A 144,179-nucleotide genomic window follows, 5' to 3' on the forward strand; every position below is an offset into this window, starting at 1 on the left:
GCTTGATCTAACGCTGACAATTTGGCTGTTAGGTATGCACTGTTATAGGCTAAGAATATTTTCGCATGAATACTGCAGAAGTTGTAGAGACGAGGAAGAGGAAGAAACAGTAGAACACTTCCTGTGTTATTGTCCAGCCTTAACGAGGAGTAGAGCAAGGTTGTGAGGAAAATACCATTTTGACTCTCTTACAGAACTATCCGGTGTTGGGTTAAAACCTATCCTACGCTTCATAAGAGAGTGTAACTGGTTCCATGAAAAGTAGACAGTAAGATTCCCATGTTACATCGTGGTACCACAACGGACCTATATGGTCTAAGTGAGTTGGCTACTCTAATTCGACTACCACAAAAACCTAACCTACACATTAGGTACAAATAGTCATAGCATATACATATGTATGTGTGTATTAGAGATTTATATTGTACAAATTTTGGAAGGTTTAAAATGCAAAGTGTTTAAGTGTTTATAAAATCAAGAACGAACATGTTTTCTTGAAATATATCTCAATTTTTTTACTTTATCTTAGATGCATAAAAAATTAAATCAACACATATAGAAAAGTAGATGTTTTAACAAAGGGGTTAAATAATATACGTACATAATGGTACACGTTTATGTACATTATGAAAACAAGTTAAAAGAAAACTTTTAATGAATGTTAAAGTGAGATTGACGAAACAAAAAGGGGGTACAACTCTGGGTAACTCACCTAACTATGTGGAAACAACTTCGGATATTTTGTTTTTGTAAATCGAATGGAAAATAACCAATTTATAATCAAAAAAACTTTTTCGGTGGTTTTTAAAAGAACAAGGTGGCGAAATTCTTTCAACGTAAGCTTTAAATACTGGGATGGACTTTTGCAACATTTTTTCGGTCCAGTCTAGTGTATACTCACTTAGGTGATACGCTTATGGGTGCAAAGATTCCGACCAACAAGTTCGGTGGCAAACAGAACACAGCCGAAGCTCAGCCAGGCATCAAGAGCAAATGAAAATATTGAACTCTTCTCCTCAAGTTTACAGGTTAATCCACTTCAATCCGCGCGAAAGAGAGCGGCGATGTGGAGTGCATTGTCAAGCAGTGGAATATTTGCTCCATTCCAAAGGAAAAAAGTTTCTGTGGACAGTGTATCCCGAGACATTCTGAACGATTATTTTCTGCCAATAATGAGAAAACATCATTCTTTCAGTATATACCCAAGATTTCAGTAAGACGGCGCCACGCCTCACACGGGCAGGGAAACTTTAGCGATCCTGCACGATTTCTTCCCTCACAAACTGATTAACAGTTTTAGTGCCATATCCTGGACATCCAGGTCGTGCAATCGTACCCCTATGGGTATCTCGAAAGTAAAGTTTATGATCTCAGAAAATATCGCTCGCGAGATTAACGGCATTCCGGCGTCTGTTGACTAGCATGTGACATGGAGATAAAATCTGGACTTGTCATCTTTGCAACAGTTTTTGAAGTAAACTTCTATCAATGGTATTATAATTCTTTTTTAATTTCTAATTCCGCCACCAGACACCTTGTATAAAGTATAAGTATAAGTATAAGTAAGTAGTATGTAAGTATAATAGTTTGTATCATAATTATAAGGCACATAGGGCATGGTTTTTTATCATACTAGGATCGACCGTACGTCGAAATTTCGACGTTATTCGACGTTATATAAATACGGAGAGCAAAATTTAGTCATACCTGGTTTTAGTATTTATAGTCATAGAAAAAAGTTGAAACATATCGCACCCTAAATACAAAAGGGTCACAACTCAAAATTTTCCACACTCGAGCTTGATTTATTTACAGTAGCACAGAAAACAAACTATGTGACATATCACGCTGAAATTTGCCATGTAAGCTAACAGTCCTACCAAAAAACAAAAAATTTATTTTTGCCATATGTCATCCGCGGACCGTTTTATTGATAACGTCTCTTTCATATTTGAGCAGAAGGTACATTTTGAGTTGTGACCCTTTTGTATTTAGGGTGCGATATGTATATAAATGGATAGCTTATATTTAAACTTTTTACATGGCATATGTGAATAGATGTAGTAAAATTAAATATGGAAACATTTAATTTCACGTATTACGGAAAAAAATATTTATTTTTTTTAGAAAAACCATAATAAAAACAATCATTAATTAATCCATGACCATCATTATTTCTGAATCAAATTTATAATAGTATTGATTCACAATATATGTATAAGCTTCCAGTTGTTTCATCAACTTTTATATCATGATACATATATATAATATCATGATACATATTATAACATGATATATCATAATACAGGTAAAATTGTGTGATTAATTTAACTGCACCTATTCACTTATGTATCTATTTTAATACATTGTGCAAACCGTCTCAACATATGCTATCCATCGGTATATTGTTCAACTTTTTTCTCTGACTATAAATACTAAAAAAAGGTACGACAAAATTTTGCTCTCCGTATTAATATATAGATAATCATGCTTTACATTTTCATCTACTTTTTCTGTGTAGCTTCGCATACTGAAAGCTAATAAGCTTTAGAATTTAGGTGTGCACATTTTTACAGGAGAAACACATTCAGAGGTTTTTGATTACCTGCTTAGAAAATTCACAGATAAAAATATAAGTCTGATATTTGGTCTCCAGAGAGTTGGTCACATCAGAGACATTTTTCTAAAGATTAAAAAACAAGACTTAAGATGTTCTTATTTTCCCTGTATTAATCCGTTCTTTTCATTAACTCTGAAGTAGTTGGGCATTTCTAAATAAGAGCTAACATAAAGCGCATTTACCGAGAATTGGACATTTGGACGTATAATTGAAAACGAAGTTTTAATACATTGAAGTGCTAATCCTAACAAAAAATTCGTTCTAATCTCAAATATATTATACTTTAATTAATCTTAAAAATATGTCATCTTCATTCAAAAAAATAGAAAAAATGTTGTGTGATACATCGTATATTTTTTACCTACCAAGTTGTGGCCGCCGTAGACGAATGGGTTGGTGCGCGACTACCAATCGGAATTCACAGAGAGAACGTCGGTTCGAATGTCGGTGAAAACTCCAAATTAAGAAAAACATTTTTCTAATAGCGGTCGCCCCTCGGCAGGCAATGGCAAACCTCCGAGTGTATTTCTGCCATGAAAAAGCTCCTCATAAAAATATCTGCCGTTCGGAGTCGGCTTGAAACTGTAGGTCCCTCCATTTGTGCAACAACACCAAGACGCACACCACAAATAGGAGGAGGAGCTCGGCCAAACACCTAACAGAAGTATACGCGCCAATTATTTATTTTTTTTAAGTGTTTGGTATACACTTTTCATGTATATGGTATACTTTTTGAAGCCAATTTGAAATAAATTGTAGGCTTCTATGAATAAAGTTATATACATATAATGCATAAACTACATTTAGTGATCAAAAATCTTTAGCACCCAAGCACTTTGATCTTTTTTTCTGAAAATCAAAGAAAATATTGAATTATTAACTGCGGATCTAACCTTTCGCATCGTAGTATTGGGGTTCGGTAATCTTATCTCTAATATCGGCCTCGGCTGTAAAGGTAAGAAAAAATTAATAATATCATTGTAATATTAGAACTGTTTATTTTATTTGTAAAATTATCTTTTATAAATTTACAATTTAATAAAATTTATTTTAATCGCGCAAGCATATGTACCCGCTATAAAAATTGTACTTTTATAAAATTATGTATCGGAAAATTTAAAACAACGTAAAGATTATGTTTTGTCATAGCAGTTACAAAATTATATAATTATTAATACAATATTACTCATAGAAAAGTATCACTTCTGTCTTCGGTTATTGTTTTATTCATTTGAAAATTTTAATTTAATTTTTCATTTTAAGAATATGCCAGCTATAAAAATATTTTTACCCTAAATTTCTTCATTTCGTCAACATGACTATTTTGCTGATCCCCAGGATGAGTTATACCAATTATATTACAAATTCCTTGGTACGGATTTTATTACTAATTTTTCCATGTATGTATATCTGAATATATAATGTACAAATAATTACAATGAATATAGATATTATAAATTCGACTGCATCAGCTTTACTTTTTTAGATCAGTAATAATTTTAGCGCTCAGTCCTCCAATAAGTTTGCAGTCGCCACTCTGTGTATATGTATATATAGTACATATAAGTATATAGTACCTTATAATACGTTCACATATAAGTAGATGATCCACTTTTTTGCGCTTAACTCAAAATTCGTAATTAAAAAGCGCGATTTCCCATATAAAAGTTCTCTCCCAAAATCTCAGATTATAAAATAATCCCAGATAATAACGATACTTATTGTTATAATTATTATTACGAATGTAAGGAGAAACATCAAAATAAAAACTTAATGAAATGGATGCCGGCAAAGCAAACAGGTCTGTAAACATAATTCTAATAAAATTTTTGTTAAATATTATTAATTATGGATTCATTTTATAGAAAAAAGCGTGTGTCCATAAACGTTTTGCCCTCTTATTACTTATTGTAAAATGAAATGTCGAATTTCGAATGCGAATTTCGTCGTTTACGGATTTCCTCTAACTGTTTATTATTAGCAGCCAATTGCGCAATTAAATTAGCTATTCCTTCTCCTTGTATTTTCTTCATATCATTAATAATAATTAAAGAAGCCAAAAACACCGAAATATTCCACCAAAATAATTTCTATGAAGAAAAACCTCTCAAAGCAGTATTGACAGCTGATTGTAGATTTTGCAGGTAATCTGCCATATGTGAACGGGTAGACTAATTTGGTGGATTTATAGGTGATTAATGCATATGTGAACGTATTATTACGTTTTTGCCGTATTTTCTATCAGCCTGCCATGACTTACGCAAAGTTTTGGAAATCATTATAATAAAATACTTGGTTTGTTTCTATTTATTTTAATTATATGTATATTTATATATTTAACTGAAAGCAAGGAAGATTGACTGGTTTTAAAAAAATGAGGGTAAAAGCACCCAAAAACAAATTTTTATGAAATTTATTTAAATAATTGGCTGTTAATAAGACCAATGTCTTTTAAGCCCTTTTTTAACTTCTCTTTGATTACGACACATCATCAATTAACAAACAGCAATACAACGTAAACAAATTGTCAAGGATGTGTAATCTTGCTTGTTAACGGATTCATTTATTTTATAATTTCGTTCGATAATCGTTATAAATGAATAATATTCAAGTAAGACAAAAACGGAAAGTGTTGTAAGTAGGTTTTAAGATCTGAAATGCTACTGCTGATTTTTATTGAATAAATTTATGAAAATTTATACGGAATATAAGTAGTTCTGTTACATCATTCATATACTCATTCTCTATGTAAAGGGGTTTCCAATAACAGGTGTTATTGGTGAATGGATTGCGCTATCGAGAAATGTTTAACGATTTTTTATGGCCGGAATAGGATGGTATTGATCTGGGCAACGTTTATTTTCAACAAGACGGCGCTACGTGCCACACAAGCAAGGAAACCATTGATCTTTTACGGGAAAAGTTTCGGACCGTGTTATCTCTCGAAGAGGTGATCACAATTGGCCACGGAGATCTTGTGGTTTAACACTTTGTGACTTTTTTCTTTGAGGCCACGTGAAAGAGAAGGTCTACACCACCAGCCCAGGGTCGATTCAAGACCTAAAAGATGGAATTCGTGAGGCTATCGAGGACATAGAGCAGCCACTTTGCAATTTGGTTATGGAAAATTTCATGAAAAGGATATTGTCCTTTAAGCGTGGTCATGGTGGTCATTTGCCTGATGTTATTTTCCACTATTAACGGCACACCTTCCTCTTTATAATGAAATAAACATCCGATCATTTATATTAAAAAATAGCATTTTTCTTTGAATATCCAAATAACACCTCTTATTAGATAACCCTTTACTTATAAAACCAAAATGCTTTATTGGTTCTATCAAGCCAATAGTTACGAAACTTTAACGACGTAAAAACATATTATAAGTTCAAATCATATTATAAACCAATCTGCTCACCATTAACTTCTAGTGATACGGCCAAATTAATTTTCGGCTCCGTATTTACTTGGCATTCGTAAATTCCACTATCTCTCTGCTGCGCATATTCGATTTTTAAGTCCCAATAATCGCTGCCGGGCGGATGCAGAACAGAGAAACGCTGATCGCCAGTATAAGTATAGATGTTAGTTGTCAGTATATGAAGATCTCGCTTACGCATCCACGAAACCTTAAAAATTAATGTATACACATGTTTTTAATTCATTTCAGATTATTTATGTGCCTGCCACTCCATAATATATAAACTGCCTGCCACATTTACGGTTATTTTAATCACTTGATCTTGCAAAGGATAACAGTTGAATTTACTTAATAGTTAGCGAAAATTGCCAGGTTGAACCTGATACCCTTTGTACAAGCAGACCAAAATAGATACGCCGGCTACGTGGCCCACCCCCTTATCTAGGCCAACATTGTCAGAAGAAACATGTTAAAGCTGTAAAAGTAATGTTTGCTTAAATGGGTGGATAAAATCTGTGATCATAAAATAAAAATAAAAAATAAAAGCAATTTTTTGGTAATGTGATGGAATAATTTCCTAGTCCAACTTGCGATAAAAATCACGAAAGCCTTATGCTTACAGTTCTTTTTATTCGTAGTTCACGTTAATATTCAGAGCTACCCGCCCTTCCAATATAATTTATCTAAGTGAAATATTATAAGTATTAGAAATATTAAATCGTTTCACACTTTTGTACGCATAAACGTGCCAAGAGCGTCAAGGCATGCTTAAATGTAGTTATCTGCATAGTTGAAAATCGGTTATAGCTAGTATTTGGTAATAGAAGAACTCATTCACTTACCGTACGGTTGCCTTTGTTCTTAACGCGACATTTTAGTATCGCAGGCTCATCAGCTACTGTCGATACGTTACGAGGGCTATCATCATCAAAATATGGGCGTTCCATACCTGTGAATTCTAATGTAAGTAAAATAAAATAGAAGCCATTATTGGTAGACTTTATATATTATATTTGGGAGAGCTAATTTATATTTTTATGCAACATAACATAACATCACATAACATGTACATTATACAAGAATGTGTCATATGAATGTGTATGAACTAACTGTACAAATAGGATTAAATTAATTTCGTTTACATTAAAACCCCTTTAAATATTAACCGATTCATATATTAAAGAAAGGATGAACTTTACTTAATTTCAAGCATACTGCACGCCTGTACGAAGAGGAGTCCAAAGATAGTGGTTTTTCTAATGAAGCACTTTATTCATGTAGAAAATGCACTTTATTTGTTTATTTCTTTAAGCAATTCCATACATTACAGGATTGTCAAGCTCTTGAATTGCCGGACGCTGAAGGATTCACAAGGTGTATCCTCCCAGAATAGGAAATACCACACTTACTCCAAAATCATCTACTAATTACCTGGAAAGCAGAAAGCGGACTTGAAGATTGAATATAGAGAAAAAATAGAGAAAGTTTCCAACGCCTTACACAACATCAGGAAGAGGATCGATTATCCACCCGACTCTCACATTGGATCGTGGTTAAATGGTTATCATTAATCTTAACCTGATATCTTAATATGGTGGACGGCAGTAGGTTAAATGGTTTTCGTTTGCCCTAAAATACTCTGGATGGCAGTAGGCAAAAAGGCGTATGTATGCAAGAAAAGTGAGGGGTGTATATATGCACATAAGTCTGTGTATAACTGGAGCACTATGCGTTCCCAAAATATCACTTTAAAGGCTATGCAAGGCTAGTTGCAAAAAACTCATCGGCGAAATCGTGCCCTAGACCAAGAGCAACAGGAAATTAACAAAGCAGCCATTTGGGCACACGTATTCAACAGCAACCCAATTTTTCTTCACGCTAGAAGTGTAGGTAAAAGGAATTTGGTTCCATTATCACATCTTCCAATTTCATTCAACAACATAGTCATTCAAATCATTGTTGGTCAGCCAGGTAAACCTAGCCTAATCTAGTGTTAAAGCTTAGCTTATCTTTCAATTTGTGACACTTGACCTGGTGCTGTTTTGTAAATGGTGAAGTCTATGACATTATTCCGTCCTCAATCAGGTGACTTTAAGCTTTCTTAAGATATAAATACACTCTAAAGTTTGCTAATGTTTGTCAAGATTTGACTGCTATTAGAAAACACTTGTTTCTTAATCTTTGACTTGCAGCCGGAGAGGACAATTAAAAACACTGATAGTCACTTTGCATTCCAATACAATTGTTGTAAAAATGTATTTTACCTGATTACTGCAAATAATTGTAGTAACCAGTGAATTGCCGTAGCCGAATGGGTTGGTGCGCGACTACCAATCGGAATTCACAGAGAGAACGTCGGTTCGAATGTCGGTGAAAACTCCAAATTAAGAAAAACATTTTTCTAATAGCGGTCGCCCCTCGGCAGGCAATGGCAAACCTCCGAGTGTATTTCTGCCATGAAAAAGCTCCTCATAAAAATATCTGCCGTTCGGAGTCGGCTTGAAACTGTAGGTCCCTCCATTTGTGGAACAACATCAAGGCGCACACCACAAATACGAGGAGGAGCTCGGCCAAACACCCAAAAAGGGTGTACGCGCCAATTATATATATATATTTTTTTTTTATTTTTTATTTTTTTATTTTTTTTATTTTATAACGTTATTTATTTTTGGCCGCCATATTGGATCCGCTATTTTGAATTCTTGAAATATGACTCCAGAATCGCAATCAGCGACCCCAAAAACCCTTTAAAACAGGTTTCAAAAAATCGAAATATTTTTTTTATTTTTTACCGCCATATTGGATCCGCCATTTTGAATTTAAAAAATCTGACTTCAGATTCGTAATCAGCGACTCCAAAAACCCCTTAGAAATACATTTTAAACAAATCGAAATAAATTATATTATATTAATATTTTCGGCCGCCATATTGGATCCACCATTTTGAATTTTGGAAATCTGCTTCCGAAATCGTAATCTGCGACCCTAAGAACAAAGAATCAGTATTACTTTTTTTTCATTGCTCCTGGTTTTCTTAGGAGCACACAAGATTTTAAATAAACTCTAATTTTTAGTCAGCTTAGACGCCATAATTTGGACGCCATATTGAACTTCTCAATGGGCCAGACGGCTTTCAATAGTGGACATTCAGACGATCATTTCGAGACCTTGGACTTCAAAATCGGTCCCATAGAATTTTGGACCGGCTAGTGTACCGGTTGACGTGGAACGTCCCATATATATATATATAACCAGTGAATTTTTACTGAATATTGAAAAAACCGCAAGCTGATTTACCGATGAGTTAAAAAATATCGTATAATTCCAAATATGATATCATCAGTCGTTTTAGGTGTTACAGCCAACCACACAAATGTGCAGGGTATAACCAATACTTATTGCACTGTTTTTTGCGCATCGTATGATTTCTCTCTGCTTTTTATACAATTTCGCTTTTAACTCTAATTTTAATTATTCTATTTGTATCTTAATTTTTGTTATAGTTCAGTTCTGAGGTAGTTGACTATGACTGATCGTTCAAGTGCTATTACTTCATTATAGGTCTCTTTGTCATTAAAATTTATTTTATACTTTTTAGTTCGATTGGCAATAAAAGCGTGTTTTTTAGTTTTTTTAAACTATTTTTTATTTTTAGATAAGCTACATTTACGAGATGTGTCCAAAAAGTAAGGTGACATTTCAAATTTCGCGAATAGCGTTCATTCGATTTTCGATTTTTTTTGAGGTGAGGTACAGTTACGAAGTGATGATTTTGGAATACTTTATTTTTAGATCAGCTACATTTACGAGATGTGTCCAAAAAGTAAGGTGACATTTCAAATTTCGCGAATAGCGTTCATTCGATTTTCGATTTTTTTTTTTGTTGTGTTGACACGTATTCCCATCATATGTGTACATTTGCAATTATATACCACTTTTAGTTTGCTTTTGACAGATACAGAAGTTAGACGTGTTTAAGTGTGCTCAGCAATTTCCGATATCTATAAAATGATAAAAAAGTTTTGAATTTTGGAAAGACGGAGATTTGAAACAATTATGGAGATCAAGTCCGCATCGTTGACACAGGTAATGTATCTCAGGAGGACTACTTTGATAAATAAATAAATATTTGTCGATAAAAGTTGTAACTTTTTACTTTACCATGTAAAATTTGCTTTTTGAATCGGCTATAAAACAAAACTAATCAATATTTTTTCAAATTTTTTAACGTGATAACGTCTTATAATTCGATTTAGCCGGCTGCACGCACGAAAAAATGTGTCGTTACCTCGCTCATTCGTCGTTACCTTGCATGAACTGCAAGCGAAACCGCGGAACGAACGACAAAGAGCACAACGTTCGGCAACGTTCGACATCTTGCTCTCTCCTACTTAAGTGAGCGTATATATGTATGTATGTATATGCGCATATGTATATAAATTCACATATTTGTATTTGCATATGCCTTCTTATTGATTATTATTAATTTGATTTACGTGAAGAATTTAAAATAAAACAAAGTGTATCATCATCATCCTTACCGAATTTATAATTAGTGACGACTAGTTGTTAATAATACCTGTTGTTTTAATGTTTTTATTATTAATTTTTTTATTATATATGAAGGAAAAAATGTATGGTAATATTTACCACATACCTTATAAGATATGTTGTATATTAATATCTATATATTTAAAAATTAAGCCGAAAAAAAGTGTGTATTTGTCCGGGGTAATCTCAGCAACGCGTGTAAGGAAAACAATGAAAGTCTCAGACATTGTTGGAGTTGCTTTGGCAAAGGTTTCTGTGAAGTTTGGTTGAAATCCGATAACGCGCGTGTGTGCGGTGCGTCGGTTAAGTGAGTGTGTTTTTGCTATTTGCCGCACGTATTTTTTGTACCGCACATAGCATTCATTAGAATTGAATACATTTGGGTCGTGTGTTTCTGGGCCGATTATTATGAAATTTGGTATATATATATATTTTTCCACGGTGAAGGTTAGTATAATATGCTTGATTCCACTCGCCACCAGGTGGCGCTGCCGAAGGCCAAAACGAGGACCCGGGTAACCCTAGGATGTGTTTTTACATTGTGGGTATCAAATCAAAGCTACTGATGAGTGCTTTAATACAGAGTATTTTTTAGATCTCTGAGTGACCAGGGTCTCGAGATATAGCCGAAAAGGTGGACCAAGGTACCCTTGGATGTGTTTGCACAATATGGGTATCAGATGAAAGCTGTTGATGAAAGCTTTTAAGTGAAGTAATTTTTACTGCCCGTTTTCAAGATAAAGAAAGGAGATGGAGCTGGAGATGGCAGAGGAAAATGAATAGCTACAGGAAGAGGAAGAGGAAGACCACTTATTATTAAAACTTTAAAAAAAAATTCTAAAAAAATTTTAAAATGTTACATATACGCTTATTATATAAACGTTAATCTGAAGTCAGTTATAGTGAAAAATTTATTGCATCAGTGCCGGCGTGATTGGTGATCGTTTCCTTAATTTTTTGCAGAAAGGTTATGCTAATATGAGATATTACCTATATCATTCATATATTTACGTATTACCTGTGTACTCACAAATATACGGTTGAAGCAAATGTATGTCAGTTTTTTTACTTCGCCTGGAAAAGTTTATATAAATTTAAGAAGAGTAAATAGAACTTATTTTATATCAGACTTCACGCAAAAAAGTCATTTGCACCTGAACACATAGCTGGGTTAAAGCTGGGGGGAATAGAACAGTTCTCTTCTCCTTCTCCGCTTTTTCGCACACGTAATTGTATGGGATGAGTGCACGATGGCACATAAAAAGTCACTGGAAGCGCTTGATAGGACATTACGAGATTTACGTAGTAAAAATTAAATGTTTGGTCGTGCCTTAGTGCTGCTGGCAGGTGATTTTAGACAAACACTGCCTGTTATTCCTCGAGCAACTGTAGCAGATGAATTGGTTGCATGTTTGAAATCATCATATTTGTGGAGACATGTTCAAACACTCAAACTAACTACAAATGTACGTGTTCTAATGCAAAATGATCCATCAGCTGCTGAATTTTCACAGCAATTATTGGATATTGGAAACGGCAAAGTTCCTGTCGATAATTTAACTGGCTTAATAACTTTGCAACCAAACTTTTGTCAAACAAGTCAAACGAAAGAACAGTTAATTTAAAGCAATTTCCCAAATTTGCCTCAAAATTACTAAAATCATGATTGGCTTAGTGAACGAGCCATCACGGCTGGCAAAAATAAAGATGTGAATGAAATGAATGCGGCTATTTTGGCTAACATACCAAGTCCAGAACAAACATATCGATCCGTTGACACTGCTACAAATCAAGATGATATTGTAAATTATCCCACTGAATTTTTGAATTCCTTTGATTTACCTGGATTACCGCCACACATGCTAAACTTGAAAATAGGAGCACCGATTATTGAGAAACATAAATCAACCACGACTATGTAATGGCACTCGATTAACAGTTAAGAGATTGATGAATAACGTCATTGAAGCAACAATTTTGAATGGAAAATACTCTGGTGAAGACGTTTTAATACCACGAATACCAATGATACCATCGGATATGCCGTTTGAATTCAAACGTCTTCAATTTCCTGTTCGCCTTGCATTCGCGATTACTATTAATAAGTCACAAGGTCAAACTTTATCAATTTGTGGTATTGATTTAGAATACCCATGTTTTCCTCATGGCCAACTTTATGTTTCATGCTCAAGAGTTGGCAAGCCATCGGTATTGTTCATTTATTCAACAACGCATGGAAAAACGAAGAATATTGTATACCAAAGAGCATTACAATAAAAAAAGTAATAAAGTAAATCACATCAAACGTTTTTTAATTGCTACTACTATTTAAAACTTCTTTCATTACTATTCATGAGCGAGAATTTTTATAAAATACACACAGTATTTTTCGGCTTAATTTAATTAATTAATCTAGATATTTTTAAAGACGACCAGCGGAACGGGCGGGTTTTCGCTAGTATGTATTGTATATAAACATGCATATAGTTATGTATCCAAGTGAGACAAACCTCTTCAATGTCACTTCAAGAACTAAACTTTATTTCAATCCAGTTACATTAATAACTTATAACTATGCTCTTACTTTCTATTTACTTATTACAGTTACATTAATAACTTATAACTATGCTCTTACTTTCTATTTACTTATTACAGTTATTCTCTTTATTTTTAATATTTAACAGTTGTTGATTCTTTTGTTATTAACATTACCTTAGACTAACCTTAAATGTTACTATGTAACTATATGACACCTCCACCACCAGATACAGCAGTCCCTGCTGGCTCATAACTTATTATTATAAAGTATCAAAATTATTTTTTCGTTTTATTTGAGACTTATATATTATTTTAAATTTATTATCATTTGATAATATATAGTTTCCTTCTTTTCTATAATTTGAAATTTTTTTGTATTTAGGTTTTGACTTACTTATATTATTATTTTTAACAGCATCAGTTACAAAATTGCTTTCATCAACTCTGTTTGTTTTCGTATTTATCGTATTTATTCTTTTAAACTTTTGCTCATGTGATGATTCTGAAAATTTGGATACGTTTTCTTGCGAAATTAAATTGTTTAAAAGGTCAATTGGTCGGTGCTTCGTTGTAGAATGAATATAATTATTGTAAGACACTACTGCTTTAAAAACCTTGTCCTGAAGCTCGTCCGTGTTGCTTGGATCTGCGTTAAATAAGCGTACATGTTCATTAAGCGTGCCGTGCAGTCTTTCTACATCAGCATTTCCGGTCTTCAAATAAGTCGTAGTTATATGTAAATTTATTTCTTGATCTTTCAAAAACTCTCTTATTGCGGCTGTATCTAGTTCACTATCAAAAACTACTTGTTTTGGTTTACCTAGATACTGGATTCTTTGTTTAAGGGCTGTCAGAATTGAGACCCAGGTTCTATCCTCCAAATACTGAGCAGTTGCGTATTTCGTAAGTTTATCTATACTTGTCAAATACATCGCACCGCGTTGTGGGTACCAAATATATATATGTACAATGTCGTTATGATGTTTTGGAGTAGGTGTTACGTTCAACTTATATTTCACTGGACTTCTGTCAAATTTTGCTAACTTACATATTCCACAATTACTTATATATTTTTGAATCTCTTTCTGTAGTTTTGGGTAAAAATAATCTCTCTTTATTTCTTCGAAAACTTCCAGAATACCCCTGTGGTTATTCTTTAAATGCGTTGTTTCTATCAGTTGTAAAAGCTTTTCTCTATCAATTATGTCTTCAATAAAAATCGGTGATCTCATTACTTTAAGATACTTGTTTTTTGCGAAATATTCAGTGTAGTTGGATTGAAATTCTCTGAATAAATCAATGTTTGGACAATAAACCACTACTAGTCCCTCGCAGGCAATTTTTCCTTCATAAATTCCAAAATATACTTTTTATCTGCAACTTTTAAAATATGACGAATTTTATTTTTGAAAATTAATATATTTTAGTTTTGCAAGAATTAAAATTTGAGCTTTCCATAATTATTTGATGTCTGAAAATATTTACTGGTCTTTCTGTTATTTTAATAAAATCAGTGTCGTCACTTTCCGCGCTATGTACTGTATTAACATCTTCGTCAAACAGTTCATGTAAATTTATTGCTACTTCATCATCCGATTTTTTATAGTTTAACCTACTTAACCCATCGGCTATAACGTTTTCTTTGCCTTTTATGTAAATGATATCAAAATCAAATTCATTAAGTCTTATTTTCCATCTCTGTAGCTTTGCATTTGGTTCTTTTATATTATTTAACACGAGAACTACGAACCGGTCAAAATGACCGGTTGGAACATTTATTTCCCATTTCCTCTTAAATATTCCAATTACATTTTTTTCGATAATGTCATGATTTTTATTAAATTTGTGTATAGAATAATATTATAGATTATTTTGTTCTTACGCTTCCAATTTTCAGAGTTAACTATGTGGTATACCTAAATATACGAACCGGTCATTTTGATCGGTCATAAAAATATCATGAATACTTTTTGTATATTCTTGAAATATTCTTTTTGAATATGGAAAATTCCCGGAATTCAAAGATTTTGCGTTTTCCATATATTATGCGAAAATTTGTATAACTGTAATATGGTATATACAGTTATACTAAATCCGTAATATGAATACAATTTCTACAGTCAGTCTGTAACCCCTATACTGATAAGTTATCATAAATCGTAGCATATAAACTTTTCAATTTAGTATTCTTACTTACCGTGTATAGTTGCAAATGACAATAAATTGAATATTTTTTATATTTCTTTATAATCTCACATTATTCTTGCATACATTGTAAGTGGTTTCTGATTGAATATTTTTTTCATTATTAGAAAGGGAAATAAAATTATAGTTTTCAGTTAGAAGTTATTACCCTGAAAATGACGTCACATTCGAAAAAAACAAAATTTCTTGAAGATATAATAAATATATGCGAAGATATATCCGAAGTTGTCTGCAAATCAACAAATATTTCAGCGGTCCAGTTTTATAAAGAGAAAGTCTATGTATCCAGTGATAGTGAAGAACAGAACATACTCAAGGTATGTAAAAGAAAAAGTGTAAGATTTCCGTCCTATTCCGATGAGAGTGAAGATCAGCAAACTGAAATTGCTAATGGAACTATATACAATAATTGAATAAAATATGTTTCTTTTGCTTGAAAATTTAATTATCTTATGAATTTTTAGTTTTATTTCTAAATTTCTACTGTTTTGTGTAGTTAAACAAAAAAACCGGTCAAAATGACCGGTTAGTTGAAATAGGTATATGGTAAATCTTCGTAGTTCTAGTGTTAACCATACTAACGGACGATGATCTGTCTTAATTGTAAATCTACGACCGAAAAGATATGGACGGAAGTATTTAGTCGCCCACACAATAGCAAGCAATTCTTTTTCAATCGTGCTATAATTTCGTTCATGTCCATTAAGTGTACGACTTGCAAAAGAAATAACTTTGTTGCCTTGCATAAGAGCTGCACCTAAAGCAAAATTACTTGCATCTGTTACAAGTGTAAACGTTTTGCTAAAATCTGGATGAACAAGTATAGGATAATTTTTTATTAGAATTTTTAATTTTTTAAAAGCTTCTTGAAAATCTTTGTTATTCGTATTAACTTTTGCGCCCTGTTTTAAATATTTGATCAAATGATGAGCTATTCTTGAGTAGTCTGGCTTTAACTTTTTCGGGATTCGGTTTGATGCCATCAGGATTAATGACGTGGCCTAAAAACTTTGTTTCTTTTGCAAGAAAAGTACATTTGTCTATTTGCACTTTAAGGTTAGCTTCATTTAAACGTTTAAGTACTTTTTCAATGGCCTCTAAATGTTCTTCAATACTCGTTGAAAAAATAAGTACGTCATCTAAGTATACTAAGCAGATTGACCCAATGTATTCTTTCAATACGTTGTTAATCAGCCTCTGAAATGTTGCTGGAGCATTACGAAGTCCGAACGGCATGCGTAAGAACTCGTAATGTCCAGTGGCTGTTGAAAACGCGGTTTTTGGAATATCTTCTGAATGCATTTCTACCTGATGAAAGCCCTTGGCTAAATCCAAGGTAGTGAAATATTGACATTTCCCTAATTTGTCGAATATATCGTCTATATTTGGAATAGGGTATCGATCCTGTACAGTAACATCATTAAGCTTGCGGTAGTCTATCACTAATCGCCATTTTTGTTCTTTAGACGCATCTAATTTTTTAGGTACGACCCATATAGGACTATTGTACGGGCTATGTGAATGCCTAATGATACCTTGTTTCAACATATTTTCAATTTGCAAATCTACTTCTTCTTTATGTACTTCGGGGTACCTGTACAATCTAGAATATATTGGCATATCATGTTTTGTTAGAATTCTATGTTTAATTTCATTAGTAAATGTTAAGTCTTCATCTTTATTATAGAAAACATTCTTATAGTTAAAAGCGATTTTCAACAATTTTTCTTTTTCGTATATTTGCAGGTGATCTGTTTTAATTAAAGTAGTTATGTTGTGTTTTTCAATTTCGTAATTAAACATTTCTATAAAATTCTCTTTATAAGATATTTCATTATACATTTCTTCTTTAGAATTAAATATAGTTATAACCGCATTTTTTGTAATGAACTGTCTATTAGGTAAGTCAATAACAGAATTCAAATCTCTTAAAATATTATTTCCTATTATGCCATCAAATTTATCATTGAATTTGCATTCTAAAAATCCGCAAAAGTAATCAGTTAACTTAAATTCACTAAATATTGGAAACCTGCAAAGCTTTTTTATCAAAGTCTCTGTTCCCAAAGCTTTTGCTACTATATTAATCTCTGTCTTCCATCTAGGATGACAAATATTAGGGTTTATCAAACTAAACTCCGCTCCCGTATCGATTATAAATTTCAATTTTTTTATAGGATTTTTCATTACTATATAGGGTAATTGTGTTCGCCGGAAATCGGAAAATTTACGCTAGAGTTTCCTATTTCCATGGGTTCAACTTTTTGACTTTCGCCATTATGGAAATTTGATGGAATTGGTTGCCTTTGTAAATTGTAATTTGTACAAGCATCATATTGTTGTTGATTTCTATTTGTAGATTGTGAATAGTTTGATCTTCTAGTTCGATTGGAACTACCACAAAATGTGTTACGAAATTGTGGATTAGGATTAGTAGGATTTTGAAAAAATTGTTGATTTTGTTGAGGAGCATTTTGAAAATTTTCGAAATTGTTGCTGTTGTAAGGTCTAAATGAATTATTGTTTCTACAATAGTTATTATTATTATTATTGCTTTAAGTTTGTTTATTATTGTAGTAATTTCGAGGGTTATACGGATTGTTTTTCAAATCGTCGCTGAAATTTACTTTAACACTTGTATTTAAATTGTATTGTTTCGCTGGTCCAAACTGTGTATAATTTTGATGTCTTGCTTCCAAAACTATTTTGAAAACACCTTCTATAGTACTCGGATTTCTAGAAAATATCATTGTCCTTGTAGGTTCTGAGAGGTTTTCTCTAAAAGTCTTAAGAGCTATTCTATTTATTTCTTCGGTCGAGTAAGTATTATCATTATGAGTAAAATTTCTGTTATGAATTCTATTAGCTAATTTATTAATTTTGTAATAATAATTTTCGATTGTTCCCTGCATTCTCCAAGTTTTTAAACTATCCATCAAGTCATTACTAGTCTCTTTTTCGCCAAAATTCTTAACCAATATTTCCTTTAAAACGGGCCAATCATTCACATTCGAGTACCTATGAATCGTTTCTCTCGTTCTACCTATACATTTGTTTTTTATGTAACCGAATATTATATTTTTGTTATTACTATCAAATTCGACAAGTGATGGTACAATATTTTCTATTTGGCTTGTAAAATCTGGCAATTGATTTGGATCATTGCCATCAAAACTTTCAATGTTCTTTATGCATGCCAATATTAAATTGAACCTACTTACGGTTAAAGCATCCATTATGTTTGTTGTTGCAAAAATTAATATAATAATATCCAGGTAGTAAAATGAGTTTGAATAGACTCAAAAGCAAAAGAGAAATATGTTCGCTCTGTCTGCTTTTCTGTTCCACTAGTCCACGGTGAGAGTCCGCTTCTTATGCGTACGCTGCTACGTGTTTGTTGATTTGTCTCTTCCGCTTCCGCTAACGCTGTTGCTAAATCGGCTTCGCTGCTTATTCAAGCTCACTCACTAGCGCATACATATGATCGTATGCTCTTTAAAATTAATGGATGTTTTGTCCCTACAAGAGTAATTGTTTTTAATAACGCTTTATTTTTCCACTCTCTTTGAAGCCACTGTTGATTTATTTAATTGCTCAACATTTTAACTAGGAGATATCTAGAACTGTACAAATATTGCGGTTTCCAAAATAAATTCCGCTTTATGAGAAATTTTGTTTTCTCTGTCCTCCATAAAGGTCAAAACGTTGACGTTTATTTTTTTTTTTTTGTTTTTTTTGTTATAATTTTGGTATAAATATTGTAGTTAATTTCTAATTTGCTTTTACTTTTAATCTGGTGAAAACTGAAATGTATTGCCACATTTAAATTTTGATAATATTTGTATTCAGTTCATATAATTTCTTATTACTATTATTATTTTTTTTTCAATGTCTTTTATTTGTATTGTCTTTTTTTTCATCTCATCCAAGTTTATTTCTTTTTTTTTTTTTTGTTTTCACTTCAATAACACGCCATCATGATTCACATTTGAAAATATGTTCGCTTAATTTTAAAATTTTAACACAAATGACTCTTGTCAAGTTATGCAGGTTTTAAAATTTTTATCCTCGTCGCCAGTAATGTATCCAAGTGAGACAAACCTCTTCAACGTCACTTCAAGAACTAAACTTTATTTCAATCCAGTTACATTAATAACTTATAACTATGCTCTTACTTTCTATTTACTTATTACAGTTACATTAATAACTTATAACTATGCTCTTACTTTCTATTTACTTATTACAGTTATTCTCTTTATTTTTAATATTTAACAGTTGTTGTTTCTTTTGTTATTAACATTACCTTAGACTAACCTTAAATGTAACTATGTAACTATATGACAATATACATATACAATTTCGCGCAATTTTCAAAAAGAACAAATCTATATGTAAAGATGCATATAAATCATATGGACATATCAAATGTACGAATCTATTCTGTACGCAAGCAAATGTAAGCTAAGTGCTTGAACTGCAAGCGAGAGCGCGGAACGAACAACAAAGAGCACAATGGGCTCCCGCGTTCGGCAACGTTCGACATCTGGCTCTGTCCTACTTGAGTGAGCATATATGTATATTCATTTATTTATTTATTTAATTCAATTAATAGTCTAAAAATACAGTATTTCTTACAGACTATGAAAACAGATTAATGCTAAATTAATTAATCAAAGTAAACTAAACTTATAATTAACCAGCTTCAATTGTAATGAGTAAAAGAAAAAGATAAAATTTCTTATAACTTACAAAGAGGATTAATTCATTTTAGTAAGTCAAGAAATACAGAGTTTCTTACTAACTACATAGAACTAAGAGTATTTATATAGAAGTAGTTGACAAAATTAAAGCTTATTAAACTAAATTAACAGAATATATTAGATAATTATTTAGAATTCTTACAAAGGAAGAAATTTTTTAATTGGGTATTAAATACCTGTTTCGCTCTGGAAAAGTCTAGGTCCAAAAGGGAGGCGAGATAGTTAATGTCAGACAGCGTTCTAACAAGAGGTGCTTTGGAACTATATAATGTCCTCCTAACGCCAACATGAAAAATTTTGACACGACGAAAGTTCCTGCAAGGAACATTAAACTGTATTCTTTCAAGAAGAATCGGGCAGTCAATTAGTCCATTAACAATATCGAAAATAAAAGAAACTGCCTGAAACGTACCTCTGTCACTTAATGGACAGAGACTAATCAAACGACAGCGTGAGACGTATGATGGTTTGGGGTCTGAGAAATTTAGTGAATGTAGCGTGAAACGCACAAAAATTTTTTGAACCCTCTCCACTCGATTTATATGAACTGCATGATAAGGCCTCCAAATAAAAGAGGCATAATCTAATTTGGACCGCACAAACGCGGAGTATAAAATCTTAAGAGTATATGGATCAGTGAAATGCGATGAGTGCCGTCTAACAAAAGCGAGCATAGCAAGAGAATTGGAAACGGCATAATTTAGGTGCGTGATAAAATTAAGCTTTGAATCAAAGAAAACCCCTAAATCTTTTATCACATCAGACGAGCCAAGATATGTATAATTGATATGATAAGAGGTGTTGAGGGGGTTTTGAAGCTTAGAAAAAGTGATTTTATGACATTTTTCAATATTAAGAAATAGTCGATTTATAAGGCACCAGGAAAATAAATTATTCAACTCGAACTGAAGGGCGGCTGAATCACTAGAATTTCTTATTTCAGCGTATACTTTTAGATCATCAGCATAGAGAAGAAAATTAGCGAAGGAAAAACACGAACATATATCATTAATAAACAAAACAAATAACAAAGGTCCTAAAATACTACCCTGAGGTACACCAGAGGTGGCAGTGTAGTGTTTCGAAGAAACACCATCGATAACTACAGTGCAGCACCTCTTTATTAAATAGGACCGAATCCAATCAAGGAAAGTAGAATGAAAACCGAGACAAGCCAATTTAGTTACTAAAATCGTATGGGAGATTTTATCAAAGGCTTTAGAAAAATCCGTGTATATCGCGTCAATTTGGACACCATTCCGGAAGCCAGCGTGGCAATCATCAGAAAAAACGGATAAGTTAGTTAAGGTAGATCTAGCAGCTACAAAACCATGCTGACGTGGACTAATTAGACGTTTAACACTAAAATATAACTTGTCTTTAACAACGCATTCAAAGAGTTTAGATACAGCAGATAATTTGGAAATTGGTCTGTAATTTACAATATCACTTTTATTACCGCTTTTGAAAATAGGAGTGACTGAAGTCAGCTTCCAATCGTCGATAAATATTCCTTCGGCCAAGGATTTGTTAAAAATTAGTTTAAGAGGTTGAACCAAAGAGCGACAATTTTTAAACAAAGTTGCAGAAAGCCCGTCAACATCCGAATGGGCCGAGTTTTTAATCTTTAACAATCCCTCAATGACATCATCATCTGATAGAACAAGCGAACCAAAGTCAACTGAAGAAGAAATTTTCCCCACGAAATTATGGCGAATGGCTGCCAAATGTTCCTCCTGAATATCTTCATCAGACACGAAGTTAGATGAAAAGAAATCAGCAAATAAATTCGCTGCATCGCTGACAGAGCAAGCAGTTACGTCCCTATAAAAAACAGAGTTAGGAATAGAAGAGGCCCTTTTGATCGATTTAATATATCGCCAAAAATTCTTCGGATTACTTTTTATATTTAGCTCAGATTTGTGAATGAATTCCTTATACAAAGACTTATTTAAAGTACGAAACTTATTCCTGTGGAGGATAAAAAAATCATAATAGCGGGTTTCGTTAGTTAACTTGAACTTCTTATATGTATATGCGCATATGTATATAAATTCACATATTTGTATTTGCATATGCCTTCTTCCTGTGTGCATGGTAATGAACCATTTCTCTGTTGAGAATAGGACGATGATAGGAAAAGTAGGAAATGAAAGGGAGCGTTTCGAGTGTAATGTGTCTTGGAAAAGGCAAATCGATGATGTTGCCTCTTAGTGTTGTTGACTTATTAACGTCTGATGCACAATCGAAACTGAACATATCTTTCATGAATTTGATAAATGTTTCGTCATTTTTCACGTTTGTGTAAATGTGACTTGATCAATTCCATTGCGATTCCGTTTACCTCCTCCTCTATATCCATACAAAATATCTATCAAACAAATAAAATTAAAATTTTGTTTTGAAAATTGCGACCATTACATCAGTATTTTCTTATGACGTTGTCACGTTAAACTATCGTCAGTAAACCGACTTTATAGACAACCCCTTTTTAACACACTTTTATTAGGTCGGGTTGTATTTATGTATGTATGTATGTATGTATGTATGTAACGGAATCTTTGAGCTTAATTTTCACTGGCTTCTAAAAATCTGATCGACTTGAAATTTTGCACACCTCTCAGGGACCGATGACAATGCAATAATTTGATAAAAGTTTTCCATTATCCTTATTAGGATTGCCAGGATTAATATTTTCTTTTTTTACCTGTGGGCAAAAAGTAAGGTGAATTTGGTTGTAAAATGAAAAATCTTTATTTATTCTTGTAAATTAATTTCATCCCCTTCAAAACAATCCACTCTCGATGCCAACGATTTTTCCAATCCCCGAAACAAGTCAAATAGTCCATTTCCAGTATAGCCATCAGCACCTTCTTCGATTCAGCTTTTATCTCCTCAATCGACTCGAAACGCGTTCCCCGGAGTTTAAAAAAACTAAAAAAACACGCTTTTATTGCCAATCGAACTAAAAAGTATAAAATAAATTTCAATGACAAAGAGATCTATAATGAAGTAATAGCACTTGAACGATCAGTCATAGTCAGCTACCTCAGAACAGAATTATAACAAAAATTAAGATACAAATAGAATAATTCAAATTCGAGTTAAAAGCGTGGGATGCATTTTGCTTCACTTTCATAACCTTCTGTACATAGGTAGGTGCCAATAGAATGATTGTAATATTTACTATATCAATTGAACATTGTCATTTATGAATAAAAAATAATATCGGTCAAATGACTGTCACGACTGGCTTTACAGTAGGCCATTCCATCAACCCAATTTTAAGCACATTTTCGATTGTTTGGGCTCCAATTTCATGAAAGGCAACTTCGATTTCGAGTTTTAAAGCATCAATCGTCTCTGGATGGTTCGCATAGCATTTGTCCTTAACGGCTCCCCACAAAAAATAGTCCAACGGGCTTAAATCACAGCTCCGAGGCGGCCAATTAATATCAGAATTTCGGGTGATTATTCGGTTTTCAAAAACGGTAGCCAAAAGTTCGAGTATAACTTTGGCAGTGTGACAAGTTGCACCGTCCTGTTGAAACCAAATGTCCTCCATGTCATCCGCTTCAATTTTTGGAAACAACTCGTGGAGCATGTCACGGTAATGCTCGCCATTTACTGTAACCGCGGCTCCTCGCTCATTTTCGAAAAAAAAATGGCCCGATGACGCCGCCGGACCAAAAACCCCACCAACCAGTGTCTCGTTGTGGATGCATTTGCTTCTCTACAGTAACGTTTGGATTTTCTAAGCCCCAAATCCGACAATTTTGCTTATTGACGTAGCCACCGATGTGAAAATCAGAAAATAAGAAGAAGACTCACCACTTTGGAAATTGGTTTTCAATATTTCCCAATTTTGTAAATGTAAAACCTTTAAGTAAATTATGAACACATTTGACATGTCATTTGTGTTACCATTCTCAAAAAAATAGGTGGTTCAAAAAGCAAACTCTATATGGCCCACCCTGTATGTTATTACAAGATTTTAGTAATTACTGCTGTTTGTAATGCATGGATAGAGGGCTATATCCAGTAAGACCGTCTATAGAGGTCATCATAAAGCCCTCCTGGGTTTTATATGCAATTTTTTTTTTCGTGTGAGCCGGCATGGCTGCCTTGAAACGACTATGACGGAACCATTCCAAATCGTTTATAGTGTTCATTTGTTTCGTTTTGATGTTTATCGTCAGTTTAGTAATGGCCGTTGTTGAAATCAGTCGAAAAAAATTACAGTTGACAAATTTCATCTTTTCGTTTGTGAAAAAGTGACTAAACATTGCAGAAATTTCTTCAAAAATTCAAAACAGGTATGTTTTTCTGTATATTTTTCAATGCAACTATTAGTTATAGTGAAACTGAAAAATTAAAAGTGATTTTTGTGAAGTTTTTATTGACCGTCTACAGACAGTTATTCCGCATTACGGCTAATTTTTCATATACACATGTGATACTTTTTATGCGTTTTTTTGGTACAGTAAAAGTGAATAAAAATGTTCGTTTTTAGCGTACCAAAATTAACGTTATATGAACTTTACATGATGTTTAGACGATTATTTATAGTCTTGTGGATAGAGGGTTAATATATCGTGCAGTGTACCCTTGTATGGTTATTAGGACTTCTTCACACATCGGTTAGTGAACACGAATACTTTAGATTTTGCCCGTTTACTTATACAATGTTATGTTTGATGGACAAGTTTTAAGTACATATTACAATATTATATTGGTTTCTATTTGTTGTGTCTCTACAAGGAGAAGTCCAAAATAAACAAGACTGGCGTCATAAAAGTGTTTTTGATGGCGCCATCTTTTTAATGAGTTAGTGCGTTGGAAGTTACGTCACTAGCTGACTTCCAGTGGAAGCTTGGTGACATTACGTTTAGTGGAACTGAAGTTATTGCGTCTGAAGTGTCAGTATGTTTGTGTCATCGGTACAAAAATGTGTTTCGAACAAAGTGCTAATATCAAATTTTGTTTTAAAATTGGTAAAACGTTTACCGAAACACTTTAATTGATGAAAAAAGTTTATGGCGATGATTGTCTATCTCGTGCCAGAGTTCATGAGTGGTTTACACGTTTCAGAGATGGTTGTGAGGACATAAATGACAAAGAATATACGGGTCAAAATCAGTAACCACCGACAACTCCATCAAAATTCTTAGTAATTTTATCAAAAAAGAACCGAAATTATCGTTGAAGTTCATGAATCGGAGTTGAATATTTTCAAAACATCGATCTATCGCATTTTAACTGATCATTTGGGCTTACGAAAGGTCTGCACGTTTCGTTCCGCACAAGTTAACTGAGCACCAAAAATTCCATAGAACTCAACATTCGAAAGGCCTTATTAGAGAGGCGAGAGAAGACTAAAACTTCCTTTACAACATTGTAACTAGTGATGAAACATGGTGTTTCCAACATGAACTTCAAACTAAACGTCAAAGTGCCGCATGGAAGACCCCAGACGAGCCACTATCCAAAAAAATTGCGTTTGGAGGAGTCAAAAATCAAGTCGATGCTCATTTGTCAATGCAATTTTCTATCTTGGCGTTTTGAAGCATTTGTTGCGTCGCATTGGTCGAATTTACCCTGAATACCGCCGAGGAGGAAGCTGGCGTTTATTGCATGATAATGCACCATCTCGGCGATCCGCTCTTGTGTCTGATTTTGTAACTAGAAATCGTATTTTAACCATCAATCACTCACCTTATTCGCCGGATATGGGTTCATGTGTCTTGTATTGAGAAAATTGCATTTGGCCATGAAAGTAAAGGCTTGTACCGACATCCTGAAACACTCTTTCGGAAAGCTTTTAGATCACGCAAAACAGTGTGTTGAATCCAAAGCGGACTATGTATTTTGAATAAATAAACTCGAAGTTATCAGAACAAACTTCCTGGCGTTTCTATTTTAGCTCAGTCTTGTTTATTTTGGACTTCACCTTGTATATATGATTTAATTGGTTATTAGAATTAATTATAATACATACCATTCAAACCGCTATGAGGCGTGGAATTGATATGATTGAAGAAAATATTGAAGTGCAAAATTAGATATAGAAATGGTTGTAATCGATTAGTCTTCGCTACTACACTTATCATGCTGTCGATTTAGACGTATCCTACTATGCACCCACATTTAGGACAACCTTTTCATGTCCGTCGCTTGCGAAGCTGCAATAATTAAATTTAAAGAAATAATGTAATTTTATTATTATAGTATATTATCATCATCATCATTATATAAATAGGCCAGACAAAAATATTTAAACCCCTTTTTGAGTGTTCAGTTAGCCCGATTTCAAGGGAAATTGCACCGATTTGATGGAAATAACATTTTCTAGTGTGGAAATGTTAACCCTGATATATCCCGCTATATAAAATAGTAAAAAATAAAAAATGTTCAACTCCTTTTTTGCAATTGTTTCTACATGAAGTCGCTCGTGCAAGTAATGACGATCATTTTGAACCCAGAATCATTAAAATCGGTTCATTTTTGACTAAGTTATGAGCATTTAAAAAAAAAATTTCTTATATAATTGAAAAAAATCAATTTTGAGCCGAAAAACAAAATTGCCGATAAATCTTGGAAAAAAATTTTTCGGGCGAACAAAAAAATACGTGTCTCATTATTTTGACCAGAGAGCAACATATTTTAGTTACATCGAAATCGAAGAACATGACCCGAATAGCCCGGTTGAATTGAAATGGAAAGCATCATCTCTAAAATTAAATAAGCTAACCCTTTTTAAGGCAGAGGCGATATATTTACCACCAACAAAAACTTTGTTTGTCTTTTTATGTAAGTTATCAAAGGAGTCCTAATTTGTTGCACTGTCAACTAAGGAGGTCTGGTTTATTATTATAAAAAAAAATGACGTTTGTGTGACATATTTTTTTTTGGCGCCACTAGCTGTCAAAAATTGCGCTAATTTTGAAAGACAATTTGTTACTCCGTGAATCTTCATATTTTTTATTTGAAAAGAGGTAAGAAACTGTTTTTTTATTATGTACTTATGTTTATTCTACAAGTTGTTTGCTATACTTACAAGTTACTATCGTATTTAGATGTGAGCAGACTTTCTACTCGGTGGGAAAAATATTCCCGCTGCCCGTGGCGTGTTATGTACATTTGTTGAACTAGCTCCTTCTTTTCTCAGATTTTCATGAAAAATGCCGCGCTATTTGAATGAAAATGATATTGAGCAGATGTTGGACATGCCCGATGATGGCTCAGAAGACGGATTTGAGTCTGATGAGGCAGAAGAGTTCAACGTGAATACAATACAACGGTTACTTCAAGCACCTGATGTTTCAAGTGACCTTTTACAAAATTCTCCCACTCATTTGAATTCTACACCTAACAGTTGTTCCGAGTCAGGTACATCTCCAATAGCATTATGTTCACAAATTGGCAGCCTGTTGACACACAGGAAATTAGTGATTTTTTAGGCATTCTCATTATAATGGGTTATCATATTCTTCCACATATCGATTTATATTGGTCATCGAATCCTGGATTTCGTGTGAATGAAATAGCTGAAGTTATGCCAGTAAAACGCTTCAAGAAAATTTTAGAGACTTTGCATTTGAACGATAATAGTCAACAACCAAGAAGAGAAGATGTAAATTTTGATAAATTGTATAAAATTCGTCCTCTTATATCTTTACTTAGTCAATCATTTCAAAACAATGCCTTCAATTCCTCTTCCCAAAGTATCGATGCGAGCATGATACTATTCAAAGGAAGGTCCAGTTTGAAGCAGTACATGCCGCTAAAGCCCATAAAAAAAGGCTATAAAGTGTGGTGCTGTTGTGATAGTAGCACAGGGTACTTGTATAACTATGAAATGTGTACAGGTAAAACAGGACAAGGAACAGAAGAGGGTCTAGGGGCTAATGTCGTAAAGAAATTGTCAAGTAAATTAGCACAAGAAGATTTCAAGTCTCATGTTACATTCGATAACTTTTTTTGCTATTTTTCTCCCATGCAGTACTTGTATGAAAAAAATATTTATGCCACTGGAACAGTAAGAAGAAATAGAGCAATTTTACATAACATAATAAAATATAACACAAAAAGAAACGGCAGAAACAAAAGCCTAAAGTTGAAAAAAGGTGAATTCAAGTGGAGAACTAAACAAGATGTAGCATTTACTGTGTGGCAAGATACTAAAGAGGTTTTATTGTTGACAACTGCATTTCATCCTAAAGTGGAAGTAACAACTGTACAAAGAACGCAAAAAAATGGCACCAGGGAAGCTGTAAGTTGTCCTATGGTTGTGAAAGAATACACCAAAAGAATGGGTGGTGTCGACCGTTTTGACCAAGTGAAGGGGACGTATGCTGTCGGAAGGAGAATTAAACGCTGGCGGTTGCGGATATTCTACTTCTTGGTGGACTCAAGTTTGACAAACTCTTTCATTTTATATTCCCTAACGTCGAGAGTAGAACAGCTTACCAACTTAGAATTTCGGGTGGCTGTTGCCAGAGGATTGATTAGTGGCTATAGCAGCAGAAAAAGAAGATCAAGCTTGCCTACATGTATCTGCAAGAAATCACGCATAGTATGCCCAGAGGTATATCAAAAAACTGTAAATGCTGAAGAACTGCGGTTTGTAAACGTAGGTGACCATATGCCAGCAGAGTTGGAGACTTACCGACGCTGTAAATTGTGCAGCACAAAGGTCAAAGATAAGCGTAGCAAAATAAAATGCAGCAAGTGTAATGTCCCCCTTTGCATCACGCCTTGTTTTGCACAATTTCATAGAAAATAATGTTTCAAATTCAGCTTGCATGTGGCTCTGTTGACGGGCAGTGGGAATATTTTTACCACCTATTTTTCCAAAACTTCCGAAATAATTAGTGTTTTTCTTTTAAGTTTTTTTTGTTATATAAATGAAAACATGCCAAAAATATAAGCGCAAGTTATTTTATTACTCTGAATCCTTCTGCCTTATAAAGGGCTAAAGAACTAAAACGTGGCACGAATGCATAAATGGTATACTCGTGTAACGCACTTATGATACAAAGTAAATAATAGGACTATGAATAAGTTCGTGCGGTTTTTTTTCGAAATTTGAAACTTTATTGACGTAAAATGGTTACAAATTTAATATTCAAAATATTGTCCATCGCTTACTACTACTTTTTCCCATCTTTCTGGCAATTCACGGATTCCCTTTGTGAAAAATGCGGTCGGTTTTGCCGCAATCCACGAATCGATCCATTTTTTGACTTCATCGTAATTACGGAAGTGCTGGTCAGCCAGGCCATGTTGCATCGATCGGAAGAGATAGTAATCGGATGGCGCAAGGTCTGGACTATACGGCGGGTGGGGTAGGACATCCCATTTGAGCGTTTCTAAGTATGTTTTGACCACTTGTGCAACATGTGGCCGAGCATTGTCATGTTGCAAAATAACTTTGTCGTGTCTATCGGCGTATTGCGGCCGTTTTTCTCGCAGTGCTCGGCTCAAACGCATCAATTGTCGTCGGTAGACATCCCCCGTAATCGTTTCATTCGGTTTCAGTAGCTCATAATACACAACACCCAGCTGGTCCCACCAGATACACAGCATAACCTTCAGGCCATGAATATTCTGCGCCGACGTCGATGTTGAAGCATGGCCAGGGTATCCATACGTTACCCGACGTTTTGGATTGTCGTAATGGACCCACTTTTCATCGCCAGTCACAATTCGATGCAAAAACCCCTTTCTTTTGTGCCGTTGAAGCAGTTGTTCGCATGCCATAAAACGGCGTTCAACGTCTCTTGGCTTCAATTCATACGGCACCCAATGGCCTACCTTTCGGATCATTCCCATGGCTTTTAAACGTTTGGAAATGGTTGATTGATCAACTCCCAAAGTTTTTGCAACCTCTTCTTGCGTTTGAGCCGGATCTTGATCGAGCAATTCCTCCAATTCGGTATCCATGAACTTTGGCGGCGCACCCTCGCGTTCTTCGTCTTCCAAGCCAAAATCACCACTTTTAAAGCGTGCAAACCACTTCTGGCACGTTCGCTCAGATAGAGCATGCTCACCATAAACTTCCACCAAGATACGATGACTTTCGGCTGCTTTTTTCTTCATATTAAAATAATGAAGAAGAATTCCCCGCAAAAACACATTATTTGGCACGAAATTCGACATTTTCAAGTGTGGTAAAAATATTGTTGTTTACGCTTCAAATAAAAAACTTATACTGACGTTTGTGCCTTACGACAGTAGCTCTCCAATGAATGTTTGGAAATGTGGATCGATGGAATAATAATCAAGTTACGCCATCTGTTGTAAAACCGCACGAACTTATAAATAGACCTATTAGTTGCTTAAAAATTGGATACATCATACTACTAGCAGTAAAATTTGTATTGGTCGAACGGGCGATACTAGTTTTGCATGAATACGACACGCCTTAAAATTTCAGACTGATTTTAGTGTGCAAATTTCGATGAAGTATTTACCGATTTGAGGCTAGTTTTCTTCTCTAACGCACAAATATTAGTTCCGCATTATTAGTCCCCGAGGGGGCGAGGTGTGTTGTGCTTTTAGTGGAAGAGGCAGTGTACACAAAGGCGTGTGGCAGTAATACCCAAAGCCTAAAGACTGGCCATTGTGGTATTATTCCATGACTGCACGCGGTGTCCCTACTTTTGACTCCAAATGGCTGATCTAGAGAGGAAAACCCGAAAAATCCCGTAATCCCAAGTTTTATTCGTACCATGCCTAAGTGATGAATGACCACCCTACATTAGTGTGCCCTTTGCGAACACCAGATACCAGGCGCCACAAAGCTGTAGATTACATAAAGAAACAGAAAATGTGCATTAAGGGGTTATACGCAGTTATGAAGCAAATAAAAGACGGGTTGTCAAGGATTTATCCTGAAGAAACTTCAGAAATTTTAATTTGAAAATTTTTGGCGGTTATAAAAGCATCCTTTAAGAACGTAACAAAATTTTTTATTTATGAAAATGTTGATTATAGAGCGCGCTGCAGGCGATTTCTGGAACCTCCTTTAAAAAAAGACGATTTACGGTGTACATCGTAACTCAGGATTGGATTATCTGAAATCAAAAAACCAAACAAATTTTGTTAATATATTAGATTATCTAGTAATTAATCGTTCGGCTAATCAAAATAGTGAATTTTCACAAAATGGCAGCTTTTAAAAGAAATGATTTCGATTTTTACGTTAAAATTTGGCCGTAAATTGATTATAAAATGGAAAATAAGTATCAGATTTACAAAAGGAACGATTAATTACTAGAAAATGTATCTCTAAAGATTGAGTTAAAACGGTTGACCGATCAAACAAGCCGTTTTCGAGATATCGTGTACACCGACTTGAAAAATGCCGTTTTGAAAAAAACACGTTTAAAGTTTCAATTTAATTAAATTTTTCAAGATTGGCTAACCCAAAATTTGGAACTTAATATTTCAATTAAAACAACAATTGAGCTAGATAATGCAGTCGAATATTTCACAAATAAAATCCATGAAGCGGCCTTTTTTTCTACTCCCCAAAAAGGTAATGAGATCAAATATCGTAGCCGTATACATGTATGTGGAGAGATAAGAGCATTAATTAAGCATAAGAGACGCCTTCGAAAAAAATGGCAAACTACTAGGAATCCAAGAGACAAAACTGCTCTAAATAAAGCAACAACTGAAGTCAAAGAAAAACTAAACGAATTTAGAAATAAATCAGTATCAGACTATATACACAGCCTAAACGATAGAAATGTTGATGATCATAAGATTTGGAATGCTACAAAATATCTCAAACATCCCAAAAAGAGAAATGCGCCTATAAAAGATTGTGGCAACGTTTGGTGTAGGACAGACAAGAGTAAGGCTTATGCATACGCTAGATATTTAGAGGCAATGTTTTCTCCGCTTATAAACCAAAGCAACAACGATGATGATGTGTTAGCATTTCTCGATACCCCATGTCAACTATCTCTACCGATCAAACATATTACACCGAATGAAATTCGCTCTGAAATTAAAAACCTGTGTAACAACAAATCTCCTGGATATGATAAAATTGACGCCAAAGTAGCTAAGTGTTTGCCGAAAAAAAGAGGTAAGTTCTTAACTCTGTTATATAACTCAATATTAAGATTAAACTATTTTCCTACACAGTGGAAGTGCGCCGAAATAGTTATGGTCCTTAAACCGGCAAAACCTGAAAATCAAATATCCTCTTACAGACCAATCAGCTTATTGACAATATTCTCCAAAATATTCGAAAGACTATTTTTGCGCAGAGTATTCCCAATAAAAAAAATAAAATAAATAAATAATTGGCGCGTACACTTCTGTTAGGTGTTTGGCCGAGCTCCTCCTCCTATTTGTGGTGTGCGTCTTGATGTTGTTCCACAAATGGAGGGCCCTACAGTTTCAAGCCGACTCCGAACGGCAGATATTTTTATGAGGAGCTTTTTCATGGCAGAAATACACTCGGTGGTTTGCCATTGCCTGCCGAGGGGCGACCGCTATTAGAAAAATGTTTTTATTAATTTTGCCTTCACCGAGATTCGAACTAACGACCTCTCGGTGAATTCCGAATGGTAATCACGCACCAACCCATTCGGCCACGGCGGCCGCCAATCCCAATACTGAAAGAAAATAAGGTCATACCCGAACATCAATTTGGTTTTCGCCGATACCATGGTACACCTGAACAATGTCACCGTGTTGTTAATTTCATAACCGACTCCTTTGAACGAAGGGAATATTGTTCAGCCGTACTTTTGGATGTACAAAATGCATTCGACAAAGTATGGCATCAAGGCCTGTTATATAAATTAAAAAAAATACTTCCTGCACCATTTTATCTAACACTAAAGTCTTACCTCACCGAAAGATCATTTTACGTTAAGGTAAATGAAGAAATAACTGATATTAGATACATAAAAGCTGGAGTACCACAGGGTAGCGTACTCGGTCCTATACTTTATACGATTTTTACATCTGACATACCCGAAACCGAAAATGTCCTAATGGCTACATACGCTGATGACACCGCTATACTAGCTTCAAGTCCGTCCCCAATTGATGCAACCAATCTAGTTCAGATAGAACTAAACGAGATACAGACGTGGCTGGACCGATGGAAATTAAAAGTTAACACAAACAAATCTGTACATGTTTTGTTTTCATTGAGACGGAAAGAATGCCCTTCACTCTATCTAAATGGTAATATAATTCCCAAACATGATACGGTCAAATACCTTGGCATACATTTGGACAAACGGCTAACCTGGAAATGCCATATTCAAGCAAAAAAAACCCAGTTAAAGATAAAAATAAACAAACTTTACTGGCTACTAGGACCAAAATCAACACTTAATCTAAATAACAAAATATTAATATATAAGGCTATACTAAAGCCAGTATGGACCTACGCAGTACAACTGTGGGGAACTGCTTGCAATTCTAACATAGAAATTCTGCAAAGATATCAGTCAAAAACTTTAAGGCTTATCACAAGTGCACCCTGGTTCGTCACAAATAAAGCCATACATACTGATCTAAAAATTCCCTTTATAAAAGATGAAATTAAAAAAATTACCACAAAATATTTACAGAGATTAAGTTATCACGATAACCCGCTAGCAATTGCATTACTTGATGAAACTAATGAAATTAATAGACTTAAAAGACATCATGTATTAGACATTCCATTCAGAACCTAATAGATAAATCTAATATTAAAATGTATTAAAATCTAACACATAAGTCTGAATATAAGTGTACATTAATCGTAGTATACATATATATCATTATTGACCTCAATGGAGCTCAATAATATAAGTCAAATTGTTAATAGTTAGATAATTTGCTTATTATTTTAAAAATAGATTGCAAATAAACGGCAAAAAAAAAAAAAAAAAAAAAAAAAATTTCAATACCGGTTGACACATCTCCGAGACATCTCTACATATTTAGGTATAACTCCGAAAGTATTGCTTAGATCTACTTCAAATTTCGTGCGTATACTTTTGAATATATGTACATTACAAAAATGCAATAAAAAAATGGATTTTTTTGAAAGTCATAACTGCGTATAACCCCTTAAGCAAAGGTGCACATGTGTCCGGAAGTGCAAAGTGTTCGCGTTACCAAGAACGAGCAATGCGATCGAGTTAACGACGTTAGTATAAAGATACAAGAGTATGTATATAAATGTATACACCACGTACATATATACACTGCATACTTGTATACAAGATTATTGTTTACGAACAAAATGCCGATAAACCACAATAGGCCCTTTAACCTTGTATGATAACAGTATACACAACACCAAAACAACAGAACTTGTCACTAAGGCAAACAATAGTTATCTACTAGTAAACAGACACCGACCGACGCGTCTCAACAGTAGCACTAAGATTTATGTAAACTAGTCAGTCTAAAAATTATGAATAAAGAGTGCACATTTCGGTGTAACCAAAATATATTATTTTTTCTCAAATATCACCAAATAATATATATTAACTAACGCGAAGACCATGACTCTACTACAAGTTAAATTTTCATTTATTAATTTTTGTTTTTAAAAAATATTGCGGAGCGAACTCCGTCTTTTTTATTCGAGCCTTTAACTAGAACTAAAGCTTATAATATTTTCTTAAATCTAAGCATACCCAAAAAGCATAGCCAATTTGACGATGTCACCTGCTTTGCCGCGTGACACCGTTCCTGGAATTTTGTTTCGAAATAGTTCGCACGGTAAATAAGCAAACATAGTAGCGTCAGCATAATTGCAATAAAAGCGGATGCGCGTGCAACGGGTCGCTTACAGCGTATACAGCGTTAACTCCTCCCCACTTAAATTCGATTGTCCTCAATCGCCTTTAAAAATATGGCAGGTCGTTTACACTCATCGTGGATGCGCGAATCGAGGTCGGGGGTTGAATGTTGGTTAGAATTATTGGTGTTACCGGGAGGTTCTTTGATTCGGTGATTTTCGTTGCTTTATTTGTTAAATTTGATGAAAATTTGCATAGACGTATCAGGAGGGCTGTGATGGCTATTATGACAATAAATGCTGTCATCGAGACTTCACCTACTATGGTTCCAAATCGTAGTGTTTTGATTTCATTCGTGTTATTCATTTGTAATTCCTTTAGGCTTTCAAGAGTCAAAATATGTTCCGGTAAGTTGTCTTTCTTTATTTTCCTGGCGGATGGTTCCATTGAAATCTTGTAGGAAAATTAGTCCGGGGTGGATTTCCTCGATTTCTTGTATGTGTTGGCTGTTACTGTAGGTACATGTTGATGCTAAGCTTTTGATTATGTTTGGTATGCATGTATTATTACTTAAGTCTACTACTTGTTCTTTATTACAAATATTAATTTTATAATGCTTGATACGTTGGTTTCTTAAACCGTACATTTTATTTTCTTGTCTTATAATTTCATAAAAAGGTAATTTCATAATTTTTCCTGCTTTCTTTACAGGTTTCAATATATAATTATCAAAAGTAACATTTGTTGTTAATGGTATTTTCACCATATAGAGAATTATTGAATTCTTATAGATAACATTGACTTTAGCGTATTCCACCGCTTCTTCTGCTGATGCAAATGGCATCTTTTCTTGTTCTAACTTCTCGATAGCTAATTTAATTTCTAGTTTGTTTAATAAAATAGAATTAATTATTCCATTTTTCGCCCATTGCATGGCGTACTTAATATTTATAACTTCTTCTTTGATTAGTCGTATCTTATTTTGAAAATGTATAGCGATTTCACAACTTAGATAACCATCTTTTTTAATTACATTATTTATATCATTAAATCTTTTAGTTAATTCATTCATTCGTTCATTTAGTTCTTGATTTATTAAAATTTGCTTATTGTTATTAATATTTAATTCATTCATATTTTTACCTAATATTTCGAAGTCATCGTGGTCTGGGGTACCAGCGATGTTCTTCCATGCTGTTCCAATTATATTAATTGATCTTTTAGATTTATTGGTATTAAGAGGCTTTAGACTTTGTAGGATTTCGTTTGTTTGGTTTAATTCTTGTGATAGGATGCGATAGAATAGATTCGTAATTGGGATATTTTTGTCAACGTACGTCTGCACTTGTTGTAGAAATTTTTCGTAGATGGTCAAGTCAATGATATGTACTATTTTAAAGGTTCCGTCCGCTATTTTTGTCTGTCCACTGTTTATGGTTATCAAATGTGACGACATGTAGTCCAGTATTTGTAAATCTGCTGCGACTTCGCAAAGGAATAGAATTCTGAAAAATTCGAAGCAATTGGTTTCTTAATTTCTTTTTTTTTTTTAATTTATGTCCTTCATGTTTTGATATGGCTTTTATGAATGGTTTTTCCAGATTGTGTTAAAACTGTGGTGTTTTTGTCTTGGGCAACTATTTCTTTTCTATATCTTGGGGTTAATTTATTGCCAAGTCTCTTGTTTATCCTGACATATATGGTTTCTCCTACAGCATATGCCTTGGGTGGTTCTTTATTTTTATTGTGGTAGTTCAGGTCTGCCTCTTGTTTGTCCTGTAATTTTTTTATCGTTTCCTGTCGGTCTTTTTCAAGTAAATTTGGATCACTACTAACCCTTCTGCCAAAGAATATTTCTACCGGTTTCTTTCCTGTTGTTAAGAGTACTGAAAAATTGTATTCTTTAACTGATTTTTCCAGGAGTTCATTAAATGTTCGGTGTGTCTTCTCTGTTTTGAGGCATCGTATAATTTCTTGGAGGGTAGAATGGAAGCGTTCAATTTGGCCATTTACACAGCTTGTGTACGGTGGTGTCCGGAAGATTTCAATGCCGAATTCATTTTCGATCATGAAATTTATGGAGAATGAATTGAACGATTTTTCATTATCTATTATCAGTTTCTCGGGTACTAGGGAGAAAAGAATATCCCTCAAGGGTTGTCTAATGTCCTCAGTTGCTCTGGATTTAACTATTTTCGCAATTGCATACTTAGAAAACTTGTCTATGGCAGTTAAAATTATTTTTTTGTCAGTTAGAAAAATGTCTATGTGGACTAATTGACCTGGATATTGTGGAATAGGGGTGGCCTGAATTTCCTGTTTCCTAGGGTGGCGGTCATATTTGTTTTCTATGCATACTGTGCACTTTTTTATAATGTTATTTATTTTTTTAGTCATGGAGGGGAAATAGTATTTTTCTATTACTTGGATTTTGTTTTCTCTACAGTTTCTATGTGCTCGTCTGTGTGTTCGGATTATAATATCTTCTTGCAATTGTTTATCTGTAATATCTTCTACTTGTTTTTGTGTAAATCTGACTTTGCAATTGTTGAAATATTGTGGGTAAATGTCTTGTATTAGTCCCATTGTTCGTTCGTCTGTCTTTATACCGTTAATTACTGATGGGTTCAGATAGCGTTTGAGAAGTTGTATTATTTTGTTTGAATCGTAATATGGTTCGGTGATTATGTGCCTGTGGAAAGTGGGGAAAACAATTTTAAATTGGTACGTCGAAATATTGTTTGTTGTAAGAAAGATTTGACTTTTAAATACGTTGATTGGTGCATCAACGCTGTGGATTAAGTTGTGGGAAGAGCTCTCATCACTGTGCTGCGTTACCGTTAAGGAATTTAATTGTTCCGTTTGCGGAATTCTCGATAGAGCATCTGCGACGACGTTAGCCTTTCCTGGCTTATAATGCAGTTCGAAATTATACTCTTCGAGAATCGCCTTCCACCGTTTCATCTTACTATTATTATTTTTGTTGCTCAGAGCATAGGTGAGCGGTTGATGATCGGTGTAAATTTTTACCTTTGATCTACCGTATAAGAAATTTCTCAACGTGTTCAGAGACCAAATAATTGCCAGCATTTCCTTTTCGTTTGCGGCGTAGTTTTCCTCAGTTTTGCTTAACGTTCTGGGTATAAACGTAATCGGTTTGTCATCTTGTGACAGTACCGCACCTATTGCGAAATTAAACGCATCAGTTCTTAGCGTGAATTCCTTTTCGAAATTCGGATAGGCTAATATCAAGTCCTCGGAAGTGAGGGCTGTTTTCAACTTATGAAATGCTTCGATTGCATCGGCGTTTAAGTTAATTTTAACTTCTGAGGATTGATTTTTGGACATTCGTCCTTCCTCCCCTCTTAAAAGGGATGTCAGGGGTTTAACGAGCCTTGCATAATCACGTACAAAGCGACGGTAATACCCTGATAGACCTAAGAATGAGCGCAATTCTTTTAAAGTTTTAGGATACGGTATCCTTTTAATTGCATCAACATTTGCCGGATTTGTTTTACCTCCTTCTGAAGAGATTATGAATCCTAAGAGTTCGACGGATTTTTTGAAAAAATTACACTTATCAAGTTGCACTTTCATGTTCGCTTCTTGAAGCGTCTTGAAGATTGATTCTAGATGACGGATATGGTCGCTTTCAGTCTTGCTGAAAATGATTATATCGTCGATATAAACAAAACATATTTTGGCTATATGATCACGCAGTATATCATCAAGTGCCCTCTGAAAAATTGAAGGGACATTTTTTAAGCCAAAAGGTAACCGAGTGAATTCGTATTTACCATTACTTATTGAAAAAGCTGTTTTTTCAATGTCTGATGCTTTAAGAGGGATCTGATGAAACCCACTCTTTAAGTCCAGCACGGAAAAGAACTGGTTTTTCCCAAGTTGCGTAAGGACATCGTTGATCTCTGGGATCGGGTATCTATCTGCGACAGTTTGCTAATTCAGCTTTCGGTAGTCAACAACAACTCTGTATTGCTTATTTCCTGCGCAATCGGGTTTTTTTGGCACAATCCATACGGGGGAATTGTACGGAGATCTAGACGGTCTTATTATGCCATCTTTTAACATTTCTTGGATTTGAGTTTCTACTTCCGATTTTAGGGAAGTTGTGTAAGAATAATAGCGGGTATATACTGGTGTATCGGTCTTAGTTCGAATTTCGCCTATTACTTTGGTTGTATAAGTGAGTTTTGTATCTGGTTCTGCGAAAAGATTTGGGAATTTATTTGCTAAATTTCTTAGCGAGTATTTCTGTTCTTGTGTCATATGGTTATCTTTAATGCTGATTGTGTTGACGGTTTTTGAAATTAATTGTTTCATTTTAATTTTAATGGTGTTTCCTATAGTTATGAGGCTGTCTCTCGTATGAATAACTGCATTTAGTGCTCTAAGGCTATCGTTGCCGAGTATACCATGGAACGATTTCAAAGTTGGGAGTATAAAAAATTTAAGGTTAAAGTCCCTGAGATTAAAAAGATTAACGTATGTATGTTGGGTGACCTTTACGTCTCCTGCTATTGACTTTGCATAGAAAACTTGTTCGTTAGGTATTGCCTTTTTTACAAAGTTCGGTTGAATGTAATTTTTTGTAGATCCGGTGTCTATTAATAGTTTGAGAATGTCTCCACTCTCCGTCTTGCACTGAATGTACGGTAGCGAAGAGTGCGTCAGCCTAAAAAATGTATGTCACTAGTGTCCAAATAGTCTTTGTCGTCATTGTCGGTGTTATATTGGAAATCGTCGGAATTGTTTTGGAAATCTTCGGGATCGTTTTGGTCAATGTAGTATTGCTCAGGTGGAGTTACCTGTTCTTCGTTATAGGTTTCTGAATCTATGTGAAAGTTTCTTTGCATTTTTTGTGGCGGTAGTGGATTGCCAGTTGTGGGTCTTTTTCCCACAAACTCATTTGGTTTTGGTTTGTTCATATAGTTTATGTTATGCGTACGCATGGATGTATCAACATCCATAGGCTCTGGCCTCGGCTGTGGCTTGAGGAATGGTCGCGGCGGCGGATTGTTCATTTGTCTGAACTGCGGCAGGTTGTTCATTTGCCTGAACTGCGGCGGATTATAAAATATGTTGGGTCTGTATGGACCGGAAAGGTTTGCGCGAGGCTGTGGTAAATATGCCAATTCGGGGTAGAGTTCTCTATTTTGTCGCGGCGGCGGCATATTAAACTTCCTTGGTGGAAGTGGAGGACGAGGATCATGCATCCTTCTACTTTGGCCGTTCATAGCATAATGAGACCGATAGTTCTGGTTTTCCAATTTCAGGCAGAGATGGAGTGCCTGAGGAAGGTCTGCCGGTTCTCTTATACCGAGCAGTCTCGGCAAATCGCCTTTTAAGCCTCGAATGAAAGTATCGAGAGCTTTGTCTCGGTACGTTCGAGTTAAGAGATGCATTGATTCTGGACCGGCGTCGATGCATCCAATTTTATTTAATATGAGCGACAGGTGAGAATATACCTGTTGGTAGAACTCTTGGATGGTGAGGTTACCCTGCACCAAAGAGGTCATCTGGTACTCAAGGGTACCTAAATCGCGTTTGTCCGCGTAGTGAAGGGTGAGGCATTTTGAAATGGCCTTCCACTCCAAAGGGGTATTGTACGACTCGAGGGCAATGTCTGCATTACCCACGATCTTGTTTCGTACTACATTAAGTATGCCATAATATATTATTTGGGGCTTCCTCTTTGGGGCTCGTAGATCTGAAGAACGCGATCTACGCTTTTCTTCCAGGAGTTAAACTCTCCTGGTTGCCCTGAGAATTCTCTAATGCATCGGACAACGTCCGGGATTTTGTCTAGATCCGAGACATTATTCGAATGTCTTGGATCTATGGTAACGTCAGAGATGTCGGAAAAGTTGGAATTTGGATTCAGCGCGGCCTGTACGATGTTTCTTCCCTCTCGTTGAAAGATATTACTAACCACTCTGGTCACTACATCCGTCAACTGTGCCATATTTATTTCTGGGGTGTTAGGGATGTTAAGGACAGGAGGTGGTGTTGTATTTGTGTTTAAAACTGGGGGCCTGATTGAATTGTTAGGGTTAGACATTTTCCACTTTAACTAATTTTCACTTATTAATATTACTTTCCAATTATTAGTATTAATTTTTAATTATTAATATTTTATTAATATTCAATTTTCCTTCTAAATTTCTTTTGATAATATGAAATATTCTTTAGTATTCGATTTCCTTTCCTAAATTTTCTTTTGTATATATTTATTTAACTTTCTTAATATTCAAATCTTTTAGTGGATTTTAATATATTTGACTTTCTTTACTATACGATTCCCATTTGGGTAGATTTAATATTTTATGTCAATTTCGGTCTTTTAGTTTCCTTGAATAAATTTAATAATAAATATTTTTTTTTTATTTAATTCTCTTTAATTTTATTTTGATAATCTTAACTTTATTGCTTACAATATGCGTCGTATCATTTTCTCGGATCCAGTCGGCTAGTATTTGGATACTTCCTTTTTGCAGTCGTCGTTTTAGTTGCTACTGCTACTGGGGGGCCTCATTTACTGTTCCGTTTTCCTTGACCGGCTTTTCGCGTTGTTCCACGTTGGCACTTCAGCTTTTTGTATTTTATTCTAAGGTGTCTGGCCACGATCACTAGTTAATCCAGTTAAACGTCACTGTTTAAAGTTTTTTTTTCTTTATTGTTTAGAAACTTTTCTTTAGCGCGTACTAACTTTCGATTGAACTTCGAACGAACGCGAACTTGTAAACCTGTCCCTGCTCGGGCGCCAGTTAAATTTTCATTTATTAATTTTTGTTTTTAAAAAATATTGCGGAGCGAACTCCGTCTTTTTTATTCGAGCCTTTAACTAGAACTAAAGCTTATAATATTTTCTTAATTCTAAGCATACCCAAACAGCATAGCCAAATTGACGATGTCACCTGCTTTGCCGCGTGATATTGTTCCTGGAATTTCGTTTTGAAATAGTTCGCACGGTAAATAAGCAAACATAGCAGCGTCAGCATAATTGCAATAAAAGCGGATGCGCGTGCAACGGGTCGCTTACAGCGTATGCAGCGTTAACTTACAGCTTAATATCAACCACTGCAATACGGCACAGGGCCTTTTAGACCAATTGCTGATGGAGAAAAAGATTAATGCGGTGCTGCTATCGGAGCCGGTAACACCTGTCTTATATACACATATATGTACATGTACATACATATTTTTATTTATCTATAAAAGTTAGTAAAAATGTATGCCCCTTTTTATTACTTACACAATGAAATTTTCGGTCCCCCAGTTGATATTCCAAATATTGTATTTACAAAAACCTAATACCTTCATAGGCGAAGAAGCAGCATTCTGAAATGTCCTTTAATACAACAAAAGCTATTTCATTCATAAACGCAAGCGCATATTTCTCAAAGCAAGGCTTGTTTATTCATAAAATGAAGGCACCACATCTTCCCTCACGCGCCTGAGTTGTCCATAAGCCTATTTTTCTTCAGGAAGATAAAAATATTTGGTGAACCGTATATTTTTGTCTTCGTAATATATATACATATGTACGCATATCCATATATATGTAAATATGTATTCTAAATGCGCGACAGAATGGTGACAGTCGTAGCGAATGGTGATTGTTTAGCTGCTGTGTGTCAAGTGCCTGCAGTAACACACACTAATGATGTAAAAAAAACCGGCGTTAGCTTGAAACAGGTTTACGTCTTGCACATTTCGGTGTAACCAAAAAATATTCTTTTTGTTTCAAATATCACCAAATGAGGGGGGCTCAACCGTTTTTAAGCCATTTTTATAACTAAACGTGAAAGTTATAAAAAAACTAATTCCACGGGAAATAAGATTTCCAGCACTAATATTTGAAAAAAGTTCATAAATAATTAATGAAAAGAAAAAACTGTTTAAAAAATTCAAACAAAGTGAAACGGTTAAGTTCAAATAACGGAAAGTGAAGTTATAAAAAGTAGACTCCTTACAGCTAAGGATACAACATAAAACTGGAATCGCGAAAAAAGCGACAATATGTATATTTTTTATTCAACACAATGATCATCGGACGCAGAAATGAGAAACCAACCCAACAGTCACAGTCACGTCACAGATCAATACCAAGACTGTGCACCCAACATTACTGATGCGTCGCAAATTAACTTGGAAATTTTAAAAATGCTACCAATATTCACAGGCGACACGAACCATTATAGATTGTGGAGAACACGTGCCGGACACACATGGAAAACATCACGAATTACGCTACTACACCCACGTATTATACGGCGCTCTCGATCGTTCATTCAAAAATTCAAGGAGAGGCGGCCGATATTCTAATTAACTACAACACAAAGTTTAATTTTTACTCTATAATTAACCATCTCGATTATACCTATGCGGACCAGAGACCCGTGTATGTGTTGCTCGAGGCAATAAAAATAATAAAACAAGGAAAAAGGACGTCGGCGGAGTTCCATAGCGAAGTTAGTAAATCGCTTAACCTTGCACTCACCAAAGTTGAGATGGATAGCTCAGGCAATTTCTCAGCCATGAAAGAATACGTAAATCAGGAAGCTGCACGGACATTTATTCTCGGTCTGAACGGCATATACACCAGCGACACCCTCTATAGCCACAGTCCAAGGGACTTAGAAACCGCTTACGCAATCACATCACGACAACGTGAACTTACAGCTCAACTTTCCGCAATACAACCACAGACATTACAATGCTTCGCCAAGTAGAAGATACGAGGAACCACAAAGGTACAGACCTAACGTGCAGGTGCAATATAACCAAACTGCACGCAGGCAAGAGCACCAACCAATAGAAATATATCTGTCTCAAAAATACACGAGATCCACAAATTATAATAGGAACCATTCCGCACCACAAAACAGCTATGACCGCCAGAGCCAAGGACTACACCATTTCGCGGGAACGAAATCCTTCATCTCGTAATTTCAACATACCTACAACAGAAGGTACAACGAGTCAATCAAACACGAGACGAAGAAATACAATCACTTTCACCGGAAAATGAGGAATGTGAAACAGGCACTGTTTTTTTAAGGCGTATGAACGACTTGCCGTGTCTGCCACGCCACTGCAGGAATACAGGCCAACTCATCAACATCCTGATCGACACCGGAGCAACAAAAATTATATTAGTGAAAAATGCTAAATCGGTAAGCCTATAGCAATCAAGCCAGTTAAAGTAAAAACCCTTCATGGTTACTCAATAACTAAATAAAAAAAAAATAATAACATTGTTAGAGCATAATCACACAATTTTTGAAACAGATGCATTCGAAGAATTTGATATGATTCTGGGTGAACAGGTGAAAATGAAAATGAAATAATTCAACCCAGCAAAAGTCCGTACAACTCTCCTATTTGGAAGGTTGCTAAAAAGGTACCGATGAATAAGAGAAACCTAAGCACACAATGGTCGTAGACTTTCAGAAGCTAAAAGCTCAAACTATCACCATACCGAATTTAGGTAATGCAAAGGTGTTTCTTACTTTAGATTTAGAGTCTGGCTTCCATCAGATCCTTATTAATGAATCTGACAGGGGAAAAACGACATTTAGTGTAAATGGAGTTAAGTATGAATTCCTTCGTATGCCATTTGGCCTGAAAAACGCCCCATCCATTTTTCAACGATGCGTGGATGATATTCTTAGACCATATATCGGGAAGTTTGCGTACGTTTATATAGACGATGTTCTCAATTATTCTTCCTCTCACGAAGAAAATATCGTACATATCCGCATAATAACATGTACATATCCGCCAAGCGAAACTGAAGATTTCCAACGAGAAATCTCACATCATCCAAGATTCTGTGGAATACTTTATATGCCCTAAGTAATACGACAAGATCACAGTTGACCCTATAAAAATGCAAACTATTAAAGATTTTCCTATTCCCGCAACACTGAGGGAACTCAGATCCTTCCTAGGTATCGCTAGTTATGATAGAAAATTTAAACAGAATTTTGCAGCCATCGTCAAAACACTCACTACTTTCTGTGGTGGCATATTAACGAATCAAAGCGCAAAAATAAAAATCACCTTAGATGAACTTGTACTAGAATCACTGAATAAAATAAAAGAGGAACTGCAATCCTAAGTTGAACTCCTCCAACCAAATTTTAGCAAACCAGCTAGTAACTACGCTATAGGAGCCGTATTATCTCGAAACCAAAAACCCATATCATTAATTTCACGAACGCTCAGCGAAACAGAACAGAATTACTCCACGAATGAGAAAGAGTTATTCGCAATTGTATGGCCACTACAGAAACTACGTGATTACTTGTATGGTATAGCAGATTTAACAATTTACACTGACCATCAATCTTTAATATTCTCTATATCAGAAAAAACCCCAGTACAAAATTGAAAAGATGGAAAAATTTCATCGAAGAATACGGCCCAGAGCTCGTTTACATACCCGAACATCAGAACGTTGTCGCTGATGCACTTTCTCGCCAGGAAATAAACTTCACTGTAAACTCTGATGACTCCCAACATTCAGCACAAAGCTCCCCAACACAAAAACTCAAACGAGTAAAGCAACCACTAAACGCATTTAAAAATCAAGTTAGTGTAAGACATTCAGATTAGAATACCATCGAAATATCCTCACAAAACATATTTTCTAACAGCCGACATACGATTTTTTTAACACCAAAACTGAATTGCTAGACAGACTAAAAAATACAATTAGACCAAAAGTAACTAATGCCCTACAAATAGTCAAGGAAATATTATTTTACTTCGAAAATGACATTATCGACACATTTCCAACCGTAGCGATTGTACTGGCGCAAAAATTGTTTGTCGACATCGAACAACAAGAACAAATCATACAAGACACAAACTTGCTCACAGAAACTACATACAAAAATAACGCACAGGAAATTTCGCTCAAATATTACTGGCCGAACATGCGTGACGCTTGTAAAAAGGAAGTACAGGACTACGAAATTTGCCTCACAAACAAATATGAACGTCGACCAAATAAACAACCAATAGGTTCAGCACCAGTACCGAACAAGGTAGGCGAATACATACACTTAGACTTATTTTTTATGAGCAATAATATGTACATGAGTTCAATACTCAAAATTCTGCCATTTGAGACAAATAGGTACCATCAAAGAAGGACCCATACAAATACGTAGACGAGATACTATCACAAATATACCCAAACGCAAAGTTTGTAATGACTGATAACGAGTCAACATTAACTGGAATATGTGCACAACAAACACAGTTCGGAACCTGATTAACAGATATTTGAAGCAGTCCGACAGTACAACAAAACTATCCATTCGTTAACCAACGATAAACCCGAAGACGTGTTCTTCAATCAAAGGAGGTATCATGACATCAAAGAGCGTCTTCAACAAAACCAAGATAAAGTTTTGCGATACCACAACTGCAATCGCAAAAAACTGAACTACAAAGAAGGAGACGTAATTTATTCGAAGACGCATATACGGAACAAAACGTACAAAAATACGCAAGACAAGTCAAAAAGACAACGGCGAAACAGTAACGACAAATAAAAAAGTCATTATCCATAAGGACAATATTAGGGTAAAGGCATGTATGGAATAGTGTTTACCTTACTCTTCTCTATCGCACTTTGCTTCAATATAATGGATTTAACTAATAGGAAATATGTTCAAGTGGAAACCGACCTTGTTCACATTTATCCAGATACAGCTTTCTTATAGCTAACCTTTTAAAAATACTAGCGCCACACGAAAGTATGTATAATGAAATGATCATCTAGAAAACCAACCTGAACTAAAAGTTTTACTTAATATGCTAATACAAAATAATAACAAGCAAAGGACAATTAACTCATAGTTCGAAAGAATACTCGAAACCCTTGATCCCAAAACAATAACCGAAAACATTGTTATAACAGAAGTTTATAATGAACTCCACACTATAAATGTAGCGAAAATTAATAATTTTTATTTTGGCACATTAAAGTTGAAAGATGTGTACGATTTCTAGATCTTCCAATAATTAATATATTAGAATATGCCGACATTCATACCTGTTACCTACAAGAAGCAATTATAACAATATACAAATATCCTACCTCAAAACTAAATGTAGCCTATTTAATGTATGTATATCCTTTAACACATAAGCATGGTAAAATTAATTTAGACCCTAAGATCGCAAAATGTAACAAATATCAAATAATTTCCAAATGCAAAAAGTATATGAGTAACTTTATTTGTAAGACTGAACCCTTTGACAATTGTACTATAAAAATATGAGAAGACAAATCAGCCCAATGCGAAACAATTTTTAAGCTATAATAATAATAAGCTCATACAATGTTAATAACTATTATATAAACTGGGTTGTCATGCAGCACTAGCATCAGAGGCTATCAGCTGTCCGGGAAGTATGAACGGTTTTAAATCCTTCGGAGTAGGTCGGCGTCTTTTAAGAATCCATACATTGTTCTTATGTTTTTTTCGATGGGTTCATAAAAAGTGCGGAGGGGTCAGTTCCAGCGAATTTCTGTTGTCTTTTGGCATCGAGTCCTGGGCAGAAAGCAATTAGATGGAGAACGCTTGTTGGGCAATACAGAAGGGACAGCATGTGTGCGTATGGTATGTGCGATTCGGAGCCGTATAAAAGGTGTGGCCCTGTTTGTTGGTATGGATGAAGGGTAGTGAGGTTTGGTCCGGGTTGGGTTGGGTTGATTCTGGAGTAATGATGGTTGTAATCTATCCAGTCAAGAGCCAGCTGGGTGCATCTTTTTTGGTTAACTAGGCGATATATGTCGCTCTTGATGAAGAGGCTGGATGTGACTGTCGGGATGAAAGTGGTGTCTTTGGCCATTTTGTCTGCGTAGATATTACCGTCGATGCCGGTGTGGCTTGGTACCCACATTATCTTTATCTTATGTGGGTAGGAGATTAGATTGATGTTATTGGTGTTATTGCATTGATTGATGGCGTGAAACAGGGTTGGCTAGCGGTACAAATTATGTATTTTCCTGTATTTTTAGTAGCGTGTTGGACAGTGTGCAATATTACAGTAGCTTCAGCTGTAAAGATGGAGCAGTAGGGGGAAAATAGGCCGTGTGAAATTGGTTCATTTTTTTCGCAAACGACAGCGAAAGTAGTGTGTACTGCTTTGGAGCCGCCAGTGAAAATAAACCGCCAGTTATATTGTTTGAATCGAGCCACGGTTTCGCGGAATATAGCGTTGTAGACTACGTTGGGAGTGCTGGATTTGGGCAGGAGCGCTAACTGATCTATAAATGTCGATTTTGAGACCAGCCACGGGGGGCTACGAGGTTTACGTAAGAGAGGACTTTTTAGTGGTAAGTTATTTTCTTGGCGAATATGGCGTATTTGTAGATATACGATTGTAATTATAGAACACGGCAGAGAACGTTAATGTATAGAGAAGTCTCACGAGCTACGAATAGTGTCAATTGTCAAAACTGAAGTGAAACCGCGAAGACTTTTTCACCTCGCTCAACTCGACAGCGGGAACTTTTTAACACAGCTGATTACAGTGAATTATGTACAAGTACATTGGCTCTGCTCAGTTTTTGGTTTCTGTATGAAATCAAATTGACAAATGCCGACGGCATTTTGCAAGGAATTTGCTTGTGCCTTTCTATAATCCCTTGATAAACGTAATTTTATTCACTTTATATTTTGAAATAAATATCAACAAAATTATGCGCAACATTCAAACTTTAAGGCTTTGTTGATTTAATCTAAAAAGAAGAATATAAACAAAATACAGTGCACCTTCAATTCTTTTGGTGTTACATATGCATGCGCACACGCACTGCAGCAACAATGACCTATCTCACGACGCATCACCTTATCATATTTATGTACATTTGTATATGCATTTGTCACCGACAGTTAGCTTGTGAGAGGGCATTCGCTGGTTGACGTTCAAAAGGAGGGGAGTAGTCGTCGGTTCGTTGAATGTGCAGGTTGGATATTCCTGACACCCGTATACTCATTTTTTAATTAATTATAAGTTTTCGGCCAGAATAAAGGCAAATTGGCTATTCTTGACATCTCAGAAGTGGGATGAACATATTTTACATCCATTCCTACATACGAATTGAATTTTCAATCAACGACACAAGCGAGGGCATAAATTCCACCAGTAAGCGAATCAAAGAACAAACACGACGAGTGACTTTGTATATTTACACAACAAAAGGGAAACGCAAACGAATCAACGATCGAAGTAACGAAAGTAAAAACACAAGCAGAAGTTTCGTTTGTGTGTTTGCAACGACTTCAATACAAATAAAACGACGAGAACGCAAAAACAAAAAGCAAGAGTAGATTTTTTTTGTTTTGTGTTTTTGCAACGGCTTAAGAGCAACGTACAACGTGCAGTGGTGCAATATTGAAAAACGTTCTGGAATTCTATTGAGGGGAATTATTGTGAGCTATACGGGCTGAACAACGAGTAGACGTTCAAGAAAAACCAACGTGATTACAAGTGAATTTCTGCAGAACATAAAGCAAGCCAGTTTTTCATTTTTTTTGGATGGCAATTGCATGCAGAAAAGTTAATTACACTATAATGTGAGAAAAATTATCAAATTAAACACTTTAAGGGTTGATCAAATTGTTGAAGTCACTGTAACAAACATCGCTTTATTGTGATGGCACAACCTAATGTAAGTTTCCTTACGCTTATATGTATATTAATATAAATTCATGTGATATGTACACATATGTATGTGTGTGTTTGTTGCAGTGACATGCAAAATGAACAAGACTAATTGCTTTGGTTCAAACGAGATAGCTTGTATTAATACATAGTAGGCTTTGATTTTATTACATGAATACCTAATTCCTAAAACTCTTGTATACATATATGTATATGAATTATAGCGGGACTTATGTTCTTATTTCTTTGTCTTGAATTTGATTTTGTCGGTTAAGACGCGTTCAATTTGTACATGATTTTCTGCGGTGACGGGTCGTAAAAGAAGAAAAGAATTGAAATAAAAATTGATGAAATATAAAAACTTGGTGGTCTTTTTATTTTAAGAATTGGAAGCGGTTAAATTTAATGAAATATTTTAACAGGTTATGGGCCCAGGCACAAATTGACACAATACATACAACCAGAAAAAGAAAGTGAACTGTGGGCAAAAGCCGAAAGAACTGCGAAAAGTATTATAATTCAATTTTTAAGCGATTCGTTTTTAAGTTTTGCTAGTGCAGAGTGTACCGCAAGAGAATTTTTTTTTTTAATTTGGACAAAATATACGAGCGTAAAAGTGTTGCATCTCAATTGTCCGTAAGAAACAATTACTTTCGTTAGAACTAAAGCCAAATTTAAATTTAATGAATCATTTTAATGTGTTTGATGACTTGGTCACAGAATTAATTGGTTCGGGTGCAAAAGTAGACGAAATGGACAAAGTATCACATTTGTTACTAACTCTTCCCTCGTCATATGATGGGATCATAACAGCAGTCGAAACTCTGTCTGAACAAAATTTAACTTTGGCATTTGTTAAAACCAGGCTGCTGGATCATGAAATAAAATTGAAATTGGCACAAAAAGATACGAGCTTAAAAGTTCTGCAAGCTGTTGGAAATTGTGAACCAAGTGAATATAAAGCAAATAATAAATTTAAAAATAATTTTAAACTTAAAGCAAATAAAAAGGTTCACTTAAAATTGCACCATTGTAAGAAAATCGGGCATATTAAAAGAGACTGCTTTATATACAAAAGGCAACAGAACAATCAAAATAAAGATAAAGCTAAGCAAGTGCAGACGGCTGCTACTGCTGCTGTCCAATCTAATACCGGTTTCGCGTTCATGTTAAAAACTGTAATCAACTACGAAAATAAAAATTCGAAAAATATATTTTTTATTTTGGCCTCTGGTGCATCCGACCATATGGTAAATGATAAAAGTTTACTGCTAAACTGTACTGAGTTGGAACAGCCAATTAAAATTGCAATTGCCAAGAGTGAGGAATATATATACGCAACAGCTATGGGCACGATGAAGATGAAAAACTCCTGGCGGTCAAATGTAACGCTTAAAAAAGTCTTATACTGTGAGAATATTCCACAAAACTTACTATCAGTAAATAAAATGGCGGATGCCGGCATGAAGGTTGTATTTTCGACAGGAGGTGTGGAAATATCAAAAGGGGGTGAGGTACTGTTTAAAGGTATGTGTTCTATTAATATTCCTGTTATAGAATTTGAAGTTTGTTGTAGAGCATTTATAACAGACAAAATCAATAAAAGCTCATACCAATTGTGGCATGAACGATTAGGTCATATTAGTAAAGGGGAATTAATAGAAATGAAACGAAATAAAATGCGTGAGGATACAGAGTTATTAGATAGTATTAAAATTGATAATGATGTCTGTGAGGCTTGTATAAAAGGGAAACAAGCACGATTGCCATTTTCAAAGTTTAAAGATAAGGACTATATAAAAAGGCCATTGTTTATAATACACTCAGATGTATGTGGTCCGATTACGCCTCTTACAGTTGATGGTAGAAATTACTACGTAATTTTTGTTGATCAATATACACTTTATTGTGTAACATACTTGATAGCCCATAAGTCAGATGTGTTTGCTCATTTTAAAGACTTTGTTGCAAAAAGTGAAAATCACTTTAATCTAAAATTAGTAAATTTGTATGTCGATAATGGTAGGGAATATTTATCAAATGAGATGAGAGAGTATTGTGTTGAAAAGGGTATAAGCTACCATTTAACAATTCCGCATACACCACAACTGAATGGTGTATCTGAGCGTATGATAAGAACTATAACTGAAAAGGCACGAGCTATGATAAATGGAAAAAAATTAGATAAATGTTTTTGGGGAGAAGCTGTGTTGACAGCTTCTTATTTAATAAACCGAACCCCAAGTAATGCTCTATATGATAAGAAAAAAACTCCCTTTGAGATGTGGCATGGTCGAAAGCCAAACTTAAAATATTTGAAAGTTTTTGGCTCTACAGTTTATATGCACAACAAAACAAGAAAGAGAAAATTTGATGAAAAATCTTTAAAATGTATAGGGGAAAATGGGGAGTTGTGAGACACAGGGAGTTGTGAGACATTGTTACCTTTCGGCATTATTCATTTGTTTACATTCGATTTTAAGTGTCAACAAGTGTTCTCGATGCGATCTCACTTTTCAGCTAGCATTGGTCATATTTACACGCATTCAACGCGTCTCTCCAGTTACTGTGTTTTGGAATTTCTCGGTAAGTTTTTTTCATCATTTGTTTTGCGATACATTCGATCAGTTGCAATTTGCTTCAGCAAATATATACAAATTATTAATTGTCCTATTAGCTTTGAATTTACACATTCACTTGGGCATGAACGTTCGATGTGTTTATGACTACGCGGCCATTTATAAAAAAAAAACGATTTGGGGAGTTGTAAGACAACAAATGTGGGGAGTTGTGAGACACCGTTTTTTTCGACGTTTTAACGCATCTTTCATAAGTACCTCGCAATATTCATGCATTGTTTGTGTATATATCATGAAATTTTTGGTTAAATTTGAGTTTTTGCTGTTTTTCCGCTTTTTCGTAGATTCCATTCATTGCAATGTATGCGATCGAGCTGTGCACCTAAAGTGTGCCAATTTACGAACTGGTTATTATACATGTTCTCACTGCGAATCATCAGATTGATGGCATTGCATTTTTTATACACTTTTTTATAACAATTGTCTTTTCTTTTTTATTTTTCATCTTAATAAAGAACTAACAACTAAAATAAGTCTTTTTTTTATTTAAACCATGGTGTCTCACAACTCCCCACATTTTTGTATTTTGTATTATATTTTATATTATTATATATTGTACAATTTTAATTTTAAGGAAAATTGTAGTTTTGTTAAATAGGCCATACCAATAGCTTCCAGTATTCATTGACTTAAGATTCCATCGTTGACATATGCAGAATATTAAGATTTTGAGTAGTACGGGTCCAAAAACAAAACCCGTCTCACAACTCCCCATTCTCCCTTACTTGTTGGTTACGAAACAAATGGTTATAAGTTATGGGTGTTAGAGGAAAATAAGTTTGTTGTAGCCAGAGATGTAGTTGTAGATGAAATTAATATGACTAACACAGAGATTTTGGAAGTTGAAAGCCCTGAAAGTGGTTGGGCTATCCAGAATGATAGTACGGATCAGCAAAATGAATCACAGCATGAAAGTAATGAAAATATGAAAATTAATCTCCCGAATGAGAGTAGGAAAAATAGAATATTCCAGAATGAAAGTAAGGAAGATGAACAGGGTGACTTTCAAAATGATAATTTCCTGAAAGAAAGTAAGGAAGAAGATGAGCCTAAGTCCCAGAATGAAAGTATGGAAAAAAATATTGAAGTGAGACGAAGTGATAGGCTGAGAGATAAACCACCAAAATCTTACAGATTTTTGGATTTGGATAGTTGCCTACTATACTCACAAATGTCTTTTTCTGATGTACCAAACAATTATGATGAGATAAAAGACAGGCATGACAGATTAAAATGGGAAAAGGCAATTAAAGCAGAACTAGATTCTCATATATTGAATGAAACATGGATTATAGTTGATAATCCGAAAAATAAAAATATTATTGATTGTAAGTGGGTTTTCACAATCAAGAATGATGAAATGGGTAACCCTGTCAGATGCAAAGCTAGACTTGTTGCTCGCGGTTTTACACAAAAATATTTAACTGACTATGATGAGACTTTTGCTCCGGTAGCAAGAATATCAAGTTTTCGAATTATTCTGTCTTTATCGAATCAATTTGAATTGAAAGTTCATCATATGGATGTGAAAACGGCATTTTTAAATGGAAAATTCAAAGAGGAAATTTATATGAAAATTCCTCAAGGGTTACCATGCGAAGATGATAAAGTGTGTAAACTAAATAAATCAATTTATGGTCTTAAACAGGCAGCTAGATGTTGGTATGAAATGTTTGAAAAGACATTACTAGAAATTGGATTTGTTAGCTCAGAAGTAGATCATTGTATTTATATATTGGATAAATCTGAAGTAAAGAAGAATATTTATTTATTATTATATGTCGATGATTTAGTCATAGCAACATACGACTTAGCAACAATGTCAAGGTTTAAAGATTATTTAATGGGTAAATTCAGAATGTCTGATTTAGCTGGAATTAGACATTTTATCGGAATACAAATAATTAGTAGACAAAATAATAAAATTGAACTTAGTCAATCGGCTTATATCAATAAAGTCTTTGAAAAATTTGGCATGGATGGTTGTAATCCAGTTAATACTCCACTTCCAAGTAATATAAATTGGATTATGAAAATTTAAATTCAGATAAAATATATAATGCGCCATGTCGAAATTTAATTGGTTGCCTAATGTATATAATGTTATGTACTCGGCCTGATTTAAGTACATCAATTAGCATTTTAAGTAGATATACGAATAAGAATAATAAAGAACTATGGCAGTGCCTAAAAAGGGTATTGAGGTATGTAAAAGGTACAATTAATCTAAAACTAACTTTTGTAAGAAATGAAGATTTTGATAACATTTTTACTGGTTATGTCGATTCCGGCTGGGCCGGAAATGAAAACGATAGAAAAAGTACTACAGGGTATTTATTCAAAATGTTTGACTCATGTCTTATTTGTTGGAATACGAAGAAACAAAATTCTGTTGCAGCATCGTCGACTGAAGCTGAATATATGGCGTTATTTGAGGCCACTAGGGAAGCTATGTGGTTGAAATCACTAGCAAATAGTATTAAATTAGACTATGAGCAACCCATAAAAATATTTGAAGACAATCTAGGATGTATTAGTATTGCTAACAATCCTACATACCATAAAAGAACTAAACATATCGATATCAAATATCATTTTTCTAGAGATCAAATTGAAAGAAAACTAATTTTTCTTAAGTATATTCCTACAGGTAAACAATTGGCTGATTTTTTAACCAAACCATTACCAGGACCACGATTTACCGATTTAAGAGATCAACTTGGGCTGATGATTTAAACTCTTTTTATTACAACTAAATATATATTTATAGTTATTAAACTACTAAACTTTTGTATACTTACATATTTTTTTTAATTACTTAATGATTTAAAGTTTGTTAGATTTGAACTATATTGGTCTGATTGGGTTTTACTGGGTTTTTTGTATGATTTCCCAGAGTACTCGACCTGCCACCGCTTAACATTTAGTTTAGTCATTAATGTTATCATATTTGTATGTTTCCAAATAACTTCTGTTTCTTGTTAATTTTGAGCAGGTGTGTTGAAGTCACTGTAACAAACATCGCTTTATTGTGATCATAGATAATAAGATGTGAAACTTCTTCATTTTGAGAGAGAGCGCGCCCATGAGGACGTATCAAAACGTGGCAGCACTCACACATTATGGGATTTTGAACAGCTGATAGTCGAAATGGCAGACTGCCAGAAGAAACGCGCCAAAAATAACAGACGAAAACAGTTCGTTTTTGCTTAATGGAGAAATGACGTGTTGAAATGTTTATAATTATTTGTCTTAAAATTAATTCAATTGAAATGTAATAATTTGAATTGAAGTGAGTTTGTAGAATCCAAAGCTCGTTATATCCTTTTCGACTTCTACTTTTAATTAGTCTTATGTACATATATGCATATACGAATATGTTTTACTCGTACCTACATGTAATTTTATTGAAAACTGTGTGTTGGTTTATGTAAATTTGTAAATATTTTATGGTTGAAAAGAGTAGAAGGGAATTGAATTTTAGTTTGAGATATTTTACAAAAATTAAAGGTAATCTGCTTTAACTTATTGTGTTCGTTGTTTGAGATTTTTTTTGTTACCCACTTTCTGAGTTATATTAAACAATCGCAATATGTCATGTTTTTAATTATAACTTATGTTTTTTGCGTTCATTACTTTATTATTATTAAATTACTTTTGTATTTCAGTTTTAAATAATTTCATTTACATATAAATTTTTAAATTTTTTGCTTATTTATGTATATATTTCATACGGATTGTGCTTATTTTTAGTATATGTAGGTGTTTACGAGTAATATACTATTGGGCAACCGCACACTAAATACTAATCTCAATGGTGGCGTGGAAACTAAAAATTCCCAATTTTTATTTCAGAAAATACCCAATTCATGTTTCTACCGGTGTGGCAATATTGGAAAATGTTATAAAAAATGCACATTTTTTAGCGCTCTCACGAGAAAAAGAGTTTCACATCTAGTCATCTATGATTGTGATGGCACAACCTAATGTAAGTTTCCTCACGCTTATATGTATATTAATATAAATTCATGTGATATGTACACATATGTATGTGTGTGTTTGTTGCAGTGACATGCAAAATGAACAAGACTAATTGCTTTGGTTCAAACGAGATAGCTTGTATTAATACATAGTAGGCTTTGATTTTATTACATAAATACTAAATTCCTAAGACTCTTTATGTATGCATATATATGAATTATAGCGGGACTTATGTTCTTATTTCTTTGTCTTGAATTTGATTTTGTCGGTTAAGACGCGTTCAATTTGTATATGATTTTCTGCGGTGACGGGTCGTAAAAGAAGAAAAGAATTGAAATAAAAATTGATGAAATATAAAAACGTGGTGGTCTTTTTATTTTAAGAATTGGAAGCGGTTAAATTTAATTAAATATTTTAACACAAATCAACAAATTGCTACAAAACCAAGGTGCGACGGTAATGGGCAATAATGCAGCAAAAAAATCTTATATTGACAGAAATTTACGGAGCTGATGAAGTTGATGCTGAGAGTTGGAGGTAAGCAGCGAAGTTACAGCTATGCAGAAGCAAATGAAGAAATGCGTGACATTATTGCGGGGCTAGCTAAGTCTGTAAACGATTTGGTGACAGTACAGACCAGGCAAACGATAACACCGTCGAACGCCACAACGATTCCAGCAGAAGTTAGTTGCCACGATAATCATTCAACTGCCACAACAGAGGTTCACGCTGAAATACCAAGGAGTTCATCAGAACATGATATTAATAGTACACCAATAGCAGTAGATCGTCCATTGTTAGTCCCAATGACGCAACGTGAATGGAAAAGAAGCGCAGAACACGACATCATCGCATTATTAGCTGATTTTGATCCATTAAAAGGGAGTTTAACATCGAAACAGTTTCTTGATAAAGTTATACAGCTACGAGAAGCATAAGGATGGTCTGGTCAAGAAATTTTGTTAGCCGCTCAATCAAAGTTGAAAGGGGTGGCCAAAGAATGGCTCGATGCACAAAACGTATATCACCGATGGTCAGCTTTTGTATCAGCATTTCAAACAGATTTTCCTTTCACAATGTATACGGCAGAAGTGCACATGGAATTATCACGAAGAAAGAGGCGAACAAGTAAAATTTTTTGTCAATATTATTACGCTATGTCAAATATTGGTAGGCGAGGTAAGGTTGATGAAGAATTATTCAATACCTATATTATTCGGGGGTTAAATGACAGTAGCTTAACACGCACCCTTTTGGCAATGAAATTATCAACGTGTAACGATTTATTGCGATGTCTTGATAGTTTAGCAGATGTATATTGTGCGTTCAAAGGTACAGATAGTGGTAATAGAAATGCAAACGAGGTAACACGAAATGTTACTACAGAGAAGAAATCTACAAGATTTTTTAATTGCAACGAGTATGGACACATTGCAGCAAAATGTCCAAAGCCTCCAAGAAATGAAAGATGCGCAAAATGTAACAAGGTGGGACACGATTTTAAGTCTTGCCGCTATGAAAAATCAACGGTTGCGAAGGTAGTTAGTGAAAATTTATATCCACCGTTTATGTAAAGTGTTTTGCTGAATGGTGACCAGTATTCGGCGTTTATCGATACTGGCAGCGACACATCAATCATATCCGAATCCAAAGTACCAACCAATGCGGAAAATAATGCATGTGTTAGAAAGCAAGCGTTGAAAGCAAAGAAGAAATTGAAGTAAAATTAGTTATAGAAGGCGGCGCACTGAATACGAAATTGCAGATAGTACCCGATGAGTTTATGCCATACGATCTGTTCATTGGACGAGATGTTTTGTGTCAAAAAGATTGTTCATTAGTTATACAGTCGGGAAATATGCAAATACAGAAAAATACTGCAAACGGTTTTAATATTGACGTATCGTTAAGCAAAGATGAAATGCATGAATGACCTGTACTTTCCACGATAATTGACGACTTGCTTAAGCACAAAATAATTCGTCAGAGCTCATCGCCTTACGCAGCTCCAGTTGTAATAGTGAAGAAGTCAAACGGGGAAGATAGAATGTGCGTTGCCTTTAGGGCACTTAATGCGGTCACGATAGAAAAACAATTTCCAATGCCAATAGTAGAAGAGCAGTTGTCAAAGCTTGGGGGTAAAACGTTTTTCACTACCCTTGATGTCACTGCAGCATATTATCAAATTCCATTATATGAGGAGAGCAAGAAGCTCACAGCGTTTTTGACGCCTGAAGGGTTATACGAGTATAATGTAATGCCATTTGGACTTCGAAATGCGCCAATGGTATTTCATCATATGATTATTAATCTTGTACTTGGTTTGAGAAACCGAGACAAACAAAGAATGTTGGTGAAGGTATTGATGTCCTAGCCGAGTTTTTGGAGGCAGTACGAAATACTGGTCTCACGCTAAAACCAAGTAAATGTACTTTTATGTCAAGAAATGTTCAATTCTTAGGCCATGTCGTAAACCAAGATGGTATTAAGCCTGGTGAGGAGAAAACAAAATCAATTAAAGCTTTTCCTCAGCCCACTAATGTAAGTGAAGTCCGTCGATTCCTTGGCTCAACCGGTTTTTTCAGGAAGTTTATACCAGATTAAGATAGTACCGCTACGCCGCTAACAACGTTACTAAAGAAGGCACAAACATTCGTGTGGACAGACGAACATGCCACAGCTTTTGAAAAATTAAAACATGCTCTTTGCACTCAGCGGGGGATAGTTTTATTAGTAGTATGTATATTCCGGACTACAGGACAATATCAAAAATGTTAAAATTTTAACATTTATTATCATTTTAACTCAAAATTTTAACATTTTTACCATTTAACTCATTTTTTTAACTTACAGTTTTTCAAAATTTTAACATTTTTTAACATTTAACTCATTTTTTTAGCTTATATTATCTCAAAAAAAAGTTAAAAATTTTTAGTTGGGTCGATGAGTCCAACCCTAAATTATAGTTACTCGTAGTTAATATTTTTAAGATATTAAAGATATCTATTTTTGATGTACTCGTAATCAATATTTAGGGTTGGTACACTATTAAAGTACCAACCTTAAATTATAGTTACTCGTAGTTAATATTTTTAAGATATTAAAGATATCTATTTTTGAAGTACTCGTAATCAATATTTAGGTTGGTACAGTTAAAATTTTGAGTTGGGTCGATTATTATTGAGTGATAATTTTAAATATTTATTACAAAATATTTAAAGTAATCTATTCAAAAAAAAAAACAAAAAAGGATACATTTATTTTTTAAAGTACCTTTCAAAAAAAACGATGAACTCCACAACAAAACAAGAGTCTTTGAGTCAGATTTGAACTTGCAACAAAATAATTGTTATAATTCCAACTGCTTAACCAACTCATCTAAACCGTATACCCTGAAGTAATGTAATTACAGCTGAGTAGTATGCAAAGCAAACAGTTGATCTTATCAACATTGCTCACAATCTATAAATAGAATAAGCTTTATAAGTATTCACAGAGTGAACCGTTGACAGAGTCAATATGTTCACCCTATGAACTGAAAGCTTTTATAAAGCATAAAATATACTTGCAAGATAAGCACTGGTCCCGCACAGACCAAAAAAATTAAATACTGTTGAATATGTTCACTTTGTGAACCGTTGACGGAGTCAACATGAGTCACAAACTGCAAGATAACCATAATATTTGATCTAGAATATTCAATTAAGCTTTTATACATCAACACATGTTTCGACTCTGTCGAAACCGTTTGACTTTGTCAAACATGGTTACAAGTGCAGTAAGTATTTAGCGTTAGAAGAGGGTGGACGCAAAAAAAAAATGAAACTTTAAATTTGAACTCTTTGAAGTTCAAATTTATAAAATTTACCCAATATTGGTTCATAATTTAAATCTCTTATTAAATATGTTATTGGATTAGATGGATAAATTTTACTAATATAAAATATTTCTCGAGTCCAATTATTTTTATATTTGTTTTCAAATTGTTTTTTATGTGATTGAATTCTTACTTTTTCTCCAATTTTAAAAACTGGTTTTTCTAAATTGTTTCTATTAATTTTAAAACAATTATCAAAAATTAATTGTTCATTTTTTTCATTTACTATAAAACTAAAAAAAAAAGATCTAATTATTATATCTTTAATATTTTATTACAAATTATAACAGTAAAATTTACAATTAAATAATTGTAATTTTCTTTACTTTATTATTATAAATCAATATTTTTGATTTATCAACTTTTTAAATACATTATTAAATATTTATTATTTTGATTGATAATTCAATTCAATAAATTGTGTGTTAAAAATGATTTGGAATCTAAAGATATAAAATGTTTATCAATTCAATCTTTACCAACACCTGAAAATGTTAAACCATATTCTGTAATAATATTTGATGATATCTCTACAGAACAACAAGATAATATTTCCAATTATTTTGCTTATGGTAGACACAATAACATTTCTTGTTTTTATTTATGTCAAACATATTCAAAAATTCCTAAACAATTGATAAGAGATAATGCAAACTATATAATTATATTTAAACAAGATAAGACTAATCTGAAACACATATTTAATGACCATTGTAATGATATTGATTATGATATTTTAAAAAATATGTGTATTCAATGTTGGAAAGAACAGTTTGGATTTTTAGTAATAGATAAAGAACAAGATACAAATGATGGTAGATATAAAAAAATGTTTGAATTTTTCTTTACAATATAAAAAAATGTTTGAATTATAAAAAATGTTTAAATTTTTGTTGAATAATATTTTTTATTAATTGTTTTTTATATTGTTTAAAACAATAATTTTTCGACTACTTCATAAATTGATTTATCACTCAAGTCTATTTTTTCTAACAAATTCAAAGCTTCTTCATAGTTACTATTACTTATATTAATTACATTATCAATTTCATTAGATATATTTATTATCAATTTCAATTAGATGTATTTATATTATTTTATTCTAAATTATTTACATTACTCCAATATATATTAATATCTTTATATTTATCACTAAACAATTCTGTAATATTTTTTCTATTATTTATAAATTCAGTTAATGTAATATTTATATGCATTATTTTAGGAAACTTTGATACAATATTTCCTAACCATTCTAGTTTTTTTATGAAATTTTTACTTTTATATTTTGTAATAGTCATAATATATTCATAGCTATATTTTTTTAAACTTAAAATATTTACGATACTATTTGCTAGAATACAATAGTGTTCAAATGATTTTTTTCCAAACATTTTCATTTTAATAATATTTTCTACTTGTTTTTCTAAAGTTATTTTAATATCACTTTCATTATAATTATTAACATTAATAATAGAAGTATTTATAATATTTTGGTCATTATAATTTAAAATTAAATTTTTAAAAAAATTATTAAGTTCTTCTGGTTGCATTTTCACCTTCTGTTCTACGGGTGATTGAAGTCTTTTCAAGGTTTTCTGATCAACCAATTTTTCTTTTTTTGCTATTTGTATAGCTTGTAATTTTATTTTTTTTATCATTGTCTTCATACTTTAGAAATTTTAACTTTAAATTTCATTTTGAGAAATTATTAATCAATTCAATTTATCTTATAATTAATAAAAATTGTAATTATTTTTTAATTACAAATATAGTTAATCAATTAGTTGGTTATAATAAATATATTTTAATGTAATTATTCTATCATAATTATTGAAATAATATCATCAATTTAAATAATATAATATTGTAATTTAACAATTTTTCATTTTAAATTATAATGGATAGCTTGGTTAAATATAATTTACAAAATCCAAATTCTATGATCCAAGAACCATTGAATAACATTGAAAATTTAAGAAAAATTAATAATATTAAACAATCTTATAATTTTAATAATATATTTAACATAAATGTGTTATTATTATTTTCTATCACTGTAATAGAAACGCAAGTAGAAACGGCTTTAAAATTAAGAAATATTAGTAACAAAGACAGAATATTATTTTCTGAAAACCAACTACCAACTCATTATATAATATTGGAAAAAATTAGAATTGGTATAGATGATAATAATAAAGAATATCTATTATCTATAGCTGCTCAAAAGATACTATCACTAAACCAATATTATACATTATTAACAAATACTAAAGATATTGTAATAAAAGATTCCAAAATAATTTAAAAAAAAAAAAATGTATCTACATAAACAATCATATTCTAACATACAGGTTGTTAAATCATTTTTATTATATTAAATGTAATTTGTAATAAATATGTTTCAAATATAATAACAATGACCGTATGCTATTTAAAAGTTACTTACAAGTACAATTTGTTGTAAATAACTTTTAAATTTTAATTATTTTTTTTATTTCAAATCTATATTTTATTTGATTATTAAATCTTATAGATAAATTTTATATTTAATAATATTTTGAATATATCAGAATATTTTGATAATACAGAAACCATTAAACATATCCACCATGAAAGATATCTTAATATTGTTCATAATAATATACGACAGAAATGATAGATAGATACTTTTAATTTAAATATTTTGATTATTACTATCTCAAATATTTGAACTATTTATTATTTAAATAACTAGTTACTAGTACATTAAATATTTGAACTATTTATTATCTAAATAACTAGTTACTAGTACATTAAATATTTGAACTATTTATTATCTAAATAACTAGTTACTAGTACATTAAATATTTGAACTATTTATTATTTAAATAACTAGTTACTACTACATTAAATATTTGAACTATTTATTATTTAAATAACTAGTTACTAGTACATTAAATATTTGAACTATTTATTATCTAAATAACTAGTTACTAGTACATTAAATATTTGAACTATTTATTATCTAAATAACTAGTTACTAGTACATTAAATATTTGAACTATTTATTATTTAAATAACTAGTTACTAGTACATTAAATATTTGAACTATTTATTATTTAAATAACTAGTTACTACTACATTAAATATTTGAACTATTTATTATTTAAATAACTAGTTACTAGTACATTAAATATTTGAACTATTTATTATCTAAATAACTAGTTACTAGTACATTAAATATTTGAACTATTTATTATTTAAATAACTAGTTACTAGTACATTAAATATTTGAAATATAAAATATTTCAAATATTTTTTTGTTTTTCTGGATAGATGTTTTTCAGAGGAGGACATGTTTTTTCAAATTATCTTCCTGTTAAAAATGAAAAAGTAGCTTTGGAAAAATGTACTAAGTGCAATTAATATATTATTTTTAAAAATGAAAAAGTAGGATTGAAAAAATACTTGAAGTGTTCTCAATCATAAAAATACCAACGTTTAAATCAAAAATTAACGTTTAAATATAATACAAAATATTTAGATTTAAGATATAAATATGTAAGTATATTTCAAAGTAATATTTGACAGTTTTAAATTTCAAAAAAATAATAAATATATTGATTAAAAATAATATTCATTATTTTAAAATTATTAAAAACCGATTATATTGTAGATCATAGATTATTAATATTGTAATTGATTAATAATATATTGATATGTTAAAATATGTTTTTTTAAATTCAAATAATACAAAATATGTTTTTAAAATTAACATATTTAACATTTGTTTTTTTTAGATTAAATAATGTTAAAAATATGTGTTACGAATACAATATTTTTAATGTTTTTCCGACATTATTAAATTATATTTAAATATACATTAAATATATTATTACTTTTATTATAATAAAATTTTATAAATAGATAAATCTAAATAAAATAAATATATAACATATAAAAAAAATAATAAATATAAAATAAATTGTAATAATATAAAAAAAATATGTTTTTTAAAATATTTAATTTTTTATTACTAATTTAATTTTATAATATTTAAAAATAATAAAATTAAAAATAAATATATAATATATAAAAAAAATAATAAATATATTGATTAAAAATAATATTCATTATTTTAAAATTATTAAAAACCCATTATATTGTAGATCATAGATTATTAATATTGTAATTGATTAATAATATATTGATATGTTAAAATATGTTTTTTTAAATTCAAATAATACAAAATATGTTTTTAAAATTAACATATTTAACATTTGTTTTTTTTAGATTAAATAATGTTAAAAATATGTGTTACGAATACAATATTTTTAATGTTTTTCCGACATTATTAAATTATATTTAAATATACATTAAATATATTATTACTTTTATTATAATAAAATAATCTATTTTATTTATTATTTTATTATTTATTATTTTATTATTTATATTTTTACTATTTATATCTTTACTATTTTATTATTTTTTTGAAATTTAAAACTGTCAAATATTACTTTGAAATATACTTACATATTTATATCTTAAATCTAAATATTTTGTATTATATTTAAACGTTAATTTTTGATTTAAACGTTGGTATTTTTATGATTGAGAACACTTCAAGTATTTTTTCAATCCTACTTTTTCATTTTTAAAAATAATAATTGCACTTAGTACATTTTTCCAAAGCTACTTTTTCATTTTTAACAGGAAGATAATTTGAAAAAACATGTCCTCCTCTGAAAAACATCTATCCAGAAAAACAAAAAAATATTTGAAATATTTTATATTTCAAATATTTAATGTAGTAGTAACTAGTTATTTAAATAATAAATAGTTCAAATATTTAATGTACTAGTAACTAGTTATTTAAATAATAAATAGTTCAAATATTTAATGTACTAGTAACTAGTTATTTAGATAATAAATAGTTCAAATATTTAATGTACTAGTAACTAGTTATTTAAATAATAAATAGTTCAAATATTTAATGTACTAGTAACTAGTTATTTAAATAATAAATAGTTCAAATATTTAATGTAGTAGTAACTAGTTATTTAAATAATAAATAGTTCAAATATTTAATGTACTAGTAACTAGTTATTTAGATAATAAATAGTTCAAATATTTAATGTACTAGTAACTAGTTATTTAAATAATAAATAGTTCAAATATTTGAGATAGTAATAATCAAAATATTTAAATTAAAAGTATCTATCTATCATTTCTGTCGTATATTATTATGAACAATATTAAGATATCTTTCATGGTGGATATGTTTAATGGTTTCTGTATTATCAAAATATTCTGATATATTCAAAATATTATTAAATATAAAATTTATCTATAAGATTTAATAATCAAATAAAATATAGATTTGAAATAAAAAAAATAATTAAAATTTAAAAGTTATTTACAACAAATTGTACTTGTAAGTAACTTTTAAATAGCATACGGTCATTGTTATTATATTTGAAACATATTTATTACAAATTACATTTAATATAATAAAAATGATTTAACAACCTGTATGTTAGAATATGATTGTTTATGTAGATACATTTTTTTTTTTTTAAATTATTTTGGAATCTTTTATTACAATATCTTTAGTATTTGTTAATAATGTATAATATTGGTTTAGTGATAGTATCTTTTGAGCAGCTATAGATAATAGATATTCTTTATTATTATCATCTATACCAATTCTAATTTTTTCCAATATTATATAATGAGTTGGTAGTTGGTTTTCAGAAAATAATATTCTGTCTTTGTTACTAATATTTCTTAATTTTAAAGCCGTTTCTACTTGCGTTTCTATTACAGTGATAGAAAATAATAATAACACATTTATGTTAAATAGATTATTAAAATTATAAGATTGTTTAATATTATTAATTTTTCTTAAATTTTCAATGTTATTCAATGGTTCTTGGATCATAGAATTTGGATTTTGTAAATTATATTTAACCAAGCTATCCATTATAATTTAAAATGAAAAATTGTTAAATTACAATATTATATTATTTAAATTGATGATATTATTTCAATAATTATGATAGAATAATTACATTAAAATATATTTATTATAACCAACTAATTGATTAACTATATTTGTAATTAAAAAATAATTACAATTTTTATTAATTATAAGATAAATTGAATTGATTAATAATTTCTCAAAATGAAATTTAAAGTTAAAATTTCTAAAGTATGAAGACAATGATAAAAAAAATAAAATTACAAGCTATACAAATAGCAAAAAAAGAAAAATTGGTTGATCAGAAAACCTTGAAAAGACTTCAATCACCCGTAGAACAGAAGGTGAAAATGCAACCAGAAGAACTTAATAATTTTTTTAAAAATTTAATTTTAAATTATAATGACCAAAATATTATAAATACTTCTATTATTAATGTTAATAATTATAATGAAAGTGATATTAAAATAACTTTAGAAAAACAAGTAGAAAATATTATTAAAATGAAAATGTTTGGAAAAAAATCATTTGAACACTATTGTATTCTAGCAAATAGTATCGTAAATATTTTAAGTTTAAAAAAATATAGCTATGAATATATTATGACTATTACAAAATATAAAAGTAAAAATTTCATAAAAAAACTAGAATGGTTAGGAAATATTGTATCAAAGTTTCCTAAAATAATGCATATAAATATTACATTAACTGAATTTATAAATAATAGAAAAAATATTACAGAATTGTTTAGTGATAAATATAAAGATATTAATATATATTGGAGTAATGTAAATAATTTAGAATAAAATAATATAAATACATCTAATTGAAATTGATAGTAAATATATCTAATGAAATTGATAATGTAATTAATATAAGTAATAGTAACTATGAAGAAGCTTTGAATTTGTTAGAAAAAATAGACTTGAGTGATAAATCAATTTATGAAGTAGTCGAAAAATTATTGTTTTAAACAATATAAAAAACAATTAATAAAAAATATTATTCAACAAAAATTTAAACATTTTTTATAATTCAAAAATTTTTTTATATTGTAAAGAAAAATTCAAACATTTTTTTATATCTACCATCATTTGTATCTTGTTCTTTATCTATTACTAAAAATCCAAACTGTTCTTTCCAACATTGAATACACATATTTTTTAAAATATCATAATCAATATCATTACAATGGTCATTAAATATGTGTTTCAGATTAGTCTTATCTTGTTTAAATATAATTATATAGTTTGCATTATCTCTTATCAATTGTTTAGGAATTTTTAAATATGTTTGACATAAATAAAAACAAGAAATGTTATTGTGTCTACCATAAGCAAAATAATTGGAAATATTATCTTGTTGTTCTGTAGAGATATCATCAAATATTATTACTGAATATGGTTTAACATTTTCAGGTGTTGGTAAAGATTGAATTGATAAACATTTTATATCTTTAGATTCCAAATCATTTTTAACACACAATTTATTGAATTGAATTATCAATCAAAATAATAAATATTTAATAATGTATTTAAAAAGTTGATAAATCAAAAATATTGATTTATAATAATAAAGTAAAGAAAATTACAATTATTTAATTGTAAATTTTACTGTTATAATTTGTAATAAAATATTAAAGATATAATAATTAGATCTTTTTTTTTTAGTTTTATAGTAAATGAAAAAAATGAACAATTAATTTTTGATAATTGTTTTAAAATTAATAGAAACAATTTAGAAAAACCAGTTTTTAAAATTGGAGAAAAAGTAAGAATTCAATCACATAAAAAACAATTTGAAAACAAATATAAAAATAATTGGACTCGAGAAATATTTTATATTAGTAAAATTTATCCATCTAATCCAATAACATATTTAATAAGAGATTTAAATTATGAACCAATATTGGGTAAATTTTATAAATTTGAACTTCAAAGAGTTCAAATTTAAAGTTTCATTTTTTTTTTGCGTCCACCCTCTTCTAACGCTAAATACTTACTGCACTTGTAACCATGTTTGACAAAGTCAAACGGTTTCGACAGAGTCGAAACATGTGTTGATGTATAAAAGCTTAATTGAATATTCTAGATCAAATATTATGCTTATCTTGCAGTTTGTGACTCATGTTGACTCCGTCAACGGTTCACAAAGTGAACATATTCAACAGTATTTCATTCTTCGGTCCTGTGCGGACCAGTGCTTTATCTTGCAAGTATATTTTATGCTTTATAAAAGCTTTCAGTTCATAGGGTGAACATATTGACTCTGTCAACGGTTTCCGAAGGAAACATATTAACTCTGTTAAACAGTTCACCCTGTGAATACTTATAAAGCTTATTCTATTTATAGATTGTGAGCAGTGTTGATAAGATCAACTGTGAAACATACTACTCAACTATAATTACATTACTTCAGAATATACGGTTTAGATGAGTTGGTTAAGCAGTTGGAATTGTAACAATAATTTTGTTGCAAGTTCATCGTTTTTTTTTGAAAGGTACTTTAAAAAATAAATGTATCCTTTTTTGTTTTTTTTTTTTGAATAGATTACTTTAAATATTTTGTAATAAATATTTAAAATTATCAATCAATAATAATCGACCCAACTCAAAATTTTAACTGGACCAACCTAAATATTGATTACGAGTACTTCAAAAATAGATATCTTTAATATCTTAAAAATATTAACTACGAGTAACTATAATTTAAGGTTGGTACCTTAATAGTGTACCAACCCTAAATATTGATTACGAGTACATCAAAAATAGATATCTTTAATATCTTAAAAATATTAACTACGAGTAACTATAATTTAGGGTTGGACTCATCGACCCAACTAAAAATTTTTAACTTTTTTTTGAGATAATATAAGCTAAAAAAATGAGTTAAATGTTAAAAAATGTTAAAATTTTGAGTAACTGTAAGTTAAAAAAATGAGTTAAATGGTAAAAATGTTAAAATTTTGAGTTAAAATGATAATAAATGTTAAAATTTTAACATTTTTGATATTGTCCTGTAGTCCGGAATATACATACTACTGACGTAACAAAGAGCCACGAAGTACACACCGACGCCAGTTCCGTAGGGCTATCTGGAGTGTTGTTACAGCTAGAAGGCGAGAATTGGAAACCGGTACACTATTACAGCAGACGATGTAATGCTGCTGAGTCTACGTATCCATCACATGATTTAGAAGTATTGGCGATCGTAGAGACACTTGAACGATTACGAGTTTAATTAGTCGGCACACCATTTGTTGTACGAACGGACTGCAATGCAATTGCAATAACTAAATCCACTACAGCATTGAAGCCGCGCACTGCCAGGTTAATAGTTGTATGCAGATTCAGTAGGTACGTAATAGTAAAGGCAGTCAGAACTACGAAAACTGAACCAGTCATAAAAGCATTAGAAGAAATCATGGCCATTTTTGGTCAACCACTTAACAGATCGAGGTGCGGCGTTCACTTCGAACTGCAGTACGAACACCAAGGGCTAACGGACAGGCCGAACGCGTAAATAAAACAGTTATCAACGCTTTGAAATGTATGAGCGAAATGGCCAAAACATGGGATAAATGCTTCCAAACACCCAATGGACGATAAATGCCCAACGTAATGAGGTAACAAAATACACGCCTAATCAACTTGTGTTTCATTTCAATCCTAGAGATACAACCGAATGATACAAGCTATTAACGATGATGATATAGGTAATCCAGATATCGAGGTGAAACGTGATGAAGCAGCAAACCATATCATGGCAGCGAGAAATAAGTGGAAAGAGCGTTATGACAAAGACATCAAACTCCAAAAAAAATTATGTTGGCGACTTAGAGGTCATTGATCATGTTTCAAATGCAACAGGTCTCCCCCATAAGCTGGATTCCGCATTTAAAGGACCATATATTGTTATGAAAGTACTTAACATACGACAGATAATTATCGAAGATCTACCAGACTCAACGCATACACAAAGACGTTATTGCAACATATGTAGTGTGGATCACATAAAACCGTGATGTGCATTAATTCCTGAACTTGATGGTATCGACGACGATGATGATTCGTCCATGCAGGACGAAACGTCAGGAAAAGCCGAGCTGTCACCGACAGTTTGCTTGTGAGAGGGCATTCGCTGGTTGACGTTCAAAAGGAGGGGAGTGGTCGTCGGTTCGTTGAATGTGCAGGTTGGATATTTCTGACACCCGTATACTCATTTTTTAATTAATTATAAGTTTTCGGTTTGGGTTTGTAAAAGTTGTATAAAATATAAATTTTAAAACAGAATATAGACACATTGGCTACTCTTGACACATTCATTTGTTCCTTTGCCAAACTAATTTTTTTTCAATTTACATTTATTACAGGGAATAATATACATACGTATGCATTTTTAAGGTAGTATAAAACTATGAAACTTAAAATAAATAAAAGAAAACTTTAAAGAATATTATTTGTATGGGACAACTAAGTTCTATTGCATCTTTAGTAAATATAGTGTTGCACGCATATGAAGCAACCATGACCTACCTCACGAGCATCGCATCATATATCATGCAATAATTGGGGAGTAATATCCGATCGATATGCCTAACAAATGCTAAAACAATTCTCTTCTGCATATGCATCTACATATTTGCATGTGCGTATATGCACATTTGATGCCCTAGAATTACAGAATTATAACAAAAATTAAGATACAAATAGAGTAATTCAAATTCGAGTTAAAACCGTGGGATGCTTGATATAGTAAATATTACAATCACTCTCTTGGCAACTACCTGTGTACAGAGGGTTATGAAAGTGAAGCAAAATCCATCCCACGCTTTTAACTCTAATTTGAATTACTCTATTTGTATCTTAATTTTTGTTATAATTCTGTTCTGAGGTAGTTGACTATGACTGATCGTTCGATTTGCTATTACTTCATTATAGGTCCCTTTGTCATTAAAATTTATTTTCTACTTTTTAGTTCGATTAGCAATAAAAGCGTGTTTTTTAGTCTTTTTAAACTATTTTTTATTTTCTACTTTTTAGTTCGATTAGCAAAAAAGCGTGTTTTTTAGTTTTTTTAAACTATTTTTTATTTTCTACTTTTTAGTTCGATTAGCAAAAAAGCGTGTGTTTTAGTTTCTTTAAACTATTTTTTTTTATTATGAATGAAAATTATTGTTATCATTGCAGTCAGTGAATAAATGATTCGATATATTCGTGTTATATTTAATTCCTTTCTTATCGACTGTGAGTCTAAAGCTATGCAGTTATCGGCCGTGATAAAGAAGTAATCGGGATTAAGAACTTATTTCGTGGAGGGAGCCTGAGAAACTGATTTACAAGAATAAATAAAGATTTTTCATTTTACAACCAAATTCACCATTCACCTTACTTTTTGCCCACAGTAAAAAAAAGAAAATATTAATCCTGGCAATCCTAGTAAGGATAATGGAAAACTTTTATCAAATTATTGCATTGTCATCGGTCCTTGATAGGTGTGCAAAATTTCAAGTCGATCAGATTTTTAGAAGCCAGTGAAAATTAAGCTCAAAGATTCCGTTACATACATACATACAACCCGTCCTAATAAAAGTGTGTTAAAAAATTCATTGATAAACTCGAGCTCATATGTATATCTACGAGCAAAGTACTTTCATTCATATAACGAGCCGCCCATATGCCAATTTTCTCGACCATTCGAAAATAGTCAATATTGGAATGTGTCGTGTAGAATTAATTGCCAATATTTGGTAAATCTTGAATTTTTGTCAAGTCGAGTGCCCGTGGGTTCGTACATATGTATGCATCAATATGTGTATGTAAATATGTTTTTCTAAATGCTCGACAACCGCAGATGCTGTGCGTCAAGTGCGCATACAGCATACAGTAACTTGCAAAGAACTACATAAGTAGCTTATGAAAAAGTTCTGTGTCGGACATTTCAATACTAGGACTTCAATACTAGAATTTCCAAACAATTATTTTATGTATATGTAGTTCTTCAATTGATAAAAAGAGCACAAAAACATATGCATATATCTGCAAAGTTAGAAACTTACTCTGAAATTAGAGCATTTGAAGATGCCTGTGAACATTTCAAGGTTACTGTACATACAATGCTGTGCCTATGAACAGAGAATGTTAATGGAATGAGAAGGTGCAAATGTTAAATGAGCTTTTTTCGAGTACTAATTTGTAGATTCATACTAAGGGATTTTCAAATTCAACTTTCCTCACTAGTGGGGGATTGCAGATATTTACCACGCAAGTGGAGGGTTTCTATATTTACTTACCACGCTAGGACAGGAATTCAGATTTTTTCTGCGTTTACCACACTGCTAAGGGATTTCATAAGATCTTTCGCCACACTACTAAGGAAATCGACTTATTTCATGCCCACAGCGAAGCGAATAAATTTGCGATTAGAAGGCCGCGCGGCAGTTAATTTGTGGTGCAGAAGCTAAAGTCGGCGGAATTATTCGTTTTGTTTTTTGGCACGTATTTAATTCAGGTTCAAGTCATTTTTTTTTTCTTGCACATTTTTTTTTACAATTCAAACCAGTAAAGTTTGGTAAAATTTTTGAGTTTATTTTAATTAAAACTTCTTTAAAATACTTTTTTTTTGTATTTCATAAATGGAAATTTCTTTTCGGTATAAAATAGTTCATACTGGATATGACCTGATTTTTATATAAATTAATCAAAACAGAAAATATGTGCATATGTCTTTAATCTCTTTCATCAAATCCAAATTATATTGATGAGAAAATATCATTCTAATATCCGTCCAGAAAGCCAAACGCGCATACACACATACATATGCATATAATTACGCACACAAACTTTCAACTAACGCAGAATATGTGCATATAAAAGTGCGAATCGAATAAAAGACTGATTTAGAAAAGTTCAGTAGTAATTATAGATTAGCGTAATCGTGAAAGACGTGTCGTGTATGCAGTACATCGTCCCATATTTGACTCAGGTTCAAGTCCCTTAGGTATTTTTCTTTGTTCGATATTTTTATTTAATTTTTTATATTTGGTTTATTTAGAATAGATTTAAAATAGTGTGTTCAACTTTGCTAATACCTGTTATTTATAAATTTATTTTCTATATAACATTATTCATACTTCTTTTGAATTGATTTATGTATATGTAAAACAGCCATAAAGGCAATCAAATGAATATGCATTCCTATATTTAATCTCTTTAGTCAAATCTGAACTAAGTACATACACATATTTATGAGAAAATGTTCTAATATCCATGGATGCATCCAGAAAGCCAAGCGCGCATACACGCATATGTATATATATGTATATAAATGTATACAAACCTTCATCGAACGCAAAATGTATGCATATAAAAAACAACAACTGCGACCGCCTTCTTGTCCGTCAGTGAAAAGATGGGATATGTATACCCTATGAGCAAAAAGAACCGGGAAGGTGATGTTGACTGTTTTCTTCGATTGCCAAGGCATAGTCCACCATGAGTACCTTCCATCAGGCCAGACAGTCAATAAAGAATATTATTTATCCGTTTTGAAGCCTTTGAGAGGTGCTGTATGTTGCAAACGGCCGGAAATGTGAGCAAACAATTGTTGGATTTTGCATGATGATAACGCGCCATCGCACTGATCAAAGAGAATACGACGAAGGAGCTGAAGGCCATGTCGGCCTGCCGGGGCTGTTTGGAGGACTGGGTTAAACGTTGGCACATGTGTGTTGCTTCAGACGGGTCATATTTTGAAGGAGATAATATAAATTTGCCTTAAATTTAACTCTGTTTTGTTTAATTTAAACATTCCCGGTACTTTTTATCATAGGGTACATATATGCGGCTTTGCGGACAGAAATGTGTGATTCGCTGGAATTGTTCAAGGAATCTAAGTCGCATTAACTCGCGACTGTCGAACAGTTAGAAGACATATTTACATACATATAAAAGTGCATACATACATACATACGCAGCCGCGGTGACTCGACATGACAAAAATTCAAGATTTATCAAATATTAGCAAATAATTTCTACGCGAAATATTCCAATATTGACTATTTTCGAATGGTCGAGAAAATTGGCATATGGGCGGCTCATTTTATGAATGAAATTGAAATATGAGCTCGAACATATGAATGAACTTTTTGTTTTTGTTCTAAATTGTTCAGCGCCGTCGCTGATAGAATCATGGCCGCTGCGACTGCGTCTACGAATGTATTTTGTTTTTGTAGTCGCTAGGCTTAGATTTTAGCTTCGGGCGACATGCGCATGTGAGGTATGTGTTTTTGTTGTTGCTGCTGCTTTTGCGTCTATCAAAGTATTGTGTTTTTGTAAGCAAAATATTAGGATTATCGACTGGTTAAATACAAAAGTACACGGAAGCAAGAAGGAGCGCTGTGTTCGCGCATATATCTATGCATGAATGTGTGAACGTACATGGATGTAGTAACATATTAATATTATTTTGTAGGAAGTTTAGAAGGCAAGTAGGTACATATGCTAGGACATAAAGTGGTTATATATACATACATAGACCAGAATTGTTTTTGCACTTGTTAGGAAGAAACTCGTTCACTAGTGCGTACGTGTATTTGATTTCTTGTAAGAATGTGATGTGCTGTGACATGTGTACATACATAAGTCAAGGTTATTGGGCATACATGCATATGTACATATGTATGAAAGGAAGATAATGTTCTTGCGCTTGTGCATTATCGTTTTTCATATACATATGTACATACATAAATATGTATGTAAATGCTGTCGAATACATAAACTATAAATTGACATACAATATAAAATAAGTGTTGATTTATCTTAAACCGTTCTTTTTTTCTGAATGCAAATACCTCCTATTGACATGTACATACATATTATGTATATTGTCATATACCATAATTTATGTACATATAGAGTATATATTCATTTATGAATGTATGTAATGAAAAACTTCATGAATTACTTTCAGAATTTATTAAAACTTATTCGCGTCGCGCGCATACATATCTACGTAGACATCACAAACCTTTTGTTCACAACGCAGGCGCAGAAATAAACGCTCTGCGTATTTATCCTCCCCACGTGACTTGCCATCAATTCCAGGCGCAATTTTTTTTTTTTCGTTTTTAAATTTGTTTTCTTTAATGTAATCGTAAAAAAATTTGTAATAAATTTTATGTATCCGCTTATCATTTCAAAAGTAACATAATGGTAAAAAAATAAGCAGTCGAAGAAATAAACGCACCGCCTATTTTTCCTCGCCACATGTTAGACTCGATTTCAATTCCCGGCGCCAACTTTTTTTTATCAATTTTTTTTTTAAATTCGTTTTTTTTAATGTATATTAGTTGAAAAAAAAAATTATGTAATAAATTTTACGTATTCGCTTATTATTTCAAAAATACGAAAATAGTAAAAATTTAATTGGTTTAATGTCGAGGTGAGAAATGTGTTGTGTGTTGAGGTGAAAGATGTGTGGTGTTTCTAATTTTTGTGTAGGCAAAAGTCAGTGATTTGTCTATAAACTCGGTGTGCTAAATTCCCTTACTACAAATCTTTCAAATCTCAATTGTACTAAAAATGCTTAACAGTAACATTTGCACCTTATCATTCCATTAACATTCTCTGCTATGAATGCGCGCAGGATTTCTTGAGAAATTGTACCGTAATATTTTTTGCTGTGGTAAGTGCACATATGTACATACACACAGCATATATGTATATATGCGCATATGAATATATATTCACATATTTGTATTTCCATATGCCATCTTTCTGTGTGGCTGGTAATGAAGCGTTTTCTATTGAGGATTTAGATTTAGTTGAACAAAGTTTTACAGAGCACGCTTCTTACCTTTAGACAGACATAATTATGTACATATTTAGCATAATTTTGGATGATTTGGAAAAAATTCTAATATATAGGTCATATTAAAAAGCTACCTAACATTCTTTGCTTCTAATCACCAAGAAATTATTATCGACTGCTGCTGAATTTACATAATTCAGCCCCTTACTGTTAACTTTTGGAGAAAAATGTGTCTGTGGTGATTAGCCTTCGCAAGACGACGCAAGACCCCTCGAAATTCCATACGTTCCTGTCATTGAGACTTCTCTATCCATTAATGTTCTCTGGAGCACGGGTACGAGATGTAGCTGAGTAGAAAGCATTACGAAGCGTCAAGTTGCTGTCGAGGGTGAGCTTAGGGTAATGTTTGCAGATACTCCCCTCCATGTTGTCTTTCAAGAACGGTAGGCCAGATTCCGCCAAAATGCTTTTTATTGGTGACGTGGGAAATGCCCGAAGCGCTCTGCGAATAGCAGTGTGATATGGCGCCGCAAGCATTTTTAGATTATTTTGTACGTGATGACCGTAGATTTCAAGAGCGTAGTTGATGACATTTAAAATAAAAATCCGCAGTAAAATCTCATGCCGGACTTTTTTCCTTATGGCAGCAAACTTTTAAAAGCGTTATTACGGCAGCATTGCCATTTTTTTCTTCGTTAACGCTAACGGAATTTTTTCTTCGCGCGATAATTGTTAGTTGTCCTACGTTTTCTGCTGCTTTTCACTTTTAAAGTAAATGTGCAATTATTTTAGTTTTAGCTATTTTTATATTTAAAATGCATATATTTTACAGAAATGAGCTCCTTCTCTTCGACTGACTCTTCGGAGGAACACCAAGAAAAGCAATGCAAATATAGAAAACAAAAATTCAAAAACAAGTGGCTTGACGACGACAATTTCAGTGGCTGGTTGGAAGCTGTGGCTAGCGATGTATTTAAATGCAAATGCGCTGCGTGCGACAAAGTTTTGAACTGCGGCAAGTCTGATTTGCAGAAGTACGCTGAAACAAAAATGCACAAAAAAAATTTGAAGGCAATAAAAAAGATGCCTAAAATCAACAGTTTTTTTAAGAAAAATCCGAGTAAACCAAATGGTTCAAAAAATTTCGAAATAAGACTTAGCATATTCTTTGCTGAGCATAATGTCGCGTTGCAAGTGGTGGACCATTTAATCCCACTATTAAAAGAAATCGTGCCGGATTCGGATATAATAAAAAATTGTGAGCTCGGAAGAAAGAAGTGCACCAGCATAGTAAAAAATGTATTGGCAAAAGAAGAAAAAGACAATTTAGTAAAAAAATTAAAAGTAAACAAATTTTCCATAATGGTCGATGAGAGCACAGACATCTGACTCAATAAGCATATGTGTCTCCTGGTGAGATTTTTCGACGAGGAAAGCGAGCGGGTTGTGGTTAAGTTGCTGGATCTAATTCCAATAAGAACTGATTGCACTGCAGAAGCTCTGTACGGAATTTTTAAAGAATCCATTTTAGCTCTTGGAATTCCATTCAACAACATAATAGCCAATTAAAATACATTTTTTCAGCATATGCAAACATTTCTAATGAAATATTTTATTACATTTAAGGTATGTGCAGCGATGGTGCCAGTGTAATGATCGGACAGCATAATTCTTTTGCATTAAGATTAATTAGGGACATACCAAATGCTATAGTTGTAAAGTGCATCTGTCATTCTGCAGCAATTATTGCAAGTAAGGCTTGTTTAACGCTACCCAGAGGACCTGAGGATCTTTTGCGGCAAATCGGTTCGTACTTTTCGGGAAGTTCCAAAAGATGCGCGCAATTAGAAGCTCTGCAGGAAAGGCTAAACGAGAAGAAAAAGAAAATCCTTCGAACTTGTACAACCAGGTGGCTCTCTCATCACAAATGCGTCGAAAGTGTATTACAAAACTGGGATGTGTTATTGGCATTTTTCAACCAAGCTGTCACGCAGGACAAATTAAAATCAACAGAGGCGATTTTATTTGAGCTCAACAACCAATGCAATAAGATTTATTTATTTGAATGTAACGAGCTCCTAAAAACTGTTCCAAAAACGGCTGCAAACAAAATTAGAACAGATTCTCTACAGTTTTAACTGCTTTGGAAGAGATATTCAAAGAAATTGAGTTTTTAAATCCAGAAGTTGTAATGGCAGTAAAAGGAAACAAAAATGATCTCACATTTGAGAACATTTGTAAAATAGTATGTGTGGATGCCAACTCTCTCCTACAAGAGTGGAGAACGTTTGAGTTCAATTTCTCTGAAGACGAAAAATCTAACCTTTTAAAGATGGGAGTTGAAAAGTTTTGGAGCGAAGTCTGTAAACTTAAAAATTTCAATGACAATTTTGTTTTTCCTATTTTGGCTAAAGTAGCGAAGTTCGTTTTATCTTTATCTCATGGTAATGCAGACTCCGATAGAATTTTTTCTATCGTAACAGATGTTCGCACCAAAGAAAGGAATAAGCTCAACTTCGGTTTGCATTATTCTTTCTTTTTTGCAAGACGAAAATCAAGATTGCTGCAAATTTCAATGCAATGAATCTCATTTCAAGAAAATGGTATTTGCAGAACTCAGGAATTCTTAATATTGACACTATGTTCCTTAGCCAAACGAGTACAAAATACAAAACTTTGTATTGTTTTTATTAGTAACTTAGCTTTAGAAAACGAACTGAAAGTCATTTTTGTGATCTTAGTATAAAAACTCTGTTATGTTTTCTTTTTAAGTTTGTCTTATTTTAAACAGAACTAAATGTAATGAGAAAGTCTAATTTTTAGTCTTTTTGCTGAATTTTTTTTATATGTGTATATGTTTATTAGGGCGGGTCGATTTAAAAATCGCTCATTGTTCTGTGAAAATCGTATTCTAGGGATCAAAATAAGAAACTGGCTCCCTCTAAAACGAATTCTGATGTCCCCCAATTTGGGTCGAACGAAAAATCCCACTTTGGCCTTTACATGAGAAAAGAAACTAAAAAGTTCGACCCAAATTGGGGGACATCAGAATTCGTTTTAGAGGTATGGTTCCTTCGGCAAAGTTTCTTATTTTGATCCCTAGAATATGATTTTCACAGAGCAATGGGCGATTTTTTTGCCTCCCCACAAATCGACCCGGCCTGGTGTTTATAATATGATAAATATGTGTATTTATATATATTTGAATTAAAATTTGTTTTTATTATAAAGTGGCAAATCAGCACCAAGTCCAAAACTTATGCAAATAATTCAATTTTGACGTTGCAAGTGTCTGATTATAGTGTAAACACAAGAGAAAAAAAATGTAGGGAAAATTTTTTTGTAAGCGTAGGGAAAAGTAGGGAATTTTTTTGGGCTGTTTTTGGGTTTTTTCAAAAAATCGTTTACCATCACTGATAAGAGCTCTTACAACGTTGACCAGTAAAGATGGGCCAATAAACGAACGCTTGGAGGACAGGTATTTTACAATGTTTGAGTTCGTTATCAGTCTATCTCTGAGGTACTGGCAATGGTATTTAAATGAGTATTTGCTGTCTAGTACAATTCCAAGAAACTTGAGAGTATGTGAGCATGGCATATTTGTATTGCTGAATGTGAGTATTGGGAAACTACAATTATGTTTTTTGCAAATATGTAGTAACTTGGATTTAGTACAGGAAATGGAAGCGTCGGAGGAAGAGGACCATGAGGATAAAACGGAGAGAATTTCCTCGAAAGTAGAAACTGTCGAGTTAAGGTCAGAAAATTTTGAAAACAATAGAATGTCATCGGCATATGTTTGATGCCGGATATTGGGGAAATTAGACAGGATAGAGCTTATTTCGTCAAATGCTATTGTGACGAGAAGGACCGATAGGGGTGAACCCTGAGGAGTGCCGTTATCAAGAGGTAGAGTGGGTGGGAAATATTGGAAATAAGAACTTTGATTTTGCGTTTGGAAAGAAAGGATTTAACAAAGTTGTAGATGCGACGCCCAACCTTCCATTCGATGAGTTGTCGAGTGAAAGTAACGAAACATGATTTTTGTTGGATAAGGCGATATGAATTGGTCTAGATGTAAGAGAGCATTGATAGTGCTTTGGCCCTTTTTGAAGACTACCTGATTTGGATGGATTAGATTGTTGGAATGAAGGTACCAGGAAAGTCTAGTAGCAACTATTTTTTCCATAAGTTTTCCCAGGCAAAGGATTAGAGAGATGGGGCGGTAGCTAGCGATTTCGCAAGCAGGCTTTCCAGGTTTCAATATGGGGATTATAGCACTTGTTTTCCAAAGTTGGGGGAAGGTGCCAGTACGGCGGGACGGGGGAAGGGAGGTGTCTAATAATGGGGTAGGACATTTTGTCTATACCAGCAGTTTTAAATTTGACTGAGGATAGAGCCACTTTTAATTCGAGTTAGGAAAGTTCAGAGACAAGCCGTTTGGCCGAAGGAGATAACTGATGAGTGGGAGAGTGAGTATAGGATAGTAAGAATAGTTTGTTAGCAGAAAATTCTGAGGTGAAATTGGTATCAGAGGAGGAGTTATCTAAATTATTGGCGAATTCTAGGGCTTTAGGATGTAGTAGAGTGTCTCTAGGGGTATTTAAGGATGAAATCGGGGGAAAAGAGGGCAAACCAGATAGCCTTTTTATATAAGGCCACACTTTTTTCGGTTCGGAAGAGGAGTTGATGCTGCTAGTGAATTTCTGGTAACAATCGGTTTTGGCAATTTTGGCTTTGCGTCCGAAAAGCGCCGTTTGGTTTCTTATAGGTGACTAGGCTTATCGGTAAGCCATTTCGTTTAAGCTGTTGCCGTTTTCGTTGCTTATTTAGCCTTAGTGCCGAGAGTTCGCTGTTTCACCAGAGAGGGAATGGTTTGAGTAGTTTGACGGAGGATTGAGGGATAGATTGGTGAGCTGTGGTACGAACGACTTTTTGTAGTCTGGAAGTTTCCTGGTTGATGTTGGATAAAAAAGGGAAGGATTCGGAGTAGAGAAGGCAGTAGTTTTCAAATTTGGTCCAGTCCGCTAAGTCTGCTTTGAAGAATATTCTGTGTTTAAGGAGGGGTGAGGGTTGGGGAGAGGATATTTAAATATGGATGGGAAAGTGATCGCTACCGTGTAAGTCATCGATGCGGTGCCAATCGGTTGTGGGGCAGAGTGATGCAAAGCAGAGTGAGAGGTCAATATGTGCAAAAGTCGCGTGGGTGGGGGAACCGTCATTAAGAATAACGCAGTTGGAACTAAGTATATCATCTTCAATTAATCCCCCTCAAGTATTAGCTGAGGGAAATCCCCAAAGGGGGATCAAGGCATTAATTGAGAGAAATGGTGTATTAGCCACTCTGGCAAAAGAGGGGGGTGGCAGATGTACTATTGGGTTTTTTTATATTTGAGGTGTTGTCGTTGCTTATACCAGTATTTGCCACTCGGGCGAAGGAGGAGGAGGCAGATTTGCTGGGAAGTTGTTTTTTGTAAGTGGTAATGGCTTCTCTTATGGTACATTTATGTATAGTTTTAATTTTAAGTATTTATTTTGATTCAATAAACTTGGGACAAGTATTCGATGATGAGGGAGGTTCCCCTGCGCAGTTGGCACAGTATACTCTAGAGCATTCTGCAGGGGAGGAGTGGTTGGGAGAGAGGTTACAAACCACGCAAGCTGGAGTATTGTTGCACCGTTTGGCTGTGTGTCCTAACAGATTACAATTTTTGCAGCGCATGGGATTGGGGTAGTAGGGACGGACGTCAAGGGTACGCCAGGCGACTTATATTCGGCTAGGAAGTGTATACTTATCGACAGTTAGTAGCACTGCACCGGTACTTTTTCTAGTCGTGTAAATTTGTGCACAGCGGATACACCTTGTTCTTTGAGGCCATCAATTATTTCATCATCCGGAAGGTGGCAGATGAAGAGAGCGTATATCGTGCCCTTAACGGAGTTTAGTGTGGCGTGAAAAGTAACTTCCACCTCACCTGCACCGAGAAGATATTTTGTTGCCAAGAACTTTTCGGCGATTTTGTGGTTTCTTACGCGCAGTAGAAGACTACCATCGTGTAGTGTCGAAATGTTGTTTACCTCTTTGCTAATAGCTTGTATACCTTTGTATAAAACAAAGCAGGAGGCGGATGCAAGTGTTTTGTTGGCGTGCAGAGAGTTGATTATAAGGTACTTCGGGTCATCCTTTTTTGTTATCGGTAATCCGGGAAGAGATCCAGCGTTGAATATTCGGGTTTTTTCCTTTTCGTTTTCTGGACTGGGGACAATAGGGCGAACCTATTCAAGTTCAAAGACACATATGTACAATATGTATGCATATAAATTTATACACCACATATGTACATACATATATACACAGCATATATATACACATGTTTATTGTTTAATATACAAACAAAATGCCGATAAACGACAATATGCCCTTTAACCTTGTATGATAACAATATACACAACCCCAAAGCAACAGAACTTGTCACTAAGGCAAACAATAGTTACTTACTAGTAAACAGTTAACGACCGACGCGTTTCAATAGTACCAATAGAACTAAGATTTATGTAAACTAGTCAGTCTAAAGATTATGAATAAAGAGTAATCGATGTAATCAAAATATATTATTTTTTCTCAAATATCACCAAATGATATTAACTAACGCGAAGACCATGACACCACTACAGCTTAATATCAACCACTGCAATACGGCACAGGGCCTTTTAGACCAATTGCTGATGGAGAAAAAGATTAATGCGGTGCTGCTTTCGGAGCCGGTAACACCTGACTTATATACACATTTATGTACATGTACATACATATTTTTATTTATCTATAAAAGTTAATAAAAATGTATGCCCCTTTTTATTACTTACACAATAAAATTTTCGGTCCCCCAGTTGATATTCCAAATATTGTATTTACAAAAACCTAATACCTTCATAGGCGAAGAAGCAGCATTCTAAAATGTCCTTTAATACAACAAAAGCTATTTCATTCATAAACGCAAGCGCATATATCTCAAAGCAAGGCTTGTTTATTCATAAAATGAAGGCACCACATCTTCCCTCACGCGCCTGAGTTGTCCATAAGCCTATTTTTCTTCAGGAAGATAAAAATATTTGGTGAACCGTATATTTTTGTCTTCGTATATACATATGTACGCATATCCATATATATGTAAATATGTATTCTAAATGCGCGACAGAATAGCGACAGTCATAGCGAATGGTGATTGTTTAGCTGCTGTGTGTCAAGAGCCTGCAGTAACACACACTAATGATGTAATGGACTATGAATAAGTTCGTGCGGTTTTTTTCGAAATTTGAAACTTTATTGACGTAAAATGGTTACAAATTTAATATTCAAAATATTGTCCATCGCTTACTACTACTTTTTCCCATCTTTCTGGCAATTCACGGATTCCCTTTGTGAAAAATTCGGTCGGTTTTGCCGCAATCCACGAATCGATCCATTTTTTGACTTCATCGTAATTACGGAAGTGCTGGTCAGCCAGGCCATGTTGCATCGATCGGAAGAGATAGTAATCGGATGGCGCAAGGTCTGGACTATACGGCGGGTGGGGTAGGACATCCCATTTGAGCGTTTCTAAGTATGTTTTGACCACTTGTGCAACATGTGGCCGAGCATTGTCATGTTGCAAAATAACTTTGTCGTGTCTATCGGCGTATTGCGGCCGTTTTTCTCGCAGTGCTCGGCTCAAACGCATCAATTGTCGTCGGTAGACATCCCCCGTAATCGTTTCATTCGGTTTCAGTAGCTCATAATACACAACACCCAGATGGTCCCACCAGATACACAGCATAACCTTCAGGCCATGAATATTCTGCGCCGACGTCGATGTTGAAGCATGGCCAGGGTATCCATACGTTGCCCGACGTTTTGGATTGTCGTAATGGACCCACTTTTCATCGCCAGTCACAATTCGATGCAAAAAACCCTTTCTTTTGTGCCGTTGAAGCAGTTGTTCGCATGCCATAAAACGGCGTTCAACGTCTCTTGGCTTCAATTCATACGGCACCCAATGGCCTACCTTTCGGATCATTCCCATGGCTTTTAAACGTTTGGAAATGGTTGATTGATCAACTCCCAAAGTTTTTGCAACCTCTTCTTGCGTTTGAGCCGGATCTTGATCGAGCAATTCCTCCAATTCGGTATCCATGAACTTTGGCGGCGCACCCTCGCGTTCTTCGTCTTCCAAGCCAAAATCACCACTTTTAAAGCGTGCAAACCACTTCTGGCACGTTCGCTCAGATAGAGCATGCTCACCATAAACTTCCACCAAGATACGATGACTTTCGGCTGCTTTTTTCTTCATATTAAAATAATGAAGAAGAATTCCCCGCAAAAACACATTATTTGGCACGAAATTCGACATTTTCAAGTGTGGTAAAAATATTGTTGTTTACGCTTCAAATAAAAAACTTATACTGACGTTTGTGCCTTACGACAGTAGCTCTCCAATGAATGTTTGGAAATGTGGATCGATGGAATAATAATCAAGTTACGCCATCTGTTGTAAAACCGCACGAACTTATAAATAGACCTATTAAATAAAAAATAGTTTAAAAAAACTAAAAAACACGCTTTTATTGCTAATCGAACTAAAAAGTATAAAATAAATTTTAATGACAAAGGGACCTATAATGAAGTAATAGCAAGTCGAACGATCAGTTATAGTCAACTACCTCAGAACAGAATTATAACAAAAATTAAGATACAAATAGAGTAATTCAAATTAGAGTTAAAAGCGTGGGATGCTTGATATAGTAAATATTACAATCATTCTATTGGCAACTACCTATGTACAGAAGGTTATGAAAGTGAAGCAAAAAGCGAGTTTTTTAGTTTTTTTTTTTAAACTATTTTTTATTATGAATGAAAATTATTAATATCATTGCAGTCAGCGAATAAATGATTCGATATATTCGTGTTATATTTAATTCCTTTCTTATCGACTGTGAGTCTAAAGCTATGCAGTTATCGGCCGTGATAAAGAAGTAATCGGGATGAAGAACTTATTTCGTGGAGGGAGCCTGAGAAACTGATTTACAAGAATAAATAAAGATTTTTCATTTTACATCCAAATTCACCTTACTTTTTGCCCACAGTAAAAAAAAGAAAATATTAATCCTGGCAATCCTAATAAGGATAATGCAAAACTTGTATCAAATTATTGCATTGTCATCGGTCCTTGATAGGTGTGCAAAATTTCAAGTCGATCAGATTTTTAGAAGCCAGTGAAAATTAAGCTCAAAGATTCCGTTACATACATACATACATACATACATACAACCCGAGCTTATAAAATTGTGTTAAAAAAACCGGCGTTAGCTTAAAACAAGTTTACGTCTTCGACATTTCGTACTGCTAAAAATGCCCAATGCATTCCTTTTTATTCTCTTATAAAAGATAAATCCTTCATTAAGATATATCTTCACGTATGGGATTATCTAAGTAATAAAAATTGCACGAAATAAGAAATATAGCCGTGGATTTGAAAATTACTTTGAAACAAAATTCGTGCTCTTTTTTTTGCTGATCAAGGATTCATCGTGGTATAACCCACTAACCCTATTTTTCTTAAGGACCACAAAAATATTTTGTGAACCGTCAATTTTTGTCGTAGCAAGTGCCGGCATCTTCGTATATACATATACGCATATCCATATGTATGTAAATATGTCTTCTTGCTTGCTTGGCTGCGACGTACAGGTTCTTCTTCGTGGGCACAAATAAAATAAAATATTTTATTTTCCGAAATATATACGTATTTGGATTGTTGAAACAGTTAGAAAAAACACTTTAAACAGTGCTTTCGCAGAAGCACCAAGACGAAAAAGTTTAATAACAGGCCGACAAAATTTAACCAACATTCAGACCCACAAACCAGACTATATATTTCCGAAGGTTTATGATGCGCTGAATCCAAATCTGGCCTCAGAATTGCTCTATTAGTTTGAGTTTTCGAGATATCCTAACCTAAAAGTGCAAAAAACCCCATTTTTGCCCATATTTGAGGTTATGTAGCCTTGCAGATGTTTTCTTTCACCAAAATTAAAGGATGGCATCTTTAAATACAATCCTTCTTTTTTCAAATGGCGTTTTGTTTGCTCAAATATCATTTTTTTTCGCAGAGATATCGCATTTTGAAATTTTGATGTTTCGAAATTTTCCTACACCTGAAAATCGATTAAGATAACATAGACATGATATAGTCGATTACTAATTTTCTTGAATTGAGTCTTATTTTTCTTAAAATTTTGTCTCACACCATAAGTGTGCTAACTCCCCACACCACTACACTATCTAACCTTTGGGTACCGAGTCACACACAGCCCTAACCCCTAGAAACCACCCCTATCATACCGCGAGCAGGCTAACCCACATAACCGCAAGCAGGCTTTCCCACAAACTCCAAATTTACATACTATTAATCCATATATTTCAGGCCCTCAAACCCAAGAAAATTAGTAAGCGACTATATCATGTCTATGTTATCTTAATCGATTTTCAGGTGTAGGAAAATTTCGAAACATGAAAATTTCAAAATGCGATATCTCTGCGAAAAAAAATGATATTTGAGCAAACAAAACGCCATTTGAAAAAAGAAGGATTGTATTTAAAGATGCCATCCTTTAATTTTGGTGAAAGAAAACATCTGCAAGGCTACATAACCTCAAATATGGGCAAAAATGGGGTTTTTTGCACTTTTAGGTTAGGATACCTCGAAAACTCAAACTAATAAATTAATTTTAGTTATCAATCCGAATTTTGCATGGACAGAGAAGCAGATATTAGTATAAATTATTTCGGATACTTTTCCTTGTAGACTAGTGTAATTGAATCTCACGTTCTCTATACTTACCAGTAAGCCAGTTGTACTTAAAACACATTTATCCATTATCAGTCTCTTAATTCCCAGTTCTTCTGGTTCAGATATAAACAAATTTCATACTTTTCACCATTTCGCAGTTTTGCCCTTATAAATAGATGGTTCCATATGCAGAAGTCCACGCAATCGGGGAAGTTACTGATCGTCATTCACTTGGGAGTGGCCAGGGCGATCCTTCTGCATATAGTTCAAGCAGCTCAAAACTTCCGGGATTAGCCCAAGTATCCTCTGGGTAGCTTCCGAGCACCCGTTCGGGAGTGAGCTAACGTGAGAAGGCGGAACATTCCAGGATAGCTGGTTGTGCGGTGGGTTTGGGACCCGCCACTTAAAAATCCCCCCCAATGAAAAGATTAAAAAAGCCTCGGATGAGTACTTCCTATACTGATGACGACCCCTGCAAACGAAATAAGGACTACGATTTGAGGGCATGCACCTGGAATATCCGGTTTCTTAAAGGGGAAGGTGCCTCTGCCTGGCTGGTTGATGCCCTCATGAGAGTAATGGCTGACATCACAGCCTTTCAAGAGATGCGATGGACGGGACAAGGCAAGAAAAGTTTAGGACCTTGCGCCGTCTCCTACAGCTGTCATATAAAGAAGCACAAATTTGGTGTCGGATTAGTTGTGGCAGAGAGAGACTTCGTCGCCAAGTCCCGTGGTTCACTCCGGTGGACTGGAACGTTGCTATGATCGTTGTTCCCGCCACGACATAAAAATCGTGCTTGGCGTCTTCAACACCAGGGTGGGCAAGGAAGAAATTTTTGGTCACACAGTCGGAAAATTCCGCCTTCGACTGAGATATACCAAGCTACCTGGCTGTCTCCTGATTGGAAACCAAGTTAATAATGTTGTGATGTATGGAAGACATGCTTCTAATGTTTTAGTTGTTCGTACGATCCGACAACCCATCATCGACTCGGATTATTACTTCGTTGCAGTCAAACTGCGCACACACCTCTGTGCAGCAAAAAACGTACATTTACATACGCAAAGCATGTTCAACATCGAAAAGCTGCAATCACAACAGACAGCCAAAAGATTCGCCACTCGACTTCACTCATGATCTCAGAGAGTACTGCCAACAAACCGGCATGCGCGAGCAATGGAGCAAAATTTCTGATCCTCTACGTACCGCCGCCGAAGAAGAAATCGGATTCCAGCGAGCCCGAAAACACAGTTGGTACGACGAGGAATGTCATGCTGCCGCAGAAAGAAAAGATGCCCCCTATAGAGCCACTCTGCGATCGGGCGAAACGCGAGCCATATGGGATCGCTACAGAGAGCTAAGAAAGGAAGAGAGACGTATTATCCGAAAGATGATACGAGAGGCCGAAATACATGAGTCCGAAGGGCTTGAGATACTGGCCAATAGGAACAACGACCGAAAATTCTACCAGAAAGCTCGTCAGCTTACAGAAGGTATTAAGACCGGGGCGTTTTCCTGTAAGAACAAAGACGGCGATCTGGTGACTGACATCCAGAGCATACTTAAGCTATGGAGGGAACATTTCTCGAACCTGTTAAACAGTGACAGTTACGCATATCAGAGAGAATGTGAAGAGCCCTAACCCCAATAGTTGAGGACGGAATTGTCGTTCCGCTACCTGACTATGAGAAGGTGAGAATAGAGGTAACGCGGTTAAAGAACAACAAATGCGCGGGCGTCCGACGGACTGCCGGCTGAGCTAATCAAACATGGCGGCAAACAGCTGGTAAGGTGCATGCGTCAGCTTCTGTGCAAAATATGGTCGGATGAAAGCATGCCTGCCGATTGGAATTTAAGTGTGCTCTGCCCAATCCATAGGAAGGACGACACTGCAATCTGTGCCAATTACCGAAGGATTAGTCTTCTAAATATCGTCTATAAGGTTCTAGCGAACGTATTGTGTGAAAGGCTGAAGCCCACCGTTTACCAACTGATTGGACCTTATCAGTGTGGCCTTAGACTTGGAAAGTCTACCATCGACCAAATATTCACAATACGCCAAATCACACACCATCTTTTCTTCGAATTCAAAGCTGCATTCGACAGTACGAAAAGGAGTTACCTGTATGCCGCGATGTCTGAATTTGGTATCCCCGCAAAACTAATACGGCTATGTAAGATGACGTTGCTCAATAAGAGCAGCGTCCTCAGAATCGGGAAGGACCTCTCCGAGCCGTTTGATACCAAACGAGGTTTCTGACAGGGTGATTCGCTGTCGTGTGACTTCTTTAACCTGATGTTGGAGAGAATCGTACGAGCCACAGAACTTTATCGCTCAGGCACAATTTCTTATAAGAGCGTACAATTGTTGCGCACGCGGCCGTAAAAGCCGCGCAATCGAGATTGCAACTCTATGTTATTATCAGACTTACTCAATGGTTGAAGTCACTTTATGTAAAAATGTTGGCATGACTGAATGTAGCAGTTCTGCAAGCAAGTTGGTAGTGCACAACTTCAGCCTTGGGAGAGAGATTTCCTTCGTTGGACCCACGCGTGATTTCGAACAGATGAGTGGTGAGGATGTGCTACTAACTGATGGATGCACAGTATATATGCATACACCATAGGCCTTGCAGCTTGCATCCGCGAAGGCCTGAATGGTGGTTTGTGCATAGTATACCACAAACCTTGTCACTTGAACACAATCGGATCAAAGGGACTGGACATTTCTGACAGGATCTTGCGCTTAGTGATTTTTTCTTATTGATGATCTGGTAGAGTGTATGAAAACATGAAATAATCTTCTCTTAGGGAACATTTTAGAACTAAAGTTTTGATGTACGCCTTTTCGTCAACTGCCAGGCATGGTATATGTTCGAATAGCTCCGTAGGTGGCAGTTTGAAGTTAATTGGTGGCCACTGCTTCGGTGGATGTATTGCGCCACGGAATGCACTGCCACGTGGCGCCCCTTGGAACGATTTTGCCTATACAGTATTTGCCTATATATTTTGGCTATATCAGCCATTAGCACATATCGATTTGTGCGAAATTTGGCAAGATTGCCACGATGTCATATTGTAAAACCGGTGCAATGCAATCCTCTACTAAGCCAAGACCGTTAATGCGTGCTGAAGAAACACATCCTGCGCCAGGTGGCCCTGCTATGTAAGATCGTCATAGCTACGGCAAACACACAGTACCGAGTTGCGTCTCTTCTGCTTTCCTCCTCTCCTCTAACCGAAGCTAGCAAAAAGAACAGATCTTTTGATGAGCAATCTGATATATTTAACTAGACAGATGAGACAACGGCAAGCGCACCAATTGGTAATAGGAAGAACAAAAGGAGGAACGCTAACAAACCTGAGTCCGAAGTAAGCAAACTTGGACTCGGACTCTCAATCGCTTGAATGGCTAACTAAAACTGTGGCTGCGATGGCAGTTTTTGAAGGGTATAATTTTGTCATCCAGCAACGAACAAGATTCAAAATCTGGTGAGGATGAGCATGCACATCCCTGGGCCTCCAAAAGAGCCACATGCGATTATCTCCAGGCTCCATACCTTAAACGAAGGCCTGAATACGAACGCTTCCCGCCTGGTTCTTGGTGTGGGCACAGAGTCGTTGAATATCATCTAGGTATGGAACGCGCCTATATCTAAGTCTGAAACGGGTACTCGTTACTGTACTTGATTCAGATATGGGCATGGTGTAACTTGGAATTGTGACAGTCCATAAGGCACTCAACATTTCCTTTACACAAATTAACTTGCAGCATATAGGCTACGGCTCTCTTATGCTGTAGCCGTGTGGAACTGAACACAAATCCTCAAATAATATATTATTAATTCAAGAACCGTGGGTGTCTAAAGGTCAAATACAGGGCTTGGAAGATATGAAATGCGGTGGGTTTATTTTTTGTAAAGTGAAAGAGATTTGTCCACGTACGTGTATTATTATGCCAAAAGCGGTTGACTGCAATTCTGCGGCCAAGACGTAGTTGCAGTCAAGCTCTTTAGCTTGATTAGAGGCAAAGAAGTAGATACAATCGTTGTATCGGCCTGTTTTCCCTGTGACTCTATTCTCCCGCCCCTACGAGGGTCTTTATGTAAGTTGTAAGATACGCAGAATTCATGCGATTAGGCCTTATTGTGAGATGTGAAGCAAGTTTCCAGAACACACTCTGGGGTAGTACGAAATGTAAGTTCAGAAGAAGAAACCATAAACTCAGTGAAGCGAATGTTTTGGAAAGGCATGCTCGGAATGTAGGAGAAGAGAGGTAAGGCTGTCCCCTGGTGAAATTCCGCTTTGCAAAACTCCGAAAAACCTCCAGGAAACTTCTTAACAGAGCTCTTATAGCTTGGAAGCGGATTGGAATGCCTACCGTGACCTGAGTAAAGAATATAAGAAGGAAATTAGATAATCTGAATTGAACTCTGGAAACTTATGGAGTGAATTGGAGAATTGGAACTGTTCACCGAGGTTATACAAGGTCCTGCAAAGGGACCGGGTGACTAACTGGACTCATTGCTTTAACCTGATGGTACTTATACATGATTGGCTCATTACACCTAGGATAGTTAACAAAGCCACGATAAGGTTTACCTTCTCGCTATTCGAAAACTGGCATTTACCCATGCTCAGGGGTGGCGGAGAGCAACTAATGAAGGTTCTAAAAAGAACCTTTACGTCATGTCTTGCGTCCGCGTATGTTCCACTGTAGTGGCTTTTGGTGAAAGTCGTCTTAGACCCAAATCCAGGCAAGGATAACTATGATTTACCAAAAAGATTCAGGCCTGTAAGCCTTATGCTTAAAAGTGTGGAACGTATGGCCGAGAAGCACATTAGAACAAGGTTTCTAAGTCGCAACCCTCTCAATGGCAGACAGCGCGATTTTCAAAGTGGAAAATCTTGTAAATCGGCTTTACATGAGTGAGTAAGCATAATCGACGTTGTCATGTCGGTCTCCTTGCCGCGGGGATGAGGCTTAAGTGGTGAGTTAGCTCCATGCTATGGAGATTAACTCACCACGAACTAAGAGGGCAGCTCTATATAGGAATTGGGTATCCACTCATCCGCGGAACGGCGGAATTGGTGGCCACCCAAGCACTATGTGGAGAGTACCGTACCGACAACCTGGCAGGAGGTATAAAATGCATTTCATCACAATGTGGAGGTTAACAAAGGATCTCTCTGCATGAGGTAACCCACTTTCGGGAAATCCTCCCGTCGAGCAATCGACGGCTCGGGCATCGGATGTGCAGGCCCGAATCCCACATTCCCCTATGACCGGAACTGACACCCAGGGTTCCGGAGGAAGCGCACTACTAGTGGTGAAACATGGCACATTGGCTATGCCAATGGAGAGCCGAGTGAGTGTGAGCGATATACCGTCGTCAAAACGATCTGAAGCAACTGAACAAGTTGTGGAGGATGTGGAGATAGCCGACAATCTCTCAGTAGACTCAGACGGATCTCTGGTACCGAGTAAGTCTTTGACAATGGTTAAACCTGGTCTGAATCAGGTAAGTACCGGTAAAAAGACTGAAGTTATTGGAGAGTGGAACGCAGGTGTTGGTCTAACCGCAAGGCAGATCAAACGAAGAAGACAGAAGGCGAGGCAAGCCGAAGCAATAGCTAAGGCAAGTACTCAAGCTCTGTCAACTTCGACTCCTGTAACGGAAACGGGAAAGCGTGGCAGAACAGAGGATTCCTCTGTTGCGCTGCGCTCTTCCGGAAACGAAACGGGGTCTGTGCCAACGACCGGGAAGAGGAGAAAGGCAAAGAAGAGGAAAGTCGAGAGACGGAATTCGGAAATTCCTGCATCCTCGATCCCATCCAAGGCAGGCAAAACTTTGCCTGGCAAGGCAGAGGCTAAGGGACCTCAATTGTCGAATTACACTCTTCCGTCAACGTCTGGCGAATCATTCGCGAGAAAGGCAGCAAAGGCAATGACGGTGGAGATACATACCGACAAACAAGATGGTCTACTGCCCAAAGGGCAACAAGACTATCTTGACAGCTACCTTTGGAAAGCTATCGGTGAGTCGAAAGACGCGCCGACTTTCGAGGGGAAAAGAGAGGTGGACGGCATCGTAAAGGTGCACTGTTCCAATGCTTTTTCCCGAGAATGGCTAGAAAAAGCGATAGCAAAGATTCCAGCCTGCGAAAACAGCAAGTTCATTCTTGCTGAGAGTAGCAAAGAAGGGCTGGTATGAGCGAGTGTCTGGATTCCGGGTCCTTCCTGTAATTCAGCAGAACTCCTCAAACGCATCCGTGTTCAGTATAAGGATCTTGACACGACTCTCTGGAGAGTATAGTCGTGCATCAGGCAGAAATCCGCTACCACTTCGGAGCCGGGTTCCCACCTGGTACTGGGTATGTATTATCATGCCGAGGTTGATCGAACACACGATGTTAAAAGATATCGTTGCTGCAAAAATAAAGTACTTGAAAAGTGGGAACAGTGTCGAAGCTATCATAGTTTCGGCCTACCTACTCTACGACTCTTTACAGCCACCTCCTTCGAGGGAGCTAAGAGAAGTGGTCAAGTATGCAGAATCCAATAATCTGGGGCTAATAGTGGGCTGTGATGCAAATTCACAGAACATTGTGTGGGGAAGCACCAAATGCAACCCCAGAGGTCTCAAGTTACTGGATTTTATCCTGTCATCCGATTTGGTCATTCAAAACACTGGTAACAAACCAACTTTTGTGACCAGAAGGAGACAAAAGGTGACTGATTTAACACTTACCAATAGGTCAGTTGGAAATCAAATCAACCGATGGCCAGTTTTGGAAGAGGACTCTCTTTCTGATCATCGTCCTATCGAATTCCGACTGGGAATTGACACAATATCAATACCTTCCGGTAGGAATCCTCGAAAAGTGGACTGGGACAGGTATGGTGAGCTTGTAACAGAGCGACTAACCAGAAAAAACTCAAATCAGCAGAACTGACTGAAGATGCTACTAAGAAATTAGAACGTACTTTAATCAATTGCTTTGAGGAACTGTGCCCACTCAGGCAAATCAGACAGGGGAAAGCGGTTCCTTGGTGGAACCCTGAACTGTCGAAGCTTCGTGTACGGTCCAGGAAACTTCTTAATACGGCCTTGAAGACCAAAACAGAAGAGGACTGGGCCAATCATCGACTTACACAGAGAGAATATAAGAAAAAAGTACGGAGAGCCAAACTTGAATCCTATAGAAATTTCTGCAGTAACGTCGAAGAAATGAGGGAAACAGCGAGACTTTGTAAGGTCCTTCATTTAGACCGCTCAGTAAGGCTGGATTTCATTCGAAAACCTGATGGTTCATGCACCATTTCCAAATCGGAAATTTTTAATGCTCTACTCGAAACTCATTTTCCGGGTAGTAGAACTCTCTCTGAAGTTGAGAGTGGCATGAACAATGACGGTGGCAACGGTGGAACCTTAAGGTACAGCTGGTATATTGCTAGTCGGATAGTGACAAGGGAATCGACAAGGTTTTCCTTATCTTCCTTTGAGAACTTTAAGTCCTCTGGACCTGTCGGAATATATCCAGCAATGCTTAAAAAAGGAGGAGACAGGCTGATTGAGGTCCTGAAAAGGATCTTCACAGCCTGTCTTCCATTTGCAAACCAGGAAAAGATGACTATTCCCTAGCAAAAAGTTTTAGACCAATCAGTTTGACATCGTTCATGTTGAAAAATCTGGAACGAGTGGTGGAGAAACATTTCGAGTAGGGTTATTGCCGAGAAGTCCACTTAGTAGAAATGAACACGCTTACCAGAGTGTAAAATCATGTGAATCAACCTTACACGATCTTGTTAGCAAGCTTGAAGCTGGGCTGGAAGCTGACGAATACACAATGGGCGTGTTCGTGGACATTGAGGGGGCTTTTGATAATGCCACTTTCGGATCGATATGTTCTTCTGCCGAACGACACGGAGTTAATCAAGCATTATAAAATGGATATATTCCATGCTCTCTGAGAGGCTGTTAACCGCTGGTGGGAGCAGTGACGAAGAAATCACAGTCAGGGCCAAGCAAGGATGTCCCCAAGGGGGTGTTCTTTCTCCGCTGCTGTGGTGCTTCGTCGTAGACTCTCTATTAGTGGAGATGCAGGAACTCGGCTTTCACGTCCAAGCATATGCGGACGACGTCTGTGCGCTAACATCGGATAAATCCTTAAGGAGGCTTTGCACGAAAGTGCAGAGGATTCTTGACAAAATCGATGACTGATGCATGAGACAAGGTCTTTCCGTTAATCCGAACAAAACAACCATAGTCTTGTTTACGAGAAAACGGAAATTGGACGGACTCAGTCTTCCAACACTGAAAGGTGTGACACTTGGTCTTTCCAACGAAGTTAAATATCTAGGAGTAATCTTGGATAGGAAGCTGACTTGGGAGACACACGTTTCACTGAAGGTGAATCGTGCATTGAAGATTTTTCAGCAATGTCGTAGAGCCTTTGGCAAAACCTGGGGTCTGAAACCTGCTGTGGTCCTATGGATATACACGGCACTTATCAGACCAATCATCACTTACGCTTCTGTGGTCTGGTGGCGACGGAGCATGGTTAAGTCCACTATCCGGGAACTATACAGGCTGCAAAGAAGTGTATGTTTATGCATCACGGGTGCCATGAGTACAACTTCTGGTGATGCCCTAAATGCTATGCTTAATTTGCTCCCCCTGGATCTTAAGATACAACAGGGAGCAATAAAAGCAATGTGTAGACTCCATAAATATGGTTTCTGGCACGAAGATGGAACTTCGGGACACAGAGAAATCTTTAAGTTGCTGTCGGAGCAGTATCCACTGTTTTTGGCACCTAAAGATGACCTGATACCCACAGTTTCATTTGGAAGGAAATTTGATGTGAGCAATGGAGCAATCCAGAATGCATGCAGGGAGGTTTGACGGTTATGTTTTCTTTACCGATGGGTCCAAGAACGAAATAGGGTCTGGAGCCGGATGGTACTTAAACGATAGTAATAAGTATCACTATGCTGTGGGGGGAATGGCAACTATTTTCCAAACAGAAGTTTATGCCATCCTAAAAGTAGACGAACGGATAAACGAGAGGAGATGGAGCAGGAAACAGATTGGAGTCTTCAGTGACAGTCAGGCTGCATTGAAGGCCCTGGAGAACGCGAAGCAAACCTCAAAGATTGTCCAAGAATGTAAGAAGAAGCTTAATTCTGTCGCAAGACAAAGCAGGCTTGTACTTATATGGGTTCCGGGACACTACGGTGTTCAAGGAAACGAAATTGCCGACGAATTGGCCAACCGTGGATCAGCGGTGCCCCCACAGGGGCCAGAGCCAATAATCCGAATCAGTCCCGCAGGAATCAAGAATTGGATCAACGATTATGTAGACAATCTACATAAAGAGCTATGGTCTGGTCTAGAACGCTGCAGAACTGCAAAGTGTTTTGTGACAAGTCCGATCAGAAAACTGTCAAACTTTCTACTAAAACTTAGAAGGAAAGATATTCGGTTGATGGTCGGCATCATTACAGGACACAACCCATGGGGTCAGCATATGACCACCATAGGAATCATCGAGGACCCGGTATGCCTGTCCTGCTTGGAGGAGGCGGATAGCACTGAGCACTTTCTCTGTTAGTGTCCTGCCTTTGCTAGAGCAAGGCTACGAGTATTGGGTTCCGATGTCATGAGAATGAGTAGTATTCGTTCTCTAAAACTGGAGGATATTTACAGATTTGCCAAAGAATCTGGAAAATTCTCACAGGACTAACTATCTCTATTTCTGTCTCTATTCTTTCCTTTCTCTTTCTCTGATACTTTTCTCCTTCCCTCCTTGACTATCTACCCCCTTTCCAGAGCTTTAAATACAATGGGCTCTTTAGCCTGAGTGGAGCAGAACAAATCATTGCCAGATGGATTCACTCTATGATATCAAAGAGATTGCTTGCCACAGATAGAGAAGATGATGAAGGTGTCAAGATTGCGGCTAAGAAGGGCTTTTCACAAGGCGGTGTACTCTCCCCCTTTCTTTAGTGCTTTAATTTGGACTCTTTTCTTAATAATGTGCAGACAGTTGAACACATCCAAGCTTATGTGGATGATGCGTGCGTACCAAACTCAGGACGGCCACTAGAAGCTATGCAACAAAATGCAGGTAGCTCTAAACAGGATTGAGCATTGGTGCGAATTACAAGGTATTTCAGTGAATCCTATAAAATGTATTGGTATGGGAATAAGCTGCCGTCCTTTTTTGGACAAAGCTACGAATTATTTAAATTAAGTAATACATGATATTATGTGAAGTATTGTATGTGTCTTTGGAAGCTACAACTTTTCCCCATATTTCAGGCAGCAGACGGATTTCTCTGACAAAAAATTTGAGTTCTTTTGACTTGACCCATTCATTGAGACAGTTTGCGATGCTCTCGTGAGAAGTGAACCGCTCTCCAATAATCGCTGATTGCATTGATCGTAACAGACGGTAATCCGAAGGTGCAATGCCGGGGAAATACGGCGGATGGGGCAAGATTTCCAAATTCAGTCCCTCTAAATATTTCCGGACCGATTTCGCAAACATCTCTCGATATCCCCATCCTTCGACTCATGTGACACCCAGTCATCTGCTTTCCGGACCATTCGCATAGCGTGCAAACATTTACCGACGATTGATCTGTCAACATCAGCTGCACTTTTCTTTCAAAGGCAATAATACTGCATGACTTCCCGTTTTTTCGGGACGAACGTTGACATTTCTGACGTCAGATAAAAAAGGATCTTTACGCTTAAAACGAACATCAACTACTGCGATCGAGACCTCACATATACACCTTCAAATCACCTGTAACACAAAAATAGTATTAGCAGCGAAACCTCTTTTATCCAATACCCAATACCTTAGTACTTTTCACTAGGAAACGCAATATGGAAGGCGTGCTACTATCCACTTTGAAAGGAGTAACACTGCAACGCTCGCCCGAAGTAAAATAGTTTGGGGTAATCTTGGCGAAACGAAGAAAAGACTGGCCACTATCAGATATTCCACCAGTTGTCGGAGCAATGCACATTATTCTCGATGCCAACAGAAAATCGGGTGCCTTACTTTAGCTTCGGTAGGAAGTACGATGTTTTGGTCCCATATAAAGATTAATCGTTAGGTCCAGAGAGCCTGTTAATAGGATTTTAGCACACTCTCTACGCCGACGGATCCAAAATCAGTGATGGTAGCGGATCTGGATAGTACTTAGACACTAAATACTACAGGCAGATGGCCACGGTCTTCTTAACGGAAATATATGCCATCTTGAATGTAGCATACTGGCCAATTGAGAAAAAGTAGTGGGGTAGTAGTATTGGAATTTGTAGTGACAGTCAAGCTTCTATAAGAGCCTTTGTTAATTCAATTGCCAATTGTGCATAGATTTAATTGTGGATTGACGACTTCATGAGGTCTACCCATAGGAGGCGTTGGCTTAAGTTGGGCTCCTGCAGAGTAGCCAAGTTCTTGGTGAAAGGACCAAACAGGAAATTAACGATCTTTCTCCTAAAACTTAGTAGGAAAAACCTGAGAGTGCTGGTGGGTGTAACCACAGGGCCTAACGCCTGTGGTTAAAATGTGGCTACCATAGGGATCATTGCCGACCCAATATGCCTATCCTGCCGGGAAAACGAAGACACTGCCGAGCATTTTCTCTGCAGCTCTCCGGCGTTTTCTAGAATAAGGCTTAGGTTGTTGTACTAGTAGACTGAGTATGTATAGTATAAAGTTCATACTATTGCTCTTCCGGATCTCTTAAGATCCATCAATTAATCTAAAAGATTCGCGGAAGAGTGACCTCAAACCAAATTTTTCAGTCCTACCATCCCTACTCTATCTATTCTGTTTTTCTATTCTTTCCAACCCCCCACAAACCTAATCTAATCTAACGGCAAACACTTTTTGTTATTTGTGGTTGCTGTGAATGTTGAATAGGACCTTGAAGACTTTGTTGTTGTTACAGCTGATGTACCCTTGTCTAGTGAGCCCTTGCTGACTTCGATGATGTTCACTGTTTGGCTTCGGCGCTCAATGAAATTGGCGAGACCATTCCATGATGGCAACTGGAGACTTGAAAAGTTTAATTTGTCAGAGTTGGCAGCTATCTCTTCCTCCTATTTCTCTTGCATCCCTGGCTCCAATTTTGTGACTATTGGCTGGAGCAGTATGCCCTCAATTTGGGTGGATGAGGCAAAGGACTGCATTGCGCGGAAATGTGAATGGGATCAATAAATTCGCTCAATGTCGACACGTTACTGCTATATGTACCCTTGCTGTTGAATATGGCTCATTGATACGATTGAAGATGCACCGTTTGTTTCCGCATCTGGTGACGAGCAACTCAATGGCATGTTTGTAGTTGTCGCTAGTAACTTCCAGCAATTGAACCAGCCGAACTTCTCTATGTCCCCTAACTCAGCGTTGTTAAGTACAATAGCTGAGAACATGTTGAAGAAGTACAACGACTCTGTGTAGCTGCCACTAAATTTCGTTAGTTGCAGTTTCGGAAAGCTGTGGCGGGGCGTCATTGTTGACGTGGTTGATGGTGCGACCACCCTTGTGCTGCTAAGGATGTCCGCCTTACGCAATTCTGATATGCGTTCGATGATGACACTCTTGACCTCACAAAAAGAGTATTCGAATGCCGCGCGGTGATCCACTTCCCGCTGATATTCGTTCAGTGATTCGAGCTTTGTCTGCAGATGCTCAATTGTGTGAAAGTGGTGATCTACCAGTCGTAGCTTTGTCTCCAACTGGTATGGTGACATGCTTCCCAGCACATGTATATTGGTGAGCAGGTCTATGATGCGTTGTTAGCCGCTGACGCTGCACAATCTTTTATCGCTGGCTACCCTGAGCGGTGTGGCGCAATCTGAGTTCACACTCACGATGCGAGGTTAGGAAATCCGGCTCAAAGGACCAGGTGAATGAGTAGAGTGGGCGTCTCCACTTGCTTTTTCTAACAAGCAAAAATTACTTAAATAAGAGCACGAAATTTTTGTATTGCAATATTACTGATAGCGCTGTCCTAGTGTGTCTGCACAAGTACTTAGCAGACTGTGTCATACATAGTTCAGTGTCCCTTTAGTGACCCATCTAATACAGTTGAGCAAACATAATATTCGCCTATCACTAAAAGCATCTCTGGTCCCGCTGCCATACAATTATCGCAACTAAAGGGTGGTAAGCGAAGAGAATGCTATGAGGTGAAAAGAAGAGCGTCGCGGAGATTAGTGGCATATTATCTCGACAGCAAGAGCCTGCTATTTTGTCGAACTCCTCACCCCGCAGGACTGCCGCCAAGCATGAAATCGTTTGGAGTAGGGCGAATTAGTTGCCGCTCCTACGCTGTGGCATTTCTCGGGTTCTTACTTTCTTCATCGTCTCTGCAATGACGTCGCATGGTGCCGTCCATTTTTCTTTGCTTTGTAACATGGATTACAGGAATGACTAAAGATCATACTTTCCACCAAATACGCTGAGACCTATTGAATCGCCCACATTCGAAAAATTCGTGGTGGACATCTTCTTCCGCATTTTCCTCACAGTGTTCAAAACTAGGATCCGATTCGTATTTGAATCGGTGAGGTATGCTTTGCAACATCCATGCACAGTGGCGTAGAACCTGTGTCAGGTAAAAATCCACTTCTCCGTGTTTTCTTTCTAGCCAGCTTCCCTGGAATGTGTCCAGCGCAGCCCCCGACCACGGGACCCCGAGTGATATCTTAAAGCTCTTCCTGTCTTCTGCTGTGTCGTTATCCAGTACGCGTTCTTCGAAGTAGCCTCGTATAAATGCTCGCAGGTAAGGCGATACTCCAGTCTTGTCCAATGCGTCCTGGATTTTCGCCCAGTTTGTGGTGTGGAAAGCGTTTTTTACATCCAGAGTCAATAATAAGCATAACTCTTTAGAACCATGGAGCCATCGGATACCACTTATGGCCTGTTGCGCAATTTTTGTGGCAGTATTCGCAGCGTCAACGGCGGATCTCCTTTTTCTAAATCCAAACTGGTTTTCAGATATTGGTTTGACGAAATCGATCTCGTTCTTGTGGCGTTTATAGATGATTCGCTAGACGGTTCCGTGGGGGCTTGCCGGGTTTGGGCAGTAGAACCAGCCTTTGTCGCTTCCATATCGATGGGATCGTTTCTTCCACGAAGCATATATTAAACGTAGCAAAGTCGATGTTGCCTGGGCAAAGGGCCAGGACACTTAAGATCTGCGGTGATTCGTGATTCGGTGATTCGCGATGTGAGAAGGATCTCGAAATAAAAGAAATCAACTTTCTTTGATTAGGAAATAGTGTGTTCACATTCACTTTACTGTATTTATTCCTTCAGTTTCTTGGCCACCACCTTGTATGCTGCCCCCAAGGATTGCTTTCAGGTTCATCGCAAAACTCATAGAAGCTTTGTCGCTTACTTTCTTTTATTCCTTTATTGCGTGCAGGTAACATGTGTGTATGAATATGTGTAGATGATCCTGTTGAGTATTTAATTATATGGGGGTGTGCATATACTAACGGCCGCAATTTGATATAAGCTACACATAGAACTTATACATATATATGAATGTAATGTAAAAAGATTTAAGTTCGTTTATTTGTAATATAAAACGATTTAAGTTCATTTATTTTATATTTTTTAACAAGGTGGCACTTGGTATTGGTAATCTTAATTGTATGAATACAATATAAAAAGATTTTAAGTTGATTTATTTCATTATTCTTGACACTCGATTGCTTAACGACTTCTTTCATGCGCGGCTACTTGACAACTGACTATATACTGTACTAGTACACGCTCAGCCAACCACTGTTACATTCGGCTGTCCTGATCATCGTCATCCGCCTCGGATGACAGCAGCTCTTCGTTGAATTTGGCGTACTTCCAGAGCCTCATGTTGCCACAGCTGCTAGACGTGTTGTTGGGACCCTCTATGTTGGCTGTTTTGCGTACGTCGTATCGACCATTGCGTTTAACTTTGACGATTTCGTATGGACCCAGATATTCGCTGGCCAATTTTTTACCAGCCACAAACTGAGTGCGCTTGATCGCCATTAGATCTCCAAGCGTTTAGCCTATTTCCGCCTTTCTGCCCTTGTCGAAATTTCGCTTGTACGTAGCTTGAGTCTTCAGAATTTGTGCCCTCGCGTCATCACGAATCCGCTGTCTGTCGATATCCAAGTTGTCAACCAATTCATCTCGTAAAGCATTTAGAATCGGCCTCTCAACACCTCTTTCATTTGGATACCAAACATAATTTCGAATGGCGACGCCTTTGTCGAGCTGTGAAAAGAAGAGTTTATGGTTTTTTGAACTTCAGATACAAACTTGAACCATGTTGCCGGATTAGCTGCTGAGAGCTTCGAAATAATAGACAAGATCGCCCTGTTGACCCGTTCTACTTGTCCATTGTCTCTTGGGATGCCAGTGGTGGTCAAAACGTGGTTTATGTTCTTCTTTGTAACAAACTCGTTAAAATCGTTAGATGTGAATGCAGCACCCTGTCACTTACGATGCGTGTTGGATTGCCGAAGATCGTTGACCATTCGCTCAGCTTCCGGATAACCTCGGTAACTTCGGTAACTCGGTAACTTTTGATGTCGCATCCATTGGACCGAGGTGATCGATGTGGATCGTATGCAACGGCAGGTCACTTTCATCAATGCAATTAAGGAAACCTTCTTTATTTCCCAATTTCTTGTTTTACAGGATGCATTTGACGCAGCTGTTTATGAACTGTATAACCTTACTCTCTAGATGTGGTATCCACTAAAACTGTTTGATAGCGTGCATCGTGTTCTGCGTGGCAAAATGTCGTGGTTCGTGCGCGTTTCTGATAACTTCGGACTCCATCGATTTCGGGACTGCTAACAACTCTGGACCTTCCAATACTTTGTATATTATATCGGCTTTAATTTTGAAATTTTCATACGGTTTGATTTTCAAGATCTCGTGAATTGCTTTGAGATGCCTATCCCGTTGAGCAGCGCGCATACGAGCTGTGACTTCTGAAGCAACCATGAGACCTTTCTGTGGGTGTCGGCTTAAACCATCAACATGTTTCATCTTGTCTGCACTTCGATGTTGAGCTTCGTAGTCAAATTCTTGGAAATAGAGCACCCACTGTGCAACTTCACGGGGGACATCTTTTTTCTTAAGGGTCTGCTTAAACGCTGCACAGTCCATGGAAAGCTTGAATTTCGTTCCCAGTAAATAGTGTCGAAACTTTTTAATGCTAGAGACGCTGCTTTAACTTCAAGCATGTAGCTATGTTGAGCGGATTCCCTCGGCGACGTCTTTTTACTCCAGAAAAATACCGGATGTAGTTGATTTTCGAATTGCTGCATCAACGTGACTCCAAATCCATCTTTGATGCGTCAGTATGCGGTTCTGTGTTCGCGCCTCGACTGTGTAAGCGCTTCCTTCAGTTCTTGTACAGCTTTCCGTTCTTCGACTCCCAATTCAAACTGCTTATTCTTCTTTAAAATATTTGTCAAAGGTCGAGCCTTTAGTGCGTAGTTTGGAATAAACTTTCGGAAGAAACCCGTCAATCCAAGAAATGACTGGATTGCTTTTATGTTTTGCGGCGTCGGAAACTTTTTTACGGCTCTAGTCTTTTTTTCTCCTGGTGAGATTCTTCCATTCTCGACTGTGTGACCAAGAAAGTCTATCCTTGACTGTAAGAAGCTGCACTTCTTCCACTTGATATTTAAACTCCAACTCGCTGCTGTTTCTAAGATCATTTTCGTTTTGATTAAACATTCTTCTGTCGTAGAAGCGTAGATGATTATGTCATCGCTATACAAATCCATGATATCTTTGTTAATCAAGTCTTGGAAGTCTTCGAATAACCCTTCTTTGGTGATGAACGCCGTGCATTTTTTACTCTCTTCTTCTATCTTGACATGAAAAAAAAAACCATTTTCGAGATCCATAACTGTAAAAAACTTTGCTTTCTGCAATTTTTCAAGTACATCGTCAATAACTGGCACCGGGAGCCGATCTTTCAGCACCATCGTACTACTGCTGCCGTCTTTCTTTCTTACTACTACGATTCGGCTGGCAAAGTCCGACGTGGATTTCCGCACTATTCCTTGTTGTAACCATTCATCGACTTGTGTACTTATAGCAGGGTTTGCATTGCTGACTGTCAAATAGCATCAGCAATAGTAATTTGACTATTTCATTTACAATGCATAGTCGTTTTTTGCGCAATAACCGTGACTATCGCTTTAGCTATGAAATAGCTGCATGTTAAATGGAAATGAAATATGCAAACACTCAAATGAAACGAACTGCTTAACTGACGACTATAAACGACGAACAAGTGTAAGCCGACAGCCACAGTTCTTCGTATAACAGTTAACTATTGCTGCTTATACCAGGACGTTCAATAATGTGTGTGACTGACACATAGATGGCGGCACTAGTACTAAATTAATATTTTTTTCCAAAGTTGGCAACCTTTTTAGGCTTACTTGTCAAAATCATATGTTAATCCGACCATTTGTTTACAAGTTACAGTGCTTTAAGTGACGCTACTTTTGAGTTTTAAAAAAAATGAATTTAAAGCAATTCCGTGTGCTGATTTATCATTGTTTTTTAAAGAAAAAAAATACTGTTCAATGCCAGGAATGGCTTGAAAAACATTATTGGGACTCTGCTCCATCAAAAAGAAGCATTTGTTATTGGTATGCCGAATTCAAACGTGGGCGTACAGACACCGATGACATTCCATCTACTAGAAGGCCAAATAACGCTGTTATTCCGGAAAACGTTGAAAAACCACTGAAAATCATTATGTCCGACCGTAAAGTGAAAGTGAGGGAGATTGCTGACATTCTAAAGATATCAGCAGGCAGTGTACACACCATAATACACGAACATTTGGGTATGAAAAAGGTGTTTTCCAAATGGGTGCCGCGTTTGCTCACACCGGAGCAAAAACAACAACGAATCGATGATTCAAAGAGCTGTTTGGACATGTTTACGCGCACTAAGTCGGAGTTTTTGCGTCGGTTCATCACAATGGATGAAACATGGATCCACCATTTCACTCCAGAGTCAAATCGGCAGTCTGCTGAGTGGCATGCAGCCGGTGAAAGCCGCCCAAAGCGACCAAAGACGCAGCAGTCGGCTGGCAAGATTATGGCGTTTGTATTTTGGGATGCGCATGGAATAGTATTCATCGACTATCTCCAGAAGGGGCAGACCATCAACAGCGACTATTATATAGCATTATTGGAGCGTTTGAAAGACGAAATCGCAAAGAAACGGCCTCATGGCGAAAAAAAAGTGTTGTTCCACCAATACAATGCACCGTGTCACAAATCAATGAAAACGATGGCAAAATTGAACGAATTGGGCTTCGAATTGCTTCCCCATCCACCGTATTCTCCAGATTTGGCCCCCAGCGACTACTGGCTCTTCGCAGACCTCAAAAAGATGCTCCGTGGTAAGAGTTTTGGCTCAAATGATGAAGTAATCGCCGAAACTGAGGCCTATTTTGAAGGCAAAGAAAAATCGTTTTACAAAGGCGGTGTCGAAAGATTGTAAAAGCGTTGGAATGATTGTATCTCCCTAAAAGGGAGCAAATAAATGTGTTTTAATTAATTAGTCACACACATTATCGAAGTTAGAACTATAGTTGTTTGAATGCGCCATTGTAATAACTGCGACAATAGCTTGGATAGCGAATTTAAGTGATCGATACATATCCCATATTTAGTTAATATATGTAAACAGCTGTTAGTGTGTAGATCATCATGGCTCCGCGATTGAATAAAACCCGAATTTTTGAACATTTTAATGTGAAAGAAGATGATAATATTGCTATATGCAATGGGTACTTAAATTTGTATTTCTTTAATTTTTTTATCACCCATGATTGAGACGCTACAAAATATTTTGCTTTGCTCATATACATACCTACATATGAACACAAAAATATTTTGGTAGTGGCAGTTCTCATACATTATAAGGCCGTAAAAATATGTGCAAAACAAGCGATGACAGGCAAATATCAAACGACAAACATTCATACGCACACACATAAATACATATGTATTAGCAATCTTTAGGTCATACACAAACAGGAATGTACAATACATACATATGTATGCATATTGTCAGTGTCCCTTCTACATCTTTCCCCTTTTGGTCTTTTGGTCAACTCATACGTGATTAATTAGGTTACCATTGAAAGGGCATTTTCATCCCTAAAGTTGATACTAACGGATAACCGCAACCGACTGGGCCAGGATATGTTAGAGGACATCCTAATTGTGAAGCTTAACCCGATGTATTTATTTAGATAAAGCAGTTAACGAATTGTCCCTCTTTGAAGATATGGATGGAATAATGGATTCGGTGGACTAACATATTCATATGATGGAATAAGTAACATACTGATTGAATTAATTTTATTTTCTTTTGGAAGTTTCAATGTTTATGTTTAAGTAAAAAAATTGTTATGGAATTATTTTGGTTTTAATATATATGTATTTATTTTATTTTTTCATTTTTATACGAAAAACCTGTATAAATAAAATTTACAGTGGTGCCCCTGTAAAAATAGAAAATCACACTGAATTTAACAAAAAAGAAAACGCAATTGTTTTTATTTGCGAGCATCTAGCTATCTAGCTACTATGTATGTATGTATAACCAAATAAAAATTTTTCTAGTTATTTTTAGACAGTATCATTGTATTGTTTTTTTTTTCTCATTTAAAGCTGCAATCAAACACATCTATGCAGCTACATATGAACATACTTTAGTCGATTTAGTCATTGCATTTTATGCTTCTTTTACTAGTACCATTTCATTTCAAATCGTACTCTAAGCAATTGTCGCAGTTATTACAATGATGCATTCAAACAACTATAGTTCTTATAAGCAGCAATAGTTAACTGTTATACGAAGAACTGGCTGTCGGCTTACACTTGTTCGTCGTTTATAGTCGTCAGTTAAGCAGTTCGTTTCATTTGAGTGTTTGCATATTTCATTTCCATTTAACATGCAGCTATTTCATAGCTAAAGCGATAGTCACGGTTATTGCGCAAAAAACGACTATGCATTGAAAATGCCATAGTTGAAGTTCAGTCAGCAATTCGAACCCTGACTTATAGCTTTTTGTTCATGATGAGGCAACCGGCTCGGTGAAAGATGGAATGGTTTCATTGCAGTATCCGGAACAATACTCAGGGATATGACGCTTTCCTTCGTTACAGCTGCAGGCTTATAATCTGCAATTTCTCGCACTTGCTTTTCGAATCGCGACGGAGCCATTATTTCTTTAGATGACTCAATTATGTTGCAAATGTTCGCGTTTTATGGCTCTTTTATAGGATATAAACGAATATCAGTCAGTACCGGACTCAAAACGAAACTTTTAAACGAAATCCCAGCCTAACAACATGTCGTATTGAATTGTGCCATTTGGCACAACCATCGTCGTTTGGGTTGTGCATAAATCATCGACGCATATTTCACCTACAAAGCGGCCAACTGGTTTAGTTATTACGTTGCCGAGGCCGAACAACGTAGTATCGCTTTTTTGCAGATCGACCCTATTCAATTTTTCGAAAGCTGTTTTTGACATTATCGTATCATCTGATCCCGTATCTATGAGCGCATTAATGTGAACACCGTTCACCGAAACGTCTTTTACGCGTTCTTTTTCAACCACGACTTTAACCACTTTTGACCTGTTTTCACACTCTTTGGACGTATGTCCGAATTTGTTACACTTAAAGCACTTTGTCTCAGAACGCCAATCCTTTCGTTTATGATTTGGTGATCCGCAATTGAAACAGCGTTTTTTTTTTTCTACAGGTGACTTTTTGTCCGCGACTTGAGGTTTGTCGATCTTGTTTACGCGCTCCCTGTTGTACGATCTTTCCTCTTTGATAAAGTGTTCAAAAATTTCGTATTCTTCTTGTAACGATTTATATGTTTTACATCTGTACAAGAGATGTTTGTTTTCACTTTTTATACGCAAACCACCGACAACGTAGCGAACGATAGACGTTTCCTCAATATCACTTAGTAAGGCAATTTTACGTACATATCGCACCCTAAATACAAAAGGGTCACAACTCAAAATTTTCCACACTCGAGCTTGACTTGTTTACAGTAGCACAGAAAACAAACTATGTGACATATCACGCTGAAATTTGCCATGTAAGCTTATAACAGTCCTACCAAAAAACAAAAAATTTATTTTTGGCATATGTCATCCGCGGACCATTTTATTGATAACGTCTCGTTCATATTTGAGCAGAAGGAACATTTTGAGTTGTGACCCTTTTGTATTTAGGGTGCGATATGTGTAACAAATACTCGTGAAACGACTCTGTGTTCTTTTTGACACGTTCCGGCAGTTTTTTATGCACTTCCGCACGGTTGTATTGGGTTTTTTGCGTTGACTCTAAGAACAGTTTTGCGACCGACGTCATTTTTGCGCGCGCTTGCACATATTTTTGTTTTGGATTAAGTTTGTATGCTGTCGCGTTAATGTGAAAATTTTCGAACCACTTTTTTATTGGTGTACTGCTTCCATCACACTCGGGGATAATTTTCCCGAAGCTTTCTGCACTTATTTTTGTTGTTCTACTGTGCTGCTCTTCTATTTCAATTTTTTTAGCTGCTGCTGCTTTCCCTCCTTTTATTTTTATGTGCCTTTAGAACGTGTGCTGTATGTGCTGCCGCTGTTTGCCATCAACGCTGTGCACTTTGCATGTGTTACGCGCCGCAACTACCGCTATTTTTATGTGCTATATATTTCGCGCGAGTTATGAGTTATGTTATTAATTATGTTACTATGTACCCTGTATTTATTAAGGTATTTACTAATGTATGTATTATATTATTCACCGGATTCATGTACTATGCTAGTTAATGACATAAAATATGAGTCGATGTAGTTTTGTTTTTTAAGTTGAGTTGAAAAAAGAAGATTTCTGTAAAATATAAAATTGAAGAGAAAAAATAAAATTTTCTTTGAACAATAAAATAAAATTTTCTTTGAACAATAAAAGAAAATTTAAGTCGCGTGTCGCGCCTCAACTACTGTTATTTCTATGTGGACAACTTCAAGGGCACGACTCGTACCTAAGGTATTCTTATGGCCTTCTGCTTAAAATCACATACGCCAATCAGTTGTCACACACACACACCACTTTATTTATGCACTTTTGCTAATTTACTGCACATAAATTTGTTCAGATTATGCACTTTTGTTAATTTATCGCAAATAAATTTGTTCAATCAAATTTTTAAATCACTTAGCATGGAATCACCCTTGTTTATAGATATACAATACTAGCAAACCCGGCCCGCTTCGCTTGGCACACTAAAATAGAATAGATATGGCTTAGAGCAGAAAATATATGGTTTTCATATTATTTATTTCTTTATTCTTTATTCAAGCGCTTTGGCATAAACAATAATTTTTGTTTTTCTATTTGTTTTTGAGTAAATATAAAATATAAATTGAAAATCAGGAAAAAGAAGATTGTTTTTAAATTTCAAATCAACGCAAATGAATAACTATGAAACAATCGTCTTTTTTCCTGATCATCCATGAATTTTTCGTTTCAATTTATATGTTTTATTAAGCATTGGAGCTTTTTTAACCATTATCCATTTATATTTTTCAAAAACAAAAAAAAAAACGAAAAAATTTTTTTTTTCCACGAACACATAAATTCATTTGAACATTCGGATTTCACATTAAATTCTCAAATTTCGTAAGAAATTATCCACTGTTCCAAAATCCACTCCAAAAAAATTCACAAAAAAATTCACAAAAAATTTGAACACTTTGCCCTTACGTCTTCTCCTTATGGCATCCAAATCAGAAAGAAATATTGACACATTGTAACTCACACTGTCAATTTGACACTTCAGTTCCGCCCCAAGCGTTAAAAAAGTAAACTACATTATGGCTGGTTCAAAAGAACGCTGTACCCGTTGCCAGTGTTCCGAATTACAACCAAACTTTACGAAACCCATTTTCAATACTTACTTAACAATGTGTGTAAGTTTGGTTTAATTCGGTGGAACGACACGGCGGGTCCACGTTTTGGCATATATTTCGAGACCCTAGTCACCAATAGGTATGAAAACTACCCCGTATTAAAGCACTTATCAACAGCTTTCTTTTGATACCCATATTGAACATACACAACCAAAGGTTACCCGGGTCCACGTTTTGACCTATATCTCGAGACCCCAGTCTCGGAGCGGCATGAAAAATACTCTGTACCTACTAAAGCATTCACCAGCAGCTTCAATTTGATATCCATATTGTACAAACACATTCTATGGTCCACGTTTTGGTATCTATCTCGAGACCCGAGTCACGGAGCGGCATGAAAAATACTCTGAACTAAAGCATTCACCAACAGCTTCCATTTGATACCGATATTGTACATACACATCCGAAGGTTACCCGGGTCCACGTTTTGACCTATATCTCGAACCCTATCCACCAATAGGTATCCAAACTACACGGAAACCATCTTCAATACCTTCTTAACAATGTGTGTAAGTTTGGTTTAATTCGGTGCAAAGACATGGCCGGTTAGCGAACACACACAAAAAGTTGACTTTATTTTATATATAAGATGTATGTTATAGTGTATATAGTGGAAATCACACCCGTTTATTCGCGTTGTTTGGGACGAGCCCCCATATGTAATATAAAAAGATTTAAGTTCGTTTATTTGTAATATAAAAAGATTTAAGTTCATTTATTTTATATTTTTTAACAAGGTAGCACTTAGTATTGGTATTTTAATTGTATGAGTACAATATAAAAAGATTTTAAGTTGATTTATTTAATTATTCTTGACACTCGTCTGCTTAACGACTTCTTTCATGCGCGGCTATTTGACAACTGACTATATACTGTACGAGTACACACTCAGCCAACCACTGTTACATGAATGTACACATTTGTTCTAGAAGTCCTAAAGCCTTTACCTGTCTTTACGTATGAAGATAATATATGGTGCATATATATTCCGTTTGATTCTTACTTACATATGTGCGTTTATCAAGTCACGCTCCCACGTCTTGTACATGCATATAGCTACATAATTGTATTATATTTACATGACGCAATAGTTCACTTAACTTTTCGAATGTTGTTTGGTCTACTAACTTCTGCAAGCATGGTCTAATCCAAATTAATGCCACATCATCACTCGAATCATATGTTATTGATACCTCTTAAGCCTTGACTTAGTACAAATTAATTCTTTCAAAAATAAGCTCAATCGAATTCTTGATCTCATATCCGTCAGCTGTAATACTTCTATCTCTGAATGCTTCTCATCCTTCTCAACAGCTGATAAACATCCAGTCACTTTAATGCTTAATGTTGAGTTTTACGAATTTGGGAGAAGTAAACAAAACGAGTTACTTGCTTTCAATTTCTCCTTTTGTGACTTTTCTAGGTTTAACATAATTTTATTTGACATTAACTGGAATGACTTACTGTCTGGGTTAGATATCATAGATGACTACATGTGAAACTCTTTTTCTCGTGAGAGCGCTGAAAAATGTGCATTTTTTATAACATTTTCCAATATTACCACACCGATAGAAACATGAATTGGGTATTTTTGAACCAAAGGTATGGAAGTTTTAGTTTATACACCACCATTGAGGTTAGTATTTAGTGTACAGCTGCCCAATAGCCTTATATCACTCGTAAACACCTACATAACTAAAAATAAGCACAATCCGTATGAAATATGTACATAAATAAGCAAAAAACTTAAAAATTTATATGTAAATGAAATTATTTAAAACTGAAATACAAAAGTAATTTAATAATAATAAAGTAATGAACGCGAAAAACATAAGTTATAATTAAAAACATGACTTATTGCGATTTTTTAATATAACACAGAAATTGGGTAACAAAAAAAAATTCTCAAACAACGAACAGAATAAGTTAAAGCAGATTACCTTTAATTTTTGTAAAATATCTCAAACACAAATTCAGTTCCCTTACCTACGCTTTTCAACCATAGAATGTTTACGTATATACAAATTTACATAAACCAACACACAGTTTTCAATAAAATTACATTATGTACATAAGACTAATTAAAAGTAGAAGTCGAAAAGGATATAACGAGCTTTGGATTCTACAAACTCACTTAAATTCTAATTATTACATATCAATTGAATTAATTTTAAGACAAATAATTATAAACATTTTAACACGTCATTTCTCCATTAAGCAAAAACGAACTGTTTTCGTCTGTTATTTTTGGCGCGTTTCTTCTGGCAGTCTGCCATTTCGCCTATCAGCTGTTCAAAATCCCATAATGTGTGAGTGCTGCCACGTTTTGATACGTCCTCATGGGCGCGCTCTCTCTCAAAATGAATAAGTTTAACATCTAGTTATCTATGTTAGATATTGCCGAGTGCTATTCTGCCACTAAAGCTCAGTTGCCCGAAATTTTTACGAAATATGCACCACAAATTAAAACACAACTTTTAAGTTTTCGTGGTACACTTATCAGCTTAAAGAACCTAAAAATAAATGGAATAAGCTTCATAAATCATTTTTGGTATCTAAGAATGAATCTATCTTTATAAATTACCAGCAATACTCAAAAAAATTCAACTGTTTAAGTAAATTTTTGTACAGGAACTATATTCTTCGGAGTGAAGAGAATATTAAGTCTAATCCTAAGGCCTTTTGGCGATATATTCTAAGAAGTCAAGCGCTGGGGTCCCTTCTGCGGTTCGTTTTAATGCAGACATAGTCAATTTGTTTGCCGACTTTTTCAAATCTAATTTCACTAGTGATGATACGTACTCGTTTTCTTCTTGCCATGATAATCTACTTTTACCTTTGAATTTTGGCTATTTAAACCTTGGACATTGAGAATGGAATTTTGGGTTTAAAAACTTCTTCGCAGACTGATCAGGATGGGGTTACCTTTAATTTTTCTTAAAAACTGCCCGGCTATGGGCATCCCTCTCAAACGAGTTTTTAATTATTATTATTTATTAGAGCAATATGAAATATAACACTAATTGATAGAGCACACTAGCTACTTAGGCCTACGGTTGTTTTAAATATTACTTTATATGCTATTTTACACGTATAGAAAATTGTTAAGCTTTTTTAATTCGTCGATATTGGTTAAATGCTGTTGATTAGGTTGGTATCTTTTATGAAATTGAATATTTTAAGTACATTGTCTACGGTTATGTTTTTTAGGAGTTTGGAAGGTTGTGTGGAATTGAAGTGGAGTTGTCTTTTGGTGGACAGAGCTGGGCAGTTGTCGAGGATGTGTAGTATGCTTAGGTTGTTTCTGCAATATGGACAAGCAGAAGGGGGTCTGGATGAGAGGAGGTGTTCGTGAGTTAGTTTGGAGTGGCCAATTCTTAGGCGGGTGAAGATTTTGGTTTGCGTTTTCGATAGTGTAGATGTAAAAATTGACTTTTTGCATTCAGGGTTGAGGTTAGTGTAAGGGTGGTTGAAATGAGTCCAGGTGTTGTGTTGCTGTAAGTAGAGGTAATGAGTGATAAGCTTGCGGATGTCTTTTTGCATGAGGGGTTGAACGTGATGACGGGAGAGAGGTGTACACTTTTTTGCCAGGTTTTTTTATTAAATGATCGCGTATTTGGGAGATTATTTGATTGCTGTTGTGAATATTGGCCAGACTCTGGAGGACAGAGAAACTATCGGTGAAGACTGCGAACTTGCCTTTTGCATTAGATGCGAGGGTTACTGCCTTCAGAATTGCGAAGGCTTCTGATGAATAGATAGAGCTGTAACTTGGTAGTCGACCACCTGTTAATAGTTTGCCGTTGTTATCAACGACAGCAAAAGTTGTACTGTGGTCGATGAGTTTTTAATAAATCTCTATCTTCTGTAGTTTTTATCAAAGATAGGAAAATCACAACTATCACCCCTATTTTCAAAAGTGGAAAAAATAATGATGTGTGCAACTATAGGTCGATCTCGAAGCTTTCTATTATATTTAAACTTTACGAAGGAATTGTAAAAGAAAAGATGTACATTGCACTAACAGCTTAATCTCGCCCACTCAGCGTGGATTTATCTTGCGTAGGTCCAACCTGTCTGCATTTGGTGAATATTGCTTTTCAACTTTTGCTGAAGGTTTTCAAGTGTTTACACGGATTTTTGTAAAGCATTTGAGAGCGTTTCTCATACAATTATATTACGTAAATTAGCCTCGCTTGGTAACAGTTGGGGGCGAGTGTTCGGAACCTTTCATTGCATCTTCAGGGGTGCCACAAGGCAATATTTTAAGGCCTCTTCTCTTCGTACTATGAATTTGAAATTAGTACCTGCTTTTCATTTGCCAACTTTCTTCTGTATGCTGATGATTTGAAAACATTTTCTGCAATTATAAAAAATTAAAATGTTTCTATGTTGTACACGGAAATTAATGCGCTCGTTCGCTAATGCAGTAACATCTCTCTAAACATTAAGAAATCTACTCAAAATATTTTCCACTCATCTTATAGCATTGATAATACTTTACTTCAATCTGTTCATGAATTCAAAGATCTAGGGGTGATCTTTGACTCCCATTATTCATTCAACAGTCACATTAACTTTATTGTATCTACTTCTTCCTCAATCTTAGGTTTTATACGGCGTAATAGCTCGATGTTCTCGCACCCCTACACTCACAAATTACTTTTTACTTCCTTTGTTTGCTTTAGATTAGGGATTATCTGGAGGGAAATTAATCTTTACACAATGCCCCCGGGGCCAGTTTAGAAAACGAAAAGGAAAAAACCCCGAATAATCAACGCTGGATCTCTTTCCGGAACTTCCGATAACAAAGAAGGATGACCCGAAGTATTTAATAACCACACTTGCACCCGCCTCATGCTTTGTTGTTTATAAAGGTATACAAGCTATTAGCAAAGAAGTAAACTACATCACATCACTACGCGATGGCTGTCTTCTACTCCTTGTAAGAAACCAAAAAATCACCGGAAAATTCTTAGCAACAAAACATATTCCCGGCGCAGGCGAGGTTAAAGTTACTCTTCACGCCACACTAAACTCCGTCAAGGGCACTATTTACGCCCCCTTTACCTGTCATCTTCCGAATGACGAAATAATTGATGGCTTCAAAGTGCACAAATTTACACGATTAGAAAAAGGCTCCCATGTAATTACTGGTGCGGTTCTATTAACATTCGACAAGTACACACTACCTAACCGTATAGAAGTCGCATGGCGAACCTTTGACGTCCTTCCTACTACCCCAATGTCATGCGCTGCAAAAATTATAGGTAAACATCCCTCATCATCACATACTCAAGTTTATTGAGTCAAAGTAAATATTAAAACTGAAAATTACACATAAATGTACCATAAGAGAAGTCATCACCACTTACAGAAAAAAAAATTCCAGTACATCTGGCTCCTCCTCTTTCGCGAGTGGCAAATACAGCGATCAATAGCAATAACACCTCAAATATGCAAAAACTCAATGGAACATCTGCCACCTCCTCTCTTTCTCTCCCATTTCTCTCAACCGATCACCCTCCCTCCAGAACTCCTCCCCAAATGGACCATTCGACTTTACCATCTCCCCTATTGCTCATAATCCTAACTCGCCCTCCCTCCCCGTTACCACACCATTAATAATGGAACAATAAATACTTAACATATATTATACACTTATCTTCACAAATATCTACAACTTTCTTTTCTTTTAAATAATCAATATTGTATCCATACTTCAATATAATATTAATGGTTACTTAAATAATTACATCGAGCCCGAAATATTAATTAAAACAGATAATCCCTTAGTGATGTTATTAAATTAAACACATCTCTCCAACGCTATCTCCGCTCATACCCCCAAAGCTTATATAGGCCGTTTCTATAACCTTCCTTGCAGTACCTCCTGCAAACAAGGAATTGCCATCCTAGTTGAAAGAAACATACCTCGCAACACCCTCCCTGTCCTTTCCTCAAATATCTCCTCCATTTTTATAGAAATTCCAGTCAAACTTTTACTTCAACCATATATTCACAATTCGCCAAATCTTAGAAAAACCCCATGAAAGGAGAATCGACACATCTTTTCGTAGACTTCAAAACTGCATTCGACCGTACGAAAAGGAGTTACCTGTATGCCGCGATGTCTGAATTTGGTATCCCCGCAGAACTAATACGACTATGTAAGATGACGTTGCTCAGCACCTGCAATGCCGTCAGAATTGGGAAGGACCTCTCAGAGCCGTTTGATACCAAACGAGATTTCAGACAAGGTGACTCGCTGTCGTGTGATTTCCTTAACTTGACGTTGGAGAGCATCGTACGAGCCACAGAACTTAATCACTCAGGCACAATTTTTTATAAGAGCCACAATTATTGGCGTATACCGATGATATAGACATAGACCGCGCTGTTAGTTCTGCCTTCTTCAAACTTGACGTTGGAGAGCATCGTACGAGCCACAGAACTTAATCACTCAGGCACAATTTTTTATAAGAGCCACAATTATTGGCGTATACCGATGATATAGACATAGACCGCGCTGTTAGTTCTGCCTTCTTCAAACTGGATTAAGAGGCGATGCGAATGGGTTTTGTGGTGTACAAGGATAAAACTATGATATGTACCTTTTATCATCAAACACACAGTCGACGTACTCGCGCATCGGCACCCACGTCACTGTTGACAGTTATGATTTTGCAGTTGTAAAAGACTTCGTTTATTTAGGAACAAGCATTAACACCGATAATAATGTCAGCCTTGAAATCCAACGTAGAATCTCTCTTGACAACAAGAGCTACTTTGGACTAAGTAGGCAAATGAGCAATAAAGTCCTCTCTTGACGAACAAAACTAACACTCTACAAGGCTCTCATCATACTCGTCTTAGCGTACGGCGCAGAAGCGTGGACGATGACAACTTCCGGTGATGTGACGCTTGATGTGTTTGAGAGAAAGATTCTGCGCAAGATTTTTGGATCTTTGCACGTTAGCAACGGCGAATATCGCAGGCAATGGAACGATGAGCTGTATGAGCTTTACGACGACATAGACAAGCCGCAGCCAATAAATATCCAGCGGCTACGTTGGCTGGGTAATGTCGTCCGAATAGATACAAACTATCCGGCTTTGAAAGTATTCGATGCAGTACCAGCTGGGGGTAGCAAAGGAAGAGGAAGGCATCCTTTGTGTTGGAAAGATCCGGTGGAGAAGTACTTGGCTTCACTTCAACTGGCGCAGGTTAGCACGAGAAAGAAACGACTAGCGCGCTTTTAAGAAGAAGAAGACACCTGGAGCACCCTTTGGAGATCTGGCTCAGCTAATCCTAGAGGGTGATCAATTGAATATGCTATACTCAGTTCCAACTGAGTTATTCTTAATGAGGTTCCCCCACCTACTTCTCCACCCACGCTACTTTGACATATGATGGAAAGAATAATGGGATGGCGCCTATCGTGATACCGTTACTTTGCTCTCAGCAAATTTAACAATGAGAGACGTTGTATTAGCACCACTATGGCCATTTAGTCTCGGAGTTTTAGTTCTTTCCTCATGACATTTTTCTAGCCTGTTCTAATTAAAATATCATGCTTATAATTTTGTAAAATATACATTTTTTAAAAATTAGTTGAATAATTGACTCAGTTTTATTTAGCTCTAATTTTGTTAACATATGATCGCATTGCCCGCGATTGCGGTTATTGTTGGTGTTCTTTTCCTTTTAGCACTTAAATCTCTCTCTTGCTACTGCAGTGTTGCTTAGTTTTGAATATGAAAACGCACTAAAATGCCCATTTAAAGAAAATCAAATACCAAATTTTTATTGAATAACTACAATTTGTATGCGTCACAAATTGTGTTTAAAATATGCGTTGTTTTAAATAAATGTGTTATACACAATTTAATTTATGAGTTTTTTTGTTAAAAGAAACTCTTTTGTTATGGGAACGACTTTTTTGCTATATTTCGGGTTATGTAACCAGATACAGTACTCTCTTTGTAATAAGGCCGTTATGGTTTCTTCAGTATTTTCTGGTATATTGTTGCTTATTTTTACTATGAATACACCTCTTGATGCCTTATGGATTGAGGGCCGAATTAAACGATTACACCTCTATGGTTTTAAACCGTATTCAGTAAATTCAAACGTTTTTTAAAATGTGTAAAAACATTTTCAATATTAAGAAGAGTTGAGGGAAGAAGGTTTAATATTCTAACATAACCTTAAAACGGGCAAAAAATTAAAATTTCACTTTCAAAATATCAAATTTTATAAGGACCAACAAATTTTCGTTAGCACTTAAATCTTCTCATAGTGACCTATTTTATCATTCGCTTGTTTAATAATGCAGTTTATTTTTTTAACTTCAAGTTTCGGTAGTTTTAAGTGTTCGCATTTTAAGCCAGAATATTCTTTAAAACAAACTTAGCAGACTGGACCAAATTTCAAAGTTTCTGCCTTCTCTACTCCGAATCCCTCGCCTTTTCATCCAATATCAACCAGGAAACCTTCAGAATGCATAAAATCATTCGTACCGCAGCTAACCAATCTATCCTTCAATCCTTTGTCAAACCACTTAAACCATTCCCTCTCTGGTGGAACAGCGAACTCTTGGCACTAAGGCGAAAAAAACAAAAACATGGCAACAAACAACGAAACCGCTCAGGGATAAATCTTGTCGCCTATAAAAAAGCAAACGCTCTTTTCGAACACAAAGCCAAAATTGCCAAAACGGATTCACTAGCAGCATCAACTCCTCTTACAACCATATGCCGATGACATTCTCCTATTTTTATAATTTTCTTACCTTAACTTGACAGTTTCTACTTTGGAGGAAATTCTCCCCAGTTTATCTTCATGGTCCTCTTCCTCAGGCGCTTCCATTTGCTATGCTAAATCCAAGTTGCTACATATTTGCAAAAAACATAATTGTAGTTCCTCAATACTCACATTCAACAATACAAAAATTCCATGCTCACATACTCCTTAGTTTCTTGGAACTGTATTAGACAGCAACTACTTATTTTAATAACATTGTCGGTATCTCAGAGATAGACTGATAACGAGCTCAAACCTTGTAAAATACCTGTCATGCAAGCGTTCGTTCATTGGCCCATCTTTACTGGTCAACGTTGTAAGAGCTCTTATCCTTTTTGTCATCAACTACGCTCATGAAATCTACGGTCATCATGCAAAAAATAATTTAAAAATGCTTGCTGCGCCAAATCATCCTGCTATTATAAGAGCCCTTTGGACATTTCCTACGTCACCCATACAAATGATTTTGGCGGAATCCGAGCTACTATTCTTGAAAGACAACATGGAGGATAGTATTTGCAAAATTTACGCAAAGCTCACTCTTGGCACCGATTTGACACTTCGTACATTTTCTACTCAGCTACTTTTCGTAACCGTCTTCCAAAATTACAATCGTCTATCTATTCGCCAAAGAAAATAACTTACCACTAAAAAGTCCTCACTTACGTAAAGCTCCCGTGGCTGGTTCAATTCGAAACCCGATAACTGGCGGTTTCTCTTCACTGACGGCTCGAAAGCAGTACACATTACTTTCGCTGTCTGTTTTCGCGAGAAAAACGAACATTCGACCTATTTTTTCCCTTTTGCTCCATCTTAACAGCTGAAGCTACTGCAATATTGCACACTGTCCAACACGCTACTAAAAATACAGGAAAATACGTAATTGTACCGATAGCCAATCCTGTTTTCATGCATGTTTCAAGATAATGTGGGTACCAAGCCACAGCGTCATCGGCGGCAATACGTATGCAGGCAAAATGGTCAAAATACACCACTTTTATGCCGACAGTCACATCCAGTAACTTCATTAAGAGCGACATATATCGCCTAGTTAACCAGAAAAGACGAACCAAGCAGGCCCTACAAGCTTAATTAAAAAAAATTATATTACAATATTATTATATTTACAGTACCCAGGCGACCCAAATTTTAATGGCGTGTTAATGAGGTAAGCTCCCCGAGAAAAGTTTTTTACATTCATGTTCAATCACAAATGATTATATAAAAAAATTTTATTAAAGATTGTGTACCAATTCTCTTGAAAAATGTCATGCGCACTTCCGAATGGTAGTCATGCACCAACCAATCTATTGGGCTACAGCGGTCGACCATTTAATACTCATAACTTATTCAATTTTTAAATAATTTAAAAGTACATACAGGGCAGGCACTCGTTTTAAAAATTTCTTTTATTCAACTCAAGGTAAAAAATGTGTGCAAATAATACAAAATTAAGAATGCATTTACTTTTGCCCGATATGACCACCAAGCAGGTGGCCTTCAATATGGCCTTGGGGCGGTGCGGAAACGAATCGCACGCAGCCGGAATGTGACTTGCAGGTATTTTGGCCCACTCGCGCACAATGGCCTTTTCATTTTGGACCTTGCTCTCCAAAATGGATCTTGTAAGTCAAGCCTTTGAGATCATTTTTAAGTATGCGGTCAGTTATTTTCAGTTCTTTCGCCATTTGATTGGCTCTTCCTCGGGAATTTCGCTAAAGTCGCTTCTTCACTTTTTGAACGGTATTTTGATGACAACCTCCACGACGTTATGACGTTTCGCGATGCTACCCGTATCATTGTAACGAGTAATGGTGCGATAAACAAAAACTTTATTTACTTTAAGGTGCTTGAGATCACGAACAATCGCTGGTTGTGATTTTCCAGCCAAATATAATGCAATCACACTATTTCGTTTGAAATCCATTGCTGATTTACTTTTTTCGCGCTTACCGTCAACAAAATGCTTCCGCGCTTTTGTAAACAATGCTCTGAACTGTCAGACTAACAGACAACTGATGCCCGTGCATCAGCTGCGCGAGCGGTCTGAAGTTGGTTACACTTCGAGTGCCGGACCCTCTAATTAAAAACTTTTTTAAACCTGGAAAGTAAAGTAGGATATAAGTAGAAAATATACTCCAATTTTTCAGAGCCGTTTCCGAGATTAGTATAGGTTTTTAATACATATGTACGTAAGATACTTTTTCCATTAATCCATGTTATCTCTAATTTTATATCATTATTTTGTTTTTAAATAATTAAAATAGCAACCTCATTCTCTAGTAGAATGTTTATCTAAAAAACACTTGTTATCTTAGTACAAAATTGTATGTAAATCAGAAGTCGGCTAAGCTTATTTGTGCGAGCAGTAGGTACCCTCAACATAAGAGTTGTGTTCAAAAATTAAGATGAAGGTTTCAAATTTCGTGGGCTACGTGCATTCGACTTAAGATTATTATTATTTTTTTATGTTGGTAGACTCGTCTCGAAGATATGATCACGATTTTAGCAATATGTTTATTTTTTTTGTGAGAGGCATAAATAAGACAAGTGTTTAGTGTGTTCCGCGATTTTCTGCTATCGACTCTCGGCTCTCCTGGATCCTTTCATTGGGACGATTGGGCTTTGGTTTCGATGTCATAACTATATACCCATGATTCGTCACTAGTTATAACCGTTTTAAGCAAATCTAGTTGACGTCATGCAACAATTCCTGTGCGATGGTCATGCGACGTTGTTTTTGGTCAAAATTGAACAATTTTGGGACGAACTTCACTGCCACACGCTTCATGCCCTAAATTTTCAAAAAGATTGCATGGTATGAGCCAACCGATATGCCGACATCCTCAGCACTTCTCTAATTGTAATTCGACGATTCTCCATAACAATTTTCTTCACTTTCTCAACATTTTTATCGGTTGTGGATGCGCTGGGGCGTCCAGAGCGAGCGTCGTCATTCACATCTTTTCGACCTTCTGTGAAAAGCTTGTCCCACTTGTAAACATTCTCATACTCTCAACGTATGCCACAGCCAACATTTCAAACATGCTATGTTGCTACAACCGTGAACATATCTTTGAGACGAGTCGCTATAGTTGAGTTCTGGAGAAATTTTGTACGTTGCAAACTTGAGTAAGCACGCTTCATTTGGTCGTCGTATTATACGTGTCCTGCTGCTAGAATTGAACGAATCAATAAAGTATTGTTACGAATTTTCGTATGAGTTCGATCACTGGATTGTTGAACAAAATACAAAAATTAATGACAATACACTACCCTTACTTTATTTCTAACACTTTACTTCTAAGTGTACACGTTCAGCTTAAGACTGAATTGGGTAAGACTCCGTCAGAAAATATGAGATTTGCAAGTGGTCTTTCGATTTCTTTGAAACTTTGGGAAATATTAGTTCTAGGTAAGATACATTCGAGCCTAAAAGGATTTTGAAAAATTTTCAAAATTGAGTCATCTACGCCATGTTGAAAATCGGGACCGTGTTTTTTTCAAAAATCAATATTTCTTGAACCGTTGGATGGATTTCAATGCAATTTACAGACAATATAGAAACAAATAAGTAGTTTAAATTAGTATTATGTTAAAAAAAAAATTTCGAAATTTTGACCAAAAAAAGTCAAAAAAATTCTTTGAATCAATTTTTAGTTGATTTGGCCAGTTTTTTAGATTTTCTGTTATACACGTAACGATTCCTTATGATTTAACCTTTATTTTGAAAAAAAAAATTTTATGGTGTCTATAATAGTTCTCGAGATATTGCTATTTTAGTGGAAGCGCGCACCGTGAAGTTCGCGGTTACGCAGTGCGGGAGTAGAAAAACGCGCACAGACCTGCAGCAGTCTGCTCCAGTCACTTCATACAGGAACACATAACGCAGCGCGCATTGCACACCTGTTACCTAAACCGTGCGTGCGCGCTTCCACTAAAATCGCAATATCTCGAGAACTATTATAGACACCATAAAATTTTTTTTTTCAAAATAAAGGTTAAATCATAAGGAATCGTTACGTGTATAACAGAAAATCTAAAAAACTGGCCAAATCAACTAAAAATTGATTGAAAAAATTTTTTTGACTTTTTTTGGTCAAAATTTCGAAATTTTTTTTTTAGCATAATACTAATTTAAACTACTTATTTGTTTCTATATTGTCTGTAAATTGCATTGAAATCCATCCAACGGTTCAAGAAATATTGATTTTTGAAAAAAACACGGTCCCGATTTTCAACATGGCGTAGATGACTCAATTTTGAAAATTTTTCAAAATCCTTTTAGGCTCGAATGTATCTTACCTAGAACTAATATTTCCCAAAGTTTCAAAGAAATCGAAAGACCACTTGCAAATCTCATATTTTCTGACGGAGTCTTACCCAATTACTCTTTTACTTTTCGCTTATACGCTCAAAAGCTTAATCTCCATTCGCCTGCACCTCGGCTTATATACTTACTTACTTACTTACTTATATGATCTGATCAAGGATCACAACCCGTTGCCGGATTAAGGCCGACTGTAACAAGTCCCGCCAGGTGTCTCTGCCTTGCGCGCACCTTCTTCAATTTTTTAAACCAAACGTTGATAGGGTTCCCTCAACTTGATTCTTCCCTCGATGTCCTCTAACTTGCCATCCGAACACTTTCTTTGCTGGAGCTTCTTCGTCCATATACTCGACGGGGTCCAGCCAGCGCAAGCGCTGAGTACTTTTGCCCTTCACTATGTCCACCTCGTCGTGGAGCTCATACAGCCCGAAGATTTTCCGAAGTATCTTTCTCTCGAATACCCCAAGGACTGCTGCATCAGTCTGTAGATTGTTAGTTTTGTCGGGCGAGAGAGGCCTCTGCAACGCATTTGCTACTGAGACCATAGTATAATAACACCTACATATTAGCAAGCGAGATTCATCGGTTTATCTCCAGGCTGATATATAAATTCCTTGACGATTGCAAAGGTATAATTGTCCGCTGAAATGATGGAACCAAAACGCAGTGTATCTTTCCTAGTGGACAACATTTACTTTGTCTTGTTCTCGTTACCCGCCAGACCCATTCTATTTGACTCTCCTTCGATAGTGGAAAATGCTACGGTAACCTCTCGCTTGCAGTCCCCTTTGATGTTAATGTCATCAGCATATGCAAGGAGCTGCACACTTTTGGTGAAAATAGAAAATAGTTCGATGAACACAGCAGTACCCTTCTATTAGGGAGGTGGATCACACGATAGTGGATCGGCTTGTCTGAAACCTTGCTCGGCATGGAAAGGTTCGGAGAGGTCTTTTCCTACCTTGACAGAGCTGACCGAGCTACTCAATGTCGTTTTGCTTAAGCAAATCAGCTTATATAAGTTAACACATGAAAGCCCTCGCCACAGTGACTCCACAGAGCAGACGATGGCGTAGAAATTTTGCCAATGTGCAAGCGTGTGAACTGCTCGCGTCAGCGTATTCCCACGCAACCTGAACCAACAATTCCAGCGCGAACTACACCAACAACAGCAACACTGTCACCGAATTTGTGCCAAACATAGGGACAGAAGAGTAGGTGAAAATATTTTAAAGTTAGTTGTAATTAGCTCATTAAATAAACAACAGCGCATAGCGCTTAAAATAAAAATAGTGTTTCAATGAGCACATAGTGCTCAATAACTAATAACTAATACCTAGAACATAGTGTTTAATAGCAAATAAAAAATAACTGGCGCCCAACGTGGTATTTACGAAACAACTTCTCCAACCGCCTGCCGAAACAATTTCGACCAACGTGGTATTTACGAAACCACTTCAACCCGCCGCTTGCAACTCTTGACATCAACAACATTTCATATAATATTAGTTAATATGATGAACCAACTGTGCATGTAAGTACTCAGTGATCAAAAAGAAAGAAAAATTAAGCGAATTTTCACGTAGCACTAAATTGCAATTTAAAGTAACTATTGATATTGTTCCATTTCGTACTCAGGCAAACATTAAAAAGAATGAAGAACAGTTACGGATTTTGGTAACCGCAGCTACAGAACGAACTAAGGCAACATTTGAACGGAGAATAAATCTCTATTTTCTTACGCTAAGGATTTTAGAGACTCCAGTATCAGTTGAGGAATATCAAGTAGTGACTATAGACCCAGCCGTTCGATCACTCGACATTATATAATCCTTGCTTGAAATCAATGGGGAATTGTGGCGCTATGTAAGTTGGAGGCAAACTGCATTTGCTGCCTATAAATTATTTGAAAATGATCAGAATAGCTCTATAATAAAGAGTAAAATTGTCGGTTCGGTCGATCAAGTTTTGTCATCGCTTAACACGGTTTTAAACTTTAATACAATTATCGTTCGTTTAGATCCTAACGCGGACAAATGACCGTTCTATTAGTAGAACAGGAAATGTCAACCCTTCGACAAGGGAAATTGTCAATTCCCGAGTTATATGATGAGGTCGACGAAAAGTTGACTCTAATCATAAATAAAGTTATTATGTTGAATGAAGCGAACGATAGTTTAATAGCATCCTTATGTCAAAAATATAGGCAGGATGCCCTAAGGATTTTTGTATCCGGTTTGCGAAGGCCAATGAGTGACATTATGCTTTCCTCGCAGTCGAAGGACATGCCTAGTGCCTTAGCATTGGCTCCAGAATTAGAGGCAAATCATGCCAGATATTCGTTTGCAAACTCATTACCCAGCAAAAAAATAATTGCCCAGAATGGACAAAATGGCGGAAGGACAATTGCTCCGCACTTGAAACATTAAAGTTTCTAATTGACACCGGTGCGTCTAAAAGTTATATTAAAAGAATGAATGGCCTGAAAGGTGTTAAGAATGCCACAAACCCCTTCAAGGTCAAGTCCATCCATGGTTCCGACCAAATTAAACAGAAATGCACCGTAAATATTTTTGGCAAAAATTCCCAATTTTTTATTCTTCCATCACTGCAGAAATTTGATGGAATTATCGGATTCGATTTACTTAAAGAAATTAATTCTATACTTGATATGAAAAAAGGTATGCCCCTATATGGCAATTAAAAGGAACATTTACAATATTTTTACTGCCCTGACATAAATATTGTCATAATACATGAAATTTCTGAGAAGGGAAGTAATGAAAGTATTTCGCAGATCTTGGGGAAACACGCGGTGGTATTTGCCAATGCAAACGAAGCACTGCCATATAATACCAACATAGTTGCTACAATAGGAGGATGGTTCCATGTGTAGAAGTCCACGCAAGTGGGGAAAGTTACTGATCGCCATTCACTTGGGAGTGGCCAGGACGATTCTTCTACATATGGTTCAAGCAGCTCACAACGGCCGGGATTAGCCCACGTATCCTCTGGGTAGCTTCCGAACACCCGTTCGGGAGTGAGCTAACGTGAGAAGGCGAAGCATTCCAGGATAGCTGGTTGTGCGTTGGGTTTGGGGCCCGCCACTTAAAAATCTCCCCCAATGAAAGCATATACAAAGCCTCGGATGAGAACTTCCAACACTGATGACGACCCCTGCAAACGAAATAAGGAATATGATTTGAGGGCATGCACCTGGAATGTCCGGTCCCTTAATGGGGAAGGTGCCTCTGCCCGGCTGGTTGGTGTCCTCGTGAGAGTAAAGGCTGACATCACTGCCATCCAAGAGATGCGATAGACGGGGCAAGGTAGGAAAACCATAGGACCTTGCGACGTCTACTACAGCTGCCATGTAAAGGAGCGCAAATTCGTTGTGGGATTTGTTGTGGGAGAGAGACTTCGTCGCCAAGTACTGTCGTTCACTCCGGTGGACGAGCGTCTCGCAATAATCCGCATCAAAGCGCGATTTTTTAACATCTCGCTAATTTGCGCTCACGCCCCGACGGAAGAGAAGGACGATGCGATCAAAGATTCCTTCTGTGAGCGCTTGGAACGTTCCTATGAGCGCTGCCCCCGCCGCGACATAAAAATCGTGCTTGGCGACTTCAACGGCAGGGTGGGCTAGGAGGGAATTTTGGTCCCACAGTCGGAAAATTCAGCTTGCACAACGAAACATCCGGCAACGGACAGAGGCTGATCGACTTCGCCGGGGCCCGAAACATGGTAGTCTGCAGCACCAGATTCCAGCATAAAAAGATACACCAAGCTACCTGGCTGTCTCCTGATCGAAAAACGCGAAACCAAATCGATCATGTTGTGATAGATGGAAGACACGCTTCTAGTGTATTAGATGTACATCCGATCCGAGGACCCAACATCGACTCGGATCATTACCTTGTTGCAGCCAAACTGCGCACCCGCCTCTGTGCAGCAAAAAACGTACATCTACCTACGCAAAGAATGTTCGACATCGAAAAGCTGCAATCACAACAGACAGCCAGAAGATTCGCCACTCGACTCTCACTCCTGCTCTCGGAGAGCACTGCCCAACAAACCGGCATGCGCGAGCAATGGAGCAACATTTCTCGTTCCCTACGTACCGCCGGCGAAGAAGAAATCGGATTCCGGCGAGCCCGAAAAAACAATTGGAACGACGACGAATGTCATGCTGCCGCAGAAAGAAAGGATGCCGCCTATAGAGCCACGCTGCGATCGGGCGCAACGCGAGCCATGTGGGATCGCTACAGAGAGCTGAAAAAGGAAGAGAGACGTATTATCCGACAAAAGAAACGAGAGGCCGAAATACGTGAGTGCGAGGAGCTTGAGATGCTGGCCAATAGGAACAACGCCCGAAAATTCTACCAGAAAGTTCGGCGGCTTACAGAAGGTTTTAAGACCGGGGCGTCTTCCTGTAAGAACAAAAACGGCGAACTGGTGACTGACGTACAGGGCAATCGTAAATTATGGAGGGAACACTTCTCGAGCCGGTTGAACGGTGACAGCTGCGCATGTCATAGACAATGTGAAGATCCCGATACCCCAATCGTTGACGACGGAATGGTCGTTAAGCTACCCGATCATGACGAGGTGAGAATAGCGATAACGCGGCTAAAGAACAACAAAGCCGCGGGCGCCGACGGACTGCCGGCTGAGCTATTCAAACATGGCGGCGAGGAGCTGGTAAGGTGCATGTATCAGCTCCTATGCAAAATATGGTCGGATGAAAGCATGCCTGCCGATTGGAATTTAAGTGTGCTCTGCCCAATCCATAAGAAGGGCGATCCTGCAATTTGTGCCAATTACCGCGGGACTAGTCTTCTAAATATCACCTATAAGGTTCTAGCGAGTGTATTGTGTGAAAGGCTGAAGCCCACCGTCAACCAACTGATTGGACCTTATCAGTGTGGCTTCAGACCTGGGAAGTCTACCATCGACCAAATATTCTCAATACGCCAAATCTTGGAAAAGACCCATGAAAGGAGAATCGACACACACCATCTTTTTGTCGACTTCAAAGCTGCATTCGACAGTACGGAAAGGAGATACCAGTATGCCGCGATGTCTGAATTTGGTATCCCCGTAAAACTAATACGGCTATAAAAGATGACGTTGCTCAACACCAGCAGCGGCGTCAGAATTGGGAAGGACCTCTCCTAGCCGTTTGATACCAAACGAGGTTTCAGACAGGGTGACTCGCTGTCGTGTGACTTCTTTAACCTGATGTTGGAGAGCATCGTACGAGCCGTAGAACTTAATCGCTCAGGCACAATATTTTATAAGAGCGCACAATTGTTGGCGTATGCCGATGATATCGATATCATCGGCCTTAACAACCGCGCTGGATAAAGAGGCAAAGCGAATGGGTTTGGTGGTGAACGAGGACAAAACGAAGTACCTCCTGTCTTCAAACAAACAGTCGGCGCACTCGCGTATCGGCACTCACGTCACTGTAGACAGTTATAATTTCGAGGTTGTAAAAGACTTCGTCTATTTAGGAACCAGCATTAACACCGATAACAATGTCAGCCTTGAAATCCAACGTAGAATCTCTCTTGCCAACAAGTGCTACTTTGGACTAAGTAGGCAACTGAGCAGTAAAGTCCTCTCTCGACGAACAAAACTAACACTCTACAAGACTCTCATCATGCCCGTCCTAACGTATGGCGCAGAAGCTTGGACGATGACAACATCCGATGAAGCGACGCTTGAAGTGCTCGAGAGAAAGATTCTGCGTAAGATTTTTGGACCTTTGCACGTTGGCAGCGGCGAATATCGCAGACGATGGAACGATGAGTTGTATGAGCTTTACGACGGCATAGACATAGGGCAGCGAATAAAGATCCAGCGGCTTCGTTGGCTGGGTCATGTCGTCCGAATGGATACAAACGCTCCGGCTTTGAAAGTATTCGATGCGGTACCAGCTGGTGGTAGCAGAGGAAGAGGAAGGCCTCCTCTGCGTTGGAAAGATCAGGTGGAGAAGGACTTGGCTTCACTTGGTGTGCCCAATTGGCGCCGGTTAGCACGAGAAAGAAACGACTGGCGCGCTTTGTTAATCTCGGCCAAAATCGCGTAAACGGTTATCGCGCCAATTAAGAAGAAGAAATTGCTACAATAAGGACGGTGGATAACGAGCCGGTTTATTCAAAATAATATCCATATAAAATGGCAGCTTCGGAATTTTGTATAAAGGTTTTAAGCTTATTACGAGATGGCATTATACGCCCATCTCGATCGCCCTACAATAACTCCATATGGGTTGTCGAAAAAAAGGAGTAAATGAAGACGGCAAAAAGAAAAAGCGTATGGTAATTGACTTTCGGAAGTTAAATGCGAAAACAACTAGCGACAGGTACTCCATTCCTGATACTTCAGTAATTTTGACCAATATGTCAAAGTCTGAAATTTTCACTACTCTGTATTTAAAATCAGGCTTTCAGCAAATCATATATGCAGAAAAGGATAGGGGAAAAACGGCAAGTACGAGTTTTGTAGACTTCCGGATGGGTTGAAAATGCCCCAGGAATTTTTCAAAGGGTGATATACAATAGTTTAAGGGACGAAATAGGGAAATGCTGTCACGTCTACATAGACGATGTGATTATTTTCTCTAACAACAAGGAACAACACTATGTAGATATAGAATTAATCCTAATAAGACTTTATGAAGCAAATATGCAGGCTTCAATGGAAAAATCTAAGTTTATAAGGAAGGAAGTTGAATTTTCAGCTAATCAATCTAAAAATGTAAAAATTAAATTGAACAACGACGCATTGTTGTCTGTTGAGAAAGTAAAAAAGATTTTGTCCTCAGAGGACGTGCTTCTCCTGTATCCTGATCATAATCAACCTTTTGATCTGACAACAGGTGCATCAGCACATGCTATTGGAGCAGTGTTATCGTAGGGAGGTAAACCAATTACAATGATTTCGAGAACTTTATCATCTGCCGAAGAACATTATCCAACTAATGAAAGAGAACTTTTAGCAATTATGTGGGCTCTTCAAAAACTTCGAAATTATTTGTATGGGGTATGACATTTAAATATTTTGGCTGGAATTCAGAACAATGTATATTGGGCAATTTTTGGCAAACTATAATGTTTTTATTAAGGGTAAGACTCCGTCAGAAAATATGAGATTTGCAAGTGGTCTTTCGATTTCTTTGAAACTTTGGGAAATATTAGTTCTAGGTAAGATACATTCGAGCCTAAAAGGATTTTGAAAAATTTTCAAAATTGAGTCATCTACGCCATGTTGAAAATCGGGACCGTGTTTTTTTCAAAAATCAATATTTCTTGAACCGTTGGATGGATTTCAATGCAATTTACAGACAATATAGAAACAAATAAGTAGTTTAAATTAGTATTATGCTAAAAAAAAAATTTCGAAATTTTGACCAAAAAAAGTCAAAAAAATTTTTTGAATCAATTTTTAGTTGATTTGGCCAGTTTTTTAGATTTTCTGTTATACACGTAACGATTCCTTATGATTTAACCTTTATTTTGAAAAAAAAAATTTTATGGTGTCTATAATAGTTCTCGAGATATTGCGATTTTAGTGGAAGCGCGCACGCACGGTTTAGGTAACAGGTGTGCAATGCGCGCTGCGTTATGTGTTCCTGTATGAAGTGACTGGAGCAGACTGCTGCAGGTCTGTGCGCGTTTTTCTACTCCCGCACTGCGTAACCGCGAACTTCACGGTGCGCGCTTCCACTAAAATAGCAATATCTCGAGAACTATTATAGACACCATAAAATTTTTTTTTTCAAAATAAAGGTTAAATCATAAGGAATCGTTACGTGTATAACAGAAAATCTAAAAAACTGGCCAAATCAACTAAAAATTGATTCAAAGAATTTTTTTGACTTTTTTTGGTCAAAATTTCGAAATTTTTTTTTTAACATAATACTAATTTAAACTACTTATTTGTTTCTATATTGTCTGTAAATTGCATTGAAATCCATCCAACGGTTCAAGAAATATTGATTTTTGAAAAAAACACGGTCCCGATTTTCAACATGGCGTAGATGACTCAATTTTGAAAATTTTTCAAAATCCTTTTAGGCTCGAATGTATCTTACCTAGAACTAATATTTCCCAAAGTTTCAAAGAAATCGAAAGACCACTTGCAAATCTCATATTTTCTGACGGAGTCTTACCCTTAATGAAACTTGGTGCAGATGTGAGTGAGGTGATAAGGAACACTCTTTATAACCTCAAATTATTCGGGAAATAATAATTTTGTAATTATTTGCCTTCAAAATGCCCTCGGGAAATTCACTATAATTTGCCACATTACACCATATATTTTTTAACACTTCACTAAAATTCACCAAATACCTATACACTCACACGCGTATTTTGACTGATTTTTATGCTTATATTCGAATTGCTTTTATTAAAATTAAATGCAAATTCATTTGTCCATGCAATCACTTTCGAATTTTAAACGCGAATAAGAAGAAGATTGGAATGACAACAGTATGGTGTTGCCGGATGCCTGCAAATGAAAAAAAAACATGAACAAAAATTAAGTATTTAAGTTTAGTGTTAATGATGGGGATGGGGATTATTGTGCGTCTTTAATACATACACGCATATGATGTTTTAATTTTAGGTTCAATGGTTTTAACACGGAAAGGAGTTCTACGCAAAAATACTGTGGATTGCGTAGGCGGAGTGGGGCTGATGAGGGTTATTTTTTTTGAAGCGCGGTCGTAAGCCGCCCACGCGAAAAGGAGTTCTGCGCAAAAATACTGTGGATTGCGTAGCCGGACTGATGAGGGTTATTTTTTCGAAGCGCGGCCGAAGGCCGCCCATACGATAAGGAGTTCTACGCAAAAATACTGTGTTAGGTTAGGTTTGGCAGCCGCATCGCACATAGAGACAACGATGCCACTTAGACCCCGAAATGGGTCCGTTGTGAACCGCGGGGGCTGAGCTACATTTCCCTCTCCATATTAAACCATCCTGAGCTTTTGACAAAGCGTAAAAGGTTGTTGATACCTAAAATGTATAGATTATCTATATTCGTTAAGAAGTAGGATTTTAAAAATCGGTTCCTGCTTCTGGCTAGAGCTGGGCATGTGCAAAAAAGGTGTTGAAGTGTTTCCAACTCCTCCTCATTTCTGCAGCTACGACAGAAATCATGCGTGTAAACGCCTAATCTCTTTGCATGATTTCCTATGAGACAATGTCCTGTGAGGGCCCCTACTAAGGTCCTGATTTTAAGGTATCTCCATAAAATTACTTATGTCTGGCAAACAGGTACCTTCTCTTGCAAGTTGGTCTACCCTACAGTTTCCTGGTATATCTCTGTGGCCTGGAATCCAGCACAAGATTATACGATATTGTTTGGCCATCTCATTTAGAGATTGGCGACAACGTAAGACACTCCTTGATGTTGTTTGGAATGCAGATATCCGTTGATGATATTCTGTTTATCTTTAGCCATTTTAGGGCTTCATGAATAGCGTTTATTTCCGCTTGAAAAACACTACAGTGATCCGGTAGTTTAAAGGATTCACTAATAGAAAGCTCTTCGCAAAATAACCCTGATCCTACACCGGTATCCATTTTAGACCCGTCCGTGTAGATCTTAACGGGTGTGTTGGGTGTTGGATCTTCTTCAAACCATTCCAGTCTAGAAGGGATTTTCATTAGGAAATTCCTTTCGAAGCAGAGAATGGGAGGGTGATAGTCACAATCACTGGGTATATCCGTGTAGGAGTCTAAGATGGTTGAATGTCCCTGTGTGACAGTCTTCCATTATGAGATCGCTTTGAGCCTTACAGCGGAGCAGGCCGCTAAGTATTTGCAGAAGAGATCTAGGGGTGGCAGATGTAGTATGATATCCAAAGCCATGGATGGCGTGGTTTTCATGACGCCACATATTGCTAGTTCCGCTGATCTCTGCACCTTATTCAATAAATTAGAATAGGTTTTTTTCTGCATAGCACACCACCAGACAACATTTCCATGTAGAAGAATGGGTCTGACGACAGCAGTGTAAAGCCAGTGAGCAACCTTAGGTTTAATTCCCCAGGTCTTATCTAAAGCTCTCTTACAGGCATAAAAAGCTAGGTTCGCTTTCCTGACTCTTTCTAAGATGTTTGACTTCCAAGTCAGTTTCCTATCTATGATTAGTCCCAAGTACTTGGTTTCTTCCGAAATCACAAGAGCTTCCCCCTTGATCATAATTGGACTTAGTTGAGGGATTTTGTGTTTCCTAGTGAACAATATAAGTTGTGTTTTGTCTGGGTTGACTCCTAGACCACACTTTCCTGCCCACCTAGAAAGTATGTCTAGAGCATTTTGAATTAGGTCTCTTAATGTAGATACAAATTTACCAGAGACAGCAATGACAACATCATCGGCGTAAGCTATCACCTTACAGCCCACCGATTCCAGTATTAACAGGAGTTTATTTACAACTGCGTTCCATAGAAACTGTGAGAGGACTTCTCCTTGCGGTGTACCTCTACTTACCAATCTCCTGAGCACCGATTCTCCTAGTTCCGCTACAATAATTCTGCTATTTAGCATTTTGCCAATGAAGCCTTCCCAACCCGGTTCTACCCCAAGATCAGTGAGTGCTGCAGTAATTGCCCCCCCCTTCAACATTGTTAAAGGCCCCTTCAATATCAAGGAAAGCGGCTAAAGTAAATTCCTGTTTGTGCAGTGAGCTCTCTGCCGTGTAAATAAGGTTATGTAGAGCTGTCTCTACCGATTTCCCTTTCGTGTAGGCATGTTGTGACGTAGAGATAAGAATTCTATCTATAGTTAGGCTTAAATGAAATTCTATCAACCTCTCCAAAGTTTTCAATAGGAAGGAAGAAAGAGATATCGGTCTTAAGTCTTTTGGATGGGTATGTGAGTTTCTACCCGCTTTTGGAATGAAAACAATTTTGACTTGTCTCCACTTAAGAGGCATATGACCGTAAAGAAAGCAACCTTTGAAAATTGCTAGCAGCCAGTTTGCTAGATATCCGGCGGTCTTTTGCAGTTCCACTGGGTAAATACCATCTGGACCCGGTGATTTAAAGGGTTTGAAACTTTCAATCGCCCATAAGAGCCGATCCTCAGATATAGCATCTATTCTGACTTCACGACAGTGTACTGTATCTTCCATGTCATGCCCAGTAATGTCTGAGCAGCCTGGAAAATGTGTGTCGAGTAAAAGTTCTAAAGACTCTTTACTGGTTGTAGTGAACGTGCCATCACTTTTCTGTAGCAGTTCCAAATTTTGAAGACTTCCCGCTAAGATCTTACGAAGTCTGGAGGTCTCAGTTGCCCTCTCAACCTCTTCACAAAAGGATTTCCAAGATTGCCTTTGGGCCTTCCTGATTTCCTTCTTGTGGATTTTCAGAGCATCTTTTTAATCTTTCCAATCTTCTGCGAGACGTGTTTTCTTTGCCTTATTAAAAGCACTTCGGCTTGGTTTTTGAAGCTTCCTTAGTTCAACCGTCCACCACTTAGGCTTGGGTTTACCCCTCAGTCTTCTTATGGGACAGGCTTCCGCTAAGGCAGCATTCATGTTGTAGGTAATTTTGTGCACCAAATTGTCTAGTCCTTCTATGCTTTGCGGTACTACTGATGGACATGTTCCTAGGGTAACCCCGATACAATCTATATACTTTCCCCAGTCTGTTTTCCTGATATTTCTACGAGGCTTAGGTTTCGGCAGATTTTTACTAACCTCGAAAGAGATATATCTATGGTCAGAGAAGGAATGTTCTTCCAAAACTTTCCAGTTCCTAATTCTGTTAATAACGGAGTCAAAAGCAAAAGTAGCGTCTAACACTTCCTGTCTATTACTAATGACAAAAGTAGGTTTATTACCTTTATTGCAAATCTGTAGTTTAGTACCTATCAGATAATCATAGAGACACTCACCTCTAGCGTTAGTATCAGTACTGCCCCATATCTCATGATGCGCATTTACATCCGCACCAATAATTAGCTTTGCGCCAAGCTTCTGCGCCTGCGCTACCAGATCTTTGAATATTAATCTCGGTAGCTCCTCATGGTCATGTGCGAGGTAGCAGAAAGATAGCCACATCCGTTCATTTCCCGACTCCAGGCTAATGGTCAGTTGATCGGTGTCGCTGTAATTAGAGAGCATGAAAGCATTTATCCCTTTTCTTATTAGTACGCACGCTCTAGGGTTACCTTTGTTGCGAACATACATCAGTTTATATTTTTGAGTCCTTAGTGATACCCATGGTTCTTGAATCAGGACAATATGATGTCCACCTTTGGCCAGGTGGATTATGAGGTTGGCGGACGCAACCTTTGAGTATTGAAGGTTAATTTGAAGAACCCGTAACATCATGGTTACTGGGCTTCCTCTCCACCACCGTTTTGTTGGGATCATCTTAATCTGACGCCAGTAACTCCTCCTCATCAGTGAGAGTAGTATCAAGTACTCTATCTAACAGGGAAGAGATACTGCCGTCAGCAGATGCCTTTCGTAGCGCTGTAGCAGTATTAGGACCGGAGCCAGATTCCGCCGTGGGGGCTATCTCAGCTCCCACCGGGTTCTTTAAATTAGACGTCTTGTCCTTGTTATAGACTCTCAGTGTTATGGACAAAAGCCCACAGCTTACTCCACCGTCAGATCGCGCCAGTGCGTCCACGGAGTCCTTGCAGACTACGAAAGTAGCGCTTCGGTACTCACCTTTGGGATCGTCCAGCTTTGTGACCTTCCACGACGATGTAGGAAGCTCCGGATTGCATACCCGAAGCATTTCAAGGATCCTCTGAGGGTCCGATGGCTCCGCTGGTAACCAGGCTCTTGGTAAACTGGGGATGTCATCCCTTGAAATTACCTCGAGTTTAGACCCAGGCTATACTTCGCCGATCCTTGAAATCGCTATTTTATATTATATAGATCAGTTGATCTCTGATCGGCACAGGCGATAAGCTTCACGTGGCTCTGTTGCCATCCACTATCGCGACAGAAAGGAGCAAGACCAGGATTCTCCTTCAGAATTTCTAAGAAAACGCTCGAGAGCCTGGCTTCCACTTTCTTCCAGTTGTCAGGCGAAATAGTGCCGTCAGGGTTGCTTTTGTCAACCACCGCCCATAGTTGTTGGCCTCTGACAGCTTCGCTGTATGTTGCTGGAGAAGTCTTGGTGTTTCGGGGCTTCTGCAACGTGCTGGGGTTGCTGGGTGGGTCGTCCGACAACTCACGTTTTGGGTTCGGTTCAGAACCCCGAGGGGACTCCTCCGTTACCCTTGTCGCCCAGCTAAAAGAGTGCTTCTGCTTGTCAGTTCACTCCCCCTCTGGAATCGTTTTTAGGCGCTCCAGTAGCCTGAAGGCAGCACGTCTCTCCTTGTAGCCATGCCGTGCAGGCTCTGCTATTGCGGAGGTATCAGTCGTTTCAGACTCAGTTTTACCACCTTTACCAGGGCTAGTCCCGGTATTGGTGGTACAGGAAGTTGACTTCTTGGCTGTGTTAATTAATTTAATTTAATTTTCATTACTTTTTTTTTTTGTGATACGCTAAATATCATTGTTTTTAAGTTTAAATGAGTTGTATGTTTTTATTTTCAAAAATATTTCTCATCGTAAAATTACAGCAAGAAATACTGCAGTTTTACAATGAACCTTCCACTGAACACCCCTGCATACGAACTTCGTTTTTATTTCAGGTGTATGGCAACACCAACTTTTCGTTAAATTAGAGAACTTCAACAATAAATTACTTAAAAACTATAAGCCTCCGGCAGGTTCGGTTTTCAGTTTTAAGATGGGGATACACCCCTCTATCCTCTCCTTTTAACCTTTTTTTTCAAAGCGATATATATTATACTAAAGTTTTCCCAATATTTTTACTGACCATCAACCCCTAACCTTTGCTGTTTCGGATAAGAATCCAAATACAAAGATAAGGCGTTGGAAAGCATTTGTTGAGGAATTTTCACCTAAGTTTTTTTACAAACCCGGCAAGCATAGTCTTGTTGCGGATGCATTGTTCCGGCACATATATAAATGCTGTAGAGCGTTCCAATGATTCTTCATCCGTCACGGTGCATAGTGAAGAGTCTTTATGGGAAGTAATTCCAGAAGTCGAAACCCCAGTAAACACATTCCTGAACCAATTAATCATAGAAAAAGGAAATACCTCAGCAAAAATTATTTTCAAATCAAGGATAAGACATCAAATTACAAATAAAACATTGCAGGATATTATAGCGTTAGTCGGGGAATGCATTAACCCTGACGTTGTAAACGCTATTCATTGCTATTCCTAACTTCGGTAAGGCAAAATTCAAAATAAAATTGTAAGAAAAAAAAATCGTTATACTGCGAAGAGTGTAGATGACATTTTTAACGAGGACGACCAGAATAAAGTTCTTATGATCGAGCACACACCATCTCTCCGGGAAAACTTAAAGCAAGTCTTAAATGATTACTTTTTTCCAAACAAGCACAAAAAGTTAAAAGAAATTACATTAAATTATAGAATTTGTAAAGAGGCAAAGTACCAACGACATCCGGCTAATCCCCTCCCGCCATGGGGAAATGTTACATATGGATATCTATTCCACTGATAAACATCATTTTTTAACCTGTGTAGACAAATTCTCTAAATTTTCCATTGTTATTCCAATTGTCAACGTCAAACTGGCTTTACTACTTATCCTTGATTGTTTTGAAAATCCAAAAAATATTACAATCGATAATGAAAAATCGCTAATTCCCAGACTGTACGGTTCCTTCTTAAAGACCATTTTGGAGCAGAAATTTTTACAACTACTCCTTTCCATAGCATAATCAAAGGGTTAGTAGAAAGATTACATAGCACTCTGACGGAAATTGCTAGAGGCAATAAATTAGAACAGGCTATAAATGACACTAACGAACTAATCCTTCTAGCTACTTCGAAATAGAATAGATCTATTCACTCGGTAACCGGATGGAAACCAATCGAGTTAATTTCTTCCATGCCCACTAATCTTAGAACAGAAATTAAAGCAAAATTAATAAAAGCTCAGGTAAGTAAGTTGAAAACACTCAATAAGGATAAAGTGACGGGAATTTTCAATCCAGGGGAAAAAGTGTACGAGTATGTGAAGACTAACAAAAGGATAGTAAATAAGTTTTCTAAAGTTTTTATAGAAAAAGCGGTACAAAAGGATTTAGGAATAATAATAGGCAACCAGAAATAATATTTTTTTATTTTTTTACTTTTCCTTATATTGTATGGCAAAATAACTAATTTTTCAAAATCCAACTATATACCGACAACAGATGGAAAGGTAGCAATTTGGGAAAGCTATGACTACAGTGTGCCATTTAAGTCACCGTACTCTTGTTATATTTGCGCAAATTCCCCTGTAACTTGGCTAAATTTTAGTTAAATTCAAAAAACTTTGATGTAGGCTAATAAACAATATATTTTCTTCTAAGCTACAAAAGAAAAACCATTACTTTTAATTTTAGTCTTATATTATTGCAACGAGCGTAAACATACTCAAATATTTGCGCCAACAAAAGTCTACGTACGTTCTTAGAAACAATGGGGATTTTTGAAAAATGTGTGCAGTAATGAGTAAATTCATTATAGTTGGCATGTTTGGCTTGAGCTATACAAAATATTCGATTTTCATAGACAAAATGCCTCGAAAAGAGGATCCTCAATGATCGTGGAAAAATCCTGCATCTCCACACAAAGGACCAAAAATCTCATGCTAATCTCATGCTGGGTAGAAGCGAATCCACTATTAAGACTGTCATTGAGCGATTTAAATACGAAGGGCGCATTAAAAATAACAAAAGATCCGGCCGGCCACCTGCACTTTCCGATCGTGACAGGCGCACAATAAAGCAACTGGTGGGCAAGGATTCATTTTGTAGCGCAGTGCAGATTGCTTCAAAGCAAGGTCGCAACATTGACAAGGGGGTGCACCCGGAAACAGTCCGTAGGGCGGTAAAAACATATAACTTTAGGTCCTACACTCCTAGCAAGAAGCCGCACGTAAATTTAATTAATAGGAGGAAGTGCTTGGAGTTTGCCAAAGCGTATGTGGACAAACCAATTGACTTCTGGCCTAAGGTCATCTTCTCATATGAGTCGAAGTACAATATTATTGGCTCAGACGGGCGCCTCCGCGTATGGAGGAGACCAGGAGAACCCCTAAATCCGAAAAATTCCATTAAACGGCGGCGGAGGTATTATGGTTTAAGGCTGCACGGCTGCAGCAGGAGTCGGAAATTTGGAATTTGTCGACGGAGTGATGGACCATTACGTGTATATTGATATTTTGGGAAAAAAATTAAGAGCAGCGCCGAGAAATTACGAATAGGTTCCGATTTATATTTTCCGGAAGACAACGACCCTAAACACAAAGCAATGAACACCTGGCTGTACCTGGCGTACAGATAGCGGTCTAATCATCATAACTGACCAAACTGTCGAAGTTCGAGGGGCAAACGATTCTTCGGTCCCTATAAGTGGTACTTTTTTAATAAGCTTCGAAAAAGAAGTCCGCATAAATGATATGGTATTTGTTAGCTACAAAGCGATGGCAACACTTCACCCTGGAATCTCTTCGATGCAATTCATCAATATAACGGAATACTTGGAAGTCCTTAACTTGTCCTTTTTACGTAAAGTCAATCTTAAAAACCTTGTGCATATCGAAAAATTGCATCAGACAATTCCAACACTGTCGACTCAATCAATAGTGGAATTGCTGGCTACCAACAATGCCTGCGCGAACTGCTACAAGAAAAACGTCAGGGCAACCTGAACCAACAATGCCAGCGCGAACTGCTATAACAACAACGTCAGCGCAACCTAAACCAACAATGTCAGCGCGAGCTAAACCAACTACAGCAACACTGTCACCGAATTTGTGCCAAGCATAGGGACAGATGAGTAGGTGAAGTAGTAAGGTGAGTAGTAATTAGCTAAATAAATAAAAAACAGCGCATATCGCTTAAAATAAAAATAGTGTTTCAATGAGCACATAGTGCCCAATAACTTATAACTAGTATATAGTGTTTAATAACTAATAATACTTAACTTATACATGTGCTTAATAACTATCGTAATTTCTAGATTTGGTATCTCGTATCTTTTAGCGAGCAGCTTACTAGTCACCTATCTCTTCGTTTAACTCATATAGCACTAGATCCCGAAAGCATGCACTGACAAACTATCTGCTGTCGCTATCAAGGCTAACTCATATTTTTGTTTTAGCTGCTCGTTCGCTATCGTTGCCAGTCGGTTCGCGAAACTTCACGATTGTAACAGTATTCTTACTTTCGCCTTGCGTAATTTACGCTTTTCGGGTCCTATCCATACCTATGAAGCACGGAACAGGAGAATAGTTCCATATTTGATGCTTCTATCTAGCGGAGCTCCTTGAGAAAAATGTCTTTAATATTTCGGCCAGAGCTTTGTGTATTTCGGAGTTCTTTTATAAAGGTCTCTCAAAATCTCTGTGTGTTCGAAATGCTCATATTATATATATGTAAATAATTGGCGCCTACTCTCTTTTTGGGTGTTTGACCGAGCTTCTCCTCCTATTTGTGGCGTGCGTCTTGATGTTGTTCTACAAATGGAGGGACCTACAGTTTTAAGCCGACTCCGAACAGCAGATATTTTTTTATGAGGAGTTTTTTCGTGGCAGAAATACACTCAGAAATTTGCCATTACCTGCCGAGGGGCGACTCCTATTAGAAAAAACGTTTTTCTTCATTTTGGACCTTCGAACCTACATTCTCTCTCTGAAATCCGAATGACAGTCACGCACCAACCCAATTTGTTGAGATAGATTTTTCATTTTCAAAAGATTACGTATAGGAATTTTTGAATATTAATTATAAATAGTTTAATTGTACTTCCTGATTGTACTGATCGACGAGGCATCTATACCTCGGCCGACATGCGGTGGACAAAACCCGGGAACAAGGGAGGAAATCGGATTACAAAAGCTCAGTCAAGTTTATTGAGAAATTGAGCAAACGTCTCCTGTCTTTCGATACGGGATAAGGCGCTGAGAAAGAAGGAAGCATACAACGTCCGAAAATATGTACGAGAAGCAGCATGCCTTGAGTACGACGGTAGTAGAACGCCAGGTTTCCGGATCAGCCTTCAAAGTTGAATACCTCATTTGAGACCTTCAACTTCAAAATCTGCGGCTTTGGCAACGAAAACGGCAGCCACAACATCAGAAAGACAGAGACCCAATGATAATCAGGTGTCCATTATCGACCAGGCGGAAGGCAAAATTACAAACGAGAAGTGGCTACTGGTAGCAGAGAAAATAATGATATTTATTCTCACAAAGATCAAACAAGACTCCACTAAAACAGAGTCAAATGATGGAAGAGACTCAAGGTGGTGGGATGCAGCAACATGGAGGACTTGGATTTTCTTATATCTTGCATTCGCAGTGTTGAAGAACTATGGTCAGGAGGCCAGTTTGACGTGATAACATTACAGGATGTCTGCAATGGTGTGTATTCTACTTCCACTAATGGAGAACGAAACCACCCTCTCACTGATAAGAGGTCAAAACTAAGAGGCGCATTCCCACGATTAGACCATAGTGAGAGGCCGTGGAAGGGATAAGGGAAATAGCAAAGATATCTGGTTGAGCATCATACATCGATCTGAGCAAATCCTCAAACCTAAAGCTTGTCTTACCCGAAGAGAAGGATAAGAGCAGCAATGAAACCACAGCCGCTGAAGGTGATGCAAGTTAATTTGTATCACTGTAGCGCAGCAACGGATGACTTGTTGCTATTTATGGAAGAAGAGAGCGTGGGGATTGCCCTTATAAAGGAACTATGGCTCGTGCAGAGCAAAATCGCTCGCCTTGATAAGCCGAACTACACGCTACTGATTCCTACCACACAAGGCAAGATAAGAAGTTCCATCTTGGGGAGGATAAACTTTAATGGCAAATTCATTAACATATATTTCTGGATGCCCAGAATGGACGAATAATGTACAAAGTTCTAACTCTTCTGAAATTCAGATAGATAAACTTACAAGAGAGATTATCTGTGAGACGAAGATAACCTGAACTCTTTCCACCTCTAGAAGTAAGAAGGATCGGGTGGAACTATGCCAATGATATTACAGCAGTCAAATGGAACGATTGATATATTGAACCCCCCAAGGAGGAGGGTTCGACTATCAGCTGGCTCGTGCATTCAGCGCTAAGGGAACTCTCTAAGTGGGCGACCTCAAAAGGTCTTATGGTTAACCAGCCAGTAGCGAACTAGTTCTGTTCACTAGAAGATGTAAGATACCAAATTTTCAGTTACCGTCTAAAGATGGAGAAAACTTTTAATGCCCTCTTTATCTGTAAGAGGACATTTGGCAGAAAATGGGGTCTGAAATCTTACATCAAACCCTGGGCGTACAATGAGATCATCAGATCCATTTGGACTTATGCAGCTTTCGTGTGGTAGGAGGCGGTGCAGACACAATCCTACCTAACGAATTTCATAAAAGTCCAACTATTATCTTGTGTAGGAATATTAGGTGCTCTTTGATCGACGCCTCCTCCATATTACACCCTTTGACATATATGTTAAAGGGATAGTGGCCAAATCAGCTTCCAGGATTAAAGCAGCAGACATGCATCAGTTCTACTCTCTGTGGAGCATTGCAAGATACATCGAAAACAGACTATATGGATCCCAAGATAGATTTAAGCACAGACTATTAAATACGAATACTCGACAGAAAGGATTTGCATACCAGAGTCATAACAAATGACAGTGGTCACCATATTTATACTGACGGCTTAAAGATATTTTTTGTTTTTTTGGCCTTTCTGGGGTTCAAAATGCCTTCGCACTTACAGCGCCCGTCGTCTACTGCGTCGTATGGTGTGGTCGCTAAAACAATCCCTCCTCTCCTTCTGGCGAGACACACTTCCGGGACTACTTTCTATATTACTTCGGGAGGGCTCAGAACGGCATCCATAAAGAACCAATTCTATTCACCCACGTCTGAGTCCGCCATATTTGTAGCCAGCTTTCATGTTGCAGGCTCGTCTTCTTGTGTCTTTATCTGTGCGCCTTTGTTGCATTGTGTCGAGGTCTTTCTTTTTTTCTCGTAGTACGTCCTCGATGTATTTCTTTACCGCACTCCAGCTGTCCTCGCATTCGAGCATTGTGCTTATTATTTTGATCGGCACTATGTCGTCAATCTACTCCTTCAGAGCATTTCTTTCCGCGAGTAATCTGTCACAACTAAAAAACGTGTGTTCGGCTTCATCGCTCGGCGCTACGAAGTTATACACTTGGAATCGCTTACCTTGCCCCGCTGATCACAAAGACTGCAGCGACAGAGGCAGTGCGGTACGCTGAGACAACTCTGAGTGGCGCTGTTCATTGCACAGCCTCCAGTGCTTTGCGCTTGGCTTTGCACTTTAGGACAATTCCCTATACTTTGCAACCGTACAGGAGAATTGAGTTTGTGGCCGCCATAATTAGCCTTCTTTTGCTCTGTGTTGGCCCACCGATGTTTGCTGTTAACCTACTTAGCATTCCACCGCATATCTTCTTTAATATATGTATGTTTCCCTTTTTGAGTAAGCTAAATATTTATAAATTCGCGTCGCGCTTGCCTTGCCATGTTGAGATTTTTTATTTTCCTTTTGGTAAGAAGTTGCATACAACAATCTTGCCAGTCTATAGCCGTGATGTTTTCAGACCGATCTCCATTCCCATGCCGTTCAGATGCTTAAGCCAAAAAATACTTTTACTTAAGATGCCTTGTGTGAGTTTGTGTGGGAGTCTGTTGCAATTGTATTTATAAATGGTTTTCCAGATATACTTCATGTATAGCTCTAAAGAATAAATGTGGCTATCTTCTAAATTAGTTTCTAGTATTAATGCATAACTCACAGTGAACTCGGGTAATTTGACGGTTATTTTAATGAAGTAACGTGGAAGTTTATTTACTTTATCGAATAAGGTTTACCCCCAAACCGCTCTGCATACCGCTTGGAACAGCTTCCATTTTGATTTTAATGAAATCAATGGTTTCGCTCAAAAATCGTTCAATGTGCAATTAAGCTTTTGCTGAACTATTTCTGGCTTCTAAGTGCTTGCCGAATGCCATTTTGGGTGTCAGAATGACACCAAGATATTTGTATTCGGCCACCAATTTAATTTCTTCACCTTGGTACCACCATTCTTCTGCCTGGGAAAGTCGTCCACCTCATCTAAACCACCATCTCCGATTTATTTGAGTTTACTTCAATATTCCATTCAGCGTAGTATTTCTCCAGGTTATTAATCATT

The 144,179-nt window shown here is 36.2% G+C and overlaps 2 protein-coding genes across 2 annotated transcripts; one reads left to right on the forward strand and one right to left on the reverse strand.

The window, feature by feature from the left end:
* Positions 1-3,409: 3,409 nt before the first annotated feature.
* Positions 3,410-55,103, reverse strand: LOC128869217 (zwei Ig domain protein zig-8-like). The gene is made up of 5 exons (XM_054111745.1): positions 55,022-55,103; positions 26,094-26,277; positions 6,884-6,999; positions 6,039-6,249; positions 3,410-3,567 (listed from the first exon to the last, which is right to left on the reverse strand). Exons 2-5 carry the CDS (start codon positions 26,203-26,205, stop codon positions 3,509-3,511), a joined length of 498 nt encoding a protein of 165 aa, XP_053967720.1. The 5' UTR covers positions 26,206-26,277; positions 55,022-55,103; the 3' UTR covers positions 3,410-3,508.
* Positions 55,104-77,119: 22,016 nt separating this feature from the next.
* Positions 77,120-82,807, forward strand: LOC128870368 (uncharacterized; the record flags this gene model as incomplete). Its single annotated transcript, XM_054112983.1, has 3 exons — positions 77,120-77,237; positions 77,480-77,659; positions 82,788-82,807. Coding segments are annotated over 3 exons (318 nt in total), but the record flags the coding sequence as incomplete, so codon positions are not given.
* Between the last annotated feature and the right edge of the window lie 61,372 nt (positions 82,808-144,179).

The sequence above is a fragment of the Anastrepha ludens genome, chromosome X (assembly GCF_028408465.1).
Source record: "Anastrepha ludens isolate Willacy chromosome X, idAnaLude1.1, whole genome shotgun sequence".
NCBI classification, from domain to species: domain Eukaryota; kingdom Metazoa; phylum Arthropoda; class Insecta; order Diptera; family Tephritidae; genus Anastrepha; species Anastrepha ludens.

What these genes read in the sequence shown, in the direction of transcription:
- LOC128869217 (XM_054111745.1), bottom strand. Translation starts at nt 26,205, where the DNA reads ATGATAAGTGTAGTAGCGAAGACTAATCGATTACAACCATTTCTATAT. An exon ending in GCCTCATAGCGGTTTGAATG is followed by an intron (nt 7,000 to 26,093) that starts GTATGTATTATA and finishes TACTTACATTAG; the next exon opens with AATTCACAGGTATGGAACGC. An exon ending in CGTATCACTAGAAGTTAATG is followed by an intron (nt 3,568 to 6,038) that starts GTGAGCAGATTG and finishes TTACCTTTACAG; the next exon opens with CCGAGGCCGATATTAGAGAT.